Source organism: Sesamum indicum, linkage group LG4 (assembly GCF_026168435.1).
Source record: "Sesamum indicum cultivar Baizhima isolate 11 linkage group LG4, ASM2616843v1, whole genome shotgun sequence".
NCBI lineage: Eukaryota > Viridiplantae > Streptophyta > Magnoliopsida > Lamiales > Pedaliaceae > Sesamum > Sesamum indicum.
In genome coordinates, this window is record NC_142660.1 from 8385780 (window position 1) to 8529958 (window position 144179).

A 144179-nucleotide genomic window follows, 5' to 3' on the forward strand; every position below is an offset into this window, starting at 1 on the left:
ATTTAATCATCATGCACACGTAATACCAATGTCATAACAGGCATAATCAACCCACAATATTATATATATAAGTATACATATCAAACACAACAAGGTGATCCATCACAAGTAATCTCCATACTTTTACGTTCTGTTTACACAAACAAAATGTGATTTGTATTTTAACTAACAATGATGAGGAAACCCCATATTAGCCCGACCTGCCTGAATATAGCATTTAGACTAGCCTTCGACAGGCCGACACCTCAAGATCTATTCCTAGAAAAAATATCAGCAGAGGAATGAGCCTGCAACTCAGTAACTAAATAACCAACCCTATTTACATATGTAGATCAAATATAGCCCAAATAAGATAAGTGAACAACATGCATGGAATTAAGTCAATTTAATTTTAACATAATTAGCTTTACTGCATCATATAGCTAACTCGCAATAGAACAATCAATTAAACTCCTTTTTTTCTAGTTTGCTTACTAGAAGGTGATATCGTGTTTTTCCCATCAACTCAATCTCACCGTTATATTTGTTTAAGTGAATCCCCTTGACGGCCGGCTCATCAATCTCATTTCGCATTATAACTCTTTCAATTCGCTTCATAGCTCTTTCCATATCGCATCTTTCTTCATATCGCATTAAAGCTCTTTTCATTTCATTTATTTCTCATATTGCATCATAACTCTTTTCGTTTCATTTCGCCTTACAGGCTTTTCAACAACATCAAGGGGTATCCACATCACAACTATATTCAATTTTCACCACTTCCTTATTTCCACATATCACCAATTTTGTAAGCAGCTAGTAACGTAAGACCATATAACTATATATTCTCAATTACAAACACCCACAACACATTATACAACAAATATAATATTGCAATATATTTTCTCATTTCACGCACACAATATCGTCAATCAAATTAAATCATTCACCACTCATATATTTTCAGATAAATCAACTTCAGCATGAACCACAAATTTATATAGCAGTAATACCACAAATAAAGGGGACATATATAGATAATACTAATTATTTACTTACCTCAACCTTACAATGCTTTTATCTACTCAATAGGTAATGGTTTGGTCCTTTGACTGTACCCCGTGTCCTATAACAAATTATACCATATACAATTAATATATCGAGAATATTATAATTTTTAAATAGAATATTAAATATTATTGGCATAATTTCTAATAATTCTTTAATATTTTATTTCTATCGAAATATAAATATTTGTTCTAGTTCTTCTTAATAACTAGACACTCTAGGCTTTATAAAAATACTTATAATTTATCATTTAATTCGTAGAGATTCATTTAACCAAACCCCGAATATATTTATGACTATCGTTTTCAATAACATCCCAAAATTAAATTGTCATTAAAAATCTTATTTTTCCTCTTTAATAACATAATATTTCTTAAATATAATTTATGGAATATTTTTATGAATTTCCTGTCAATCCTTTGCTGCTATATAATCTAATTAAACAACAATATGTATAATTGCGTATTTAGTTAATAATTCTGATGGAATTTATAAATTAGATATAGTAATATTTAAATCTAATAAATTTAATAATTTAATCAACCAACGATAACACTTTTATATCCGATGTGATATTTAATCGACACTAATTTAAATAGTCAAATTCATAAAATATTTTGATTAAATAGTACATCGCTCAATATAATCAATATTTAATAAAAAAACTAATTAAATAATATAATTATATAAATTAATAAAAATTAAAATTACAATTTTCATACCTCTGTTCCTTGTTTTTTTTTTCCGCCTAGAAAATTGAATTTTTTACAATTGTGTATGTGTGTGTGTTGTGTATATGAGTGAAGAAAAGATAACTGAGTAAGGGGGTGGGGGTTGGTGGCCCCACCTCCCACTCTCAACTCTCTCTCTCTCTACTCTTTATATATATATATATATATATATTATTTTTATTTTATTTATTTAATTAGACTTTTCTCAAAATACTCATATGTCGTTCCTAAATTTTTTTAATTAATATAAGTTATCCCTAAATATTATAATGAACTCCAATTTAATCCGTTCAAGTTTTACTATATTCTAATTATGACCTATAATTTTTTTACTACTTAACTAAGTTTTATAAAGATTTACCAATTAATCCTCCTATTATGTATCATAATTTTTGGGGCGTCACAACTCCCATACTATCGGAACCGGAGATTCAAGTCATACCAACCAATCCTCCAAGGCTTCCATATGAATCTTCATGAGTCGATTAAGTCGATTTGACACCTAGTCAATCAACCCACTAAGATCGCAACGTGCCTCGTCTGTCACCGATGAAATGTGGCTCTCATTAAATGAATGCGACTCTTAGTGCAAGTCTCTATAGGACACTCGATGCATAATATTGAGATCCTCGATTTAGAACGTTTCAGACTTAACCCCTCCAACTGCATGGTTGTTAAGTGGTCTGCGGGCTTTGTTGTGATGTTCAAGGAGATGTAAACATACAGAATGAGCACAAAAAATAAAGAAGCCAATAAGTAAATACTCATTTTATTCAGTAAATAATAATTGCATAACGTCGAGTATTGTCAAGACAGATTACATCCAGGCCAATCTAATTGGCTTTTTGGTCATCTATCCTAACAATCTCCCACTTGACCTAAAGTTAATCACCCATTGATACAAACTCATCTTATCAAGATGTTGAGTATGAGCAATTTGCGATATCGATTTAGTAAGTGGATCTGCTGTGTTTTCTGTTGAGCTGACTCGGTCTATTCGAACGTTACCTCTGCTCACCATCTCTCTAAGCAGATGGTAGTGTATAAGAATGTTTTGGAACGGTGATGAGAATCTCAGTTCTTTTACTTAAGCTATCGCCCCGTTGTTATCGCAGAAGATAACTACTGGTTCAGCAATGCTAGGCACCACACCCAACTCTTGGATGTAGTTTTTCATCCAAATCGCTTCCTTAGCTGCTTCTGAAGTTGCTATGTATTAAGCTTCTGTGGTGGAATCCGCTGTGGTAGCCTACTTAGAACTCTTCCAAGTAACCACACCAACATTCAGCTTGAAAACAAAACCCAATTGAGACTTGGCATCATCATCATCCGATTGGAAGCTAGCGTCGTTGTAGCCTTCTAGTATCAACTCTCCACCATCGTAGATCAAGCACATATCTTTAGTCATTTTCAGGTACTTGAGTATGGTCTTGACTACACTCTAGTGTGCTTCCCCGGCACACGCCTGATATCTATTCGTCACGCTCAAAGCATACGAAATCGAGCCTAGTGCATTGAACAATATACTAAATGCTGCCTACGACTGAAGCATAGGGGATGTCCGGCATTCGCTTAAGTTCCTCATCAGTTTTGCGAAATTGCTTCTTAGACAACTTAATTTCATACCTCATCGGAAGGAATCCTCATTTCGAGTTTTTCATCTTGAATTTCTTCAAAACTTTCTTAATATACAAGGATTGGGTCAATCCAAACATCCTCTTAGATCTATTCTTGCAGATCTTGATGCCAATGAGCAAGATATAGTCAACATAAAGCACAAGGGATGCAACTGAGCTCCCACTGTTCTTCTTGTATATACAAGGATCAAATTAATTCTTGATGAAGTCATAACCCTATATAACTTCATGAAAACACGTGTTCCAGCTTTGTGAAGTTTGTTTGAGGCCATAGATGGACCTTTAGAGATGATAGACCTTCTATACTTTTCCAATAGAGGTGAAACCCTCCGGCTGATTTATGTAGATTTCTTCCTCAACGAAGCCACTAAAAAGGTCCATTTTCACGTTCATTTTTCATATTTCATAGTCATAGCATGCTGCTACGAAAAGTAGTGCCCGAATGGACTTGGCCATGGCTACAGGCGAGTAAGTCTCCTCAAAGTCGACCCCAGGTTGTTGAGTATATCCTTTTTCCATGAGCCTTGCCTTGAAGGCAGTAACCTTCCTGTTAGCTCCAAGCTTACGTTTGTAGACCTATTTACATTTAACTAGCTTAATGCCTTTAGGTGGGCGTACAAGGGTCCAAACTTGGTTTAAACCATTGAGTCCATTTCGGATCTTACGGCCTCAAGCCATCTATCTGAGTCGATGTCAAATATCACTTCTCCGTATGTCCTTGGATCATTATCCAATTGACCAATCATCCCTAAGAATCCGTACCTATCAGGTGGTTGGGATACTCTGGTTGACCTATAGAGAACTGGAGTACTATTAGCGAAAACCACAGGTTCAGATGCCATAGCATTTTCTTGCTGAGGTATCTCACTTGACTCTTCAATTAGTACCTCATCACGTCGGCTATCCGTAGGAAAACCTCTTTCTAGGAATACTGTGTTTCTTGAGACAAAAATCTAATTTAATTAATAATTTTTGAACAGCCTTTGATCTAGAAAGCTCGTTACCATGGGTGGCCGTCTAGTAACGGTTCATGGCACTAGAGACTAGGTGAATGCCTTTGTGAATATTTAGGCTCTCGAGTACATACGGCTACGGTCCTTCCATCTATCGTCTCACGCCATTGTCTAGGGTATGGAATTTGATGTGCGGTTCCCATCTTGGACTAGGCATACATGCTTTAATACTTGAGACCTCATTACGCTTAATTGATCTCCATAGGAACCTCTTTTCCTATTCGATCAACTACTGTGGCCGCAGGTTCATGAGGCATGAATGCGTCTCCAAGTGCATAGGAGATACCTCCATCATATACTGATAGGGAGTGGATCCTCTTCTTCGAACTCACCGTCCTTGTTACATATTCCGACTACACTGGATGAGACTTATGATGATTGTATCTGTAACACAATCACCTCTCGCCCACATCTAAGATACAACCATCGTATGCACGTAACTACCGTAATTCCTCAAGTCCGAGAACTACTCCCGTACTATTGGAACCAAGGATCCAAGTCATACTGTCCAAACCTCCAAGGTTTCCATATGAGATCCCCGTGAGTTAGTTCAGTCGATCTGACACCCAGCTAATCAACCCACTAAGATTGCATAGACTCACCTCATTTGTCACCGATGAAATACGACACTCATTAAATGAATACAACTCTTAGTGTAAGTCTCCATAGGACACTCGATGCCCAATCTCGAGGTCCTCGACTTGAAAAGTTTCAGATCCAACCCCTTGGCAATTGATTTTATGACCGCCATCCAATGCGCGGTCCGACTGCATGATTGTTAAGTGGTCTGTGGACTTTGTTGTGATGTTCAAGCAAATGTAAACATATAGAATGAGCACAACAAATAAAGAAGCCAATAAGTCATACTCATTTTATCCAGTAAATAATAATTACAGAACATCGAGTGTTGTCAAAATAGATTACATCCAGGCCAAACTAATTGGCTTTCTGGTCATCTATCCTAATAATCTCCCACTTGACCTAAAGCCAATCACCCATTGACCTCAAACCCATCTTATCAAGATGTTGAGTATGAGCAATTTGCGACACTAGTTTAGTAAGGGAACCATAAGAACAGTTGGATAAATTTTATGCTAAAATCAATTGGTACGACTTGAGTGACACCGCCTATTGCAAGGTCTTTCACACTACGCTCTCCAAGCGTGCTTTAGCATGGTTCAACCAACCTCGAGCAGTTGACTTACTGCTTTTTGCATCACTTTTCCTTGAACAAGAGAGTCCTAAAAACGGCTGAATTTCTATTCACCATCCGCCAGAAGGAGGAAGAGCCATTGAGAGACTACATGCAAAGATTTGTAGAGGCCGTGCATGAGGGTCCCCCATGTTAACCATGAGTTGTTGGCTAGTGTCATTGAACAAAACTTGCTACTGACAAGATTTAAGGAGTGTATAGCTGGCAAGCACCTAGCACTATGGAAGACTTACTCATGCGATCACAAAACACACTAGGATTGATGAGTCAAATGCTTTAGACCAGTCTCTTAGCATCAAGAGGAAGGGTTGAGAAGAGGAAAAAGAAGGAAGAGCGCAAACATTTATCCCCGACGGAGTTTGCACACTACACCCCCTTGAATGCATCCAGGGGGGAGATACTAGTCGTAGCTGAGCAGCAAGGGCTAATCAATCAATGACCAAGAAAGATGAAAGATAACCATAAGAGACTCAAATTCGACAAGTATTGTCATTTTCACCGAGACAGGGGCACACGACGGAGGAATGCCATCACCTGAAGAATGAGATAGAGAAGTTAAGTGTGAGGCAAATGTGATGGGGGCACAAGTGTAAGTTGTCGAAGTTAATGTAAGGAGGGATGTGGATGGAGAATAATAAATGACTCCCTAACCACCCACTCCCATGTGTTAAACTCAACTCATTTTTTCTCAGGAAAGTTCTTCCTCTCGGACAAAAAATACTATACTGGACATTAGATATTTCATTCGGGAGTGGGGGCTTTATGATGTATATGTTGGTAATACGCACAAAGATAAAAAAGTAATTTTATAGGCCATACAATAAATATATACACTCTACCACACTACATAACTTCCAACACTATTATAAATATCCAAAATATTATTTTTTATACCAAGTTACTCTTCATTGAATTTGACCACTCAATAGACCTTCTCCCAAAAATTCTCTCTCTAGGTTTAATCACACATGGTTTGTTGTTGTGTTGAGGGTAGAATTCTCGTTTCATTCGTTAATCAAAACTACAACTACATCAAATATCTTTCAAATCCCTTTTTTCTTTTATAGGAAAAAAAATGGATTTTATATTATCAAATAATAGTACCAAGGTTCAACAGGTTTGTATCCATAGGGAGACTAAGGAATTCACCCTCCTACAAACAATTAGCCATTCTAGCAATAGTATGAGCAACACAATTGTCATCTCTCAAATTAATGAAAGACTACAACGCGACAAACAAGAAGCTAAGTACTTCATATTGTTGGGAGCGGATCGGCTTGGGAAGCGGGGTGCAAGCGTGAAAAATCAAAATTAATCAAAAAATACAAATGTAAATCTCGACCAAGAGGTGTATCCTTGATCTTTCCTCGGGTTAGGTGTATTAAAAACAATCCAATTGCAAAGGCCATGAATTACAAGAAAAGAACAAGTAAAATGAAACTGAGAATGTTACCCTCGTTGATTTCTTGAACCGGCTTCAAGCGTTGACTCCCTTCAAATCTAAATCTCTATGTAGAGATCCTCCAAAGATGTCCACACTCCCTCTAGGAGGATGTGGTTTTCTCGTGATAGCAAGAACAATCATAGAAGAGCAAGAAATTAAAGGAACATTATTTAATTAATGTTTCAATCTTCTTGATTTTTTCTTGATCTCCAAGACCATAGAAAAACAATGCAGAGAGGGAGAGAAATAGAGAAAATCGAGTTGTAGAGATTTGGTATGTGTTAGAGTGTGTTCTCTCTTCGACTATGATTTATGTGTGGTATATATATGACCTAGTCATATACACACATATAGGCCTTGTGCTTCTTTTTAATGGACCGGGCTCAATTAATTAAAATTAAATCAAAATCCATATTTAATGGACTTTAATTAAATCTAATCTAATTACAAGCTCATTTTCTCTGTTTTAAATTATCAATCCAATTTATAAATTGAGCACAATCCAAATAAATTAATCCAATTAATTTAAGGACTAACTTAAAATTTCAGTTAATCCAATTAATTAAATTTCAAGTCATCCATCCAATGGATTGGTCTTAAATAAATGATTCAATCATTTAGTCCCTCCAAGAATTAATCTAATCCAATTAAATTATTCCGACTCTTCTGGAATTAATTCCATCCCATTTCTAGTGGTACCTCTTTAGGTTCACCCTCAGCTAGACTTGGACGTGTGTGACCAACACAATTAATTAAATCTAATTTAATTAATTATTTTTAATTATATATAACCAAAAATAGCTCGTCACCATGGTTGACCGTCTAGCAATAGTCTATGGAACTAGAGATTAGGTGAAAAGTGGCATGGACATTTAGGCTTTGAATTTCATACGAATACGGTCCTACTATCAATCGTCTCCCAGCTTTAATCTAGGGTATAAAATTGGGTGTCGGTTCCCATCCTTGACTCGACATCTATACTTATAACTCGAGTCCTCGTTTACCCTACTGATTGAACTAAGAAGCCTATCCCATTCATTCAGTCATTATGGCCACAGATTTTGAGGGCATAAACGGGTCTTAGAGTGTATAAGAGATATTGCTGTCACAATACTGACAGGGGACATATTCTATCTTGGAACCCACCTTCCTTACTACAGACTCTAATAACACTAGATAATGGTTATGATGACCATACCTCACGATATAGCCACCGCTTGCCATATCCAAGATACAATCTTCGTATCCACACAACTGCCATGATTCCTCAAGTCCGAATGACTAGTCTCATACTATCGGAATCAGGAATCCTAGTTATATCGACCAAAACCTCAAGGCTTCCATATGACAGTTTCAGCAAGTTAGGTTAGTCAGTTGACTACCTAGCCGACTACCCCCTAAAACTACACAAACAACCTATGCTCCTCCCTCCAAAACACGACTGCAGTACTTAGTGCAAGTATCTACAGTACCCTTGATGCCTATTTGAGGTTCTCGACTTGGAATATTTGAGACCGACCCTTAGAAATTAGTTTCATGGCTGCCAAACCTATGCCTAACCCTTCATGAGTTTAACCTTTCAGTTTGTGGGCATTTTATTGGGACATTGAAACCTCGTTCAAAGTTAGTGGTAAATACAATAAAACACAATGCAACTTGATAAATTCTTACCATAGTCATCAATTCAATATTATTCGATAAAAATTGGCGAATGAAAAACAACCAATTGATTTTTTGATCACCTATTCGAACAATCTCCAACTTTACCATTAAGCCAATTACCCATGTCCAGAACCTTCTCAGTATGAGCAATCTATGATGCCGACTCGGTCTCGTGGGTCTACCAATTTTTTTTCTATTGGAGTTGCATGATCTAACCGTAAGTTGTTTGCAGATGGTGGTTCATCTAAGAATTTTTCGTGAATGTTGAGGATGAGATCTCGACCTTAAAGCTTTTGCCCTAGTTTTGTCATTTGCCTCCAAATCTACAACCGACTTGGCCATACTAGGCACCACATCTATCCGATGGATACAATTTTTTAATCAAAATCACTTTCCAAGACCGACTGGCAAAATTCGTCATACATTTGACTTTTAAGACGGGAAATCTGCTTGAAATTCCTTAAAGTTACCATGCTTTCCATCAAGTCTGAACGTGTCTATATTTTGAGAACTTATTTATTATGCTTATGAATCTTGAACTAATATCGCTTATCCTTCCAAATTCAACTCTCCACAAATCGTATGTCGGTGCACTTCGTTAATTGTTATTCAGGTATTAAAGACTGCTCTTGACAACTATCTATTGCCTTATCGGTGTATTCCCGATATACGTTGTGTCAAAGCACACACAACATCAGGTGTAGCACACCGAATCAACATTTTCGTGTTGTCTATGACAATGACGTAGGGGATGTTAGAGACATCTAACCTTTCTCATCAGTTAGACACAACTGAGTATTGAATAACTTAAGCTTTCTCACCAGTCAACCATGATTGAGTCTTAAAGAACTTGAGCTTTCTCATCAGTCACCGTGACTGAGTCTTGAACAACTTATCCCTTTTATATATAGGAATCTAATACCTTTTATAGAGAATTTCATGAACAATTACATTTTGTGTCTTAGTGTTTCCCAAACATCTTAATCTCATTCTAAATGAATAAGACGTTTATGCACTAAACACATTGGAACTAAATCCAACTCCCACTGACCTTTGTGTTTGTTTTATCAAATCATACCCAGTATGATCCTGACAAATCAAATATTTCAACTGTGAAGTCTCAAACCCAGTTTGAACTCTGTAATGAATCCTTAGGCTCCAAGCTACGACATTTGAACAATATCCCATATCGCTTCTCCTTATGTCCTATTGGGTCATAATACAATGGTTTGGACAATCAAGGACCAGAATATAGTCAGCTAGAAAAAATTGAAATCACAAATGATGTTTTCGGGAAGTTGTATAAAACAAAACTCCCACTATTTCTTTGACGTATATAGGAACAACCTATTAACTTAAGTACTTCGTAGGACATGTTTGTCATACAAAATGGGCCAAGTTATTTCAATGAAACACCGATCAAATGAAGTCCAACGTAGTTTGCTTTCTTCCTTATTAGAGACTGGTCTACTATGCTCCCTTCAAAAAGAACTTCACTGAGTGAGAGTCACATTCTCATTCTAGATATTCAAGAACTCCCACTAAATAAACACCCTCTTGATCCAATCGAAAGTCAATCAGTTTGGTTCACCACTCCAAGTCTAATTCTTTGAACCCCTCAAACGTCATTAGACTTGTGAATCCCGTACTGATCTTGTGTATTTTGATGACCTACACATGTCACATTGGATCCAATCCAATGTATAATTGGTAAGCTCATTTTGTCACAAAAGAGCTTTTGAGGTCTTTCTCCTTAGAAAATATTTCGAAAACTAATAGATCCAAATCGTCTATTTCTAGTGCTCTTTGAATCCATCAACCTTTCTCATCCTTAATTAGAAGAGATTGTCCTACCAGAACTCTAAGTCTCATTCTTGATTATAATTTTAGTCCTTTATTTGAGTATTCATACTTTAATTATGAGATAGTGTAAAGTTTATGTTCAAACTAACAAACATGAATCCCATTCAATATCAAATAAATAGATTTTATTGATAAAAATATGAAGTCAAAATTATCCAACAATAAATAAAAATATTATTTTGATCATGCAAGGTTACATAAATATTATCCTAACATGATCACTATTAAATCTAAACTTAGTCTCCAGTCTTTCACAAAAATAACCCCGCTATTGCTAAATCTTAGGACCTTTTTGTTTCAGCTTTACTACTCCTCATCACCACCTGCAAACCATTCGCAGATTATGAATTATTGGTATCCAATACGAGGAGTAGAATAGTAATCATGTTAATACTTAATTAAAGATTTACCTTCATCGGAGAGGAGTTTAGGACACTCTCTCTTCCAATAGCCCTTTTCTCAATAATAAATGCAAACATCATTTGGAATCCTTGACTGTCAAACCCTCTTCCTCTTTCTTTTACCCCCGCCTAGGGGTGTAACTTGGAGCACTCGAAGTACTTGCAGCAATTTATGATGTCTCATCCTTCTTTCTCTTCCGCATCCGACTTATCCAAAAAGTAAGTCTAGTTCTCAAAATAGAGACTTATTCTCAGATTTATTAGCTAATTGGCGTAGTTGGTTCCAGAATTGATTTGCCTCAAGTGTGGAAGTTAGTGGATTCTTAGACATCTACAATTTATAGAAAAGATTTAGTAATTCTCATAATATTTTGTTCAAGTTAAGGACTTGGACTTCAGTCATTAACTCTCCCACTATTTCTACGAAAGTCCATCACTCGCAAATGGGTTTCGGAAAACCTTTTCCTAGTCGATTTGAGGTTCACAAGCGAAATTCTCCATGCCCCCATTTTATGATTCACATGTAAATAACCTTGTGGGAGGTATCCAATACCACTCTCAACCTATGAGATTTTCAGAACATTTTTCCTCACCATTTTCACTTGATTTCGATGACTCCAAGCGAATCACGTTATTTGGCATTAGACTCGACCCATCAACCAAATCATAGCGCACATGACTCATGAGACAAGAAAATAGAAGTGAATAAATGGGCCACGACTCTACTAGAATAGGTCAGCAAAAAGTCAATTGGATTATGTTTCTGTAAGTCATTTCTGACAATTTTGATGTAATGTATTATATTTATTATTTTGAATTAAAGTAATATTCAATAATCCGCATTGTACTTTGTTGTGTTTACTTATTTTGTTAATATTCTTAACTGCACAAATAAAGCCCACAGATTAAATAAATAAATCCAAGAGGTTGGGTTGCACATTTGTTGGTGGCCATGAAACCAACCACTGTGGATTGGTCTGAAACGTTCCAAGTTGAGAACCTCGAGATAGGTCATCGAGTATCCTACAAAGATTTTCACTAAGTACTGCAGCCGTGTTTCGTCGGCAGGAAATGTAGGTTGTCTATACAGATTTAGTGGGTTGGTTGGCAAGGTAGTTGACTGACTAAACTGACTCGCGGAAATCGTCATATGAAAGTCTCCTAAGATTTGTTCGGTATGACTAGGATTCCCGACGCCGATAATACGAGACTAATCCTCAGATTTGAGAAACCATAGCAGTCACATGCACATGATGGCTGTAGCTTAGATATGGTGAGCAATGTCTGTGTTGAAAGATACGTATGTTATAAGACTTATCTAGTGCAGTTAGAGTATGTAGTAAGGACAGTGTGTTCCAAAAAGAATCCGTCCCTTGTTAGTATTGTGATAGTAGCATCTCTTATATGCTCTAAGACACGTTTCCCTAAAAATCTATCTCCATAGTGATTGAATAAGTAAGATAGGTTTATGACAATTCAACAAGGTAAAAGGGTGATCTCGAGTTATTAAGTATAGATGCTTAGTTCAGGATGGAAATCAACTTCAAATTTCATGTCCTAGACTAAGGCTCGGAGACGGTTGATGGAAAGACTTTACTTTTATTAATTCGTTTGCCTGAATGTTCATTTATATTCACCTAGTCTCTAGTGCCATGGACTATTACTAGACGACCACCCATGATAATGGATTATTTCTGGTTATGGGATAATAAAAAATAATTAATTAAATTAGATTTAATTAATTGTGTTGGTCACACACGCCCAAGTCTAGCTGAGGGTGAACCTAAAGAGTCACACCCTACCACTATAATGGGATGAAATTAATTTATAATTAATTCCAAAAGAGTCGGATTAATTTAATTGGATTAAATTGATTCTTGGAGAGAATAAATGATTGGATCATTTATTTAGACCAATCCATTAGATGTACGACTTGAAATTTAATTAATTAAATTAATCAGTATTTTAAGTTAGCCATTAAAATTAATTAAATTAATTTTATTGGGCTTGGTCCAATTTATGAATTGGATCCATAAATTGATGGAGAGATGAAAAAAGACTTGGATCTCTTAATTGGATTAAGGGATTTTAATTTTAATGTTGGGCTTGATTTAATTTTAATTAGATTTTAATTGAAGTTCATAAGACGTGGGCTTGATTTAATTTTAATTAATAAAGCTTGGTCTATTAAGATATAAGCCCAGGGCTTTGGTTAGACCTTGGCTAGCTCAACGAGGAGCCAAACCTCTCTTTAGAAGTGTCCATATGATGATTTTTGTAAGTCAGTTCAGTCAGTCGACTAACTTGCTAACTAACCCACTAAAACTGCACAGACGACTATGTCTCTTGCCAACGAAAACATGGCTGCAGTACTTAGTGCAAGTCTTTTTAGCCCACATGTCTAGCATGCTTATATATTTATTATTATATTTTTGACAAACACCGAATGCCCGAAAATTTCAAAAGGAACTCCCATTTGAACCGTTTAATTTTTTTTATTTCATGCTTCCGCTGCGTTTTCAGACCATACCAATTCTTTCAGTAGTATCAGAGCCCGGTTCGATGTCGTGGTTTAGGATTAACATGTTATTATGTGTTGAGCATGAACAACGTGTTTAATTTGCTTTTGGAAAGCATATTTTATGGCTTTGAGGCAAGGGCGTGCAGGTAGGCACCTGCGCGTGCACAACTAGCAGCGGACGACCGTATGCGGTTTTGAACGGTTCGACTGTTTTTTCCAATTTCTGCAACTTTTCTGAAATTATTAATTTTGGCTAATTTTAATTTTAGTTAAATTTGATTTTTTAAAAAATAAATTGTGCCTTAAATTAATTTGAAAATAGTTTCTAAACAAACAAAAAAATTGTACATTGGATGTATGGATCAATTTTTAATGGCATTATTAGTGTGTTATTTTCTACATTTAATATGTTTTTAGTATTTGATATTGGATATCTATATTTAAATACATGGATTGTATTTATTTGTTTAATATGTTTATATTTGATATAAATGTGTTAGTTATTGTTTACTGGATAAACAATGAGGATGATCACAAACCCCATTGGCCAAATCCATGGTTTACTTTTATATTGGGTGAGGCCTATGTGCATCTTTGTTTTAATTCATTCTTTCGTTTTTAGCCTTGAAATAATAAGGCTTGCTTTCTCCCTCTTTTGTACTCCCCCAACTTTTGATTGGGGTTTCCAATTTCAATTGTAATGAGTGTAGTTAGGAATGTGAGGTTTAATTCATTTTTAATAAATGTAAGCTTCCAAGGAGATGAAGGCGTAGGCCTGTTGGACAGAGCTCATTACGGAAGAAGAACAAAGAGGAAGGCCCATTAGAATGATAATGGGTTACTATTTTATAATAGTTAGGCCACACTCTAAATTGACCATAGACTCACCGGGGGCTCAGTAGGTCACTTAGGATTGGGCTTGTGATCATCCAATAGGGGCGTGCTAGGCTTGTTTTTGCATGTGGTTTACGTTTTAATATTTGAGTATAATGTGTTTGGAATGCATCTGTTTGTACTCAATGACTAAAACAGATGCATGCAAAAACTTATAATGATGAGGTCTCGGTTACAACAAACTTAACTCTCACTTGGATGGTCCAAATTAAATATTAAGCCCATAATGGATTGAAATTCAAATGATTTAATCAAATCCAAGCCTTCCATCCACAACAATGTGGGGTGGATGCCACTTTCACCCATTCGTGATCTCACAAGTCGTGGCATGTTTGGAATGGAAGAAAACTACACTATTATTGTGAACGAATGGAATATACTCCTATTTTCCTGTCTCACGAGTCATGGGGGGGGGGGGCAATTGAGATATTCGTTTGGTTGATGGGATGGGCCTAACGCTGAATAGTCTGATTTGCTTGGAGTCCTTGAGATTATGTGAAGAATCGAGGTAAAATAACTTGGGGATATCATTGGATGAGAATGGTATAGGTTACCTCCCACGAAGTTTTTTTCTGTGTGAATCGAAAAAACAAGGCATAGAGAATTGCGTTTTTAGACTCCAAGCCTACTAGAAAATGATTTTTCTAAATCCAACTTGAGAGTGGTGGGCTTTTTGAAGAAATAATGGGACGGGTTAATGACTGAAGACCAAGTCTTGAACTTGATATTTAATTATAATAATCTACTACATTTTTGTTTACATTTGGTTGTAGATGTCTAAGAATCCACTCACTGCAATTCTGGATGCTAATAAATTTAACAGAACAAACTATAATAATTGGCTGCGAAATTTTAGGATTGTCCTAGATTTTGAGAACCAGACCTATATTCTTGATAAGTCTCTTCCTTGGGCCCTTGTCGAAAAGGTCCACAGGCGAAGAACGTTTGACGTTTAAGAAGTGACATGAGGACAATCAGAAGGTTCATAGTATTCTACTAGCGTCAATGATCAATGACATCCAAAAATAGTACGATAGGCATGATGATGTCCAATCGATAATGCTCTGCATGAGCCAGGTTTGTGCGATTCTGGACCGGCATATTAGATATGCTGTGACAAAAGTATTTTTCGGTGCCAAGATGATTGAAGGGTCTTCGGTACAGGAGCATGGGATTAAGATGCTATCCCTTGTGGAGAAGCTCAAGGACCTCAAAACTTATCTTGAAAAAGAGACGTACATTGATGTGCTCCTTCAGTCTTTCCTCCCTCCTTTGACCCGTTTATTGTGAATTATAACAAGAATGGGCTTGACAAAGACCTTCATAAGTTGATAAATATGCTGGTCCAGTACGAGGCTTGATTGAAAAGTCTGCGCCATCGGTATTGGTAGGGGATGCTTCAATCTCAGAGGCGAAGGCAAAGAGGCCGGACCTGGAGGAGGAAGAAATATAAGACATAATCAGCTACTGTAGCACTCAGAGCACTCTTATTGCCCAACTGGGCATGGGCAAAAGAAAGAGGAAGGCGGTTCGACAGTCATGGATTCCAAAAGATGTTTGCATTAATTGCCGTGAAAAGGAGCAATAGAAGAGGGAGTGTCCCAAAGTCCTCTATAATCAAGGTATAATTTGTTATTGAGCCGTAACATGACTACAATTATACTTCTTGGGTATTGGATACCAACTGTAAAGCTCATATTTGCAAATGGCTTGTAGGTGGTGAAAAGCAGTAGTAGGCTGAGACAAACGGTCTTGAAACTTAGCAATGGCAGGAGTTGCTACTGTGGATAAAAGACTAGACAGGCTTAGCCATTAGTGATCATGTTAGGATAAAATTGATAGGATATAATTATATAACCTAGCATGATCAAATTATATTTTTTCATTGTTGGACAATTTGGATAACATGATTTTGATAAATGATGGTTATTTCATTTGACAAAGAATGATTATTCTTGTCTGCTAGGTTGTTTATGTAATTATTTAAATACTATCTCATAATTGGATTATGGAGTGCTCAAAACAAATGGTAAAAATGAATAATCAAGATAAACTCACAAATCTGGCATGAAAAGCTAGGTCAAATTTCTCTAGTTAGGATAAGGAAGTTGGTGAACTTAACGAGTGTAGAAATAGACAAGTTGAGTTTACAAGCTTGCAAGTCCTTCCTAAGCAAGATGAGGATCGAGAAGCACTTTGTAGAACAAAGTGTGCTTGCCAATGGTATATTGGATTGGATCCAATTAGACATCTATGAGTCATTGAATACACAGAGCCAAAAGAGGGTTCACAAGTCTAAGGACTTTTGGAAGGTTCAGAGAATTAGGTTTGAAATAGAGAACAAACTGGTTGCAAAATTAAATCATTCGATTGGATCGAGGTAGTGTGTGTTTGGTGGGGATTCTTGAAGTATCTGACGAGAATGAAATTCTCACCCAGTGGAGTCCTTATTTGGAGTGCCACAATTGAACGGTGTCTCAGATAAGGGAGGGATTGAACCTTGATGGACTTGATTCGATTATTCTTTTATTGAACTACCATAGCCCATGTGGCATGGCAAGTCTGTTTGCACAATGGTGTCTCTGATAAGGGATGGTCCTACATACATTAAGGGACTAGTGGGAGGCAAACTAGGTTTGTACAAGTACATTTATTATCCTAAAGAAAATTGAATTTCGTTAGATAACTGACGTGAGGAGTAGCTCCATGAGGAATCAAGTCGAGAGACACCTCAGTCAAATATAGCAAACATCATTTTTATTCGAATTCTTCCACTAACTCACTATATTCCAACCTCCTGAGGGATGACTAGAACACCTTAGTTACCTAATAGGTACAGGCTTCTGAGTCTGACCAGTCAATTAGATTATGATCCAAAGATATTAAGGAGAAGCTATGTAGGACATCGGGTTAGATGAATGGCTTGGATCCATGGGATTCGATATGGAGTACAAACTAGGTTTGAAACTTCTTGTATCTGGAATATTCGTTTAGACAAGGTCATACAGGGTATGGCTCAGGTTGAGAATAAGTTGGAAGGTCAGTGGGATGTTAGTTGTGTTCCTAGTGTTTTAGGTGTGAATGTCTTATTTATTTGGAATGATATGAAGATGTTGGGAAACACTGAAGCACAAAAATTATTCACGTATTGTCCATGAAAGAATTGGATTTCTTCCGTTATCATAGGGTTAAAGTCCAAGACTCAGTCTTCGTGGACTGATGAGGAGCTTAGAAAGGTGTTTGACATCCCCTATGTCTTTTGTCATTGACAACATGGGTTTGTGGTTCGATGCACTAGGCGAATGCTGTCTGTGCTTTGAGCATAAAAATGGATATCGTGAGTGTATAAAAAAGGCATTGCCTAGCAGTCAAGATTACTCTTTAGTACCTGAATTAGAATTAAAGAAGTATTCTTGATACAAGTCAATAGAGAGTTGATTCTAGAAGGCTATACGATACTAGCTTCTAGTTATATGTGACTGGTAACTAGTCTCAATTTGAATGTACATTCAGACTTAATGGTGATGTGGTGACTTGAAATGGTTTTAAGCGGGATGCCACAATAGTTTTCATCATGGAAGTCAAATGTATAGTGACTTTAATAGTTGCTCAGGAAGTGTTTTGGATGAAAAACCACATCGAATGGTTGAATGTGGAGCGTAGCATAGCCAAGCCAGTAGTTACTTGGAGAATAACAACTAGGCAATGAATTTTTGAACTTAGTTGGACTAAAATTAATGTAATTAATTATTGTCCAATGAACTTTGGTTGGGCTTAATTTGATTTAATTATATCAAGCCCGATGTATACTTTATGTTCAAGCCTATTTGGGGGTGGTTGGAGCAAGTTAAGGAGTTGAAACTCCTCACTATGATGAATATGATAGAGTGGTTATTTCATCATAGTTGAAGGTTATATGCATGTGTGTGTATAGGCTGCCTTGGAGGCAAACTTGGTAGTTATTGAATTTTGAATTCAATTGTATGTGATATATAAAACTACACGCATATCCAATATAACCAATGACATGAGCCACGAATTTTCCCCCATTTTTCTCTAAGAATATTCTCCTTTTTGTTCTATGTTGAATTTGATTCAAGTTAGAACATAAAACAATCCAAAAGCACTAAACAATAGTGTTTATTTGGAGTTGTTTTTCTTCTTGTTCTTTGTTCTATCTAGCAATAGAAAAAGAACTATATCTATTCTATAGTATGGTGAGGACAAATTAGAGGGGTTCTAATTTGGATCCTAAAGTGAACGAAAGAGGAACGAAAAGGCAAACAACGCATGATGCTTCTCATTTAAAGAAACAAAGGTAAAGTTTCATGTTATATTTTTATGCTTTTTTGTTTCATCCTTTAGCCACATGTCTAACATGCTTATATATTTGTTATTATGCTTTTCTCAAACACCGAACATCCGGAAATTTCAAAGAAAATACCCCTTTGCACCATTTTAATATTTTTATTTCACCCGTCCGCTGCTTTCCCAGTCCATAGCAATTCTTTAACGAACTTCGAGACCCTTGTTTGAGTTCATAGATGGACCTTTGGAGTTTGAAAACCTTTTGCTCACTCCGCTTTGATATGAACCCTATGGCTGATCAATTTAAATCTCTTCCTTAACAAAACCTTTGAGCAATGCCATTTTCACATCTATTTGTCATATTTTGTTATCATAATACACTACTATGGAAAGAAAGATCCTAACGAATTTGTCCATGACTACTAGCGAATAGGCTTCTTCAAAATCTACTCTGGATCTTTATGTATAGCCCTTCGCCACTAGCCCTACCTTGAAGGTCATCACTACCCCATCTGCCCCATGTTTCTTTTTGTAGACCCATTTGCACCCATTAAGCCTAAAACCTTTAAGTGGATCTTCCAATGTCCTCACCTTTTCGGAATACATGGAGTCTTTTGGAACTCATGGCCTTAAGTCATTTTCCGAATTGATGTCGGACATCGCATGTCCAAACATCTTAGGATCATTATCCAATTGACTAGTTAATCCTAGCATACCGTATCTCTTAGGCAGAAGAGATACTCTAAATGACCTATAGAGGGTTTGTATGACGTTAGTAGGAACCTCAAGAGTTGATGAAGTTACTTCTGCTTGAGGGGTTGCTTCACTTGACTCTTCAAGCAACAAACCCCTCCCGTTGAGTACTCAAGGAACATTGTATTTCTCAAAACAAACACTTTTTGTTTCGAGGGATCATAAAAGAAGTATCCTGAAATTTTCTTTGGATACCCAACAAACCTGCATAAGTTGGATCTTGAATCTAACTTATCTTCCACGAGTTTCTTGACACACGCAGGACTTCCCCATACCCGAAGGAATTTATAAGAAGGAGGTTTTCCATGCCGTATCTCATATGGAGTTTAGGCCATAGTCGTAGATAGTGCTATCTTAATTGAAAGAATCGGTATGGCCAGAATGCGGCGGAAGTGTAGGAAAAATGAATTTAAAATAGGCTTCAAAAGGGTGTTCCATTTGAACTTTCAAGCATTTGGTGTTTTTAAATGCATCATTAAAGCAAATAAAAGATGCTTCAGAATGTGGGTAAAGGAGAAAACTAAAAGAAACAATTAATATAAACCGAACAATACCTTTTCTTTTTCTTACGTAGAACGGAAACAAGCGTTGGTTCTCTTTTCATTCTTTTTTTCATTCACTTTAGGATCCAAATTAGAGTACCTCTAATTTTTTCACACCATACTAGTGGAAAAAAGTCTAGATCTACTACTAGGTAGAAGCTAGATCGAGGAAGGAGCAAAATCTTACTACACTATTGATTAGTGCATACGTATTTCTCTTGTTCTCAACTTGAATCTAATTCAAGAACCCAAAATATGGAGAAAATGTGAGTGAAATTTCGTGGCTTATTGTTAGTATGCAAGCGAAGGGATTGAGAAAAGTATGTGTGTAGTGTGTAGTATGAATTCTAAATTCAAACTTCAAGTTATCTTTACACACTTTACGCACCACTTAGCCATCATGGCCTTCACATGTTGAGAAGTTGAAATTCCTTCTCAACTTGCTCCAACTTGGACTTGGACTTCAAGTCATAGATCAATTTTGACTAGTTTTAATTTAATCAAATTAAATCAAGTCCAACCATATCCATGAGCTTGAAATTATCCAATTAATTTTAAACCTCAATGAAATCCAAAAGTTTATTTAATCCAATTAAATAAACATAAGCCCAACACAAATAATTAATTAAATATGATTTAATTAATTATTTTTAATTAACCATTAATAGAAAACGCCCATCACCATTGATGGCCCTTTAGTAACGGTCTATGGCACTAGAGATTAGATGAATGTTCGCATAAACATTTAGGCTCCCGAGTTCCATATAGGTATGGTCCTTGCATCAACTGTCTCTTGAACTTAGTCTAGGGCATAGAATTGAGCGTTGGTTCCCATCATAGACCAACAACTATGCTGAATACTCGAAATGCATTTACTTTATTAATCAACATAGAAAATAATTTCGTATTTGATCAATCTTTATGACCATAGACTTAAAGAGCCTAAACCATTTTAAAGTGCATAAGAGATATATCCGTCATATACTAATAGGGGACGAATTATGTCTTGGAATCCATTGTCCTCACTACAAATTCCAACTACAAAGAACAAGGCTTATAATGACCATATTGAAGACACTATCATCTCTCGCTAGATCCAAGATACAACCATCATATACATGCAACTGCCATGATTCTTCAAGTTCGAGGACTAATCCTGTATTACTGGAACCAGGAATTTAAGTTATATCGACCAAGTCTCCAAAGGCTTCCATGTGATGATTCCTACTAGTCAATTAAGTCAGCTAACAATCTTGTCAACTAACCCACTAAAATTGCATAGACGTCCCACATTTTTTGCTGATGAAACACGACGCTCATCCAAAATGCAACAGTTAGTGCAAGTATTTATAGGACTCTCGATGCCCAGTCTCGATATTCTCAACTTGGAACGTTTAAAGCCAACCCTCAGAAGTTGGTTTTATAGTTGCCATCCAATATGCAGCCCTACTAGGTTTTATAGATGCCATCCAATGTGCAACCCTACTACATGGGTTATCCAATTGGTCTGTGGGCATTTATTATGACGTTAAAATACCGTTCAACGTAAATAGTAAGAACAACAAACACATACTGCCGCATATGATGCCTACTACATTCATCAAGATAATATCACATTCATAAAGATTGCTAAATAATTTTCAAAATTGTCAATCCGATTGGCTTTCTAGTCACTTATTCTAAAATAAAAAAAATGCAAGCAACCCTCCTATAATATTGAAAATGAGCAAATTACCCCCTATGAAAAAATATATAGTAATTTACCTCCCTATATTTTTTAAATACAACAATTTACCTCCCTGTGTTTTTTGAAATGAAGCAATTTACCTCCTTAGCTAGGGAGGTATATTGCTTCATTTTAAAAAATATAGGGGGTAAATTGCTATATATTTTTCATAAGGGGTAATTTGCTCATTTTCATATCACATGGGCGTAAATTCCTATTCACCTATTCTAAACTTAATAAGTTAGTAGTTTTCTAAGTTCGTCGCCCTAGAATGACAGAGGTAATTTAGTAAAACTCATCATGGATTGAATCATGTCCAACTGATTCTTCCATTCATAAATGTATAGGTTGTGGCGTTCCAGGAGGAATCGATTGAGAGAGAATCCCATTCTCTTTTAAGTAATCTAAGACATCGCCAGATAAGTACTCTCCCCCTCAATCAGATCGAAGGACTTTGATTTTGCTACTAGTTTGATTCTTTATTTCACGTTTGAACTCCTCAGACTTTTTGAAGGTTTTAGACTTATACTTCATTAAGTTACATAACCATACCATGGTGATTGTCCTTAAAGGTTATGAAGTAGCTGAATCCTCATCTGGCTTGAGTTTCTAGTGCCTCGCGAACATCTGTTTGGGTCATCCTTGGCAAGACTCCTTTGTCCAACAAAGGGCTTTGCCATCATTTTTCCTTTTAGACAGGATTCACAACTCCTAAACTAGTCTAAATCCTCTATTTTTAGATTTTTAGACTCCAACAACTTCTTAATCCATCTTCAGATATATGACCTAGTCTAGCATGTCAAATCTGTGCATTTACTTGGTTATTCAATTTTCTCTTTGGTTGAACATTCATAATTGTATTACGGTGTGGAACATGTATAAGCCATTATGTAATTGTCTAAGCATAAATGAAGAACCATTCTTCATCAAACAAAACTATTGTTTATTAATTAGAAACTTGTAGCCCTCTTCATCAGGTATGGGGATATATACAATATTCCTGATCATACTAGGTACAAAATAGCATTTTTTTCAAGACTATCTTAACATCAGGGCTGACAACTAAATGAACTTCTCCCATATCTTTGGTGGCAACCTATTTTCCGTCTCCTAGCCAGAGGATTATATCTCCTTCATTTAGTCTTTTTCTTCTTGCCATCACCTGCAATCATTATAAATGTGAGCTCCATAGCCAACATCCAATACCCAAGAAGAATTGTTAGTCACAATGTGATCTTTAATAACAAAAATACATTGGACAGAGGCAAGGTACTTGCAATTCCTCTTCCAGTGTCTTTTCACATGGCAAGAATGGCATTTATTTTCCATCTTTTGGCTCTTTACCACTATTTTACCTTTACCTTTATCTTGGCCCCCTCTATTTCACTCTTAAGGCGTAGCCTTCTTCTTCTTCATCTAATGTTGGGCGTTGTTTCCCTTGGACTTAGAAGTTGATGGTGCCCTAAGCATTATAGGCGTTGGTTTGTTACCCTTAGCTTCATTTGAACCATCATATTGACTTGTTCAAGGATGGGCTTCTCAAGCCCATTCATGTTATAGTAACAACAAATTGATTAGAAGAAGATGAAAGTGACAAAGGAACACATCAATATATGTGTTATTGTCTAATATCACGTTAAAGCCACTAAGTTTCTCAAAAAGTTAGAGCAACTTAACATAGTGGTCATGGATGGATGATCCCTCAGTCATTCCGCCCTAAAAAGCTCCTTAGACGTTGCATACCTAGTATTTAGATCATGTACTGCATATAAATCTTGTAGGGGAAGGTGGATATTAGAGGCTTGGTGTAAGTGAGTGTGTTATTTCTGTATCTCGTTACTAATGGTAGCTAACGTGAAGCAACGTGCCTGACGGTCATTATTATGCCAATGTTCAAAATGTTCACTTTCTGCATCAATAGACACCCTTCACACAGGGAAGTGGGGGGAAGTTTTTCAAGCACATAGGTGCAATTTTCGGAATCCAAAATAATTTTGAGATTTTGGGGTCAGTCGACATAGTTTATTCCGATAAGACGATTGGTCTCCATGTATAACGGAAAGCAAATACTTAAGCAATGATCTAAATTAAATAAGAGAAAGTGAAATTTAGTGTTCATGCTTAATGGTAAATATAATATACATGACTTGGTCTTTTAGTCACAAATTACTCCTACTATTTCTTCAAAATTCCACCTACTCCCAAAAAATTAATTTAGTGGGCTTGAGGTCCAAACATAATTTTCATACCCCACTTTTACGATTCACATGAAAATCATTTTATGTGAGGTAACTCTTTACCATTCTCATATCCATCAGATCCCCAAGTATTTTGCCATGCTTTTTCACGTAACTCTGAGACTCCAAGTGAATTATGTTATTATGAATTAGACCCAATCCATCAGCAAAATATAATCTTACATGTTACCCCCATGACCTGTGAGTCAGGTAATACTAAAATACCTGCTTGTTTCAAAATGATAGTACAACTTTCCGCGACTCCCAGAAAATACCATGACTTGTGAGACCACTATTTAAAAGGTGGTAGCATCGCAAACTACATCTTTATGGATGGAAGGCTTGGATTATCAAGTACCTTTGATTTAATTCATTACGGGTCTAATATTTGAATTTGAACTTTTCAAATGAGAGGTTATATTTTTCATGACTTCAACATTTCATCACAATATTCATCACATATTCTACATGCTTGTTGTTCATATATCAAATATATAAGCAAGTAAAGCATAATAAGGGTTTCATGATCATCCACAAGGTGTTCATACTAAAACACCTTGTGGATGATCATGAAACCATCCTAGGTGGTCCATCGAGCACAAGGTGGATCATTGGTGAATGTAAGGGTTGCAATTGATAATAGTCCTATACTATTACAAAGATTGTATCCCATACAATCATGGACCTTGGTCTTCTTCAATTGGACTCCCATCATTGGTCTACGTCTCTATGGCTTTCTACACCAATTTACATTCTACAATAAAATGAAATCCCCACTCCTAAGCTACTTGATTTATAACTTAAATGAAGAAACCCCCAAAAATAAGTCGGGGGAAGGTACATAAGAGGGAGAAGGAATCCTTATTATTCCAAGGCAATAGACAAGAGGGAGTGAATTAAAGTGACATACAGGTCGCATCAAATGCACAACAATAAATAAATCAATCAATGATGTGGGTTTGAGGCTTCATGCACATCCTTGTTCATTATTCATCACAAAAATAACGAACATATATCATATATGTCACATAATATCTTATATTAATATATATATATATATTATATGTTGATATCCAATATCACACACATTTATTTCATATATCAAAACTCATATAGTCTCAACAACTTGAATTGAAAATAAATTATTGGGCATCACATGTTATTCAAAACTTAAAATTAATAATTAATTTTAAAGTTAGAATTTGGTAACAATTTTTGAAAACATGTACTTGTACATTTCAAATAGAGTTTAATTTATAAATATAATATAATAATTAGAAATCCAAATATTCAACAGACCATCAAATGGTGTAGTGGTGAATGGAGCCCACGCAGCTCGCACACTGCCGTTGCACAGGGCCGTACGACTGACGTTAACGGTCACACCATTTGTTTTGTCGTTTTGTTCACTTTTATCAAAACTTTTCTCAAAATAATGAATGTAAAACCCAATTATTTAATTAATCTAATTAAAACTTTAAGTTACCTTTCACATAGGACCTCAATCGAATAACCTAATAATTCAAATAATTAATTTGAACTCCTTTAAATTAATACTCTCTCTCTCTCTCTCTCTCTCTCTCTTCCAAAATTAATTTCCATCAATATATAATCTCCAATTAATTTTTCATAATATCGTTAGTGCTTTGCGTGTAATCCTTATAAGTCCAGATACAACTACTTGGCTTGTATCATATATAGTTTAATTCAACAACTGACTTCTTCTAAATTAATGGAATCATATTCAATTTATCACTCTTGATTAACTTTTTAATCCAAGAGTACCCGTTTTCATGGTAGCCATATAGCAATTGTCCATATGGCACTAGAGAATATGTTAAGTTGATATAAATCTTTAACTGTGCGTACCATACAGATACGATTAATCAAGCTATGTCCCGATCAAAGTCCAGGGCATGGAATTCTAAATCCGTTCCCATACTTGACTTCGATAACTATGTATTCACTATTGACATTGTTTCTCATTAATCAATATGGGGAACTATTTCTCTATTTGATTAATAGCTATGGCAAAGCTTCTAGAGATGAACACAGTTTAGAGGATTTAGGAGAATACCATCATCTCATGATGGGTGATGGATTCCTTCTTGTAACACGCCAACCTCCATGTATATTCAGACTGCACCGATGCAGAGCTTTTTGCAACCACATAATAGCGCAGCATCAGCCATGGCCAAATACAACCGACCCATCACAAGGTTAGTGTGGCTCCTCAAATCGGAGGACTAACTTTTGTACTATTGCAGCTAAGAAGTTCTAGTCATACCGATTATGCCATATAGGCTTCCATACAAAAACTCATATGTGTCAATTCACTAAACTTGACAACTCACATGTCAAGCACCCACTAATGTATGAATAAACATCATACATTTGTTGATGAAACTCGACACACATCACACGAATCCTGCACCTTGTGAATGTCTCTACATAACTACTTAATGCCCATTCTTGAGGGTTTTTTACTTGTAATGTTTCAAACTAACCCGGGGAAGCTGGTTTCATAGTTTCCATCAAATGCATGACCTAATTTCATGAGTTTAAATGTCTATGGGCGTTGTCCGTAGAATGCAGTAATAATATATAATATAACACGACTAACATGGCCAAAGAATAATTATATTCATTATAATTAATATTAAACCGAATAAGATCATTAACAATAGATTAGAAAATAACTAACTAATTGATTTTCTGGTACCTACACTAACAACGCAATGGTCCACTCGGTGCGAAATTCATGTACAATTAGAATAAATTTATGAGTATTTAGTTTTTCAGTGTATAGATAATTTCCCAAAGAGTCCATCCTCTTATTCATAGAGGCTAAACAATTATCTCCTCTGATAGAGGAAGAAAAATATCTATATAATATCTTTAATATTTCTTAAAAGTAAAATTTTAGGATTCTGTTCAATTTGTTTGTCCAAAAGTTTTAATAAGCTTCTATTCTGGAGTGCACTCTATGCCCTAAGGTAGGAAATGAAATAGGGTTGTTTTTGTTTGTTGCTGAAAGTTAGTGTGGTTAGAGGATGTCAATAAAATCGAGGACTTGAAACACCTAGTGACAAGGTGGTCAAAAGAAGGTATGGATTTATGGATGTCATGCTTAAAGAATTATAGGACCAAAACTGTTACTATCTTAAGAGGTAAAGTACTAAAGGTGAAAGTAAGGTAACTAAATTGAAAATCTCGAAAAAATACAGTACCAAATTTAGTCAACTGAAAAAGTGGTACCAAACTTGTAATTAGGACCCCATATATTGTGGTACTAGAAACACAATTTCCTATATAAACTATTTTATATCATTATTTTAATTTATAAAAGTATGTTCATGTACATATGTAAGTATAGTTTCATATATGTATAAATATACTTTACATAAGTATATATAAAATATTAATAAAATAATTAGGTCTGGATAAATTTCAGGTCCAAAACATGAAGACTCAAGACCCACCTCAAAACCCAAGTATGATTTCAAATCCTGGGGCGAGTCCAAAGTTGCCATCCCTTAATCATTCATATGTTTACACACTATGTCTAGCCATGGAACCAACATAATAGCTGGATTGATAGCCAAAGAACAATACATTTTTGTTACCACGAGACATATTGGCGGCTGCTGATCATTTGATTGGACTAAAATTTGGAATGAGTACACTTGACGATATGAATCATTTGGTTTGGACTAGAGCAATGCATTACACTGGATTATTATTGAATTAGACTCACAAAGTGTGTTACAGATTATTGGATCAATGAAAGGCCATTGGGCACTATAGAGATGATTGATCAAGATCACAAAATATGTTAGTGCTAATGATAATTTGGATGCATAGTTACAATAAGAAATGAAATCGAGCAGCAGGCCTCATGGTATGTGATTTAGAGATTACTCAAGTTTTTGGGCAAAAGAATATTCCCCATATACTTCTAGGTCCTATCCTCTTGAAATGTTGACAGTAGATATAGGCATGAGGAGGCACAGTGTGGGATGAGGTATTGGTGCCATGACACAGGCTGTCAAGCAACACATGGCATGGTGGATTAGAAACACGGGTTGGTTGAAGAATATCGGGTGATGGTGCATGGTTGGGTCATACCACTAATAGATTTGCAGGCCTTGAGCACAAGAATGGGCCTCGTTAGTCGTTTCTCGGCATTGTGTGGGCATTGTTTGCATTGGATTTCAAATGAGTGTAGTTTTCTAAGTTTCAATTGACGTATTGGACTCTCATCAGTGTAAATAAAGTAGGGACTTGCAAAACCCCGCCTTGACATTGCTGAGGTTAATAAAAGTTAAAAAGCATTCGAGTATTTAGTTTGTGTGGATTTATTAAAATTTATTATTTTATTATTATTTTTAATTTGATAGTTATTAATAGATGTATTAGAAATTTCTTAAGAAAAGGAAACAGAAAACTCACAAAATATCCACCGTCTTTATATTTAGAATTTCAAAATGAAGAAAGATTTATAAAATTGTGAAAGTTATTCTGCCCTATAAGAGAAAAGATCCCCACATTTAAATAGATTTTGAAAGGCCAAATTGTAATTTACCTACCTGCGATATGGAAAATAGGTAATTAGCCCTTGTATGAAAAATAAAATAGCAATCTATCCCCCTCAATATTTAAAAATGTGAAAATACCCCCTTCACACGAGTGGTGTTGTGCACGCACTTTGGGTACGATTTCACTTTATTTTTAGCAATAAAATGACTGTTTTATCATAAATCGTAAGATCTTGTTTTATATATATATATATATATATCAACGATTCAGATCTAATAAACAAATCAATGATCTATGTCTTTTTTGATTTAAGTCAATAGTCTATATTTGATAAATAAATCAAGTGGCTACATCCATTTGAATTAGGTCCATGGCTCAAATTTATTCAAATTACAAAAGTTAAATTCATAAAAATTATAAAAGTAGATTTATACAATAAACACTACAAAAAAAGGATAAAATTTGGCACGGTGTCACAGGCCTGCCAATCTTCAGTGCAGCGGAATATCATTTCTCATATAATTTTGGCCTGTGATGCCATAAAGGTGCCAACCCACCTTCGTCCGGCCTTTGCACACATCAGAGTTCGCGACAGTCCGGGTGCTTGCTGAGGCTCTCTACCTCCGTGCCCTTTGCGTCTTGCACATCATCTCGGAACCTGTCGACACATTGCCCAAATGGCAAGGAGCATCCTCGCTCCGCTTCGGCATTACGGCACTACGCTTGCGCACGCAACGCCCGTCTCTTGTCCAACACACTCGGTACATCCTAGGCGCTCGCCCTCGATGGCCGCCTTCCATGTCTCGCCCGAGTAGGACATCATCATAAGTCCGAGGCCCAATCGATATGCCGACACCTTGTCGTTCTCCCGTACGGCGTGCCCGACATGCCTTCTTGCCTTTCGGCTTAGGCTTACTGTGCGGCGTCGTCCCACGACCGCCTATTCTTAGCCAACGGACCCCCATGGACGGCTAGAACTCGATAGCGCATTCCATGAGTTGGATCACGAGGTCTTTGAATGCTTGCCTCGATCACCCAGTCGCTCGAGAGGCGCTGCCTCAGATAACTCGCAGCCCGCGGGGCAACCTAGCACACCACGCGGAGCCTCTCAGCACAATCGGTGCCCAACGTAGGCCATCCTGGCCCTACGCCGCCCGTCGGGTTTCCCAGCCCTTCGGGGACTTTAGCGCTCCGCTCACGAGCTGCCTAGAGTCGGCTCTTGAAGGCCCCCATCATGCCCCCAAGAGATGCTCACTTTGTGCACACGTCGTCTCATGCTACTGCCGTCGTGCACGGGGAGGACCGGCTGATGCTCACCGTATCATGTCCCCCTTATAATAGGCTTAAGAAAAAAATCAGTTTTCCCATGAGTAGCACACTGAAAGGGCCGAGGAGTGCACTTTTCCAGCATCTCCAAGGCTAGAGCACTCTGTTCCCGCATCAAAGCACTCTGTTCCGCACATTTGCTTCTACTCGTGCCTAAGGTTGCGCACAACGTCGCTACATGCTGGCCTACATCAACCCGAGATGCCCGCATGTCGTCCCGTGCTGGCCTACATCGACCCGATTGCCCGCACGCTGCCCACAGGTAATAGCCGACCTGTGACACACGGTCAGGGAACCCATTCCAAAGCCCGTTCCATCTTGAAACGGTCTTTCGAACACTTGAGGAATGGATATTCAAAGATGATGTCAGGTGAAAATTTTTTATGGGTTATAAATTTGGTATGGTTCAATTGTCCCAAGTTGAGTTCCAAACAAACAGTTACTACACCCGTTCCATATTCTGTGCCAAAATGGTAAGAGAAAATCGTTGGAACTCAGTTTGGAATACTATATTAGATTTAGAAACGGAAACAATCTAACCCATATCCGCTGAAAAATGTATCTCAAAATTGACAGTTCGAAAATGTATTCCTAAATGAGATACAATTTGGAACAGTCCCTGTACACCGTTAATAAAATATCCCAAAAACCATTCCAAAAAATGAGTTTTATTTAAGAAGCAATGTGTTTCTAAAACCGTGGCAAAATGTAGTACAAATTGAAAGGATTCTTTTTTATTATTTTGTATGTGTCCTTGAGTCCGTTCCAATTGATCATCAACGTTTACATTTCAACAGTCGAAAAATTGTTCCAAAGACCGTCTCTAACACTGTTCCAAAAGTAAGAATTAACGACTATTTTTTAACGGCTAGATATGTGTTCCTATACCCGTTCCTAAGCCCGCTCCAAAATTTTCTATATAAATGTGTTCTTCTCTTTCCATTTAATCTCACTATCTTCTTCAATTTTTTTCATTCTCTCTCTATTTTCTAAATTTCTCTTGAAATTTTTTATAGTCTATGCTAATATTTTTGTGCTCTTTTTCGTGACGTTGATATTTGGAGTTATTTTGATCAGGTAGCAACTGTAATCTTTTATTTATCAATTGACTATATATATGTCGTAATTTTGCTATATTTAATTAAATTTAGTATTAATTATAATAATATATATGTGTGTGTGTAGGACTAATCATCATGTTGAGACAGTTGAGGAGATGGATGAATGAGAAGAACCTTCCGAATAGGACGGGTCTTAATCAGAAGTTTCAGTATGGTGTTGCTATATTTATAGAATGGGTGAAGTGTCAACATTCATATATGAATGGTAAGAAATTAGGTGTCCTTGTCAGAAGTGAAAAAATGAAATTTTCAAAACTACGAATGAGGTAAATTTCGACTTGTTTATGAAAGGTTTTATGCCAGAATATTATAATTAGAATTCTCTTGGTGAGGAGAGGGTACAGGAGTATTTTGAGGCCGTAACGGCGCCCCTGCTGTGGGAGGAGCAAACTCCCCGTTTCTCATGTTATACAGGGACGAGTACGTCTTAGGGTGATGCAGCACAAATGGATTGAGCGCAGAGGATGGTTTCTAATGCTACCGGACTGCCTGTTTGGTCTTCTAATTATAACAAGGATGGTACGAGGTCGTGTCCTACTGATGCATGGCCTAGTTCATATTACGGTAGGGGCCCTTACGATTATGTATCTCGACCGGGAGATTGCTTTCACGATGTAGTGCATGCATCCAAGCAGCCGATCCAATCTCAATTGAGAGTTGTAGCTGAGTTGGTGAATACCAAAGCCGAGAGCCATATTTCTCAATATATATAACCGAATATTGCAGTAGGCTGATCATATATTACCGCGTGACCACACCTGCCCCACAATTACTATAGTATGAAGAAATTGATAAAAGACTTGGGCTTACCTTTTGAGAAGATTGATGCGTGTAAGAATGGTTGCATGTTGTATTGGAAGAACGATATTGATCTGGACAACTGCAAGTTTTCTAGAGAAGCTAGGTACAAGCCGAACAGGGAGCGAAATTCTAATCGCAAGAAGACACCGTATGCCATTTTTAGGTACTTGTTGATTACCCCTCGCCTGGAGAGGTTGTATACTTCGGAAGCGATTGCCGAGCAAATGACGGCATCCCAACTATCAAACGGAGGAGGGATCCATGTGTCATCCATCTGATGTAGAGGCATGGAGGCATTTTGATCGGACATATCTCGATTTTTCAGCAGAGCCCCGTAATACTAGACTGGGTTTGTGCACAGATGGGTTCGCACCGAACGGACAGTACGATCGTACGTACTCGTGTTGGCACGTTATACTTACACCGTACAATCTCCGTCCGGGAATATGCATGAGTTTAGAGTATATGTTCCTGACGATGGTGATCCTCGATTCGTCCAATCCAAAACGTCTCATCGATATTTACCTGGAGCCGCTGATTGAGGAGTTGCAAAATTTATGACATGTGGATTTATTGACGCGTGATAGTGCAAAGAACGGGACATTCCCAATGTGCGCCGCGTTCATGTGGACTGTGAACGACCTACCCGCTTATGGGATGGTGTCTGAATGGAGTTCCGCAGGTGTTATAGGGTGTCTAATTTGTATGGAAGACACACGTGCATTCTACCTGCAGAATGGTAGGAAGGTATGCTACTTTGATTGCCATAGACAGTTCCTCCCCCCGGACCGTCCCTACCGACGGAACAAGAAAATATTTACTAAGAATCGAGTAGAGATGAAGGTTGCACGATCAAGATTAACGGGAGAACAAATCCGCGAATGGGTTGAAGAGTTCAGTCCTGTGGTTAAGGTGTCGTTGTCACTCCCGGAAGGATACGGTATAATCATAAGTGGACAAAGAAAAGCATCTTCTGGGAGCTCGAGTACTGGTTGACCCACCTGATACAACACAATCTTGATGTCATGCTAATTGAGAAGAATGTGTTTGACAATATATTCAATACAGTGATGGTTATAAAAGGAAAAACGAAGAATGCTCTAAATGCACGGAAGGACCTTAAGATCATATGTAACTGATCGGAGCTTGAGATGGATAAAACAAGGCCGAACGTGATGCCCAAGACTGTATATAACCTGACCAAAGAGCAGAAGAGGGGGATATGTAAATGGATTAGTCACCTAAAGTTTCCTAATGGCTACACATCTAATTTGGCTCGTTATGTTGACATGAAGGAGATGAGGCTCATGACTATCACGTATTCATATAGAAGTTGATACCGATTGTGTTTCGATAAATGCTTCCTGAGCCGATGTGAAGTGCATTGACCGAGGTTAGCCTTCTATTCTAGATCCTATGTTCGGCAAAGCTCAATGTGAACAAGGTACAAGAATTGGAGGGTAGCATCGCAACCATCTTGTGCAACCTCAAGAAAATATTTTTTTCAGCTTTCTTCGACTAAATGGAGCACCTAATTGTTCATCTGCCATATGAAGCACGCGTGGGAGGGCCTGTGCAATACAGGTGGATGTATCCATTTGAGTGGTAATTGTTACACGAGTTATTTAGTTTTTTAAAATAGTTCTAGTGTCATTATGCTTCCAATAAATATTAGGCTATTAGATTCCTTTGAGGCATGAAAATGAAGGTGAAAAACAAAGCACACGTCAAGGCGTCAATTGTAGAGGCTTACCTTGTAGAAAAAATCAGTCTGTTCACTTCTCGCTACTTTGAGCCCCAGATTCCTTACAAATGGAACCGGGCACGTAGAAATGATGACCTCTATATGAACGACACTCGTATCCAACAGTCTGTTTTCAACTACTCTAATCGAGGTAGTGATGCATCAAAGAAGAGATATCTCAGTGGTACGAAATGCCACATAATTAAGACGTACATATTGACCACCTATGAAATAGTCACTTCATACTATGAGTAAGTATAAATTTTATCGATGTAGTGTATTCACATTAATTATTATTCATTTTGGGCTTTTAACCTATGTATGTAAACAGGTCCTTTTTGAATGAATTGTACGAGGACCATCATGCGGAGGACCTTATTATTAACGAACTAGTAGCGTCTCAATTCAAGGATTGGTTCAAACGTCGTGTAAGTTGTGTGTTTTAATTGTGTCAACTGTACTTTGTCAGTATATGGTTCCTCTTATAATATTCTCAATACAGGTTAAATCCAAATTGAATTACACGAACAACAAGCTTTTGAAGTTACACTATTGGGATCCTACAGCTGAGGTCACAATATTCCCGTATTACTTTGTAAATGACTACAACTTCCACATTTCAGTGCATTAGGGAAGTCCACTATGAATTGTGGGTTGTGCGTCAAAAGCTCATCATGTACCAACACGGACTGACTTTTGTGGGATTCTCGAAGAGATAATTCAGTTGGATTACCCACTGATTCCAAACATGCAGATTGTCCTGTTTAGATGCCGCTGGGTCGATCCCGTGAGAGGTAAGAAGGTACATCCTCGTTATCACCTCGTTGATGTAAAATTCAAGAAATTACACCAACGAACGAATCATTCATCCTAGCATAGCAAATAGTACAATTATACTACACGGAGTACCCTAGCATGAAGACAGACAAGATGGACTGGATGACTGTCTGCAAAACAAAAGCAAGAAGAGTCATTGATGACTCACGTTGGACCAACGTTGCGTTTCAAGAGGATGAGGCAATACCTACTCCACAAATTGCGACGAACAACTATAATTATAACCTACATGACCCAAATAGTATTTAGTTAGTTGTTGATCTTTCTGTTGTTACTCAACAAGGAGCAGGTACATCCCAATCAGTGGCCTACAAGATTGATGAGAACTCTGACGAAGATAGCTTTGACGAGGAATACGAGACTGCAAAAAAATAATAATTATGATTGACATTAATTAGTGTTTGTGTACGTATTTTTAAATTTATAGAAGTGTAAATTTCAAACTTAAAGAAGTATAATTTTCTTATTTTTTTTTAAACAAAACACAATATTTTTCTATGTAGGAATGGTTTGAAGTTTCATAACCATTCCTAAGTAAGATATTTTTCTACTTGGGAGCGGGTTTAGTAATGCTACAGAAAATATTACAAATTTCATAAAAATCTGTTCCAAAATCCGTTACAAAGACTACTCCAAAAACGTGTTCCTAAACTGGATGAACCGTTCCAAACTAATACTAAACTGTTCCAAATAGAATTACTAATCAATATCTAATGGGTGTTCCAAATTATATAAACCGTTCCTAATTCTATTACTAAAACAGTTGTACAAATGTGTTCCAAATTAAAAAAAACGCTTCCAAATATTCCTATATTGAACCCAATTTTCCAAAATTAAATCACGAGTATTACAAATACCGTTCTAAAATTTCACCTAAAAAACATAAGTAACTATTCTAGACCCCGTTCCCAACCGTTCCAATTCCTAAATCAAAAAAATTCTAGACCAAATCGATATTAGAAATGGTTTAATTAATCGGTGCAATTAGCATTCCAAGTTCGAACGATTTCCTATAGACCTTTTGTAAAAGTGGTAAAAAAATGGACCCAAAAAATTCTCTCTCTAATTTTTTACATACTAGTACACCTTCACTTCCACACACTAAAACCCTTGCTACCAAAATTTCGGCCGGCAGCCATGGTGACGACGGCGAAGGGTCTGCCGGCGACGAGGATGATGTGGAGGATGGCCAACGAGAAGGAGATGACGTTTCAGGAGACGAGAAGGTGAAAAGACGCGAAAAAATCGAAAAGTCGCGATTGAAAGACGAAGGGTCACCGGTGAAATCCAACGATCTAACGGTCGGAGACGATGAAATAGAGGTTGCAGACGTTGGGGATGACATGGCGATGGGTAAAGATGGAAACTTGGACGGAAACGATGGTGTTTTGGTGCGCCGCGCAAAACTAGGGTTTGGCGGTGCACCTTCAAAGGTCATCAATGGCGGATAGAGGTTGGAGGGGGCTAGTGCGTTCAATATGGCAGAGTTCATCCGCTTAGCCAACATGGTGATTGATGCCGGCGACAAAGAGGCAACGACGGCGCTGTGCGAGTTGAAAACTAAATGGGAAAAACGCTTTGGAAAGGAAGCGACGACGCGTTGCTTTCGGGCAAGAAGCACGACCTTTGATCTTCCAATGGCTAGGCGTCAGGCATGGAGAAGTCTTCGACCGCCGGAGTTTATACTTAATCAGAACAGGAATGGTGGTTCGAAGGCAACAGATTTGATGCTAACTTCATTTTCCGGCGAGAAGGGTGGAAGAAAAGATGCTCAGACGACGGACAGTGGCCAAGAGGATGATTTCCGGCGTGTTGGAGGTAATTTTCCGTCGAAACAGCCGGACATGGAAGTTTTTTAGACTGCTGACGTCACTTCGCGATTTGATGACGTCAACCCTGCATTTACTGATTACACTTATGACATCAGCTCTAACCCTGCTGCCTTGATTGCTGATGTCAGCCCTGCTTCTGTTGATGTCACTGCTGACTTCAACCCTATAGTGACATCACCTGCTGATGTCATCCCTGCTATGACTTCACCTACTGACACATGCGATGAAATCATCCGCGACATGAGAAAAACTCCGATTCCTATGAAAGATATTCCAACTCCAACGGGCTTGTTTGTTGAAAAATCCCGTTGCATACTTATTCGAATCCGGTAGTTAAAGATAAAATCGCTGACGCATTCAACAACTCATCTCGCAAGACACTCTCGTATATTGCTCCTAGCATACAAAACAGTGAGGTGATTGTGCGACCAACGATGCCAGAACGAAGGGTTGAAAAACCAATGGATCGTAGGGAGGTGGAGGAGACAGAAATGCGAGAAATCCCTAAAAATGCAGCGGGGCCAAGTCGAGAAGAAAGGGGTAAAGCTCTTATCATTTATAATCATTTTGATGCCTTACAATCCCTTGATGAAACCTAAAATACTACACGGGGTCCTAAGTTATGCAGCCCCATGAGTCAGGATTCATGTTGAATTTAGCAATATGGAATGTACGTGGCCTGAACAAACGAGACCATCAGCTGACGGTCAAAGATATTGTTGCTGAGTTCAGGTTACATTTTCTTGGTCTCCTAGAAACACGTGTCCGTACTAACAATATTACATGCTTTCACTCTTTCTTGATGCCTCATTGGAAATGGTATGTGGATCCAGTTTCAATTGGTAATCGTATTTGGATCACGTGGGACGATAATATAGTTGATGTCGATGTTTTAGAGATGGGAGCACAATATTTACATTGTTGTGTGAACATTAGAGCATTATAGAAATCTATTGTTGTTACTGCTATATATGGTGCTACTGATGTTCCAGACTGGTGGGAACTTTGGAACTGTCTAGAATCCTTGCTATACAATGTACAGACATTCCATGGCTAGTTGGAGGGGATTTCAATGCGATCAGAGACCTTAGTGAAGTCTGTGGTACTTCTGGAGATATCAGGATGGCGATGGATGAATTTAACACATGCCTCCAGAATACTGCACTCTTACCATTACCCATGCAGGGAGAATGGTACACATGGCATAATAGAAGTACTAGCCCTTGCAACTTATGGAAACGACTTGATCGGATGCTTACCAATGACACCTGGACGGTGCGGTTCCGGAATGTTATCTATACATGCCTCACACCACGAACTTCAGACCACTCACCAATGGTGATTATTGGAGACAATCATCAACAACATGGTGGTATGTTCCGATTTGATAACTTCATTACACACTCACTAGACTTTATTCCCAGTGTACAAAGTGTGTGGCAGCATGAGATTGTAGGGGTGCCTATATTCTCTATCACTCGCAAACTTAAAGCGCTGAAACCAATCTTTCGTGAGCTGAAACGGAAAAAAGGAGATCTGACAAATAATGTGCACCTAGCGAAAGGTTTTTTAGAGGTAGCTCAAACACTGGTGAGTGCGAATAGGCAAGATGAGCTCTGGCTTCTTTTGGAGCATTTTTGTCGCTTGGTGTATGCCAAAGCGGCAAAGTTTGAACAGATTATGCTACAACAAAGGGCAAAGATGTAGCACCCCCTTTGCTACAAGGGCTATATCTACCCTAAATGTCATACTTATAATAATCCCTGTGTTATATATAAATGCACATAATCATCTAATCAATATGCATACGTAATCACAACGTCATAACGATATAGTCAACCTACAACATCACATATATACAAATCAAACACCACAGGTGATCCACCACAGTTGATCGCTACGCCTATGTTCTCTTTATACAAACAAAATAAGATTTGTACTCTAGCTGACAAGCTGAGAAAACAGCATACTGGCCCGACCTGCCTGAGTATAGTGCGTAGACCTGTTTTTCAACAGTCAGACACCTCAAAGTCTACTCCTAAAAGAAAATGTCAACAGAGGGAAGAGCCTACCACTCAGTAAGTAAATAATCAGCCTATCTATATTTGTATATTAAACACAGCCCAAACAGGACAAGTAGGCAATATGCATGGATTACAGTCAATTTAATTCCAACATAATCAATTGTAGTACACCACATAGCTATCTCACAATAACATAATCAATTAAATTTTCTTTTTCCTAGTTTGCTTACCAGAAGGTGATATCGTATTTTTCCCGTCAACTCAATCTCACCGTTATATAAATTTAAGTGAATCCCCTTGACAGCCGGCTCATCAATCTTATTTCACATCATAGCTCTTTTCAATTCGCATCTTAGCTCTTTTTTTTCGCATCATAACTCTTTTCACATCACATCTTTTTCATATCTCATCAAAGCTCTTTTCATTTTATTTCTTTCTCATATCGCATCAAAGCTCTTTTCATTTCATTTCGCCTTATAGGCTTTTCAACACGTCAAGGAGTATTCACGCCATAATATATATTTAATTTCCACCACTCCCTCATTTTCACATATCACTATTCTTGTAAGCAACTAGTAACATAAAACAGTATATCCATATATTCTCATTTAGACATCCACAACACATCAAACAACAAACATAATATTTTAACGTATTTTCTCATTCCACGTACACAATGCCATTAATCAAATCAAATCATCCATCACTCATATACTTTCAAATAAATCCATATCAGCACGAACCACAAATTCAGATAACAGTAAAATCACAATTAAAGATACATATATAGACAATACTAATTATTTATTTACCTCAACCTCACAACGTTTCTTTCTACTCAATCGCTAATTGTCAGTCCTTTTACCTCACCCCCATATCCTATAATGAGTTATACCACATACAATTAATATATCGAGAATATCATAATTTCTTAAAATATAAGATTGAATATCATTTGTACAATTTCTAATAATTCTTTAATATTCCGTTTCTATCGAAGTACAAATCTTCGTTTTCCTCTTTACTAACAAACCATTTATTAAATATAATTTTTGGAATATTTCTACGGATTTCTTATCAATTTCTCGCTATTATATAATTTGATTAAATAACAATACGTAGAATTGCGTATTTAGTGAACAATTCCGATGAAATTATATAAATTGGCTATAGCAATATTCAAATCTAACGAATTTAATAATCTAATTAACCAACGACATCATTTTTATATTCGATTCTATATTTAATTAGGCACTATTTTAAATAGCCAAACCCGTAAAATATTCCAATTAAATGGTACATCGCTTAATATAATCAATATTTAATAAATGAACTAATTAAATAATATAATTATTTAAATTAATAAAAATTAAAATAGAAACCTTACCTGCGCTGCGAGCTACCGAAACAGAAAATGAAAATTGCAATTTTTAAGATTGAGTAATTGTCTTATGTGATTGAACACACACACACACACACACACATATATATATATATATATATATATATATGGAGGTTGGGCGGTGGTGATGGCCCACCTCCCTAATCCCTCTTTCTATTCTCCTTTTTTTTTTTTTCTAAAATTAATTTAAACTTTTATCAAAATACCCATTACATCCTTCCTAATTTTCTTAATTAATATAATTTGTCCCAAAATATTATAACGAACTCCAATTTAATCCGTTCAAATTTTATTATATTTCAATTATGGCTCATAATTTATTTACCAATTAACTAAATTTCATAAAAATTTATCAATTAATCCCCCAATTATATATTATAATTTTTTTGGGGTGTCACAAAAGATCCAATGGATGAAAGGGGGGGATCAGTGCTCTAGGATCTTCTTTCGCAAGATCGCCAGGAGACGGGCGACACGTCGGATCTTGCAAATTACTGATGCACAACGAGTCACGCATACAGACCCGGATGCAGTAACTCATGAATTCGTTTCCTACTACCAAACATTATTGGGAGGGGAGCGACGACAACAGATGATGGACTTTGGATATCTTAGACCGAGGGGCCGACACATTTTAACGAAGGAGGAGGCTGATCACCTTATTGCAAATTTCATTGCAGATGATGTAAAAAATGCAGTGTTTGATATTGGTGAGGACAAAGCACCGGGTCCTGATGGTTTTTCATTGGGTTTCTTCAGAGCTGCATGTCCTGTTGTGGGATAAGAAGTGACAAGGGCAGTCCTGGATTTCTTTGCGACTGGAAGGCTTCTCAAGCAAATTAACAGTACGCTTGTGGCGCTTATTCCTAAGGAACATACCCCTATGTCAGCAGCTGATTTCCGACCTATCTCATGTTGCACTGTTCTATATAAAATTATCACTAAACTTATTGTCCAAAGATTGAGTGTGGTATTGGACAAACTTGTTAGTTCATGCTAGTTTGCATTTATCCCGGGGAGGAGTATTGGGAATAATGTCATGTTCACACATGAACTTTTTAGTGGCTACAACCAGGCCCGCCTACCACCGAGATGTGCTTTGAAAGTAGACATTCGAAAGGCATATGACACTGTGGAATGGGACTTCCTTCTAGAGGCCTTAAAATTATTTGGTTTCCCCGAAGTATTCAGACGATGGATTGAGGAATGCATCACATCAACCTCATTCTCTGTGGGAATGAATGGGAAACCGAACGGTTTCTTTAAGGGTGCTAGGGGACTTCAGCAAGGTGATCCTCTATCACCATATCTATTTGTACTTGTCATGGAGATATTGCATATGGGATTCTTGCAATTAATTGACCAGCATATGAATTTCACATTTCACTGGAAATGTGAAGTATCAAGGATGTTTCAACTGGGATTTGCTGATGACCTGATATTATTTTGCCGAGCCGACATTGACTCTATCAGGGTTTTAAAGAATGGATTGGATCGATTTGCGACATGGTCGGGATTGAGACTCAACATTGAAAAGAGTTATCTCATTATCTCTAAGTCAACCCAGAACGTGAAAGAGCAATTGCTAGGAATGTTGGGATTCCAGGAAGGCCACCTACCGATGAGATATTTGGGTTTGCCCCTGATTTGTTCCAGATTAACTATCTTTGATTGCCAACCACTATTGAGAAAGATTGATGAACGTATTAATGGTTGGGAAGGACTAGCACTTTCATATGCGGGGAGAGTGCAACTCATCAAATCGGTTCTTATGGCATTCACTATGTACTGGGGTTCCGCTTTCATACTACCAAAAGTGGTCCTCAGGGAGATCGAAAAAAGGTTACGATCCTTCCTATGAAAAGGTACAGGAAATAATGGATATGCATAAGTTGCATGGAAAGATGTTTGCAAATCGAAGGAGGAAGGTGGGCTTGGACTGAGGGATGTTGGTACCCTTAACCGTGCTCTTATGTGCAAAAAACTATGCTAGGTCATCCGATGTGATAGGAAGTCGATATGGGTGGATTGGTTGATTAGTGGACGCCTATGGGATAGTTCAATCTGGACTATACCGGATCATAAATGGCCATGGGGATGGAGGAAACTCTTGCGATTGCGTACTTGGCTATGATCTATCATTGAATATCGCATTGGTGATGGGAGTGAATTTTATTTATGGAAGGATCCATGGCACACCTTTGGACCACTCATAGACAGATTCCCACGAGGGCCTTCCAGATTGGGTTTGCATGAGAATGCTACATTGAATTCAGTTATCCACGAGAATCAATGGTAGTGGCCATTGATTACGGACATGGAGTGCTTAGAAATTACTATCACACTGCCTCATATCTATGGAGGATCAGATCGGATTATTTGGAGATTTATGAATGGGAGCCCCATCACTCAGGAGCTCTATCAGCTTATGATGCCACCGGGACCGAAAGTAGACTAGACTTCACTACTTTCAGGCCCTCTGAAGATTCCTCGTCATATGTTCATCCTGTGGTTTGCGATTCTGGAGAAGTTGGCCACAACGGATAAACCATGGTTATCCCACCTTGGGCATTACGTACTTTGCAATGATGACAAGGTCGAATCACACGACCACTTGTTCTTTCACTGCAGATTTAGTAGACGATGCATCAGCACTATACGACGCATGGTACGATTTCAGTGGCCAAATCGGGAATGGACATAAGATATTGTATGGGGGGCAAGGAAATGGCGTGGGAAACATATCATGAACATTGCATACTGTGCACTACTAGGATTGTGTGTTTATCATATTTGGAATGAGAGGAATATTAGAAGATTTGAGCAAGTTGAGAACCCTCCTAGCGTGGTAGCAAACTTGATTATGGAAGATATACGCCAACGCATAATTAGTCTTGAAGTCCCTAGCTCTGTTAGCACACGGGCATTATATAGACTATGGCGGATCCCTTGGCCTGTCGAGGGAGACACCTGACAAGGGGCATTGTTGTACCATCTTTTTCTTTTATTAATGAAAATTACATTTTACCATTTTTTTTAAAATTTTTGTAACGCCAACTGTAGGGATGGATTTTGGTCCATTCCAAAGCCGTTCTAAAGTCTGGTACAAATAAGTTCTATGTTCTTATAAGCATTCCAAAGTAAAAAAAAAAAAAAAAAAAAAAGCATTCCAAAAGCCGCCTTTTTCTGTAGTGAAATAATACATAACATACACATACATATGTATTATATATACACACAGCATTTAAAAATAAATAAAAAATACAAAAAAGAGATGGTTATGTAGGCGAGGAGATGGAGTGTAGGCAGAGGCCGAGGCAGGAAGATGTTGGTGTGGCAAAGGCACGCCCGAGGAGGGGGGGGGGGGGCGGGAGCTGGCTGTGTGAGGAAGACCATCGATCTCTTGTTTTTTGTAAATTCCGACGATTGATTTAAAAAGATAAAGTATTGGCCATAGATTAAGTAATATATGATCTGGACCATAAATTTTTATTAGATCCAACAGTCTAAAATAAAGATAAAAAAACATAAAAATAAAAAAGAAAACTCGCAAGTGTATAATACCACTAGCATGAAGGGAGTAAATTGCAATTCTATTTTCTATAGGGGGGGCTAATTGCCTATTTTCCATATCATAGGTAGGTAAATTGCTATTTACCCTTTTTGAAAGTAACCAAGCAAGAAGAGGATGACTATAATCTCATAAAACTAAAGCATCTTCCAAGCGAAGACCAAAAAATTATGGGTCTCTTGAGGCTACAGAGGTGAACGTTTCTCAAATAAAAATTTATGTACTAGAGATTTAAAGTTATCCAGAAGCTGAGGACTTCCACAAGAGAAATTCGAAATCATCTTCATCTGTACATCGCAGAAGAAAGGCAAGAAAAACCACAAATAAAGGCAGTTCAACTTTTCTGATCAACCTTGAGGAGTCAGCTTTAAGTTACCAGAGAGGAATTCCCAATATTTTACGAGCATATGATCCACTGGTCTCACACGTTCCCACTTTCCGGTGCAGAATATTGCATATGCATCAGCTGCATACCTGACACCAATCAAAAGACAACAATATCACCAATCTGGTTTTAAATAGAAAATATGGGATTATTTTTAGCAACTTTGAACTGAGAATATAACATAAACTCTGATGTCTTATGATGAGTAGAAAAGGCACGCCAGATTGCATAAAAGCTTCTCCTAGAAAGAAGGGGCAAGTAGCAGAAAATGCATCTAATATGCACAGGTAGCTTGTACTAAAAGAAAATGAAGTAATTTGGCTTTTAAAATTTCAGATTTTTTAGCGCCGCTTTGGATGTTATTTCATTACAGAGAAGTACATATACATACTTGCCAACACCAGTCAGATCAGTCACATGAGTCCAGCTTTCACCCAGATACTCTTCAGAGAATCGTTGGATTCCAACTGCTCTCTTCTTATGCAAACCTAAACTCCGTATTACCTCTTCGATGTCCTCCGAGGCAACCTCCATAGCAGTCTTGGCATTTGGGCACAGTTGGAAAAAATTTGACAGTACCCGTCCAGCCTACATGAAGTTCACCACCATAAGAGTGATATTGTAATACAATGGTCCAGAAAGATATTTTCTCCACGACTTTTTGTTTTAACGAAAGCAAACAAAAAGCTTGTCACCAGACTATAATTCAATTTAGGAGAGGATAATAGCCTCTTTGAATGGTTCATCACCTCATTATGGGAAACATCGGATAAACTCTTCAAGATTATACATTGGGAGTTTCTGATCCTGATTCTATGAGGATAGACTCATCGAAGTGATGCTATGTTTCTCCAGTTCCAAGAAATCTCAGGAGTATTTGTTCAGCATATTATCTAAGAACTTACCCAACCACACGCATGTCACAAAAAAGAACTGGAAATGAGGTGATTATATTCAAAATGATGATAACAGATTACTAACCTGTAGACCAGTAGTCTGGTTAAGAAGCATACATATCACTAAAACCCTCCAAGGATCAAATGCATGATCTTCTTGGAGGAGATTAAATGGTGAACGAGGGGGTTTCCAAGTGTTATCTGGAGTTTTTCTTTCATAAGCCTCATCTCGCTTCTGAGCAGCAGTGAGAACAGGTGTATGGGCTTTTTTTCTTTTAGTCTTCCGAGCTTGAATTTCGGACTTTGTTGGACCCAATGAAACTGTATTTTCATTCTCTTCCTCTTGCTGTGTGCTGCAAAAGTATGGAGAAATCTTCCTCACTTGCAATTTCTTGGATTCTGTTTTCCCTTCCTTTGGTGTGACCTTGTCTTCAGCATCCGGACACGCAAAATATGGTGAAACAACACAAACTTTTTTCCTAGCTCCTTTCGACCCTTTTGTACCGATGCTCATCTTTTTCTGAGGCACTATCTCACCATTTCCCATAACAATTTTCTTTTCCTTTTTCAAATTCTCAACTCTGTTATTCTGACTTCCAACAACATCAACCGCACACAAGAGTGCATTTCTCTCAGCAACCAATTCATCCTCCACGATTTTCATGTTATCCTCTGCCATCTTGTCTTTCCTACCTGTTTCCTTCTGAAATGAAGACTGGTGGATGCCAAATTTGGCAGAACTCTCATAACATTTTCCATCAGTGTATGCAAATTGTGCGAACAAATCATCTATGGAGAACTTTCCCATCTTATTTACACCACCAGTATCCTGATTGGTTGAAACTGAAACCCCAGGCACCTCCTCGAGTTTTCCATCTGAAAAATGCACAACTTCATCAGTTACATTTTCCTTCATATGATCATCTCCACTTTTTCTGCTCTTCTTTTTCCTATTCTTGCTATTTTTTCCATCTCTTTCTTCTGAAACTGTAGCAGATTCAATTGCAGTACACTCATCAAATTGAGAATCTGTGTCCTCATCCATCACACACTTCTTCATAAAGTAAGGGGACACAGTAGTTTCTTTTTGCTTCTTTCTTCTTCTCTTCTTGCCATAAGCACCAGACAAAACCTTCATTCCTTGGCTCCGGTCTTCCTTACTATTGCTTTCTACATCTTTTCTCCTCATTTTTTGTATACTCTTGAGACCCTTGTTTCCATCTCCTGTAACAGTGGCAGGATCAACTGCAAAATTCTCATCTAACTGAGGACACATATTCGCATCCTTCACACATTTCTTCATAAAATAAGGGGAAACCTTTCTCTTTCGTTCTCTCATCTTGCTATCACCATTTGACAAACACTTGCTTCCATAGCTTAAGTCTGGCTTCTTGTTGCTCTCAACATTTTTTCTCCGCCTTTTTCGCTTACTCTTAAGACCTTCATCTTCATCCCCTGTAACAGTGACAGGTTCAACTTCCAATTTCTCATCAAATTCAGAATTCTTATACTCATCCTTCACACATTTATTCATAAAATATGGGGAAATATTAATTTGTTCTTTTCCCATTTTCTTTCGTTCTCTCGTTTTGCCATCACCATCTGACAAACACTTACTTCCATGGCTTAAGTCTTCCTGCTTTTTCTCTACATCTTTTCCCCACCTTTTTTGCTTACTCTTAAGAGCCTCATCTCCATCTCCTGTAACAATGGCAGTTTCAACTCCCAAATTCTCATCAAATTCAGAATTCTTATGCTCATCTGTCATATATTTATTCATAAAATAAGGGGAAACAGTAATCTCTTCTTTTCCCTTTTTCTTCCGTTCTCTCATCTTGCCATCACCATCTGACAAAAACTTACATCCATAGCTTAAGTCTCCCTGCTTGTTGCTCTCTACATCTTTTCCCTGCCTTTTTCGCTTACTTGTAAGTACCTCATCTCTATCTCCTGTAACAGTGGTAAGTTCAACTCCCAAATCCTCATCCAATTCAAAATTCTTATACTCATCTTTCACACATCTACTCATAAAATAAGGGGAAACAGTAATCTCTTCTTTTCGATCTTTCATTCGTTCTCTCATCTTGCCATCACCATCTGACAAACACCTAGTTCCATAACTTAAGTCTTCATTCCTGTGACTTTCTACATCTTTTCTCCTCCTTTTTCGCTTACTCTTGAGTCCCCCATCTCCATCTCCTGCAACAGTGGCAGGTTCAACTCCTAAGTCCTCATCGAATTGAGAATTCTTAAACTCATCCTTCACACATTTATTTATAAAACAAGGGGAAACAGTAGTTTCGGTTTTGTCCTTTTTACGTGCTCTCATCTTCCCATTGCCATCAGACAGATGCTTACTTCTAGAGCTTAAGTCTTCATTCCTGTTGATTTCTACATCGCTTCTCCTCCTTTTCCGCTTACTCTTAAGATCACTCTCACCTCCAACTTCTGAATTTACCACATGCTTAACTCCTGAATTCTCATCAATCTGAGAATATTTACTCTCATCCTTCACACATTTCTTCATAAAATATGGGGAAAAAGTAATTTCTTGATTTTCCTCAACTTTTGCTTCTCTCTTTCTTGGCCCCCTCTTCTCAACTAAAATAGGCGTAGCATCACCTTCAGTAACACATCCAGAAAAGTTTGTATCACAGCTCTTCCCCTTCTTTTTCTTCGCATTACGAACCACAAGACAGCCATTACCGTGTTGATCACGCTTCTTATCACTAATATTCTCATGTCTATCTTCCGAAACTCTTGCGAACTCTGTCCTCCAGCTCTCATCAACCTGACTGCATCCACTCTCACCCTCAACATATTGTTTCATAAAATAAGGGGAAACTGTAGTTTCCACCTTTTCCTTCTTTCTCCTCCCTCTCTTTTTCGTCGTCTTCTTCTCAGACACAATAGCTTCGCCAACTTCACATTCAAAATACTGGGTTTCTGAACTCTTTCCCTTCTTTCTCATTGCACAGCAACAATCATCGTTTTTCTTCGCCGAATCACAAAAAGAAGCCGAAACAGTGCATACCTGTGGCAAATTGCAGTTGATCTTTTCCCGATTCCGTTGCTCGTCTTTGGAAGGAGTCCGGTCCAACAAAGGATTGACATTAGATGATGAGACCGGACAACAGAAATTATCAATCGCCATCCTTGATCGTGCAAGGGTTTAGCTTTAGCGGGGAATTGGGGTGACTCCCGCCTCCACTTTGGCATATCTCGTTGTGGTTAACATTTTCTATTTCTTCCTTTTACGGTAAAATGCATAAATGCCCCAATTATTTTTGTTAAATTATAAAAGGTTTTTTAAATTAAAAATATAGCCTAAAAGCCATAGCCCATATTTACTTAGGTTAATTGGACTGGAAATTCAATCCAATTTGGCACAATGAACCATTTACTTTCTTTTTGCCCAATTCGTGATTGGGCTCTCAAGCCCGATTTTCATCTAAATAACTATTAGAGTTAAATTTATTTTGACCTCCACTTATATGAAAAAGTATTAAAATTTTTTTATAAAAATTTAAATATAAAAAATCATCCATATATTATAAATAATGACTCACATTGCCTCATGATCAACTTAGGCCTATTTTTTTTAGAAAATATAACCAAAATGCCCCTCTATATCTATGAGGAGAAATTATGTATTTATATAATATTATATAAATTTTAATTAAAATATACCAATAGTATATCTATAATATGTAAAATTAAAATTCTTATATGAGAAAAAAATTATTTTTTAAGTCTGTTAAGTATGTCTAATATTAATTTTAATCCAATCATTATTCCTTAATTTTTATAATCAAGTTTCAAAATTGATGAAATTTAGTATTTTGGTTGTCCGAAATTTTGATTTTTGATCAATGACACCAATTAGATATTTCTTGGGAGTTTTTCATTTATGTGGCTTTAGAAAATAAGTTAGATAACATGTTGGATATAATTATATTATATATTATTATAATTTATAAAAATAAAATGATTATTTAAAAAATAATAATAATACCCCACCCCCAAACCCATGATCGCCTCCCCACCCCCACCTAGATGACTTGGCCCATCTAGATATAGATTTTCCAAAAAATTGCAGAGTTAAAAAGCATATCTTCTTAAAGTCATGATTCAAACACCATATTTGATATGGATTGATAAGCATGTAATTTACAAAGGTTCTTGAGTATGAGGGATGGTCCTGTACACGTCAAGGGACTAGTGGGAGGTAAACAAGATTTGGAGTCTGGTTTGTGCAGGTTCAGTACAGAATATTGCAAACATCATTTGTAATTAAGATTTTCACTGTCTATATTTGAATTCTCCAAAAGGGATAATCAGAAAACTTCAGTTACCTAAAAGGTATGAGTTTCTTATTCTAACTGGACAAGAAGAAGCGATGTAGGACGTTGATCCGAATAAATGGCTTTGAGCTATAAGTTCTGCTATGGAGTTCAAACTAGGTTTGACGTCCTGTATCTGAAAAATTTATTTTAACAAGTTCATGCGGTGCACAAATTAGTCAAGAACAAGGTGGAAGGTCAGTGGTAGTTTAATTGTGTTCCATATGTTTTAGGGGTTAAAACATCCTGATCATTTTGAATGATAGAAAGATGTTATGGAACACTAAATACGAATATTGTTCATGTAATTCTCCATAAAGGAATTGAATTCCTATCTAGGAATATGTTGTCTAAGATTCAGTCATAGTAGACTAATGAGGAGCTCAGATGTTTGACACCCCCTACATCTCTACTGTAGGCAGTACGGGAATGTTGTTCGATACATTAAGCCTGATGTTGTATATGCTTTAAGCATAACAACGAATATCGAGTATGCACTCAGGAGGCAGTAGACAGTTGTTAAAGAGCTATCTCTAATACCTGAATAAGGATTGAAAAAATATTCTTTACAATCGTTAATGAGAACTGATTCTGGAAAGCTATAGCGATAATAGTTTATAATATCATATGAATAATTTTTTTCAGACTTTATGATGATGTGGTGATTTGAAAAGGTTCCGAGTGGAATACCACAAGGAATTTAATCATGAAAGTTGAATGTATGACAACTTTAGAAGTTATTTTGGATAGAAAAACTACAACCAGTGGTTAGATGTGGTACCTAGCATGGCCAGGCCAATGGTCACCTTAGAGGATGACAACTAGGCTATGACATTAGCTAAAAGAGCTCGAGATCTTATCACATATCCAAGAAAAATTTTTAGACAGCACCATCTACTTGGAGCGATGGTAGGAAGATGTGATGTGCAGTTGGACAGCAGAACATCGGCAGAAATTACGATAGAACCATGTGACCAAGCTGGTATCGCAGATTGCTCATGATTAGATTACTTTGAAAAACAATGGTAATTGGGTTTAAGGTCAAGTAGGAGATTGTTGGAATAGGTTATCAGAAATCCAATTCGATTGGCGGTTTTGGAAACTATCCAATGATCTTTATCCAAATAATATTGGTCTGATGAATATGGTAAGTATTCATCCTGGGCATATGCATCGGTTGTACTTACCAATTACGTTAAGCATTACTTTAACGTTACCACAGATGCCCACAGACTATTTAGATAACCCATGTAGTTGGATTGCGCATTAGATGACGACTATGAAATTAACTTTTGAGGGTTGGTTTGGAACATTCCAAGTTGAGGACCTCGAGACTAAGAATCTAGAGTCCTATTGAGACCTGCACTGAATATTGCATTCATTAGATAAGTATCGTGTTTCATCGACGACAGACGTTTCACGTCTATGAAATTTTAGTAGGTTAGTTGACAAGTTAGTTAACTGACTCACGGGGAATCGTTATGTGGAAGCCTTGGAGGCTTGGTCGGTATGGCTAAAATTCCTCGGCTGCGATAGTACGGGAGTATTCCTTAGACTTGAGAAACCATGAAAATCACGTGCACACGATAGTTATATCTTTGATCTGGCAAGAGGTGATTGTGCCACAGATATGATCATTATATGTCTTGTTCAATGCAATCAGAATGTGTAGTAAGGACGGTGAGTTTCAAGGAAAGGATCCATCCCTTGTCAGTATGTGATGGCAGTATCTCCTATGCACTTGGAGATGCGCTCACGCCTCATAAATCTATAGCTATAGTGGTTGATCGAGTAGGAAATGGTTTCCTATGTCTAGCAATTAAGCGAAATGCGGTTTCAAGTATTAAAGCATAGATGCTTAGTCAAAGATAGAAATGGAAGCCAAATTTCATACCCTAGACTAAGGTCGAGAGACGGTAGACTGAAGGACCGTAACCATATGGAATTGGGGAGCCTAATATTCACATGGATATTCACCTAATCTCTAGTACATGGATCGTTGCTACACGGCCGCTCGTGGTAGCGGATTTTCTAGATCAATGATTGATCAAGAATGATTAATCAAATTGCATTTAATTGGTAGTTAGTATTGGACACTAACTCAAGTCTAGCTGAAAGGTGAACCTAAAGAGTCAACATAAATCACTATGGAAGGATAAGGAATTAATTTGAAATTAATTTCAGAAGTTGTAAAGAATTAGATTATTTACACATGGGATGATTCATTGGATGGATGGCCCAAGATAAAATTAATTGAATTAATTTAATTGGGTTTGTCTTAATTAATAAATTAGATTTATTAAATAGAGAGAATCAGGCTTATATCTTTAATTGGATTAAATGATATTGGGCTTAATTTGTTTTGAATTTTATTTAAAATGGATTTAATTAAATTCTTTGGGCCTTGAATTTATTTTGATTTAATTAAAATGAAACCTACTCCAGTAAATTAAGGTAGGTGGAATGTATCTATACAATTTTCACGTCCCATACAAAGCATATATATATGTGTGATCTTCATTATCTACAAATAGTTGAATGAAGAAAACACACAACTCCAACCTTCTCCAATGAAGAATTTTCAGCCACCTCTTTCTCTACCTGTCATCACTCTTGTTCTCTTGCTCTCATTGATCTAGGATCATATGTAGAGTTGTAGAGAATCTTTGATGAGGAGAATACACTTATTAATAGTGTCGTTCTCTTCGATCATCATCTTAAAAAAAATATCAATTTTGATTTCCTCTAGCAAGGAGATCAAAATCATCCTCCTCAAGGTGTGGTGTGGATAAACTCTAGAGGGTTTCTACATTGGAGCCTAGGGTGAACAAGGTGTCGAACATGCATTTCCGGTTGAAACATAAGCGAAAGAGGTAAAGTTTCATTTACATACCGCATCTCTTTTGTTTGTCTAATCTATAGCCTAGTGTGTGATTTTATTATTTTATTTTTAATCCACATACTACATCGAACATAAACACCCGGGACCACCAAGGTTACACCTCTTAGTTGGTCGTAGAATTAATTTTTAACCATGCATTTTCTCACCTTTTAATTTCACTCGCTTCAGGTAGTGCGTTCCCGGGCTGATCCCCTTTCCCTTAATATCAATGAGAATGAGATCATGAAATTCCTATGAAAGAACATTGTATACCGCTGTGGTGTTCCACGGGTTTTGATTTCTGAACGAGGAATCCACTTTCTAGGAAAGAAAGTACAAAAATGGTGCAACCTGCCTTGTTTTCTCTAATTGATGACTTCAAACCAAGTTGGATAGTCTTCAGATATACTTAGTTTCCGTACGGATGAAAAGGATACATAACGTATTCTGGAAAATTCTTTTCTTTCATTGTCTCCTCTATTGGAATGGTTGACCAAAAGGTAATTTGATTGGTTATTTGCCATTTGTCAATCTTTATCAAATAATATTGGTTGATGAATACGATAAGAATTCATCAAGTTGGCATTATGTTTCGTTGTGCTTACCACTGATGTTGAACCGGGGTTCAACGACACAATGAAATACCTATAGATCGAAAGGTTAAATGCATGGAGTTGGGTTGCACATAGTTTTGGTAGCTGCGAAACCAACTCTTGAGGGTCGGTCTGAAATGTTTTAAGTCGAGGACCCTGACACAGGGCATCGAGGGTCCTATAGAGACCTACACTAAGTACTGTAGTTATGTTTCGTCGGTAGGAGACGTAGTTCCTCCGTGCATTTTTAGTGGGTTAGTTGGAAGGTAGTCGACTGACTGAACTGAGTCACGGGAATCGTCATATGGAAGCCTCTTAAGGCTTGGTCGGTATGATTGGAATTTCTAATTTTTATAGTACAAGATTAGTCCTCAAACTTGGGGAATCATGATAGTCACATGCATATAAAGACTGTATCTTGGATATGGCAGCAATGACTGTGTAGTGAGATATGGTCATCATAAGCCTTATCCATAGTCTTTAGTACTATGGACTGTTGCTAAACAGCCAACCACAATAAAAAAAATAATTAATTAAATTGAATTTAACTAATTGTATTGGTCACACACGTTTAAGTCTAACTGAGGGTGAACTTAATGAGTCACACCATACTACTATAATAGGATTGAATTAATTTGGAATTAATTCCAGAAGAGTTGGATTAAATTAATTCTTGAGGAGAATAAATGACTGGATCATTTATGTAAATCAATCTATTGGATGGATGATTGAAATTTAATTAATTGGATTGAATTAAAATTTTAAGTTAGGCATTAAAATTAATTGGATTAATTTTATTGGGTTTGGTGCAATTTATAAATTGAAAGAGAAAGCATGGGCTTGGGTCTCTTAATTAGATTAAAAGATGAGGAGTTTAATGTTGGGCTTAGGATCAAATTAAATTTAATTAAAGTCCATTAGAGCATGGATTTGATTTAATTATAATTAATTGAGTCTGATCCATTAAACACAAGTCCAAGGTCTTATACCTTGGCTAGGTCATATAGGCCTTATTTTTGGAGAATGATTGGCAAGACTCCTTGTAAATGTATGACTAGGTCATATATATACTTACTTTAAAACCTAGCCACACGCACAACACTCACTAATCTCTACACCTCTCCAAAACTCGTCTCTCACTTTCTCTAATTTGTCCATCTTCTTAGTTCTTCTTTTGGTCTTAGAGATCCAAAAAAAAAGAAAAAAAGGAAAGGAGATCAAAATACGTTAATTGATAGCGGTCATTTTGATCTCTACTCATTTGTAGTTGTTCTTGCTAGCATGAGAAGATCACGTCCTTGTAGAGGGAAGGTGGGCCATTTTAGAGGATCTTATCGAGATCTATCCGTGAACATATCCGAAGATGAGGAATCAACGCTTGTAGTCGTGTAAGAAAAACAATGAGGGTATAATTTCTATTTGTATTTCCGCCATTTTGTTTTTCTTGTAATTCTATGGCCATGGTTTTTTTTTATTGTACACCAAATGCCTGAGAAAAGATCAAGGGTACACCTCTTGATTAAGTTTATAGTTCACTTTAAATCACTACTTTTTTATTTTTCTCGCTTTCGTCGCCCTTCCTGGTCCGATTCACTCCCTTCAAATAGTTTCAAAGCCCGATTTGGTGTCTACGCCTAGAATCTAATGTGTTTTGCATGATTCAACATGTTAATATGTTTTAAATCGGCTTCGGAAGCATGATTTCTTGTGTGTAATTGCATATCTAGATCTAGGGTGTTATATGTTTAATTTTGAATTTGATTTTAGTCATGAGAAACTTTTGAAATTTGAAATTTCTAAATTTAATTGATTCTTGTTTGTTTCAGAAATTGTAGAAAAAAATGGGAAGTTTTGGAAAAATCAGGAAAAAAAGCAGTAGACTGCCGCTGCTTGCCCACCAGTTGGCAGGCGAGCAGGCGGGCTTGCGCTCGCAAGAGCCCAGCGTGTCTGGCTTGCCTAGTGCACCTGCTAGCTTGCCCACGGTAGGCAGCGCCCATTGCGCAGGCGAGACGTGTGCACTACCCATTAGGCTGTGTGTGGGCATTGGCTAGGTCGCGCGCAGCGCAGGCAGGGCAACCTAGTTGATGGCCAGCAGGACAACCTGGCTGATGGCCGGAAGGACCGAGGTTTTCTATTTTTTTCAGAATTTTTATTTTTTTGAATTTTTTTATATATTTTTATAGAATAGTTAATTTTGGTGAATTTAATTTTTGTTAAGATTTGGTATTTCCCCAAATTAAATTACTAAAATTAATTGAATGGATTTTCCAAACAATAATTAATTTTTGCATGGGTTTCACTTATGTCCACATTAAGTTGCATTATTTTATATATAATTCCTTAGATTGGATACATGATTATTTTATGATATTGGATATCATATATTGTTGCATGATTATTTGGAATATTTCATGTTAATGTGTTAATTGGATTAGCATAGATGATCACCTTGAACCTAATTTGTTAAAGCTTACTTTGTCCCTATTTATGTACTCCCCCCAACTACTCTTTGAGGTTTATTTTTCAGTTGTAATGAGTGTAATAGGTTAGAGAGGTTAATTTTTGTTATGTATAAATTTTGTAAATAGCAAGCTCGAACATTGGAGGCCCATGGAGGAGATCATGGTGTGGCCCACGGAGATCCAAAGACAGAACCCATGATAGAGATGAAGAAATAAAGAGAGATTATAAGGCCCATAAAAATATTAATAGGTTAAATAACTTGTAATAGCATAGGCCTACCGTTAGACTGACGATAGATCCACTGCGATCTCAGTGGGTCGCACAGGTATTTGGGCTTGTGATCATCCAACAGCGTGCTAGGCTTATATTTTGCATGTGATGGATTTCAACTAATGTTTTTAATATTTAGAATATTAAGCATGCAAAATACTAAAATGTGATGTTGTCTCGATCATAATAAATTAATAATTCTCACTTGGTTGGACTAAGTTAAAATATTAGACCCTAAAAAAGAAAATAAACAAAGAGTTGTTTTTCCATGTCTGCCATCCACAATCATGTAGTAGGAAGCTGATCTCACTCATACATGGTCTCACGAGTCGTGGCACGTCTGGACCGAAATGAAACTGCACTATTATTGTGAACTAAGTGAATCCTTGATGCGTACTAGATTTTTGGACACACCACAAGGGTCGAAGGATCTTCAACGAAAATTCTAAGATTATAGGGGATTAACCCTGCAAAATAAAGGTTAGCACTCTGATGCTTAAGTTAGTCACGGATTAAAGAAGAAATAAAGAGGGAAAATTTGAATTAAAGTAAGAATGATGGTATAAAATGGTGACAAAGTGTATGTATTTGTGTGGAGTAAAAAAGATAAACTTAGAATAGCATAAAAAACATAGAGAACAATGAGAGAAAGTGAGAGTTTGAGAGTGAAGAATAATGATATTAAATGACTGCACAAGGTCTCTATTTATAGACATGTATAGAGCAGGATACAAGGGTTCTCGAAAGGAGTGGATCGACCCAAGAACCGTGGGGGAAGTGCGAAAAATCAAAACAATACGGTTCAACATACAATCAAAGGGTGTACCCTTGATCTTTTTCTGGGAGTTCGGTATAAAATGAAACAATAAAGGCCATAGAAAATACAAGAAAAACGAGAAGCATATAAAAGTAACATGCAATTTACCCTTGTCGTCTTTCTTGTTCGGCTACAAGCGTTGAATTCCTTTCCATTTACGGATTCGGCAATGGTAAGACTGGAGATCATCTCAAGAATGACACACCACCACTAAAGGATGTGGAGATTTCATGCTAGCAAAATCTCCATAAAAGTGCAAAGAATCAACAATGTTATTGATTAGCATTTGATCCTTTGTTCCTTTTTCAACCTCTATGATCTTGAGAGGGTTTCTGGAGAGGAAAAGAAGAGAAATTTCGTGGTTATGGCTTATGCAATAGTTGCTGCTAGGAGGATTTTAGAGGCTTTATATGTGACCTAGTCATAAGATACCAAGGAGTGTTGACCTAGCAAGACTCCAACAACCATCCAACACCTCTAAGCCACCTTGTGGCTGATTTTGGTGCACCCTAGAGCACCAATTTGGCCACACCACACCCAAGGAGGAGTTTTGGCTTCTCCTTAACTTAACCATGGTCTAACCAAGGCCTTGGACTTACATTTTAATGGACTAGACTTGATTAATTAAAATTAAATTAAGCTCACTTCTAAGGGATACTAAATCAAACTTAATTTAATTTATAAGCTCAAAACTAAAATATCCTTCAATCCAATTAAAGGATCCAAGCCTTTTATTATCTCTCTTTTAATTTATAAATTCAAATCTTAAATCAGACCTTGCCCAATACAATTAATTTAATTAAATTAAATAGCTAACTTGAAATTCTAATTATTCTAATTAATTAAATTTCAAGTGACCCATCCAAAGGATTTGTCTAAATAGTCATTTATTCTCTTCAAATATTAGTTTAATCCAATTAAATTAATCCAACTCTTCTAAAATTAATTCTATCTTATTATAGTGGTAGGGTGTGACTCTTTAAGTTCACCGTTATCTAGACTTAGGCGAATGTGACCAACACAATTAATTAAATCCAATTTAATTTCTTAGATTTAATTATCCCATAACAGAAAATAACCCGTTACCATGGGTGGCCGTCTAGCAACAGTCCATGACACTAGAGATTAGGTGAATAGGGGCATGAACATTTAAGCTTTGAATCTCTACGAGTACGGTCATACTGTTAATCGTGTGGAATTGGACATCGGTTCCCATCCTTGACTAGGCAACTGTGCTTGATACTCGAGACGCATTTACTCTACTGATATGATCTAGAAAATCTATCCCTGATCGATCAATCACTTTAGCAAAAAACTTTTAGAGTCTAAACCATCTCAAAGCGCATAGGAGATTTCACCGTCATATTCTAATAGGGGACAAATCCTCTGTTGGAATCCACCATCCTCGCTACGTACCCCAAATTGCACTAGATGAGGTTTATGATAATCATGCCTCAACACACAGCCACCACCGTGCTATATCTAAGATACAGTCTTTGTATGTATGTGACTGCTAATTCCTCAAGTCCGAGGACTAATCTTGTACTATCAAAATTAGGAATCCCAATCATACCGGCCAAGCCTTAAGAGGATTCCATGCGACAATTCTCACGAGTCAGTGTCAGTCGACTACCTTGCCAACTAACCCACTAAAATTACACAGATAACCTATGTCTCCTGTCAATGAAACACAACTGCAATACTTAGCGAAAATCTCTATAGTACCCTCAATGCCCTATTTTGAGGTCCTTGATTTGTAATGTCTCAAACCGACCCTCAAGAGTTGGTCCCATAGCTGCTAAACCTATGCACAACCCAACTATATGGTTTTTCCTTTAGGTCTGTGGGGATTTCGTTGTGACATTGAAAACCCCGTTTAATATCAGTAGTAAGCACAACAAAACACACTGTCAAGTTTATGAACTCTTATCATATTGATTAATCTAATATTATTCGATAAAGATTGGTGAATGTCAAACAACTAATCTAATTAGCTTTTGGTCACCCATTTCGATAGTTGTTGCAAAGTGTCATTTGGCGTTGGAAAACTCTTTGAGTTGGCTATTATCCAGAACAAACCATTTGGAATTTGAACTAGATTTGATTGAGATACGTGAGCTGGACTAAATCCTTGCCATGCCCGCCAAAAATTTCGAGAGTTGGCTGTTTATCGATTTCCAAGCTCCTTTGTTACTGATTTGCTTTGAACCACACGGAGATATTCTAAGGTTGCGTGTAAAAAGTTGTTGACAAGTCATATGGCGTATCCACCCAGCTGTATGATGATGTGTCCGGCTGGAATGGACCCATTTCTTGGGCCTACCGGTTCAGCAAAGTAGGAGGTAGGCCTTTGGGCTATTCCGCCCTGTTCATGAGCTTTGCCTTCCTATTGATAGGCCAATTGGGCTCTTAACCGATTAGGCTGGTACACATAGTTTGGGTTCGCCTCCCACTGGTGGGCTCGGTCCAATTAGGGCAAGGGGCATCATCATTCCCACCTACTTCAGGAGTGCAGGCCGTAGGGCTGTATTGCTGGAGTAGGTGATTGTCCTACAAAAAAGAAAAAGTTTTTCTTTCTCGTCAGTAGGACAAATCTTGCTAAGTTGTTTGAGAGATGCTGGTTGGTTCCCTCCTCCTTTTGTGAGAACATAATTTTTGAATTTTAAAATTACACTTTTGTAAGAGAATCTAATTGATAGTGATTTCATGAAATAAAGAAAGAGAAGAGTCTTGTCCTTTTTAAAGTTCCTTGGAGATTGTGTGTTAGGGGAGAGAATGCCAGCTGATCGTTGAATCTTCAGTTAGAAGGACTATTCATAGTAAAAACATATATAAGGCTGCTTTCCTTTAGTACAAAGTTACCCTTTACGTGTTTTAAGGTAAATTTTCCTCCCCAACCTTTTTTTCTCGTGTCTGAAACTAGTGTTAGAAATGGTGACTAGAAAGCCAATTAGATTGGCAATTTTTGGAACCATTGAGCAATCTTTATGAATGTGATATTATCTTGATGAATATATTAAGCATTCATCTATGGCACCATGTGTTTGTTGTACTTACTATTTACGTTGAATGGTGTTTTAACGTCACAATAAATGCCCACATACCAATTGAATAACCCACGTAGTTAGCCTGCACATTGGATGGCAGCTATGAAACCAACTTTTGAGGGTTGATCTAAAATGTTCCAAGTCGAGGACCTCGAGACTGGGTATCGACAGTCCTATAGAGACTTGAACTAAGTATTGCATTCATTCGATTAGTACCGTGTTTCATCAGCGACAGACATAGATGTCTAAGCTATTTTAGTAGATTAGTTGAGAACGTTGTTAGTTGATTCAACTGACTCGCGGGAATCATCATATAGAAGCCTTGGAGGCTTGGTCGCTATCCGGCTTCGATAGTACAGGATTAGTCCTTGGACTTGAGGAATCATGGCAATCGCATGCATATGATGGCTATATCTTGGATCTGGTGAGAGATGACTGTGTCTTCGATGTGGTCATTATAAGCCCTTTTCCAGTATAGACGGATTATGTATTGAGGATGGTGGATTTCAAGATAGAATTCGTCTCCTATCAGTATATGATGGATATATCTCCTTTGCAGTTTGAGATGGTTTAGACTCTCTAAGTCTATGGCCATAGTGATTGATCGAAAAGAAAATAGTTTTCTTTGTTGATTAATGGAGTAAATGCATCTCAAGTACTCAGTATAGTTGTCTGGTCCTGGATGGGAATCGACGTCCAATTCCATGCCCTAAACTAAGGCCTGGAGATGGTTGATGGAAGGACCGTACCTGTTTGGAAATCGAGAGCCTAAATATTCACGCCAACATTCACCTAGTCTCTAGTGCCATGGACTGTTACTAGATGACAACCCATGGGGTTAAGATGCTATCCCTTGTGGAGAAGCTCAAGGACCTCAAGGTTGATCTTAAAAAAGAGACGTATATTTACGTGATCATTCAGTCTCTTCCTTTCGATTTTGACCCGTTTATTGTGAATTATAACATGAATGGGCTTGGCAAAGATATTCACGAGTTGATAAATCTTTTGGTCTAGTACGAGGCAATGATTGAAAAGTCTACGCCGTCGGTATTGGTAAGGGAGGCTTCGACCTCAGAAGCAAAAGGCAAAGGGAATGGACGCTGGAGGAGGAAGAAGGGTAAGACAGAATCAACTATTGCAAGCGCTCAGAGTGCTTCTATTGCGTAGCTGGGCATGGGCAAAGGGAAGAGGAAAGAGGTTTGGCTGTCATGGATTCCAAAAGATATTTGCATTAATTGCCACGAAAAGGGGCAATAGAAGAGAGAGAGTCCATCCTCTATAATCAAGGTATAATTTGTTATTGAGCCTTAACATGACTATTACTACACTTGTTGGGTATTGGATACGAGCTGTAAAGCTCCAATCTGCTAATGGTTTACAGGTGGTGAAAAGGAGTAGAAGGCTGAGACAAATAGTCCTGAAACTTAGCAATGGCAGGGCTGTTGCTATTTGGTTAAAGGACCACATAGTCTTAGCTGTTAGTGATTATGTTACGATAAAGTTGATGTCACATAATTATGTAACCTAGCATGATCAAATTATGATTTTCCATTGTTGGATGGATTACATGATTTTGATCAATGATGGTTATTTCATTTAAAAAATAATGGTTATTCTTGTCTGCTAAGGTTGTTTATGTAATTATTTCAACACTATCTCGTAATTGGATTATGAGTCTCAAAACAAATGGTTCAAATGGATAATCAAGATAAACTCATAGATCTGGCATGCGAAGGTAGGTCACATTTCTCTAGTTAGGATACGAAAGTTGGTGAATTCGACGAGTTTAGAAATAGACAAGTTGACTCTACAAGCTTGGAAGTCTTTCTTAAGCAAGATGAGGATCAAAGAGCACTTTGTAGGATAAAGTGTGCTTGTCAATGGTCTATTGGATTGGATCCAATTAGACATCTAAGACTCATTGAATACACAGAGCCAATTAGACATCTATGAGTCATTGCATACTAGTCCTGAACAATATAGAAGGCTCTTGGGTAGGCTTCTTTACCTAAGCTTTTCCAGACCAGACATATGCTATGTCACACAGCAACTAAGCCAGTTCATGCAACGGCCATGCAAAGGACATTGGGATGCAGCACTCAACATAATCAGATACTTGAAGGGGATAGTGCACACAGGTTTGTTTTCGCTGCCGATTCAAATTTTAACTTAGTTTCCTTTTGTGATGCAGATTGGGCTGCATGTAAGGACTCAAGGAGATCCTTAAGCAGATATTGTATATTCCTAGGAGATAGCTTAATCTCATGGAAGACTAAAAAGCAAACAACAGTAGCTCGCTCAAGCACTGAAGCAGAATACCGCATCATGGATTCCACTACTTGTGGAAAACCAAGCAACTTTGTACATCATGGCCAACCCAATTTTCCACGAGAGGACCAACCATCTGGAAATCGACTACCATCTAGTTCGGGATAAGTACAAAGAAGGATTTTTACTGCTTAAGTATATATCCTCTAAGAATTAACCAGCTAATCTATTTACTAAAGCATTACCTGGATCTAAGTTCCTTTCTATCATAATCAAGTTAGAACTCATCAACGTCTTGATAAGTCCTACTTGAGCGGGGCGTGTAAAGAATGGTGTTTCCAAGTTCAAACACCGCAGTTGCAGTCTTTTACAAAGAATAGAGGATGGAGGATAGCTCTCGTTGAAGAAATACTAACAGTACACAAAGTCGTGTTACTATGAAACACGCGTGCTATTGCTCTAAAGAGAACATATCTTTATTAGAGAATCTGCGCTTTCTTACCTCTGATAAAAAATGCTTACATGAGTTGCTATTTTAAAGAATGAGAAAATAGAGGGATGGAATGGTAGTTAGTGGTAGTTAGTGGATGTTTACATTCTTTGTGCTAGGTTGTTTACATAATTATTTCAAAACTATCTCATAATTGGATTATGAATGCTCAAAACAAATGGTAAAATGGATAATCAAGATAAACTCATAGATCTGGCATGTGAAGGTAGGTCACATTTCTCTAGTTACGATAAGGAAGTTGGTGAATTCAACGAGTCTAGAAATAGACAAGTTGAGTCTACAAGCTTGAAAGTCTTTCTTGAGCAAGATGAGGATCGAAAATTTGTAGAACAAAGTATGCTTGCCAATGGTCTATTGGATTAGATCCAATAGATATCTATGAGTCACTGAATACATAGAGCCAGAAGGGGGTTCACATGTCTAAAGACCTTTGGAAAGTTCGGAGAATGATGCTTGAAGTGGATAGAGGTAGTGTGTATTTAGTAGGGGTTCATGAAGTATCTGATGAGAATGAAATTCTCACTCAGTAGAGTCCTTCTTTGGAGTGCCACAATTGAACAGTGTCTCCGATAAACGAGGGATCGAACCTTATTGAACTTTGGTTCGACTATTCTTTCACTGAACTAGTGGCAAGCAAACTAGGTTGGTATAGGTTTATTTGTTATCCTAAGAAAAATTAGATTTCATTGGATAACTGACGTGAGGAGTTGCTCCTTGAGGAATCAAGTGAAGAGACACCTCAGTTAAATGTAGCAAACATCATTTGTAATCGAATTTATCCACTAACTCATTATATTCCAACCTCCTGAGGGATGACTAGAACACCTTAGTTACATAATAGGTATAGGTTTCTGAGCCTGAACAATCAATTGGATTATGATCCAAAGATATAAGGAGAAGCGATGTTGGACATTGAGTTTGATGAACTGCTTGGAGCCATGAGAATCGACATAGAGTATCTGGAATATTAGTTTACACAAAGTCATGCAGGGTATGACTGAGGTCGAGAATGAGTTAGAAGCTCAGTAGGAGCTTAACTATGTTCCTAGTGTTTTAGGTGTGAACGTCTTACTCATTTAGAATGATGTGAAGATGTTGGGAAACACTGAAGCATAAACATCATTCATGCAATTCTCCATGAAGGAATCGGATTCCTTCCCTTATCATAGGGTGAAGATTTCGAAGACTCAGTCTTCGTGGACGGATGTGGAGCTTGGAAAGATGTTTGACATCACCTATGTCTTTTTTCGTTGACAACATGGGTATGTGGTCCGATACACTAGACCGAATGTAGTGTGTGCTTTGAGCATAACAATAGATATCGGGAGTGTATCGAGAAGGTACTGCATAGTAGTCAAGATTACTCTTTAGTGCCTGAATAAGGATTAAAGAAGCGTTATTGATGTAAGTCAATGGAGAGTTGATTTTGGAAGGCTATGGCGATACTAGCTTCCAGTTATATGTGAATGGTGACTAGTCTCAATTTGAATGTACATTCAGATTTAATGGTGATGTGGTGGCTTGGAATGGTTTCAAGCGGGATACCACAATGGTTTTCACCATGGAAGTAAAATGTATAGTGACTCTAATAGTTGCTTAGGAAGTTTTTTGGATGAAAAACCACATCCAATGGTTGAATATGGAGCCTAGCATGGCCAAGCCAGTAGTACCTAGAGGATAACAACTAGGTAATGGCACAAGCAAAAGAGCCGAGATCTCATCACATATCTAAAGAATATTCCTAGAGGCCACCATCAATTTGGAACGATGGTAGGAAGAGGTGAAGTGTGGTTGGACTGCGTCATTTCAACATAAAATATGGTAGACCTATGAGACCGAGCAGGTATCGTAGATTGCTCACTCAGATAGGTCTGAGGGGTATGGGCAATTGACTTTTGGTCAAGTGGGAGATGTTAGAAATGGTTACTAGAAAGCCAATTGGATTGGCAGTTTTGGAAACCATTTAGAAATCTTTATGAATGTGATATTATCTTGATGAATGTAGTAAGCATTCATCTTGGTACCATGTGTTTGTTGTTCTTATTATTACATTGAACCATGTAGTTGCGCTACGGATTGGATGGAAACTATGAAATCAATTTCTGAGGGTTGGTCTGTAACGTTCCAAGTCAAGTATCTCGATACTAGGCATCGAGAGTCCTATAGAGACTTGCACTAAGTATTGCATTCATTGGATGAGTGCGGTGTTTCAGTGATAGACATGGGATGTCTATGCAATTTTAGTGGATTAGTTGACAAGGTTGTTAGCTGATTGAACTAACTCGCGGGAATCGTCATATGAAAGTTTTGGTGGCTTGGTTGGTATGATTTGAATTCCTGGCTTCGATAGTACATGATTAGTCCTTGGACTTGAGGAATCATGGCAGTCTCATGCATATTATGGCTATATCTTGGATCTGCCGAGAGATGACTGTTTCGATGTGGTCATTATAAACCTTTTTCAGTGTAGTTGGATTATGTATTGAGGACAGTGGATTTCAAGATAGAATTCGTCCCTTATCAGTATATGATGGATAGATCTCCTATGCGCTTTGAGATGGTTTAGACTCTCTAAGTCTATGACCATACTGACTGGGAATAGAAAATGGTATCCTTTGTCGATCAATAGAGTAAACACATGTCAAGTATGTGGCTAAGGTAAAATCCATAAAATCAAAATTAAAGGGGTGGAAAAATGATACCGACAGTTTTCACATCGCTTGAAATGTCCTTCACTTGAGGCTCCAACGTAGCAGCTCTCTAATTCGTCCACACCATGCTTGAAATGTCTTTGCTAGAAGAGAACGAGAAAAGAAAATTTCACATTAGTGCATAAGAGATGGGGCGGGCATGAGCTGTGGAGGAGAGGAGGGAAATTTTTTTTTTGTTGTGTGGTAATGATTATAATTATTTTCAAATAATTAAATTTTATATATATATTGAAAAAATTGGTATGGCCCGGGAATACGATGGAAGCGTTTAAATCGGTTCAAAGGGGTGTTTCCTTTGAAATTCCCAGGCGTTTGGTGTTTGTCAAAAGCATAATAATAACCATATAAACATACTACACATGTGGCTAGAGAATGAAACAAAAAGTATAGAAACATAATATGAAACTTTATCTTTCGTTTCTTTATAAAACTGCAAATATGCATTGTTCCTTTTATGTTCTCCCATTTCGTTCACTTGAGAATTCAAACTAGAATTCCTCTAAGTTGTCCACAACACAAAATAAAAAAAGGTAAAGTTCTTGTTCTATTGCTAGATAGAACAAAGAACCAGAAGAAAAATAACTCCAAACGAAAAATTATTGTTTCGTGTTTTTGGATTGTTTTGTGTTCTAATTTGAATCCAATTCAATATAGAACAAATAGGAGAATATTTTTTTAGAGAAAATAGAGAGCAAATTCGTGGCTTTTGTGGTGGTTATGTTGGATATGTGTGTAGTTTTGTATCTCACATACAATTGAATTCAAAATTCAGTAACTACTAAGTTTGCCTCAAAGGCAAATATACTACCATATTCATATAACCTCCAACCATGATAAAATAACTCCTCCATCTATACTACCATTTTCATATAACCTCCAACCATGATGAAATAACTACTCGCAGGCTGGTAGGTGATCCAAATCATCTATCTCTACACTTTTTGAGTCTACTAACCTTTTAATCCTATTTTGAGAGATCTGACCTAACCTTGCATAACAAATCTGTGCGTTTTCTTGGTTTCCAATTTACGTTTGTTTTAAGAAGTCATGACGAAATCATGTTGTTGGAGAATATAAAGACCATTATGAAGTTCGCCAGCGGATGTGAAAAACCATTCTTCATCAAATAAAAACAATTTTTATTGATCATAAACTCAAAACCAACATTGTCCAACAATGAAATGGAAATAATATTCTTGATCATGCTAGGTACATAACAACAATCTTTCAATTCTATCCTAACTTGATCACTAAAAGCTAAGCGGACTATCCCTACAGCTTCAGTAGCAACAGCCTTGCCATCGCCAAGCTTTAGGACCACCTCATCTTTACTTAGCTTTCTGCTTCTTTCGAGCACTTGCAAATCTTTGTACATGTGAGCTCCACAGCCGGTATTTAATACCCAAGAAGCAAAGTTAGTTATCATGTTAAGCTCAATAACAAATGTACCTGCACTAGAGAGGAGCTTGAGACACTCCCTCTTCCAATGGCCCTTTTCCCGGTAATGCATACAGACATCATTTGCCCTTATTGACTTGGAACCCACCTTTCCTTTACCTTTTCCCATCCCCACCTGGGCAACAAGAGCGCTCAAAAGTGTTTGCAGCATCATTTGCCTTAGCCTTCTTCCTCTTCCAGCATCTGGCCCCCTTGCCTTTCGCTTTAGAGGTCGAACCCTCCTCAACCAATACTAACGGCGCACACTTTTTGGTCGTTGCCTCGTATTGGACCAACATGTTAATCAACTCGTTTATGGTCTTCTCAAGCCCATTCATGTTATAGTTTACGAGAAACGGGTCGTAAGAGGGAGGAAGTAACTGGAGGATCACGTCAATGTACGTGTCATTATCAAGCCCAGCTTGAAGATCCTCGAGTTTTTCCATGGGGGGAAGCATGTTGATCCCATGCTCGTGCACAGAGGATCCCTCAGTCATCTTGGTGGCAGAAAATGCTTTTGTGGCAGCATATCTAATATGCCTATTCGGAATCACATAAGCCTCTTTCATGCGGAGCATTATCGACGCAGCATCATCGTGCCTATCGTATTATTTTTGGATATCATTTGTCATCGATGCCAGTACGATGTTGCGGACGTTCCGATTATCATGGTGCCACCTTTCAAACATCACACATTCTTCAGATGTGGACCCCTCCGGCAAGGTCCTACGAAAAGATTTATCCAGAATTTAAGTCTGGTTCTCGAAATCGAGGACAATCCTCATATTTCTAAGCCAATCATTGTAGTTCATTTCATTAAATTTGTTTGTCTCCAAAATCATGGTTAATGGATTCTTAAATATCTACATTAAAAATGTAAAGCAGAAATTAGCAAATTAATTGTAACATTAAATACAAGGTAAGACTCTGTCTTTAGTCGTTAACCGCTCCCACTATTTCTTCAAAAGTCCACCACCGTCAAGTGGGGTTTCGAAAAACAATTCCTGTGGGCTTGGGATACACAAACACAATTCTCCATGTCCCGCTTTTACGATTCACAAGAAAAAACTTTTGTGGGAGGTAATCATTACCATTCTCATCCAATGAGATCCCCAAGATATTTTGCATTGTCTCTTCACGTGATCCCGAGGACTCCAAGAGAATCACATTACTCAGTGTTAGGCCTAACCCATCAACCCAATGAATATCTCGACTGTCGCTCCCCATGACTCGTGAGACATGGAAACAGGAGCATATTCCATTTGTTCACAATAATAGTGTAGCTTTTTTTTATTCCAAATGTGCTACGACTCGTGAGACCACAAAGGGTAGAAGTAGCATCCACACTATATTATCGTGGATGGAAGGCTTGGAATTATCAAACCATTTGATTTAATTCCATTTTAGGCCTAATATTTACTTGGACCATCCAAGTGGGAGTTCAAGTCAGTTGTGACCGAGACCTCATCATTGTAACATTTTGCATGACAAAATTTTATGATTGAGAATAACGCATTCCAAACACATCATACGTAAAAAATTAAAATATTTACCACATGCAAAATAAGCCTAGCTTGCCCCTATTGGATGATCACAAGCCCAATTCTAAGTGACCCACTGAGCCCCTAGCGAGTCTATAGTCAATTTAGGGTGTGGCCTACCTATTACAAAATAGTAACCCATTTTCATTCTAATGGGTCTTCCTCTTTGTTCTTCTTCCATCGTGAGCTCCGTCCAATAGGCCTAGGCCTTCAACGCCGTTGGAAGCTTACATTTATTCCAAATAAATAAAACCTTACATTCCTAACTACACTCATTACAACTGAAAATGAAAACCCCAATCAGAAGTTGGGGGGAGTACAAAAAGAGGGAGAAAGCAAACCTTATCAAGGCTAGAAAAAAGAAAGAAGGAATTAAAACAAAAAGGCACGCAGACCTCACCCAACATAAAATAAACCATACATTCGGCCAATGGGCTTTGTGATCATCCCCGTTGTTTATCCAATAAACAATAATTAACACATTTATATCAAATATAAACATGTTATACAAATAAATGCAATCCATGTATTTAATAAAAGATATCCAATATCTAATACCAGAAACATAATTAAATGCAATAAATAACATACTAATAATGCAATTAGAAAATGGATATCACTCATACATCCAATGTACAATTCTTAATTTTTTTTTGTTTGTTTGGAAACTATTTTCAAATTAATTTAAGGCACAATTTAATTTTAGCAAAATCCAATTTAACTAAAACTAAAATTTCCCAAAATTAATAATTTTGAAAAAATTGTAGAAAACAGAAAAATCCAATTTTTAGAAGAAAAGGGTATAAAACAGTCCAACCATTCGAAACAACAAACGACCGTTTGCTGCCGGCCGCACACGTGCGCGCGCACAAGCGCCCCTGCCTGCACGCCGCGCGCACGAGCGCTGGGCGTGCTCCTGTGTGCTGCCGCCTTGCCGGCACGCCCACCAGCGGGCGCGAGGCGGGCCGCACACCTTGCTCACCAGTGACCGGCCGACAGGGTAGCAACGGTTGTGGTGCTCCAGTTTTCAATTTTTGTTTTATTTCTGCAATTAAAAACTGAAATAAAATCATGCATATACAGAAAATTCAATTTTAAAAAATGCATAGATATCCATAATTTAAAAGCAAAATTAACACATATTTCCTAAACATATAATCATGTTTCAAAACCATAAAACATGCTTTCTAAAATCAAATTAAAAATGTTGTTCATGCTCAACACATAATAATATATTAATCCTAAGGCCACAATATCGAACCGGGCTCTATTACCACTGAAAGAATCGATATGGTCCAGGAATGCGATAAAAGCGTGAAATAAAAATTTTAAAATCGGTTCAAAGGGGTGTTCCCTTTGAAATTCCCGGGCGTTTGGTGTTTGTCAAAAGCATAATAATGACCATGTAAACATGCTAGATGTGTGGCCAAAGGATGAAACAAAAAGGTATAGAAACATAACATAAAACTTTACTTTTTATTTCTTTAGAAAACTGCAACATGTGTTGTTCCCTGTATGTTCTCCCGTTCAGTTCACTTGAGAATTCAACCTAAAATTCCTTTAAGTTGTCCACACCACAAAATGAAAAAGGTAAAGATCTTGTTCTATTGCTAGATAAAACAAAGAACAAGAAAAAAAACAACTCCAAACACAACACTATGGTTTAATGCTTTTGGATTGTTTTGTGTTCTAATTTGAATCCAATTCAAAATAGAACAAAAAGGAGATATTTTTTAAAGAAAATGGAGGAAAAATTCATGTCTTTTGTGGTGGTTATGATGGATGTGTGTGCAGTTTTGTATATTAAATACAATTGAATTCAAAATTCAATAATTACCAAGTTTGCCTCCAAGGCAACCTAGACACACACATGCATATAACCTTCAACCATGATGAAAATAACCACTCCATTATCTTCATCATGGTGAGGAGTTTAAACTCCTTCTTGACTTGCTCCAACCACCCTCAAATGGGATTGGACTTCAAATATGCACCGGGCTCGATTTAATCAAATTAAATCAAGCCCAACCAAAGTCCGCTGGACAATAATTAATTAAATTAATTTTAACCCAACTAAGTCTATAGATTTATTTAATCCAATTAAATAAATATAAGTCCAAACTCTAATTTATTGATCTAATTAATTAATTAAGCCAAACCAAATAAATTAATCCAATTAATTTAAAGGTGGTAAGCCCAAAATTAATTAATCCAATTAATTAATTCTTGAGCCATACATCAAATAGATTATTAAATAAATGATCCAATCATTTAAATATATATTCTCTTTGAATTAATTTAATTCAATTAAATTAATTCGTTTCTTCTCGAATTAATTCCACCAATTTCATAGTGATTTGTGTGTGACTCTTTGGATTCACCCTCAGCTAGACTTGGGCATTGTGTCCAACATAAATAATTAATTAAATCTAATTTAATTAATTATTTTCAATTAATAATTAATCAGAAATGCCCGTCACCGTGGGTGGTCGTCTAGCAACGGTCCGTGACACTATAGACTAGGTGAATGTTGGCGTGAACATTTAGGTTCTCAAGTTTCATGCAGGTACGGTCCTTCCATCCACTATCTCCAGGCTTTAGTAAGGGTATGGAATTTGGCATCGGTTCCCATCCTGGACCAGGCAACTATGCTGAATACTTGAGATGCGTTTACTTTATTGATCGACAAAGAAAACTATTTCCTATTCGACCAATCGCTATGACCATATACTTAGAGAGTTTGAGCCATCTCAGAGTGTATATGTGACGTCCGTAGAATTTTTTACGTAATTGGGAGACTAATTGGTAATTATTAAAAATTTAAATTTAATTAGTAAATAAATTATAGATTGAATTTGGAATGTAATAACACTTGAACGGATTAAATTGGAGTTTATTATAATATTTGGTAGTAAATTATACTAATTAGGAAATTAGGAAGGATACAATGGTAATTATCAAAATTATAATATATATATATAAAAAAAAAAAAAAGGAAAAAAGGTGGGCAGTGGCATGTGCTGCCACCGCCTCACCAATTATTAAACATATATATATATAAGTATGTGAATTGAAAGAGAAATTACATATTAACACACACACCCACATTTACACACGCCGACGCACACACATTCGGAAAACAGAGGTACGGATTTTAGAGTTTAATCTTTAATAATTTAAATAATTATTTAATTAGTTCATTTATTAAATATTGATTATATTGAGCGGTGAATTATCTAATTGGAGTATTTTATAATTTTGGCTATTTAAATTAGTGTCGTATTAAATATCACAATTGCTATAAAAATGATATAGTTGGGTAATTAAAATATTAGATTTGTTAGATTTAATTATTACTATAGCTAATTTACACAATTCCATCGGAATGATTAATCAAATATGTAATTCTATGTATTGTTGCTTAATTAAATTGTATAGCAATGGTAAATTGACAGGAAATTCATAGAAATACTTCGGAAGTTATATTTTAGAAATATTATGTTATTAAAGAGGAAAATGAGGTTTCAATGGTAATATAATTTATGAATGTTATTAAAAATGATAGTTATAAATATATAAGGGGTTTGATTAAGTGAATTCTTATGAATTATTTGGTAAATGAAATATATTGATTATACGTATTATAATTTATTATAGGACGTGACGACAAGGTAGAGGGTTGAGCAGTCCCTCGTAAAATAGAAGCATTTTGGGATATAAGGTAACTATAGCTAATTGGATTTATATATAATATATATCTATATGTGTAGTATTGTATATATTATATATATTGGTTTCTTGGATGCGATCATGGACTTGGCTCTATATTATTATACGTGGCTTTCGTATATTGATTGTTTACATAATTAGTTGTGGATTATTTGAATATTGATGAAATTGTTACTATGTGGTATGTGATGGTAATGTAGAGATATGCGGGATATGATTATGCGATAATCATATAATTGATTGTTGATGAAATCAAATTGGGAGTTTTTATTGAGAAAGTGATTATTATAAAGAAAAGAATGATGATCGTGAATGGAAATAAAAGATGATGCTTACCTAGTTGGAAACACAGTCAATGGTTTATGAAAATGTGATTGATATAAAGATATGAAAAATATGTGAATTAAGCTTGGTACCATGGCGCGTAGGGTACCGGGGTATTTCGGGGCAGCAGGGAATATCCTGTGCTTGTTAGCTACACACTGGGGTGGTGTGGGGGTACCATGTTTGTTGTGATGTCCTGTGCTATATTGCTACACAGCTGAAGTAAAAGAGTGTGGGGATATCACACAACGGGTATCCTGGGCTGTATATGATATGATGATGGCCGGCGAAACCATTGACTGATGTACTCCAGTTAGAGTAAGTGGGGCCCTTAACTAATAAATAATAACGAATGAATATTATGTCGTGGATTGATTTACAGCTATGAGTATGTATTGTTGCTTATATTTGATGTTGTTGTATGACGAATGACTGTTGTCGGTATGACTGCATGTACGTGAATCTTTGTTTGTGTATATATATATAAATTGATCAGCTATACTTATTGAGTTGGCAGCTCATTCCTTGCCACGTACTTTTCAGGAGATAGGTCACACTGACTAGGCACATTGACTTTGAGCGGTGCCGTCGTCTTTATTAGGTGGGTCAGCCGTGACTTCTGAAGCCAAAGTTTTTGATTATTGGGTTGTAAATATTCTGGTCTTTTGTCGGGATTTGTGTTTAAAAGTTGTGGTATGATTTTTCTTGAGGTTATGTACACGAGAACATGTAGTGAGGGTAAATATTACTTTTGGTGGTATATATTATCTTTTGTGACATATAATATTATATTGATAAATTAGAATTTATTTTACTGATTGAAATAGAATTACTTATAGAATGAATTTTGATTAAAGAAAGGATGAAATAGAAATGATTAGATGTAGCGAGTAGCGGGGTGCTACATTGGGTGGTATCAGAGCAGGTCTACGTTTCTAGGGTAATGATTGTGAGATGTCTTTAATGATTGAATTGTTTAATGTAGGATGGCTTCTCAAGGTTGACGTGCTGACCCAGTAGCTAGTAGAGAAGAGTCAGCGGATCTGTAGAGGGCTCAGTGGCACCTGCAAGTTCAGGTGGGGTAGAAGTAGGTCGAGAGGGTGTTGGTGTTGATGCTCCTATTCCTCCCGGTGGTGTTCCAGTGGTTGGATTACCACCAGAGTATGCACAGATATTTCAAATGGCTTTTCAGGCCCAAGCACAAGCACAAACGCAGTTACTTGCACAAGCACGCGCATCCACTCCAGTGCCAGCACCAGTAGTCCCTACAATTGATCGTAACTATGAAAGAATCAGAAAGATGGGGGCCACAGAATTTGAGGGTACGCTAGACTCAGAGGTTGCTGAGAGATGGTGGGAAAAAGTCGAAGATGTGATGAACTTAATAAATTGCACTCTAGAGGATCGACTTAAGTACGTTGTTTCTTTGTTCGTGGGTAATGCCTTGATTTGGTGGAGGTCTGTAAAGAGGGGATATGAGCCAAGGGAAATAACTTGGGCTGAGTTTCAGAAAGAATTTGATGATAAATACAGACCCAAGATGTACCGAGACAAGAAGAGGATGGAGTTTCCGAATTTAGTGCAAGGGGATGATCAGACAGTGGCAGAATATGAACTCCATTTTGCAGCATTAGCCAAGTATGCACCAGAAGCAATAGCGATGCAGGAGGATCGTTGTTACCGTTTTGAGCAAGGGCTACGACCGGAGATCAGAAGAGGTCTCGCAGTCAGAATTACAAATTTTAAAACTCTTGTTGAATCGGCGGTTCGGATGGAAGAAGCAGTAATGGAGGACAAGAAGAAGGGGGAAGAGAAGAGGAAATCAACATATGCAATAGGGGAATCGAGTAGGTTGACCAAGAGGGGAACCGGTCGCTCATTCTCAACGGGAAGTGGGAGTTTTACACGTGGTGGTCCCATTTTTCGAGGAAGTAGCGGACAGAGGTTCGGTGGATCCACGGGCTTTAACAGGGGTTCGTTTGAACGCAGTTCATTTGCTACGCCTTCTACTGGATCAGGAAGGAAAGCTGGACCGAGTTATGGTCGAGGACCAGTTTTTCCTCCAAGCTGTTCTACCTGTGGAAGACAACATCAAGGGCCATGTTGGCGACGGGAGGATATACCCAAGACTTGCTATCGCTGTGGAGGTAGAGGACACATAGCCAGGAACTGTTCTAGTCAGACTATAGGCGTGGTTGAAAGTGTTGCTAGTGGGACCCAGAGCCAAAGCAATGTTGGGAGTAGTGACAGGGGAACTGGGAGAGGCAGAGGTAGAGGTAGAGGCGCGGGTAGCAGAGATAGGGGCCACGCCACTAGTAGCGGTATGAGGGGGGTTGGAGCACAAGTTACTCAGGGAAAGACCCAGGCAAGGATATATAACATTACTAGAGAGGAAGCCCCAGCATCGAATGACGTGATATCAGGTACGATATTGTTATATAACATTGCGGCTTATGTTTTGATTGATCCTGGCTCTACACATTCATATATTTCATCCGAATTTGCATCTAAAATACCGGGGGAGAATAGTTCGTTGGGATGTAATTTGATGGTTTATTTGCCCGTGGGAGGGGGTGTGATAGTGAACAGTGTTAGAAAAGGGAGTTTAGTGAGAATCGGAGATGTAAATTTACCTGTAGACCTTATAGTGCTAGATTTGAAGGAGTTTGATGTGATTTTGGGGATGGATTGGTTAGCGCAACATAAAGCAATAGTTGACTGTTATAAAAAGGAAGTGATGATCGAATGTTCTGGCGAATCAAAAGTAATATTTGTGGGGGATCGTCAGGTAGTACCAGTTTGTGTAATATCAGCCATGGAGGCAAGACGATTGATGTTAGAGGGTTGTGAAGCATATCTAGCCCATGTGGTAGATACCGAAAAGGTTAATCCCGCGTTGGAAGAAATCCCGGTAGTGAGAGACTTCCCTGAAGTATTTCCTGATGACTTACCAGGATTGCCACCGCATAGAGAAGTGGATTTTACCATAGAAACTCTTCCGGGAGTTGCCCCAATTTCTATTGCGCCGTATAGAATGGCCTCAGTGGAATTACAAGAGCTCAAAAAGCAAATCGAAGAATTATTGGGGAAAGGGTTTATCAGGCCGAGTACTTCGCCGTGGGGAGCACCAGTGCTGTTTGTGAAGAAAGATGGAAGTATGAGGTTATGCGTCGACTACCGTCAAATAAATAGGGTAACAGTGAAGAATAAATATCCATTGCCGAGGATTGATGACCTGCTAGACCAGTTAAAGGGAGCTACAATAGTTTCAAAGATCGATTTGAGATCTGGTTATTGGCAGTTGAGGATAGCAGAGAATGACATACCGAAGACAGCTTTCCGTACTCGTTACGGTCATTATGAGTTCTGGTGATGCCTTTTGGGTTAAAAAATGCACCAGCGGCATTCATGGCATTGATGAACAGTACATTTCAGGAATATCTGGATTACTTCGTTATTGTGTTTATAGATGACATTTTGGTATACTCGAAGGATAGAGATGAGCATGAGCAACATTTGAGGATAGTCTTACAGATTTTGAAAGAGAAGGAGTTATATGCTAAGTTAAGCAAATGTGAATTTTGGGTAAATCAGGTGGTTTTCCTTGGGCATGTAGTATCTGGTGATGGGGTTATGCCTGACCCTTCAAAAGTAAAAGCTATTATGGAGTGGAGAGTACCAAAGAATGCCACTGAAGTCCGAAACTTCTTAGGGTTGGCTGGATATTACAGGAGATTTATTGAGGGTTTCTCTATAATTGCCGGTCCTCTAACCAAGTTGCTCAGAAAGGGGGTAGAATTTCAGTGGACGGAACAGTGTCAACAAAGTTTTGATGAGTTGAAGAAGAGACTGACCTCCAATCCGATTTTGGTTTTGCCGTCTGGTAGCGGTGGATATATAGTATATACAGATGCTTCTAAACAGGGTTTGGGATGTGTGTTGATGCAAAACGGAAAGGTAATTGCTTATGCATCCAGTCAATTGAGGAACCATGAATTAAATTATCCTACACATGACTTAGAGTTAGCCGCGATTGTGCATGCACTGAAGATCTGGAGACATTACTTGTACGGAGAAAAATTTCAGATCCTTACTGACCATAAAAGTTTGAAATATATCTTGACACAAAAGGAATTGAATTTGAGACAGAGAAGATGGATAGAATTGCTGAAGGATTATGATTGCACTATTGACTTCCATCCAGGGAAAGCGAACGTGGTAGCAGATGCCTTGAGTAGAAAGAGTTCAAGTACATTAGCCAATCTGGGGAGGCACAATCAGACATTGCTGCTGGAGATGAGGTCTATGAATACGGAACTAGAGATTGATCAGGTAGCGGGTTTGTTTGCAGCCTTGCGAATTAAACCAGACTTTGTGGATCAGATCAAAGAAGCGCAGACTCAAGATCCTTTCTTATTGCGAATGCTGGAAAGAATAAGACTTGGTAAGAAAACAAATTTTTCAATAAGAGTTGATGGAGTAATAGTGAATGGGAGACGAGTTTGTGTGCCTGATACGGATAGGTTACGCGAAGCGATTTTGCAGGGAGGCTCATAATGCACCATATGTAATGCATCCTGGTACTACAAAAATGTATCGAAATTTAAGACCCTATTACTGGTGGCAGATAATGAAGAAGGATGTGGCTGAATTTGTGGCTAAATGTATGACATGTCAGCAAGTAAAGGCAGAACATCAGGCACCAGTAGGTAAACTGCGACCTCTATCAATACCAGAATGGAAGTGGGAGAAGATCACTATGGATTTTGTCGTGGGGTTGCCACGAACATTCAATCATTTCTTGCCGGTACAAATAACTGATTCATTGGATAAGTTAGCTGGGTTATACATTTCTGAGATACTGAGATTACATGGAGTCCCTATATCAATTGTGTCAGACAGAGATCCCCGATTTACGTCATGCTTTTGGGAAAGTTTACAAAGGGCATTGGGCACAAAGTTACATTTCAGTACCGCATTTCATCCTCAAACAGATGGCAGTCAGAAAGAACGATCCAAACCCTTGAAGATATGATGAGAGCTTGTACAATGGAGTTTAAGGGCAACTGGGATGATCATCTACCTCTAATGGAGTTTGCATATAATAACAGTTTTCACTCTAGTATCGGTATGGCTCCATATGAAGCTTTATATGGAAGAAGGTGTCGCAGTCCGATTTGTTGGGATATAGAAGGACTAAGACAACTAGAAGGTCCTGAACTGGTGCAGGAAACAGTGGAAAAGGTACAGGTAGTTAAGAAGTGTTTGAAGGCAGCACAAGATCGACAAAAAAGTTATGTTGATCAACACCGAAGAGAGATGGAGTACGAAGTTGGTGATAAGGTTTTCCTGAAAATATCTCCTTGGAGGGGAATTATGAGGTTTGGCAAGCAAGGGAAGCTGAGTCCGAGATATATGGGACCGTATGAAATTATTGAAAGAATCGGACGACTGGCGTATCGACTAGCATTACCAGCAGAGTTATCACAAATACATGATGTTTTTCACATTTCGATGCTGCGACGATATCGGTCTGATCCTAGTCCTATTATTCATGAGCCGGAGATAGAGATTTCTGAGGAGTTAACATATGTGGAGGAGCCTGCAGAGATTTTGGATAGAAATGTAAGGAAATTAAGAAATAAAGATATACCGATGGTAAAGGTAAGATGGAGTCATCATTCCCCGAGGGAAGCGACTTGGGAGGTTGAGGAGCATATGAAAGAGAAATATCCCTATTTATTCCATTGAGCGGGTAAGTTACTTAAATTTCGGGGACAAAATTTTTATTAGGAGGGGAGAATTGTGACGTCCGTAGAATTTTTTACGTAATTGGGAGACTAATTGATAATTATTAAAAATTTAAATTTAATTAGTAAATAAATTATAGATTGAATTTGGAATTTAATAACACTTGAACGGATTAAATTGGAGTTTATTATAATATTTGGAAGTAAATTATACTAATTAGGAAATTAGGAAGGATACAATGGTAATTATCAAAATTATAATATATATATATAAAAAAAAAAAAGGAAAAAAGGTGGGCAGTGGCATGTGCTGCCACCGCCTCACCAATTATTAAACATATATATATATATAAGTATGTGAATTGAAAGAGAAATTACATATTAACACACACACCCACATTTACACACGCCGACGCACACACATTCGGAAAACAGAGGTACGGATTTTAGAGTTTAATCTTTAATAATTTAAATAATTATATTATTTAATTAGTTCATTTATTAAATGTTGATTATATTGAGCGGTGAATTATCTAATTGGAGTATTTTATAATTTTGGCTATTTAAATTAGTGTCGTATTAAATATCACAATTGCTATAAAAATGATATAGTTGGGTAATTAAAATATTAGATTTGTTAGATTTGATTATTACTATAGCTAATTTACACAATTCCATCGGAATGATTAACTAAATATGTAATTCTATGTATTGTTGCTTAATTAAATTGTATAGCAACGGTAAATTGACAGGAAATTCATAGAAATACTTCGGAAGTTATATTTTAGAAATATTATGTTATTAAAGAGGAAAATGAGGTTTCAATGGTAATATAATTTACGAATGTTATTAAAAATGATAGTTATAAATATATAAGGGGTTTGATTAAGTGAGTTCTTATGAATTATTTGGTAAATTAAATATATTGATTATACGTATTATAATTTATTATAGGACGTGACGACAAGGTAGAGAGGGTTGAGCAGTCCCTCGTAAAATAGAAGCATTTCGGGATATAAGGTAAGTATAGCTAATTGGATTTATATATAATATATATCTATATGTGTAGTATTGTATATATTATATATATTGGTTTCTTGGATGCGATCATGGACTTGGCTTTATATTATTATACGTGGCTTTCGTATATTGATTGTTTACATAATTAGTTGTGGATTATTTGAATATTGATGAAATTGTTACTATGTGGTATGTGATGGTAATGTAGAGATATGCGGGATATGATTATGCGATAATCATATAATTGATTGTTGATGAAATCAAATTGGGAGTTGTTATTGAGAAAGTGATTATTATAAAGAAAAGAATGATGATCGTGAATGGAAATAAAAGATGATGCTTACCTAGTTGGAAACACAGTCAATGGTTTATGAAAATGTGATTGATATTAAGATATGAAAAATATGTGAATTAAGCTTGGTACCATGGCGCGTAGGGTACCGGGGTATTTCGGGGCAGCAGGGAATATCCTGTGCTTGTTAGCTACACACTGGGGTGGTGTGGGGGTACCATGTTTGTTGTGATGTCCTGTGCTATATTGCTACACAGCTGAAGTAAAAGAGTGTGGGGATATCACACAACGGGTATCCTGGGCTGTATATGATATGATGATGGCCGGCGAAACCATTGACTGATGTACTCCAGTTAGAGTAAGTGGGGCCCTTAACTAATAAATGATAATGAATGAATATTATGTCGTGGATTGATTTACAGCTGTGAGTATGTATTGTTGCTTATATTTGATGTTGCTGTATGACGAATGACTGTTGTCGGTATGACTGCATGTACGTGAATCTTTGTTTGTGTATATATATATAAATTGATCAGCTATACTTATTGAGTTGGCAGCTCATTCCTTGCCACGTACTTTTCAGGAGATAGGTCACACTAACTTTGAGCGGTGCCGTCGTCTTTATTAGGTGGGTCAGCCGTGACTTCTGAAGCCAAAGTTTTTGATTATTGGGTTGTAAATATTCTGGTCTTTTGTCGGGATTTGTGTTTAAAAGTTGTGGTATGATTTTTCTTGAGGTTATGTACACGAGAACATGTAGTGAGGGTAAATATTACTTTTGGTGATATATATTATCTTTTGTGACATATAATATTATATTGATAAATTGGAATTTATTTTACTGATTGAAATAGAATTACTTATAGAATGAATTTTGATTAAAGAAAGGATGAAATAGAAATGATTAGATGTAGCGAGTAGCGGGATGCTACAGTATAGGAGATATATCCATCATATACTGATAAGGGACGGATTCTATCTTGAAATTCACTGTCCTCAATACATAATCTTACACTGGAATAGGTATATAATGACCACATCGAAGACACAGTCATCTCTCGCTAGATCCAAGATATAGCCATCATATTCATGCAACTATCATGATTCCTCAAGTCCAAGGACTAATTCTGTATTATCGAAGCCAGGAATTCAAGTCATACCGACCAAACCTCCAATACTTCCATATGACAATTCCCGTGAGTCAGTTCAATCAGCTAACAACCTTGTCAACTAATCCACTAAAATTGCATAGACATCGCATGTCTGTCGTCGATGAAACACAACACTCATCTAATGAATGCATTACATAGTACAAGCCTCTATAGGACTCTCAATGCCCAGTCTCGAGGTCCTCGACTTGAAACATTTCAGACCAACCCTCAGAAGTTTGTTACATAGCTATCATCCAATGCACAACCCAACTACATGGATTATTCAATTGGTCTGTGGGCATTTTTTGTGATGTTAAAACACCGTTCAACGTAAATAGTAAGCACAACAAACACATGGTACCACAGATGAATGCTTACTATATTCATCAAGATAATATCACATTCATTAATATTGCTAAATGGTTTCCAAAACCGCCAGTCCAATTGGCTTTCTGGTCACCATTTCTAACAATCTCCCACTTGACCTAAAGCCAATTGCCCATATCCCTCAGACCTATCTGAGTGAGCAATATGCGATACCTACTTGGTCTCACGGGTCTATCATATTTTTTACCAAAATGATGCAGTCCAACCGCACGTCACCTCTTTGTACCATCGTTTGAAACTGATGGTGGCGTCTAAGAAGTTTTCTTGGATCTGTGATGAGATTTCGGCCCTTTTGCTTGGGCCATTGCCTAGTTGTTATCCTCCGGGTAACTACAGGTTTGGTTATGCTAGGCTCTACATTCAACGATTGAATGTGGTTTTTTCATCTAAAACACTTTCTGAGCAACTATTAAAGTTACTATACATTTGACTTCCATGGTGAAAACTATTGTGGCATCATGCTTGAAACTATTCCAATCCACTACATCACCATTAAGTCTGAATGTACATTCAAATTGAGATTAGTCACCATTCACATATAACTGAAAGGGAGTATTGCCACAGCCTTCCAGAATCAACTCTCCATTAACTTACATGAAGAACGCTTCTTTAATCCTTATTTAGGCACTAAAAAGTAATCTTGACTACTATGCAGTGCCTTCTCGATACACTCCCAATATCCATTATTATGCTCAAAGCACACACTACATTCGGTCTAGTGTATCGGACCGCATATCTATGTTGTCAACGGCAAAAGACATAGGGGATGTCAAACATCTTTTCAAGCTCCTCATCAGTTCACGAAGACTGAGACATGGAAATCTTAACCCTATGATAAGGAAAAGAATTCAATTCCTTCATGGAAAATTGTGTGAATAATGTTTGTGCTTCAGTGTTTCCCACTATCTTCACATGATTCCATGTGAGTAAGACGTTCACACCTGAAACACTAGGAACACAGCTAAGCTGCCACTGACCTTCTAAGTCATTCTCAACTTTAGTCTTACCCTGCATAACTTTGTCTAAACTAATATTCCAGATACAGGAAGTTTCAAAACTAATTTGTAATCCATATCGAATCTCATGGCTCCAAGCCATTCATCTAACAGAATGTCCTACATCACTTCTCCTTATGTCTTTGGATCATAATCCAATTGACTGGTCAGACTCCAAAACCTGTACCTATTAGGTAACTAAGGTGTTCTAGTCATCCCTCAGGAGGCTGGAATATAGTGAGTTAGCGAAAGAATTCAATTACAAATAATGTTTGCTACATTTGACTGAGGTGTCTCTCCACTTGATTCCTCAAAAAGCTACTCCTCACATCAGTTATCCAATGAAATTCAATTTTCCTTAGGATAACAAATGAACCTGTACAAACCTAGTTTGCCTCGTACTAGTCCCTTAATGTATGCAGGACTATCCCATATACTAAAGTACATTGTGGAAACAAACTTTTCATGCCACATGGGCCAAGGTAGTTTAGTATAAGAACAATCGATCCAAGTCCAACAAGGTTCGATCCCTCCTTTACCAGAGACACCGTTCAATTGTGGCACTCTATGGAAGAACTCCACTAAATCAGAATTCCAATCTCGTCAGATATTTCAAAAACTCCCACTAAATACACACTACCTCGATCTAATCGAAGGATTTAATTTTGCAACCAGTTTGGTTCTCCACTTCAAATCTCATTCTCCGAACTTTCCAAAGGTCCTTAGACTTGTGAACCCCCTTCTGGCTTTGTGTATTCAGTGACTCATAGATATCTAATTTGATCTAATTCAATAGACCATTGGCAAGCACACTTTGTCCTAGACTCGTTGAATTCAATCCTCATCTTGCTCAAGAAGGACTAGCAAGCTTGTAGAGTCAACTTGTCTATTTCTAGACTCGTTGAATTCACCAACCTCCTTATCCTAACTAGAGAAATGTGACCTACCTTTACATGCCAGCTCTGTGAGTTTATCTTGATTATCCATTTGAACCATTGTTTTGAGCACTCATAATCCAATTACGAGATAGTGTTGAAATAATTACGTAAACAACCTAGCAAACAAGAATAACCATTCTTTTCCAAATGAAATAACCATCATTGATCAAAATCATGTAATCCATATTGTCCAACAACGAAAAACATAATTTGATCATGCTAGGTTACATAATTATGTCATATAAACTTTATTGTAACATGATCACTAACAACTAAGATTATCTGGTCCTTTAATCAAATAGCAACATCCCTGCCATTGCTAAGTTTCAGGACTATGTCTCGGCTTTCTACTCCTTTTCACCACCTGCAAACCATTTGCAGATTTGAGCTTTACAACTGGTATCCAATACCCAAGAAGTATAATAGCAGTCATGTTAAGGGTCAATAACAAATTATACCTTGATTATAGAGGATGGACTTTCTCTCTTCTATTGCCCCTTTTCATGGCAATTAATGCAAACATCTTTTGGAATCCATGACTGCCGAACCACCTTGTTCTTCCCTTTGCCCATGCCCAGCTGGGCAACAGGAGCGCTCTAAGTGCTTGCAATAGCTGATTCTGTCTTACCCTTCTTCCTCCCCCAACGTCCGGCCCCTTTGCCTTTCGCTTCAGAAGTTGAAGCCTCCCTTACCAATACTGACGACGCAGGTTTTTCAATCGTTGCCTCGTACTGGACCAACATATTTATCAACTCATGAATGTCTTTGTCAAGTCTATTCATTTTATAGTTCACGATAAACGGGTGAAAGGAGGGAGGAAGAGACTGAAGAATCACATCAATATACGTCTCTTTTTTGAGATCAGCCTTGAGGTCCTTGAGCTTCTCCACAAGATAGCATCTTAATCCCATGCTCCTGTACAAAAGACCCTTCAATCACCTTGGTACTGAAACATACTTTTGTCACAGCATATCCAATATGCCGGTCCGATAACCGCATAAACTTGGCTCATGCGGAGCATTATCGATTGGACATCATCATGCCTATCGTACTATTTCTGGATGTCGTTGATCATTGACCCCAGTGCGATACTGCGAACTTGCTGGTTGTCTTCATGCCACTACTCAAACGTCAAGCGTTCTTCGCATGTGGACCCTTCCAATATAGTCTGAGGAAGAGACCTATCCAGAACATAGGTTTGGTTCTCAAAATTTAGGACAATCCTAAGATTTCACAATCAACTATTTGTCATTTATTCCATTAAATTTTTTAGTCTCAAGAATTACAGTGAGTGGATTCTTAGACATTTTCATCAAATGTAAACAGAAATATATTAGATTATTGTAATATTATATATCAAGTTTAAGACTTGGTCTTCAGTCATTAACTCGTCCCACTATTTGTTCAAAAATCCCACCACTCTCAAGTGTGGTTCTCTGGGAAACCATTTTCTAGTGGGCTTGGAGTCCACAAATGCAATTCTCCATGCCCCAGCTTTTACGATTCACACGAAAAAAGGCTTTATGGGAGGTAACCTATACCATTCTCATCCAATGAGATCCCCAAGGTTTTTTGCCTCGCCTCTTCACGTGATCCCGAGGACTCCAAGCGAATCACGTACTCAGCGTTAGGCCCGACCCATCAACCAAATGAATATCTTAACTTCCTCCCCCCCTCGACTGGGGCGACAGGGAAACAGGAGTATATTCCAATCATTCACAATAATAGTATAGCTTTCTTCCATTCCAAAGGTGCCACGACTCGTGAGACCATGAATGAGTGAAAGTAGCATCAACACCATATTATTGTGGATGGAAGGCTTGGATTTAATTGATCTAAGCCCAAATACTAATTAATTGATCCAATCAATTAATTACGTCAAACCTAATAAATTTATCCAATTAATTTAAAGGTGTTAAGTCCAAAAATTAATTCATCTAATAATTAATTCTTGAGCCATCCATCAAATGAATTGCTAAATAAATGATACAATCATTTATATATATTCTCTTTGAATTAATTAAATTAAATTAAATTAATTTGTTTCTTCTTGAATTAATTTCAAATTAATTCAATCAATTCCATAGTGATCTGTGTGACTTTTTAGGTTCACCCTCAACTAAACTTGGGCTTGTGTCCAACTTAATGATTAATTAAATCTAATTTAATTAAATTATTTTCAATTAACCTTTAATCGAGTACCATCGGGAACGGTCCTTCCATCATCCGTCTCCCGATCGAAGTCTGCAACTATGTTGAATACTTGAGATGCGTTTACTCTATTGATCGATAAAGAAAATCATTTCCTATTCGACCAATCGCTATGGCCATAGACTTAGAGAATCTCAACCATCTCAAAGCATATAGGACATATATCCATCATATACTGTTAGGAGACAGATTCTGTCTTGAAATCCACCGTCCTCAATAAATAATTCGACTACACTGTACAAGGCTTATAATGACCACATCGACGACACAGTCATCTCTTGCCAGATCCAAGATATAGCCATCATATGCATGCGACTGTCATGATTCCTGATATCCAAGGACTAATCCCGTAATATCGAAGTCGGGAATTCAAGTGATACCAACCAAGTTCCAAGATTTCCATATGACGATTCATGCGAGTCAGTTCAATTAGCTAACAACTTTATCAACTAACACTAAAATTTCATAGACATCCCATATCTATCGCCTATGAAACACGACACTCATTTAATAAATCCAATACTTAATGCAAGTCTCTATAGGACTCTCGATGCCCAGTCTCGAGGTCCTCGACTTCGAATATTTCAGACTAACTCTTAGAAGATGGTTTCACAACTTCCATCCAATACGCAGCCCAACTACATTGGTTATAAAATTGGTCTGTGGGCATTTGTTGTGATGTTAAAACATCATTCAACGTAAATAGTAAGCACAACAAACACATGGTGCCACAGATGAATGCTTACTACATTCATCAAGATAATATCACATTTATAAAGATTGCTAAATGGTTCCCAAAACCGCAAATCCAATTAGCTTTTTGGTCACCATTTCTAACAGGGCCACCTGCAATCATTCGAATAACCCCTTTGTGATGAGGGTTGTTGATGCTAGTCTTGCCTCCAAATGGACTATTATGCTCTTCCCCTGAGGGAGCTTCAAGGCTGAAAATTTTTACTTGCTTCCGTTTTTCAGTCTCTTGTTTTCTATATGGCCCCATCCCCCGGGGTTTCACCTAACAAATGTACTCCTACATATATCCATTCTAGATAAGCCTCTCAATTTTTAGATGTCGGCACTTTTCAGTGCTATGACCGTAGTCATTATGAAAATGGCAGAATTTGTCTTACTTTGGGCGTTGAGGGCTTTCTCTCCATGACTTAGGATGAGTTAGTAGACCTTTTCCTGCTATTGCCATAAGGGCCTGAATCATGGGTAGTGTTAGAGGGGTGTACACAGCATGAATCCTCTGGAAGGGTAGTTTTTTGTCTTCAAAATCAATTCGAGGCTTCTTGGAGAAGACCTTTCTCGTACTTCCTTCCTTTTCTCTCCCTGGTTTTCCTTTTTAGAAGCGTGGGCGTTTTTCATGTTGATGTATTTTGCTGCACGAGCCAAAACTACGTTGAACATGCAAATGAGTTTTTTGGCTAAGGACTTGAAGAAGTCCCCGTCCAAGAGTCCTTAAGAAAAAAAACGTTGGCCTTCACTTCTTACGTGGCAATGGACACCTCTAATGCGGCAATGTTGAATTGCTGTAAGTATACTTTCAATGGCTCATTGTCTTTTTGTTGTACAGAGAAAAGCCTGAGTTCTGTCCTTCGGAGCTTACGACTGCTGGCAAACTAGTGCAAGAAAAGGGATCGAATATTTCTTGAAAACTTATTATCACTTCCTCCGACAATTGATTAAACCACTGCTTCTGTCCTAACGAATGTGGTAACAAAGATACGACATTTAATTCCATATGTGTATCTATGCAAGAGAGTAGCATTCTCAAAACGTGAGAAATACTCTTGAGGATCAGTCGTCCCGTCATATTCAGTTGGGTTCTAGGCAAGGAGGTATCTCCCTCCATTGGGCCTTCTTCTACTCCTCCCTCAAGGATGACAACTTCCCTCATAGGAGCTTGACGTTGCCATTTGTTCCCGAATTGTAACCACAACCACCTATTGGATAACTCCTAACATAGTTAGGGAGATTTCTCCTGTGGTAATGTCAGAGGAGGTACTCCACCTAGGGGGATTAACCACCTTAGGAGGCGGCCTGTGCGCGAGTAGAATTGGGGTTGATTCTCCACCAATTGGGGTGAGGGAGGATCCTGCAACAACTTGTAAAGGCTGGTTGTTGCTAGAGGTTTTCGCAGCCTTCTTTTTATTTGTAGCGTTGTTCGGGGTTTACATGATAACTCACGTCTTTAACTCAAGTTTTCAACAAACGACGTTAATTGGTGCATGTGATTTTAGCATGGGTCCGGTAGACTTGAACTGGAATGATGGGCATGGACTGACCAAAAAAGAATTTGAACAAAAAGGGACCTACAAAATAAAACGTCAGCACTCCAACGCCTAAATTAGTATCGAATTTGAAAAATAATAAGCTTAACTGATAAAACGTAATAAGAAAAAGGAGAGTAATGATGGGAAATAGAAGAGAGAATCATATTCGATACTGTAGAAAAACACAGCAGAATGATAGCCAGACTTCAGCTTGTTGAAGGTATCCCGCCGCCTGCCAATAGGATTTCTATTTATAGCAATTTACCCTCTCGTACTTCTTAAAATGATGGAATTTACCTCCTTATACTGGGAGCTAAGTTGCTTCATTTTAAAAATCATAGGAGGGTAAGTTTTTCTATTTTAAAAAATATAAGGTGGTAAAAATCGCTATTTATTTTTTCATAAGAAGGTAATATGCTCATTTGCGATATCATAAAGGGGGTTGCTTGTTGACTCAAAACTCAAGCATCTACAATAGTGAATTGTAAAAACCCGAAAACAAAGAGAGATAAAGAACCAAACCCTCATTTGTCACCTCCGACCACCACCCTCTGCTATAATCGCTGACACCCTTCACCAGCGGCTAACCCCCCGACCGGCGACCTCACGTCTTCGATCGGCTCCACCACCCACCCCCTCAAGCGTTCTCACGCGCCACACAGCTCCACCTCATCTTTTTCTCTCTAACTCACAAATTTTGCTCAAGATCGTCGTCGTTCGCCGTCGATGCCGACAGCCCGTGCCGACATGGGAACCAACTCATTTTTCGCATCTAACCACACCTTCCGCCGGTGGTTGTTCCTTTTTCTTTTGCTCCCCTTTTCTTTTTTTTTTTTTCTGCCCTCTTCCTTCACTTGCTGCAACTATCACCGGTGCTGGCACTCCTTCAGCCCCTCTACCACCAGCACTCACCACCATTCCCAAATGGGTCAACTTTGAACCCAGCTCCACCGTTCCTCCCCGACCTTCACTTCCTACCCCACCCGCCCCGACGACACCGGAACTATCAAACTTCTTCTCACTTCCCCAGCTGCAAATTTCAATTTCTGATGGAAGCTTGAACTACCTTTTCTAAAAATGGATGACTCCCAAAATACAGCTCCACAAAATTCTATTCCCACCACATCTCAAATTGCAACCCCCGTTAAAGAGAAACCCACCAGGATAACTTATGCCAAGATCGTTCAAAATCCACCGGCAACGCACTTTCAGCATGACCTAGTACAAGCCGCCAAGAAAACCTTCCAGGACGATGAAATCCACACGGTTGGATTTGATTCCAACTATAAGGCCGAACCAGGTATTATGTACTTATCTGAGGAAAGGGCTCAACTAGCTTCCAAGTTGAAATTTACTATTGTGGGTAAGTTCTCTCACGGCCTCCCGAATCTTAACTTCCTGCCTGTTAGAATTATCAAACTTAGATTCAAAGGAAATGTGATTGTGGGTAGACTTAATTTTAAGCATGTCTTGATTCGATTATCTAATGAAGGTTTTCCTAGAATTTGGCCTAGAGGTGAATGGACATTTAATCGCTTTCATATGAGAGTGTTCAAATGGACACCTAGTTTTGATCCTCAAATTGAATCATCTATTGCACCGGTTTGGATTAGATTACCAAAGCTTCCAGTTCATCTATTTTAAAAAAATGTTTTGTTCACCCTTGCTTCTAAAATTAAAAAACCTCTAAGAATGCATGAACCTACTACAGACCTCTCTAGGCCAGATTTACCCTGTCTCTGTGTTAAACTGGACCTTACAGCCTTAAAGTTCAAGTCGTTTATCTTAATATTGAGGGAAAAACTTATAGACAACAAGTTCTCTATGCAAACTGCCCACATTATTGCTCATCATATAATCACCTTGGACAAGACATTGCTAAACACAATAATGACAAAACTCAAGATGAATTGGAACCAAAGGTTCCGGGTAAATTATCTAACTAGAATGAGGAGACTAGGTATCTTAGAGAAATGATTAATAGTAAAAGAAAAGGTAAGAATGTGGTAATTGCTAACGTACCTGCTACAACTTTTATTGAGAACATTAATCAAAATGGTGACCAACCACACACTGAAAACACAGGGAAATTACCTGCAGACGATATCAATATTAATGCTAATCAAGTTGAATTTCCTATCTCTCATGTACTTGAACTTGAATCACTTGCCACATTCGAGAACAATCTACTGGGTAACACTGTCGTGGCTAGCCCCGATGACTTCAGCTATGAAGATCCCCTGATTGCTGAACTACTTGATAAAGATTGGGATGCTGATAAAACAAGCCGAAACAAGATCCTTCGCGTAACATTGTGATGTGGAGGCTATCAACAACTTGAGTGAACAATATGCAATCAGTAGACAGCCTCAACATGCACACGTCACTGAGGTCCCGGACTCCTAATCTAAGGCAATAACACCACAGGCGTCTCGCTCGGTCAAAAGGATTGTTAGTGGAAAAACTAGCAGACAAAAGAGTAGGAGGGAGCATTCACAAAATCAACCATCCTATGAGGTACAGACAACTCCCTTGGAAAGTGAAGGAAAAGATGAACCCACACCCATATCCAATCGATTCCAAAGCTTAAAGGACCTGGAAACGGAGAACACTTTGCAGACACTCAAAAACACGCAGCTCCTCATACCTCCCGTAAAGGCTACTGAATCAGAACGAGGGAATGAAATGACCAACATCACCCATACCTCCGAGATTAGGAGTGATATGGAGGATCATAATCAAGAAGGGCAGGAAGTACAAAAAGAAATCATTTTCATAGATTCCAGAGCTTCAAACAAGTACAAAAGAAACAAATTGCTAGAAGGCACCACCATAATAACCAAATCACCAAAAACTGGAGGGAAAGGTAAAAAAACCAAAGGTAATATCACGCCTAAATCATCCACAAGATGCAAAACAAGGTCCGCCTCTTCTTCCTCCCTACAATTTTAATGATTAAAATCATTATTTGGAATGTTCAAGGTATAGATAAGTTGGAAAAATAAAAATTCTCTCAGATATACTTCTTCAAAACAAACTTGATATGTTAATTCTACTAGAAGCTTTTATACAACTAGATGTTGCTTACTTTACTCGCAAATTTGGCTTCCATTCTGTGTTCTCTAACTCTAACAATAAGATCTGGTGTTTTGCTAAGCTTGATGTTGACATCCAGATTATTCAGGATCACACACAATTCTTGCAATTAAGGTCAACTCAGGAGCTCTTCCAGAGGACATCTTTTGCAATTTCATTTATGCCAAGTGTTACAGAACTCCGAGAAGAATTCTTTGGGATGAATTGACACGAATCTCAAACCAAAACGTACCATGGCTTGTAGGAGGGGATTTTAATACTATTTTACATCCGAATGAAAATCAAGGCGAAGATATGAGAAGAACTGGATCCATGGACGACTTAACGAGATGATGTCTGACACTGGCCAAATCGATGCTGGATTTGAAGGGGAACCATTCACTTGCACAAATAACAGAGTTTGGAGGAGACTGGATAGGATTCTCTATTCCGAGTGGACTGAAATCTTCAATACCACTAGAGTTTCACATCTCCCCAAAAGACTCTCGGATCATCACCCACTCCTCATCAATGCTACTAAAACTGAGGAAAAAAAACCCTCCTCCTTCAGATTTCAAAATATGTGGCAGAAACATCATAGCTTCTTAGATACAGTCAAGCAATCTGGTATCTCCCAATAGAAGGATACGGGATGTACAAGCTTCAACAGAAAATTTACAGAATTAAGGAGCTTCTCAAACAATGGAACAAGGATACCTTTGGGAACATTTTTACAACAATCGAACAGGCTAAACAAAATGCCACTAAAGTGGAGAAAAGATTCGATAGGGACCCCTCTAAGGCCAACCTCATTCATCTCAAAAGAAGTAACGCGGCTCTAGTCCACGCACTCACATTAGAATCTGAATAGTGGAAGCAAAAGAGCAGCTTTAAGTGGCTCAAGGTAGGGGAAAGGAACACAAAATACTTCCACTCATAGGGAAGAAAAAGAGGTTCAAGTAAGAGAACCAAGAAGTTACTAATCCGGACCTTATCAAGGAATCTGCTACTACATAGTTCAAAAACCTACTCTTTTGTAATCCTGCCAGAAACAATGTCCCAAAATTCACATTTCAATCCCCCCAAGTCTCAAAAGAATGCATTTTGACAGTTTACCAACAGATGAGGACATCAAAGATACAGTTTTCAGTATTGATAAGGATAGTGTTGCAGGCCTGGACGGGTTTTCATCAGCTTTCTATCAAGCCTGCTGGGAGTTTATTGCAATAGGTATATGTGAGGCTGTCAAGGACTTCTTTTGTGGCACCCCAAAGCCAAGGAGCTTCACAGCTACAACAATTGTGCTTATCCCTAAAGTAAATTCCCCTCAAACTTGGAATAACTTCAGACCCATCTCCTTGTGCAATGTCACCAATAAAATTTGTCCAAGCTGATCTACAACAAGCTTTTCCACACACTTTCATATATTATTTCCCTTTCGCAAAGCGATTTTGTTCCAGGAAGATTAATTGGGGACAACATTCTCATGGCTCAAAAGATGATTCGCCATCTTGACCTCAGATATAACAAAGGCAATCTAGTAATCAAACTCGACATGTCTAAAGCGTACGACAGAATCATTTGGAATTTCTTCCTCACAATTTTGTAGAAGACGGGCTTACCTCACAGATTCATCACACTCATCAAGCATGCTATCCAAACTGGTTGGTTCACTGTTCTTGTGAACGGAGAAGCGGCAGGATTCCTTAAATCATCCCAGGGCTTAGAGACAAGGGGATCCACTTTCCCCAGCTCTCTTTATCCTCGTAGCAGAAGCATTCTCAAGAGGTCTCGAACTCCTCTTTGACGAGAACCCGGATATGTTCTACCAGACTAACTGTAAGGTCAAGATATCACACCTCTCATATGTCGATGATGTTATCTTGTTCACAAACTGCAAGGAGGATAGTTTATCAAGTTAATGCAATTCCTGAAAAAAATCAAGGAATCCTCCAAGCAGAAAATCAATCATGTAAAAAAAGTGCATTCATTCTTGAAAAAAAAGCCAACCTAATAGCATATCGGATCAAACATATCACTGGATTCTCAAGGAAGGCGCTCCCCATTATCTACCTTGGTGCTCCTCTCTACAAGGGAAACAAGAAGAAAATTCTCTTTGAAAATCTGATCGACAAAGTCAGAGGAAAAATTGTTGGATGGGAACATTGTCACCTCTCTTACGGGGGTAGACTTCAATTAATCAAGATTGTGCTCTATTCTATGTCAATCTACCTCCTCCAAGTTCTCAACCCCCTTGTAAACCATACATAAACTTGAACAACTTTTCGCAAAATATTTCTGGGGTAAAACAAAGAAAGAAAGGAAAATCCACTGGACAAAGTGGCAAAACATTTGCTATCCTATTCAAGAAGGTGGACTTGGGATTAGAAACCTTCGAGAGATGTTCACGGCATTCTCATACAAACTTTGGTTGAGATTGAGGCTCAAAAATTCTCTATAGTCAAACTTCCCCATAAGTAAATACTGTGGAGGATACTTTTCCACGCTTTCCAAGATCTTCATGACTCACTCGAGTATCTGGAAAAGACTCTGTAAAATTCAAATAGAAGCACAAGCGAATATTTTTTAGACTGGTGGCTACCGGATGGCACACTATCGAATATCTTAGGTACTCACTACAATCTTCATGTCCCTGTTAACTGGTTCTGGAACAACTCTGAGTGGGATGTCAACAAACTCCAACAAGCTGTGCCACTGCACATGATCAAATTGATCATGCAAGTTCCTATTATTGAAAACCAAATTGACTTTCTGCATTGGAAGAATTGAGCGTTTACTACTAAATCAGCTTGGAATGAAATTAGAAGCCATCAATCTCCTCAGCTCTTCTACCGTACTCTTTGGTCTAAATTGATTATCCCAAACATATCAGTGTTCGTCTGGAGGTTAATTCATAACTAGGTACCTTTTGATGAGAGGTTTAAGCAGAAGGGGATAACAATGGCCTCCAAATGTTATTGTTGTGAAGTAGAAGAAACCATACTGCATCTTTTCTTACGCAACAATAAGTTTTTGGAAGTCTGGGGCTACTTCAACGCTAAATAATTAATATCCCCCAAATCAATGACATCACCATTCTCATCCAGTCGTGGAAAAATAGAATTTCCGCTAAACCACACATCAGAGATATTATCCCGATCCTGATCCTCTGGAATATATGGAAGCTCTGGAATGATGCTAAGCACAAAGGGGTCGCATTTAAGGCCAACACCATCATTCACAAAACTCAGGCGTACCTGCATAACCTATATAAAAGTGAGTTGTTGAAACCCCCACACATTCAAGGAGAGTTTTTCACTATTAACACTCTCAATATCCCCCTCCAATCGAAGACTAAGCAGCAAAAAGCTACTATTGTTCATTGGAAAAAGCCTCAAGAAGAGTGGTATAAATTGAATACAGATGGAGCGTCCAAAGGTAACCCTGGGATTTCTGGTGCGGGCGGCATCCTCAAACATCATCTTAGTCAAGTCATCTTTGCTGTTCAAGAACCCTTAGGCACTACCTCTAACACCCAGGCTGAACTTCGAGTCATACACATAGGACTAAAACTATGCATTGAAAAGGAATTTCACAATATTTGGATTGAAGCTGATGCAATGGTTACTATCAAACTTATCTCCACACCACGACAAGGGGCATGGTACCGTCAGACTATCCTCCAAAGCATCCAAAACCTCCTATGGAAAATAGAATACAAAATCTCTCATATTTTTAGAGAAGGCAACCAAATGGCTGATTTTCTAGCTAATCAAGCATGTATATCTCAACAACTTAGCATCCTTTCCAAGGAACATCTCACAGGTAAAGCGAAAGGTATGGTCAACCTTGACTCTTACGGCCTCCCACACGTTCGATTTAAAATTGTTGGTTGATCCCCCCTGAGTAGTTTAGTTGATGCCTATTGACATAGCTTCACGTGAATGTTGGTTGGGCTGCTTTACTGTTTTTTGTCTTCTTCCCTACTTTAGTTGTTTCTATTACTGCTTTGTAGTCTGCCTGCTGCTGAAAATTGCGGTCTATTATAGCTTATTTCGTGTTGTTGTTCGCTAATTACTTTTGCCTGCGTTGTCTGACAATGTATGCTTCTACAAACTCTTAGTGTTGTTTCTACTACTACGCACAAACTGCTCTACGCTATTCCTGCGCCTGTCGTGATCTGTTGCTGCATAATTCCTGCCTATACCCTGCGTTTCTCTGCACTCTTTTATAGGTTGAAATCTCATAATTTAAGAGAGAGTTGAGGTCTCATGTGGCTAATGTATAGTTAGTTCATCTCTCATTTTGTTGTACTCAATTATTGATGGTGCAACTTTTTGTGACAATTGTTGGATTGCTTATATAGCTTAATTTGCCGGTACTAGTTGGAATCGATAATTCGAGTGTAGCGGTAGAAACTTTTTGACACACTTGATCATCGTCCCCAACTTCGTCTTCCATTTTAGCACTTTTTGTAAGGGATTAATACTCCTTCTTTATGCCTTTGTGATTTTCTGTAAGGGAGTAGGACTCCTTGTTTATGCTTTTGGTGACTATTACTATACTTCTTTTTTTACAGCTTCTTAGAAATGATAGGGAGTCAATATTTTTCATTGTAAATTTGTTTGCTTTCTAATCTTAATAAAGAAGGGTTGGGGACTCGAAAATGCTCTTCCCACGTTCCAGTGGTAGTTTTTTTGAAAAAAAAAAGAGAAAAAAAATAAAAGGGTTGCTTGCATTTTTGTGGAAAAAATAGTTAGAAGAAAATGGTCTATTTCCTGTACCATTTGCTTGAACATGTCCATAAACCGAAGGGGAGCATGAATCCTGGCTGACGATACATACCAATGGCCGGAACGTCTCTGAAACCCCTGTCTCCGCCGGAATGGGAGTCGCTAATCGACGACTACAACCTAGGCGGCGCCGCCCGCCTCCAACGCTGGACCGGCGGTGCTCCTTTATTCGACCTCTGCCTCTCCTCCCTCCTCCGTAAAGATTTTCCCCTCCAACTCAAACTTCATATCCTCACTTTCCTCGAGCATCACACGCTTGAAGATTCGCCGCCGCCATCGTCCTCTCTGTCCCGCCTGCTCGATGCCCTTCGCTCCGTCATTCAGTCCCCCAATGACCCATTTTCTCTCAAAGACCAATTCCTCATCTCCACCGCCGCCATTTTCATCACATCGCTATTGGATAACAATGATTTAAGCAGCTGCGCTCCACTCAGTGGCCTCGTCGAGCTCTTGTTGACTATTATCAATCGCCCCAATCACGGCCTCGATCGGCAAACGCGCGGAATCGCGTGTGAGTGTTTGCGGCAATTGGAACTGGCTTTCCCTTGTTTGCTTTCCGAAATTACTCCCCATTTGTGGTCCTTGTGCCAAAGCGAACGGACCCATGTTTCACAGTGGTATGTTCTGTTATTGTCCACAACCATACGCAATATTGTCAAGCTGAAGCCGAGTGACACTATTGCGTCTATTAGTAATGCTACGGTCCCTTTAATTCCGTTCAATTTCCCGCAGTTTTTGATTGATGGGGTTGGTGCGGATTTCGTGTGGAAGGAGAAGGAGATTTGTTACAAGGAGCTGCGGAGAGTTGTTGCGTTTTTGCTGGAGTGCCCGCAATATTTAACTCCATATGGATTGGTGGAGTTTATGGCTGCTATTATTCCTGTAGCTGAAGAGCTAGAACTTCAGGCTTCTCTGCTGAGGGTGCAGTTCTCATGGTTGCTGTACACGTTCGAACCATTGCTTTGTCATGTTTTCTTGGGACTGTATTTGAAGTTTTTGGATTCTTTTGAAGGACAAGAATTTGAGGTATCTTCTCGCATATTGTTGATGTCGAAAGAATCACAACACCATTTGGTTTTTAGGTTGTTGGGACTTCACTGGATATTAGGCTTCTTTGCTTTGATAGTTGGTAAGGATGATACAAGAAAGAGAAGCATCCTTGACATGAGATTAAGCTTTTATCCTACAATTTTCGATTCCCTGGCTATGAAAGCCTTGAAGCTTGACTTGCTTGCATATTGCTCTAGCTTGCTCGCTAATCCTGGAGATGCAAGTGGTGTAAAGCATGTGGAGGCTGATAAGGAGGTGTATGAGGTGAAGCTATTCAAAGATGGCCTTGTTTCCGTGTCAGCTTTCAGATGGCTGCCTCCATGGAGCACAGAAACTGCAGTGGCATTTCGCACTTTCCATAAATTTCTGATTAGCGGATCACCGCATTCTGATGCTGCTGGTTCTTCAGTTGGTACTCTTATTGAGTCAAACATCTTTTACACCTTACAGGTATATATGCCTCATTGCCTCTTGAATCTTTGTTTCATCTTCTTTATCTCCCTTGTCGATTTCTTGGCTTTGTGAGCTGGCTCTTAGTTGTTTAATTTGTTCTTCAAAGTTTTATATGTTTAAGATCTGTAAAAACATCAAAATGGAGAGGATGATATTTTTACCATGAGGATTATGACAGCCTTTCTGTTGTGAGAATTATGAGTCTGGAGGAACCTTTAGCATATTTTGGTATGTAGATGGTGCAAAGAGAGGACTTACTAAAGAATATCACTTGCCTGGATTCTCGAGACTACTTTGCATATCTAGAAGTGGAAGCCTGAATTCTTTTGGAACTTGTATGCCTTCAAAGTTTCTATGACCAGTTTCAGCTGCAGAAATTGCCGGTTTTAAGAAAAAAAGTCAGTTTTAGAGAAATAGTTGTAGATCATTTGTCTGAACTATGTGGACTTAGTTCAAGCTAAGCCAATGTCGTAGTCTGGGAGCTCCAACTACAGCACTTTTCTGCTTGGTTATCTTTACAGTTCTTCTTTGCTTCTCTTTTTCTCCTTGCAGTGTTCCTCTGTTTCTCTTCTTTCAACTGTTTCCTCTCTTCTTTCTTGCATGCAAAGTGTATTTAGAGTTGTCCTCCACTAGAATCACTGAGACATTTAGATTCATATATTTCATATCACATTCATGCATGAAGACACGTATGCAAATCTCTAACTTCAGACTCTGTCTCTCTCATTCAGACACACACTCTGACTATTGCAGCTTCAATTTTAGATACTTCCTCCCAAAATGGAATATTTTTTAAAGAACTGCCCCCTCAATTGAAGTAATAATATGAGACCCACTAACTCTCTACAAATACATTTTAAGGGCAATAGTGTAAAAGGTCACAAAAATAACACTTTCTAAACTCTCATAGGGTGAAACTGGATCGAAACATTTGGGATGGAGAGTATGTATTATGAAAATTAATGGCAGAACTCTCTTCAAGACGTAGACCATGGGTGCTGTCTAACTGAGTCTTTTATTTTCTGTGCACAATAATCAGAACTGAAGGCTAAGACCTTAGTGCTCACTAGTTTCCTTTGGTGCCTCTCAACTATATATTAAGCTTGTTTAGAAGTTTGGAAATTAATACAATAACAACCTGAGGAAAGTTATATGTTGACTTCCTCAAAGCATTAAAGTAAGACCGATTTAGTAAATCATGTTTTGGTCAATTTAGATCAAATGCATGTAGATGTTTCAAACTAAAAAGGTGATATTATGGGGCGAGGCCCATACTCATTCCTATTAACTGATATGAAATTGTGTCTACCAAAGCATGTGTAAATAGAGGATGGGCAAAAGAAATTGCATAAAAAGCATGGAAGGCATGTTGACTTTTTACAATATCAAGCTTAGGTAGGCAACAACAAAGTGCTAATTGGTGGTTTTGGTCTCTGAATGTTCTTATAAATCTAATTTGATGCCTTAGTCTCATTAGGTAGCAATGCTTTAATGTGCTTGTGGTGGATATTTGAATGATTTTGGATGTTTCATGTGGTATTTCTTTTTTCTCCCTGATCATGAAATAAGAATGAAAGCATGACAAAACTTCTAGTTCTCTACATGTTCACTTAGATAGAAGAGATTCACCACTCTCAACTCATGTTAATATATTTTTCTTGAAAGCGCGGCAAATCTGATGTAAGTAGCCTTTGTGTGTTTGACCTGAAGCTTTGATATTCTTACAACTGGCAAGTACAGGCAAAGCTTTCCAGTGGTGCTTGCTTACATTTCTATCATGAATCTGCAACATAGTCCCATTTACCTTTTAATTTGCAGAAAATGCTGGTGGACTCGACTTTGGAATTCAAGGGATTAGTTCCAGTAACTGTTGCATGCATAGATCGCTTGTTGGGATGCCACAAGCATCGCTGGTTGGGAGAGCATCTTCTCAAAACTCTGGATAAGCATCTGCTTCCTAAGCTCAAAATAGATTATAGCCTGGGATCTTACTTCCCCATATTTGAGAGAATTTCTGAAATTGATAAAGTTTCACCTAGTGGGCTGTTAAATCTCCTCATGAGATTCATGGTTTTCCTTGTAAAGAAACATGGTCCTGATACAGGGTTGAAATCTTGGTCCCATGGCAGTAAAATTCTTGCCATTTGTCGAACAATGCTGATCCACCACCCCAGCTCTAGCTTATGCACTGGATTATCTCATCTTCTTGAATCTACTTGTCTCTATTTTCCTGATCTGGAGGTTCGAGACAATGCGAGGTACGTCTTGGAAATATAAGGAACATGGTTAAAGCTTTACTGCCTGGAAAAATGTTGTATTGGTTACCAGCCCAGGTACTTTATCTTTCCCATTACCTCAGCACTCTGAAATATTTTCTCACTGAATGTGGTGTATTGCAGATTTTACCTGCGAATGCTTCTCTGTATACCGGGAAAAAAGCTCAAACACATACTGAACACGGGGGAAAATTTACCTGGGATATCTCCATCCACTCATCCCGACTCATTCTTTAGTCTTCAGTCTCTTCAATCTTTCCCCGACCTTAAGAGGTCTGGCAGTATCGCTTCTTATATCCATATAAAACGTGTGATGCCTTTATTGGTGAAGCAGTCATGGTCCCTATCTCTGCCAAATCTTGGCATCAGTGCTGACAAACCTGGATTCTTTGAGGGCATCAGGGATAATGAGCCAACAAGCGAGGAAAGGGGCTCTGACATAAGTATGAATGACGATATTATCTCAGAAAGTGAAATACTTCAACAAAAAGTGCCTTTGCGCGTTATGGATGCAAAAATTTCAGAGATTGTGACGGTACTGAGAAGGCATTTCTCATTTATTCCTGATTATAGACATATGCCGGGCCTCAAGATTAAGATCTCCTGTAGTTTGAGATTTGACTCGGAGCCATTTGTTGGTATATGGGAAGTCAATACATCAGCTAATGTGTTGGATGAAGTGGACAAACTTCCTGCATTATACGCCACGGTTCTTAAATTTGCTTCTTCTGCGCCATATGGACCTATTTCGTCATTTCATGTTGCCTTCCTTCTTGGCTCACCACCTAAAAATGCTAAACCTTTGAGCCAAACCGATTCATTAGCTATTGTTCCAGTGGAGAATGGTCACCATGTCGAAGAAGATGACTTCATGGCTCCCGTATCTATAGAATTGGAGCCACGGGAACCAATGCCTGGTCTGGTTGACGTCTTCATTGAAACTAATACAGACAATGGTCAGATAATCTGCGGACAGCTTCATAGTGTCTCTGTGGGAATTGAGGATATGTTTCTGAGAGCTATTCTTCCAGATGATATTGCTGAAGATGATGCACCTCTTTATTATGTGGACCTATTTAATGCGTTATGGGAGGCCTGTGAGACATCATCTAGCACAGGTAGAGAAACCTTTGTCTTGAAAGGTGGAAAAGGGGTTGCTGCAATAAGTGGGACTCGGTCTGTAAAACTAATTGAAGTTCCCGCGACATCTTTGGTTCAAGCTGTTGAGCGTCATCTTGCGCCTTTTGTTGTTTGTGTTATTGGTGAACCACTTGTTGATATGGTGAAAGCTGGGGGTGTGATCAAGGACATACTGTGGAAGGATTTCAGTTCAGATTCTTCACTTGATGTAACTTGTTCACCAACTAGTTCTAGAGGGCCCCTTTATCTCAAGTACTTTGGCGATGAAGATGAGGGAGAGGGTCAAATCCCAAGTAGTAGGAAAAATATTGGTTACTTCCACATTTTGATATTTCTTCCACCAAGATTCCATCTTCTTTTCCAAATGGAGCTTCGAGATTTTTCAACTCTTGTTCGGATTAGAACTGATCATTGGCCATGCTTAGCTTATGTTGATGACTATTTGGAAGCTTTAGTTTTGGACTGAAGCTCGTCTTGTACTCCAAAGTGATTGTCTTCTGTTCATTCTGCCTTTGAACTTAAGATCTTCGCTTGAAATTCTTTTATTCTTGCCTCAAAGAATAAGGCCTTTTTGTGCTTGAAGTATGGAACAGGTAGAGCACTCTTTTCTGTCCTTTTATATGTTTGACATTCACGGTGCTCTTAACTTGCTATAGTGGCGATGTACATGGAACGGTGATTTTCAACTTCTTATGATTCAGATGCATGCACCCCCGCCTGATGAAAAGGAACCTTCAGCAGAGCTTCTTAATTCACTCCTACATTGAAAATGATCGCACAGGTACAAAGTGGACAGTGTGAAACGTAAAGACGCAAAATCAAGATCCAGATCAAGCCATGGTTTCTAGCTACAGTAATCATATAGTATGAGTTACGTGTGGAAGAGAGACGATGGTGGAGAGGAAAACCAGGGTATCAGATGACGACATGACATTGATGAAGTAAGATTTGAGACATTATGGCACTAAAAATTGAACTCATTTTTATTAACAAGCAAGCGTATTACAAGGTCTCAAGCATCTTGTGGCGATCTGCAGTTGAGGTTCCCTGTGCATAAAGTATTCGATTGTATACACTTTAATAGTATATCTTCATTTTAGAGTCAAATGTTGCTTTCTCTTTGAGAAAATTCATGGACGCGAATTATTCAGACAGACGTTTCTTTCGCGTCTGTCCGATGAGTTTGATCTAGATTTTAGGTTCTGTGAAAATTGATTGTTCCTTTGCATTGAACTTCCGGAAGTCGTAGAATGTATGACTTGTAAACAATCTGATACACTTGAAAGTTGAGTTGGAAATTGGAATAAATTGAAATCTGGGATTGAATGTTTGAATATCAATAAATCTGTCCTTTGTACTTTTATTGGGCCTTTAAAGTCGAGAAAGTAGAAATTTGTAATAGAATTAAAACTTGTGTGGTGGTAAAAATTATTGAGAAATAGATAAAAGTTGAATTAGGAGTGCTCGGGAAAAAACATTTTTTAAGAAAGAATTTAATTAATCAAGAATTGTATTGTCCATGGGTTAAAAGATGTTTTTTTTTGGGTTAACATTTACACTTGTCATTTGTCAGTATTACTTTTTTTTTCCCAAAAATAGTAAAATTTATGTCAATTAGTATTTGTGTTTATTTATGTACAAATAACTATCATTTATATTATTAAGTTACTAAACGCTAATAAAAATTTAATATTTAATTAAGTTAAATAGTGTGACTGTTCGTGGTTGTATAACAAATAAATTGGCCAAATTGCAATTTTCCCCTTGTATTTTCTAGAAATGATTGAAAATTCTTTCGTGTTCTCAAAATACTCAAAATCCCCCTTATGTTAGAAATTAACTGAAGGTGGCATATACACGCGCCTGATGCATGCGGATTTGATCTTTTTCTGGATTTTGACCTTTTTTATCCATAATTAACAAAAATACCCCTATTTAAAATTATCATGGTCAAATTTACTTATTTTAACGTTGTCTTCAATGGTCTTTTTCCATTTTCATCCATCCTAAAAAAAATAATTTGTTCTTAAATGTATTTATAAATATTAAAAAACCAAAAAAATATAATTATTTTATAAATTTGTAATTTAAATTAAAAAATTAAATTAAAATAACAACACGAATATAATATACTAAAGTTTTTTTTTTCAAATATAAATGTCAATATCAATATAAGTGTTAATCAATAATAAAAATAGTATTTTATTAATTAGTTTAAATTATTATTTTGTTTAATATTGATGCGTGTGAAAATAGCACAGATCCAAAGAATATGAATTATTATTCAAAATTTAAGCCGAAGCGTGTGGGTATCCTGAGGAAAGAATTTGCAAAAAAAGATGTGCAAAGGTGCCATATGTGCATATAAATGTAGTTTTCTGTTGATCCTCTTGGGCGATGTCCTCTGGTGGTATCCGAAGTAACCATCTAAGAAACAGTAGTAGTTGTGCCCTGTAAGCTTTTCAACCATTTTATCAATAAAAGAGGGAGAAATGATATTTCCCAGTAGCCTATTAAACACCCTATAACCAATACAGGCCCGCCAGCCCGTTACTATTTTAGTGGGAATTAGTTCATTATGATCGTTAGTTACTACTGTCATCCTACCTTTCTTAGGTACACATTGAATGGGGCTTACCCACATGGAGTCGGAGATAGGGTAGATGATACCTGCAGCGACCCACTTAAGAATTTCCTTTTGACCACCGCTTGCATGTTGGGATTCAACCTTCTTTGTGGTTGTGCCCATCCTCCATCAAAATCTTGTGCGTGCATGTGAATGGACTAATCCTTTAATTTCAGCAATTCTCCACCCAATAGCTTTCATATGTTCCTTCAACACTCTCTTCAACTTCTCTTCTTGAAGATTTGCCAAACCAGAGGAAACAATTACCTGTAAGGATGCATCTTTTCCTAAGATGACATGCTTTAAATGAGATGGTAGAGGTTTGAGTTCTAGAATTGGGGTTTTCGGAATTGATGGTTTCAATTCTGAAGTCTTCGGTCCATTCATCGGTAGGAATCTCCTTAGCCTTGAAGTAGTCTCTTATCTCCCAGCTTCCAAATGACAAAGAGCCTCAGTCTATTCTTTCTTGCTCACTTGCGATTCAAATTTGTCAGAATTCATAATGCAATCATTGATGGATTTATAACTTTGCTTAGAGTCACACAATCTTGCTTTAACATCTCAATACAATCAATTGAGAATGCTTCGTGATAACAGTTTTTGGATGTTTTATTGCTTTGAAAACATTGAAAACCATTTCCTCACATTAATTCTAAGTGTCGGTTGACCTTTTTTCACATCAATTAAAGCTTTGCCCGTAGCTAGAAAAGGTCTACCTCAGTATTGTATTCGTGTCTTCTTCTATGTCTAACACAACAAAATCCAAAAGGGATGAAAAGGTTTCCAACTTTTACCAATACATCCTCCACGATCCCCCTAGGATATTTAATACTCCTATCGGCCAATTGCAGTGTCACTATAGTTGGTGTAAGCTCATTCATTCAAAGTTTTGCAAAACCTGAATAAGACATCAAATTAATGCTAGCACTTAGAACACATAGAGCTTTAATCGAAATTAATTTGTCCTATAGTGCAGGAGATAGAAAAACTCCTGAGATCCTTGAGTTTTGGTGGAAGTTGGTTTTGTAGGATCACCAAACATTCTTAATTGAGCTTCACCGTCTCTCCATCTTTCCATTTTCTCTTGTTGGAAATCACCTCGTTAAAAAACTCGGCATAGCTCGACATCTGCGAAGGAAAATCAATTAGAGGGATGTTAACATGAATCTTTATTAATAATCTCTAAAATTTCCCAAATTGTTTATCCAAGTTAGGTTTCAGAATTCTTTTGGGATATGGGATATAAGGATGAACAACATCTAGATTGAGTTTGAGAGGACTTCGTTTTGTTTCCTCTTGGGGTTCCTCTTTTTTCTGAACTCGTGTTTCCTCCACTTGCTCTTTCGGTGGCTCATCCCTAATAGTCTTACCACTTTCAGAGTGATTGCATTGACTTGCTCCTTGTGATTTTTTCTTGGTGTCACTTGGAAGTTGACCCTCTTTCTTTGGGAGGCCGGGCTTACCAATTGTCCACTTGCATCTCTAGGGTCTGGATTCGAGTGGTTGCTGCAATGATGAAATTGGAAAGCATATCTTTGAAATTTCTTTTCTTCTCTTGTGGAGTTCGTTGTCGTGGTTGATGATATCCCAGGGGTCCTGCTGATTGTTACTCCATGAAAAATTTGAATGACTACGCCATCCCGAATTGTAAGTGTTGGAGTATCGGTTGAAATTAGACTTGCCATGAGAAACAAAATTAGCATCTTCACTAAAAGCATTCGGGTTCCCTACCTGGCAATCTTGACTTAAGTGCTGAATTTGACCGCATGCACCACAAGGTCCTATTAGTGTGTCATTCCAGATTGCCAGGTTATCCAGTTTTCGTGTGAGCAACCATTGAGCAGACAATGTTGTTACTGTGTCAATGTTGTGAATGTTGGCTACTCTTTTGTCAGTTCTCTCTTACCCATAGGAGTACGGATTAGTTGCTATATCATCAATGATGTTGAATGCTCCTGGCGACAGTTTCTTCATAATAGTGCACCTGCAACTACATTAATGGTAGCTCGGTTAGCCAAAGTGAGACCATTATAAAAAGTTTGTACCTGTCGCCACACGGGTAGCTCATGATGAGGACATTTGCTAAGCATATTGTTGAAATGTTCCCATGCATCATACAATGACTCCCTATCTAACTGCGCAAAGGAAGTAATGTCATTTAACATCTTAGTAGTTTTAGCGGGAGGAAAACATTTAGCAAGAAACTTCTGAGTTGATGCAACCCATGTAGCGATACTACTAGCAGGTAAAGACTGAAACCAATCTTTGGCGGTATCACATAATGAGAATGGAAAAATCCTAAGTTGAACAATGTCATCACTAGCACCATTAAACTTAAAAGTATCACACATCTCAAGAAAATTAGCAAGATGTTTATTAGGGTCCTCGTCAAGCAAATCAGAGAACTGCACACTTGATCGAATGATTTGAATGATGGCTGGTTTGATCTCAAAATTGTTGGCTTGGACAATAGGGTTGGAATGCTGGACATTGTCCCATCAGATGTCAGTAGTGAATACTCTATCGTTGGTCTTTCCACGACTTCTATGTGTTCCATAGTGGTCTCAAAAACTGCAAGTTGTTCTTTTGTATGGTGCTTCCACTATTTTCAGCTTTTTTAACGGTTTTTTTCTATCGGTGGAATGTTCTCTCAATTCTTGGGTCGAATCGCATGAAATCTCCACAGTTGCTTCGTGTCATAATGCTGTTAACCAAAGAAAGAGACAAGGTGAAGTAAAAAAATAAAAAAAAAATTCAAATTAACCAAGATTAATGAGTTTTGGTATTATTTCAAATTAAATCCTCATCAACGACACAAAAACTTGATTGTCAAAATATGTATGGATCACTAGCAAGTGCACTAGCTATCAATTAATATACTAAATATCCTTCCCATAAGGATTTAAGTGAAGCAATTAGCAAAACTATAACTAATCTATGATTATTTGGACAACCGTGAATCAAGTGATGAATTAACTACTACCACTTGAAAGGATCGTGTGGTACGGCCTGAGAACGCGCTAGCGGAAGCAATAAACAAAAATGCATAATAATAAAATTTGAAGCGTAAAAACAAACGAATCCCAAGGGTGTACCCTTGGAGTTCTCGGGCGTTCAATGTAGTATGAAAAATTACGCAACAATAAAATATAATCATACGAGGCTATGATTGGAAAATAAAAGTAGAAGCGGATTAAATTCAAAATTTACCTCTTAAATTTCGAGCTTCCGACCAGTTAGTTTCGTTGAACATTCACCCGAGATCCCAATAGAGGAATCCTCTAAAAATGATCCACACCACACCGGAAAACAAGACCTTGATTCCCTTGCTAGAAGGAATCAAGATCGAAAAACTCACCCTAGGTGAGATGAAGGGGGCGGCCGAATTCATGGTGATGGTGGAGTAGGCTTTTTTTTTTTTTTCTTGTATTGTGTAATGGATTATTACCCTAATAATCATACACAAAATATATTTATACACCTTGAATAGATAAATAAGAATGTGTCTAAATACATTCTATTATAAGGTAACTCTTCAATCTATTCCAAATAGAGAAAAGTCGAACTATGACCAAGCTAGCACTTTCCAGAAATGCAATTCTTTGGTCAACTTTTCCTCCATCAATGCCGAAAATTTTAACTAAATCCAATTTAATAAAATTCATTTAATTGAGTCCACTAGGTATTTAATCCAATTAAATACTCAAGCCCAAAGTGCCTCTTATTAATTAATGAAATCCAATTCATTAACTAAATAAAGACAAGTCCAATTTAAATTAATCCAATTAATTTAAACTTGGGTTGTTCATCGAATGGACCCCCATGTGTGAGTAATCCAACTACTTACATCTTATGGCATTAATTTCAAATTAATTTCTTGTTTTTTCTCAGTGATTTGTGTGTGACTCTTTAGGGTCACCTTTTAATTAGACTTGGACTAGTGTCAAACACTATTGTTAATTAAATCTAATTTAATTAATATTTCTTGATTAACCATTAATCAAGAGAGTTCGTCACCATGGGTGGCCATTTAGCAACGGTCCATGGTACTAGAAACTAGGTGAATTTCTGTGTGAACATTTAGGCTCCCGAGTCCATACGGGTACGATTCTTCCGTCTACCATCTCCCGGCCTTAGTCTAGGACATGGAATTAGGTGTCAGTTCCCATCCTGGACTAGACATCTATGCTTAATACTTGAAATCACGTTATGCCAAGTTTCTAGACATACAAACCTCTTTTATTATTCGATCAACAACTGTGGCCACAGATTCATAAAGCGTGAATGCATCTCCAAGTGCATAGGAGATATTTCTGTCACATATTAAAAGGAGACGGATTCTCTTCTTGGAACTCACCATCCTCGCTACATACTCCGACTGCACTGGACAAGGTTTATGATGATCATGTCTGTGACATAATCACCTCTCGTACAGATCCAAGATACAGTCATCGTAGGTACATAACTGTCGTCTGTCCAACATTATCGATTAATTAAATCCAATATTAATCATTCTTGGTTAACCATTGTTCAAGAACACCCCCTACCATGGATGACCATCTAGCAACAGTCCATGGCATTAGAGCCTATGTGAATATCCGTGTGAACATTTAGGCTTCCGATTCCATAGGGGTATGGTCCTTCCATCTACCATCTCTCAGCTTTAATGTAGAGCATGGAAGTTGGTGTCGGTTCCCATCTCGGACTAAGCATCTATGATTTAATAGTTGAGACTGTGTTTCGTTTAATTGCTCAACATAGAAAACTATTTTCTATTCTATCAACCACTATAGCTACAGATTTTGTGAGGCGTAAACGCGTCCCCAAGTGCATAAGAGATACCGCGGTCACATATTGATATTGGACGGACCCTCTTCTTTGAACTTACCCTCCTCGCTAAAAATTCGATTACACTGGTTAAGGTTTATAATGATCATGTCTGTGACACAATTACCTCTTGCACAGATCCAAGATACAACCATCATGTGCATGTGACTGCCATGATTCTTCAAATTTGAGGACTACTTCCATATTATCGAAGTTGGGCACTCAATTCATACCAGCCTCCAAAGCTTCCACGAGTTACACTATAAAAAACGTCGGGATTTGGAGCGGATTTTGGAACAGTTGTTTTGGTATTTGGAACGATTGATGGACCACAGAACTTATTTGGAGTGGAGTTTGGAATGATTCTGGAAGGGATGGGTATCCGTCCTTACAGTCGGCATTACAAAAAATTAGGAACGATTACGAAAAATCCATTCCTATTTGGGATGGTAAATGTAACTGTCTTAAAAAATCGTTCATAATGTCGAAATTGTCCAAATTTTTTCTTTTTATTCGGCAGCTTTTGGAACGGGTTTTGTAATGCTCGTGCAATTATTTTGGAACTGTTTTTTTTAATTGGGATTAATTTAGGAACAACGAACTGCAATATGCAACACATTTTAAAATGGGTTTGTTAATTTGGAACACATATGTAGAACTAATTTAGTAATGGCATAAGAACGGTTTCATATAATTTGGAACACATATTAGAGACTGGAATAGTAATGACATCAGGAACGGTTATCCACTAATTTGAAACACCAGTTTGAAATGGTTTTAGCAATGGTATTTGAAACCGTTTGTCCAGTTTAGGAACATTATTTGAAACGGTATGTATGCCGGTATTTGGAATGGGTATTTACTTAAATTTGTAAGATTTTCTTTACCATTACTAAAATCGTTCCTAATTTTTTAATTTTATAATTTCTTTTATAATTTATTAATATATTTAATAAATTTGAATAAATAAATAAATTTATACATTTTCATAAATTTTTATATATAATTAAATTCATTTAATGAAATTTTAGTTAATTGTATCTATAAATTTAATTAATTGAATAAATATAAAATAATGGAATTTTAAAAACATTGTGAAGCAAGAATAGTTAAGAAAAAACATTTGTTGTGATGTCAAAACACCGTTCAACATAAATACTAAGCACAAGAAACACATGATGCCACAGATGAATAATTATTACATTAATCAAAATAATATCACATTCATAAAGATTGCTAAATGGTTCCAAAAAACGTCAATCCAATTGGCTTGTATGTAATATACAAAAATACACACATATCCAACTTGGCTTAACACAAGCCACGAATTTGGTTCTCTTTTCTCTCTGAAAATATTTTTCTTTTGTTCTATATTGAATTTCATTCAAATTAGAACATAAAACAATCCAAAAGCACTAATCAATAGTGTTTGTTTGGAGTTGCTTTTTTTCTTATTCTTTATTATATCTAGCAATAGAAAAAAAACTATATATATCCCATATTATGGTATGGACAAATTAGAGTGGTTCTAATTTATATCCTAAAGTGAACGAAACAGGAACAAAAAGAAAAACAATGCACGTTGCTACTTATCTATAGAAATAAAAGGTAAAGTTTCATATTATATTTATGTGCCTTTTGTTTCATCCTCTAGGCACATGTCTAGCATGCTTATATATTTGTTATTATGCTTTTGAAAAATACCAAACACCCAAAAATTTCAAATGGAACACCCCTTTGAACTGTTTTAATTTTTTCCATTTCACGCTTCCACTGCGTTCCCGGGCCATACAGATTCTTTTGACAAGGAAAACAGCTAAGCTCCCACTGACCTTCCAACTCATTCTTGACTTGAGTCATACCCTGTATGACCTTGTCTAAACGAATATTCCAAATACAAGAAGTTTCAAACCTAGTTTCTAATTCATGTTGAATTTCATGGCTCCAAGCCATTCATTAAACCTGATATCCTACATCGCTTCTCCTTATGTCTTTGGATTATAATCTAATGGACTAGCCAGACTCATAAACCTGTACCTAATAGGTAACTAAGGTATAGTCATTCCTCGGGAGGCTGGAATATAGTGAGTTGGTGGAAGAATGCGATTACAAAATGATGTTTGCTACATTTGACTGAGGTGTCCTTCCACTTGATTCCTCAAGGAGCTACTCCTGATGTCAGTTATCCAATTAAATTCAATTTTTTTTAGGATAACAAATGAACCTGTACAAACCTAGTTTGCCTCCCACTAGTCCTTTAATGTATGCAGGATCATCCCTATCAGAGACACCATTCAGACTTGCCATGCCACGTGTGCCAAGGCAGTTCAGTGAAAGAACAACTGAACCAAGTCCAAAAAGGTTTGATCCATCCCTATCAGAGGCACCATTCAATTGTGGCACTCCAAAGAAGAACTCCACTGAGTGAGAATTCCATTCTCGTCAGATATTTCAAGAATCCCCACTAAATACACACTACCTCGATCTAATCGAAGGATTTAATTCTGCAACCAGTTTGATTCTCCACTTCAAGTCTAATTGTGTTAACCTGCCAAAGGTCCTTAGACTTGTGAACCCCCTTCTTGGAAGAATCGATATGGCCCTTAAACACGGCATTAGCGTAAAATAAAAAAAAATTAAAACGCTTCAAAAATATAACATGAACCCTTTTGTTCTTTAGATGAACAACAACGTGCATTGTCCCTTTTTATTCCTCTTTCGTTCACTTTAGGATCTAAATTAGAACTCATCTAATTTGTCCACACTACACTATGGAATAGATATAGTTCTTATTCTATTGTTAGATAGAACAAAGAACAAGAAGAAAAATAACTCCAAACAAACACTATTGTTTAGTGCTTTTGGATTGCTTTATGTTCTAACTTTAATCAAATTCAATATAGAACAAAAGGGAGAATACTTTGATAGAGAAATGGGAGCAAAATTTCGTGGCTTATGTGATAGGTTATGTTGGATATATGTGTGGTTTTATATATTACATACATTGAATTTAAAATTCAATAACTATCAAGTTTCCCTTCAAGGCAACATATACACACACATGCATATAACCTTCAATCATGATAAAATAACCACTCCATCATGTTCATCATGGTGAGTAGTTTCAACTCCTTCGTTACTTGCTCCAACCTCCCTCAAATAGGCTTGTACTTCAAGTATGCACAGAATTTGATAATCAAATTAAATCAAGCCCAACCAAATCTATTGGACAATAATTAAATAAATTAATTTTAGCCCAACAAAGTTCAAAGATTCATTTAATTCAATTAAATAAATCTAAGTCCAAACACTAATTAATTGATCCAATCAATTAATTAAGAAAAACATGATAAATTAATCCAATTAATTTAAAGGTGTTAAGTTCAAAAAATTAATTAATCCAATTAATCAATTCTTGAGCCATCCATAAAATAATTATTAATTAAATGATCCAATCATTTATATATATCCAATCATTTGTGTGTAAATCTTTAGGTTCACCCTTAGACTTGGGCATTATGCCTAACACAAATAATTAATTAAATCTAATTTAATTAATTATTTTCAATTTACCATTAATCGAAAACGCCCATCACTATAGGTGGCCGTCTAGCAATAGTCCATGGCACTAGAGACTAGGTGAATGTTAGCATGAACATTTAGGCTCTCGAGTTCCATACAACTACGATCCTTCCGTCGATCATCTCCCGGGCTTAGTCTAGGGTATGGAATTGGGTGTCGATTCTCATCCTAGATCAGGCAACTATGCTGAATAATTAAGATGCGTTTACTCTATTAATCGAGAAAGGAAATCATTTCCTATTCGACCAATCGCTATGGCCATAGACTTAGAGAGTCTAAACCATCTCAGAGCGCATAGGAGATATATCCAGCATATACTGATACGGGACGGATTCTTTCATGAAATCCACCTTCCTTAATACATAATCTGACTATACTGCACAAGACTTATAATGACCACGTTGAAGGCACAGTCATCTCTCGCCAGATCCAAGATATAACCATCATATGCATGCGACTGTCATGATTCCACAAGTCCAACGACTAATCCTATACTAACGAAGTTGAGAATTCAAGTCATACCGACTAAGCCTCCAAGGCTTCCATATAACGATTCCCGCGAGTCAGTTCAATCAGTTGATACTTAGTGCAAGTCACTATAGGACTCTCGATGCCCAATCTCGAGTTCCTCGACTTGGAACATTTTAGACCAATTCTCAAAAGTTGGTTTCATAACTGTCATCCAATGCGCAGCCCAACTACATAGGCTATTCAATTGGTCTGTGGGCATTTGTTGTGATGTTAAAACACCATTCAACGTAAACAATAAGCACAACAAACACATTGTGCCACACATGATTGCTGACTACATTCATCAAGATAACATCACATTAATAAGATTGCTAAAATAGTTTCCAAAACCGCCAATTTAATTAGCTTTCTGGTCACCATTTCTAATAAGGTGGTCAACTGACTAAACTAACTCACGGGGATCGTCATATGGAAGCCTTAGAGGCTTGGTTGGTATGACTTGAGTCCTCGACTCCAATAATACAGAGTAGTCTCAAACTTGAAGAATCACCGTAGTCACATGCATACGATGACTGTATTTTAAGTCTGTGCGGGAGGTGACTGTGTCACAGACACGATAAAAGCAAATTGCAATTTTGGGAAGTGCAATTCTAGCCATTTTGGGGAACTATTTATTTGGAATAAAGAGAAATATACCTTGTAGATAATAGAATGTATTTAGAAACATTCTTAATTATCAAACAAGGTATATATGTGTGTAATATAATTATTTAAAAAATAATTATAATCATAATTACACAACACAAAAAAAAAATTCCCCCCTCTTCCAATGGCTCTCAGCCACCCCCTCTCTTTATATACTTGGTGTATTTTTCTTATCTTGTTCTCTTCTAGCAAAGAGGACATTGAGATCCCGACTCTGGTGTGGTGTGGATGAATTAGAGGGTTCCTGCATTGGAGCCTAAAGTGAAGAATATTTCAACCGAACGATAGAAAACAAAGGTCTCGTTTTCACCCTTTTATTTTCAATTTTTGTGATATTCTCATCAGCCCCATTTATTTTTATTTTATAGTACATCAAACGACCAGAAATTCCAATGGTACATCTCTTGGATTCGTTTAATTCTCGCGTTTATTTTTTGTTATTGCGCGTTTTACATTTTTTATTCCACTAGTGCGTTCCTAGGCCATACCACGAGATCCTTTCAAGTGGAACCAAAGCCCGGTTCGATGTAGGGGCTGATGGTTATGTGATTAACGTGCTTCTACGATTTTTTAAGCATGTTTTACCGCTTTCGTTTATTGGTTAGATGATGAAAATGGCTTGTTTACTTTTTGTGATTTATGGATGATTAAAGCATATGAAAAATTAAGAATTTTCTGGGTTATGTTTTATTTTTTGTTGTTTTGTGGTTGAACACAAAAAAAAAAAGGGGAGGAAAATCGCAGCAAAAACTGTTTTTGCGGCATTTAGTGTACACACGGCCAGGCACGCGCAGGTAGGGGAGCTTGCGCGCAGCCTAAGCCAGCGGGTGCACTATGCAAGCAGCAGGCAGGGATACGCGCAGGCTGGCAGAGGGGCCAGCGCGTGCTGCACAGCCAACAGCCAACGGTTGGGCATTTTTCACCATTTTTTGTCGTTTTTCAAAAATTTGATTTTCTAAAATTTTTCCTTCATTATTAATTATGCTATTTTTAATTTTTGGATAAAATTGGATTTTTCTAAAAGTTAAAATTGATAATTAATTAAATTTATTATGTGCATTGGATGCACATTTTTACGATCATCCTTTAATTGCAAAATACAAACCTGTCTTTTCTTTGTATAACTTATTATATGATATTGGATATCATGGATTATTATGTTACATGGAATGTACATTACATGGAATGTATGGATGGATGATCACGAAGCCCATGACCTTTAGCGTTGAAATAATAAGGCTTGCTATATCCCTCCTAATGTACTCCCCTGGACTTCTGATCGGGGTTTCTTTTTTAAATGTAATGAGAGTAGTATAGAAAATTTGGTGAGGTTTTATTCTAAGCAAGCCCATGGCAAAAAGGTCCACGGAGGAAGAGGCCCATAGAAAAGGCGGGCCATTAGACTATTTTCATGTGGGATGATACATTGGATAGATACCCAAAATTAAATTAATTTAATTAGGCTTGTCTTAATCAATACAATTAGATTTATTAATTAAAGAGAATCGGGCTTATGTCTTTAATCGGATTAAATAACATTGAGAAAAATCTAGTTTGGATTTATTAAATTGGATTTAATTGAATTCATTATCCTTTGATTTATTTTAATTTGATTAAAATGAAACCCGATCCACTAAATTAAGGCCCACTAGCAATAGAGTTGACATCTATTGTTGGAGTAGGGTTGGTCAAATTGCACTTTTGGAAAGTGTAAACTTGACCGTAATCGGAACCCTTCTTAGCATAATTGGATCATACCATATAGGAAAGAGGTTGCCTTGTAGGTAGGTGGAATATATCCAGACACATTTCCACCTTCCCATGTAAAGCATATATATATATGTGTTATCATCATTATTCGTAAGTTGACAACATATATTGAATAGTGTAGAGAACACAAACTCCACCCCTACTCCCCATGAAATTCGCCCACCCCTTCCGCCCCCTCTCATCCCTTTTATTTCTTTAACTCTCTTTGATCTAGGATCAAATGATGAGTTGTGAGAATTTTGATGAAGAGAATACACTAGTTAATTGTGACGCCCCAAAGATTATAATACATAATTGAGAGATTAATTGATAAATTTTTATAAAACTTAGTTACTAGGTAAATAAATTATATGTCATAATTGGAATATAATAAAATTTGAACGGATTAAATTGGAGTTCATTATAATATTTTGGGACAACTTATAAGGGACATGATGGGTATTTGCTAAAAGTCTAATAAAAAAACATATAATAATAGTATTATGTACATATATTAGTAAATTATATATACATATATTAGTATATGTATATATATCCTAGTAAATAATGTATATATTTAGTAAATAATAATAATATATATATATATATATGTATAAAAGAAAAGAGAGTGAGAGCATTTATAGTGGGAAGTGGGGGCCACCAGCCCACCTCCTCACTCTCTCTTTCCCTTTCTTTTCTTTTTGTTTTGTTGTTGCTCTTGGTATACACACACAAACATACACACACAACACACACACTTTTGGCCTAAAATGAAAGAGAGAAACCGAGGTACGAAAATGTAATTTTAATTTCTATTAATTTATATAATTATATTATTTAATTAGTCCGTTTATTAAATATTGTTTATACTAAGCGATGTACTATTTAATCAGAATATTTTACGAGTTTGACTATTTAAAATAGTGTCGGATTAAATATCAAATCGGATATAAAAATGATATCATTGGTTAGTTAGATTATTAAATTTATTAGATTTGAATATTACTATAGCTAATTTATACAATTCCATCGGAATTGTTAATCAAATACGCAATTATATGTATTATTGTTCAATTAAAGACTATAATAGCGATAAATTGATAGAAAATTCATAGAAATATTCTTAAAATTATATTTAACAAATGGTATGTTAATAAAGAGAAAAAACGAAGATTTGTATTTTGATAGAAATGAAACATTAAGACTTATTAAAAATTGTACAAATGATATTCAATATTATATTTAAAAGAAATTACGATATTCTCGATATATTAATTGTGTGTGGTATAACTCATTATAGAATACGGGGGTAAAGTGAAAAGACGGAACCACTACCTATTGGATAGATAAAAGCGTTGTAAGGTCGAGATAAGTAAATAATTAGTATTATCTATATATGTATCTTTATTTGTGATTTTACTGTTATCTGAATTTGTGGTTCATGCTGACATGGATTTATCTGAAAGTATATGGGTGATGGATGATTTGATTTGACTGACGGTATTGTGTACGTAGAATGAGAAAATACGTTGAAATATTGTGTTTGTTGTTTGATGTGTTGTGGATGTCTGAAAATGAGAATATATGGATATATTGTTTTACGTTACTAGTTTCTTACGAGAATGGTGATATGTGAAAATGAGGGAGTGGTGGAAATTGAATATATATTGTGGCGTGAATACCCCTTGATGTGTTGAAAAGCCTATAAGGCGAAATGAAATGAAAAGAGCTTTGATGCGATATGAGAAAGAAATGAAATGAAAAGAGCTTTGATGCAATATGAAAAAGATGTGATATGAAAAGAGCGATGTTGCGATATAAAAGAGTTATGATGCGAATTAAAAGAGCTATGATGCGAATTGAAAGAGCTATGATGCGAAATGAGATTGATGAGCCGGCTGTCAAGGGGATTCACTTCAATTTATATAACGGTGAGATTGAGTGGACGAAAAAACACAATATCACCTTCTGCTAAGCAAACTAGGAAAAAGGAAGTTTAATTTGATTATCTTATTATGAGATAGCTATGTGGTGTAATAAAGATGATTATGTGGAAGCAAATTGACTATATATTCTATGCATCTTGCCTATTTATCTTGTTTGAGGTTATATGTGGTATACATATATAGATAGGGCTGGTTATTTGCTTACTGAGTGGTAGGCTCTCTCCCCTGCTGACATTTTCTTTCAGGAGTAGACTTTTAGGCGTCTGACTATTGAAGACTAGGTCTACGCGTTATACTCAGGTAGGTCGGGCCAATATGCAGTTTTCTCCTCTTTGTCAGTTAAAGTACATGTTTGTATAAAGAGAGGACGTAAGCGTGGGGATTACCTGTGATGTTTGATATGGATATATGATGTTGTGGGGTGATTATGCCTATTATGATGTTGATGACGTATGCATATTGATTAGATGGTTATGCGCGTTTATATATATAAACACAGGGATTACTTTAAGTATGACGTTTAGGGAAGATATAGCTCTTGTAGCGTTAGCGGATGCTACATTAGATGGTATCAGAGCAGGAATTAGATTTCCGTGGGATAGTAGATGAAATGTTATTTTATACATTAGGTGTATATGTTAGGAATCTACTCACATGTGTGTATTTTTATATAGGATGGAAGCGTCAAGAGAAAACGCTGCTGGCCCAACTGAGTCATTAGAGTCTGTGCAGGGTCATGATTCAGGATCAGAACATCAGGGGTTAGAATCCTAAAATAGAAATGCCCCACAGCCATAAATGAACCCCTTTATGCAATAGTTTGTAGAAATTATGCAGAGGACATGAGAGAAAAAATAACCATATTTATTCCCTGAGCTGGTAAGATAGTTAAATTTTGAGGACGAAATTTTTATTAGGAGGGGAGAATTGTGACGCCCAAAGATTATAATACATAATTGAAGGATTAATTGATAATTTTTTATAAAACTTAGTTAATTGGTAAATAAATTATGTCATAATTGGAATATAATAAACCTTGAACGGATTAAATTGGAGTTCATTATAATATTTTGGGACAACTTATATTAATTAAGAAAATTTAGGAGGGATGTGATGGGTATTTGCTAAAAGTCTAATAAAAAAACATATAATAATAGTATTATGTATATATATTAGTAAATTATATATACAAATATTAGTATATGTATATATACCCTAGTAAATAATGTATATATTTAGTAAATAATAATATATATATATATGTATAAAAGAAAAGAGAGTGAGAGAATTGATAGTGGGAAGTGTGGGCCACCAGCCCACCGCCTCACTCTCTCTTTCCCTTTCTTTTCTTTTTGTTTTGTTGTTGCTCTTGGTATACACACACAAACATACACACACAACACACACACTTTCGGCCTAAAATGAAAGAGAGAAACCGAGGTACGAAAATGTAATTTTAATTCCTATTAATTTATATAATTATATTATTTAATTAGTCCGTTTATTAAACGTTGTTTATACTAAGCGATGTACTATTTAATCGAAATATTTTTTACGAGTTTGACTATTTAAAATAGTGTCAGATTAAATATCAAATAGAATATAAAAATGATATCGTTGGTTAGTTAGATTATTAAATTTATTAGATTTGAATATTACTATAGCTAATTTATACAATTCCATCGGAATTGTTAATCAAATACGCAATTATATGTATTATTGTTCAATTAAAGACTATAATAGCGATAAATTGATAGAAAATTCATAGAAATATTCTTAAAATTATATTTAACAAATGGTATGTTAATAAAGAGTAAAAATGAAGATTTGTATTTTGATAGAAATAAAATATTAAAGAATTATTAGAAATTGTACAAATGATATTCAATATTATATTTAAAAGAAATTATGATATTCTCGATATATTAATTGTGTGTGGTATAACTCATTATAGAATACGGGGTAAAGACGAACCACTACCTATTGGATAGATAAAAGCGTTGTAAGGTCGAGATAAGTAAATAATTAGTATTATCTATATATGTATCTTTATTTGTGATTTTACTGTTATCTGAATTTGTAGTTCATGCTGACATGGATTTATCTGAAAGTATATGGGTGATGGATGATTTGATTTGACTGATGGTATTGTGTATGTAGAATGAGAAATACGTTGAAATATTATGTTTGTTGTTTGATGTGTTGTGGATGTCTGAAAATGAGAATATATGGATATATTGTTTTACGTTACTAGTTTCTTACGAGAATGGTGATATGTGAAAATGAGGGAGTGGTGGAAATTGAATATATATTGTGGCGTGAAATACCCCTTGATGTGTTGAAAAGCCTATAAGGCGAAATGAAATGAAAAGAGCTTTGATGCGATATGAGAAAGAAATGAAATGAAAAGAGCATTGATGCGATATGAAAAAGATGTGATATGAAAAGAGCAATGCTGCGAAATAAAAGAGCTATGATGCGAATTGAAAGAGCTATAAAGCGAAATGAGATTGATGAGCCGGTTGTCAAGGGGATTCACTTAAATTTATATAACAGTGAGATTGAGTGGACGGAAAAAAACACAATATCACCTTCTGATAAGCAAACTAGGAAAAAGGAAGTTTAATTTTATTATCTTATTACGAGATAGCTATGTGGTATAATAAAGATGATTATGTGGAAACAAATTGACTATATATTCTATGCATCTTGCCTATTTATCTTGTTTGAGGTTATATGTGGTATACATATATAGATAGGGCTGGTTATTTGCTTACTGAGTGGCAGGCTCACTCGCCTGCTGACATTTTTTTTCAGGAGTAGACTTTGAGGCGTCTGACTGTTGAAGACTAGTTCTATGCGTTATACTCAGGTAGGTCGGGCCAGTATGCAGTTTTCTCCTCTTTGTCAGTTAAAGTACAAATCACATTTTGTTTGTATAAATAGAGGACGTAAGCGTGGGGATTACTTGTGATGTTTGATATGGATATATGATGTTGTGGGGTGATTATGCCTATTATGATGTTGATGACGTATGCATATTGATTAGATGGTTATGCGCGTTTATATATATAAACATAGGGATTACTTTAAGTATGACGTTTAGGGAAGATATAGCTCTAGTAGCATTAGAGGATGCTACATTAATAATGTAGTTCTCTTCGATCATTTCTTCCAATCGATTTCGATTTCTTCCAATCGATTTCGATTTCTTCTAGCAAAGAGATCGAAATCTTCTTGCCATGGTGTGGTGTGGATCATCTCTAGAGGGCTCCTATGTTGGAGCCTAGGGTGAATAAAGGGGCGAATGCATGATTGTCGGTTGAAACATAAATGAGGTAAAGTTTCATTTAAAATGTCGCATCTCTTTTGTTTGTTCTTTATCTATAGCCTTGTATGTTGGATATGTTGTTTTATTTTCTTTAATCCACATACTACATCGGATGCCCGGGAACACCAAGGATACACCCCTTGGTTGGTCGTAGAAATTACTTTTAATTATGCGCGTATTTTATAGCTAGCTTTATTTCTTTTTCACTTGCTTCCGCTCCTCGTTTCCGGGCCTATCCTCTTGTTTTTCCCTTCGCATGTGGTGTAGTGTGTGTTCGACGTAGAGAAAATTTCGTTGGATTGGTAAAATTTCGGAAAGGTAAAATTTTGTGGTTACATTTCTGTTACCTTATATTACAAAAAGCCACTTATTTTATTTCAAGTTTATTTATACTTGTTGAGTGCCAAATGCCTGCGATTAACGGACTAGTTTCCTTTCGATTTAATATTTAAATGCTTATTTTCATACTTACGTTATATTCTAGCCAAGTCTCGAGCCATACCGATTTTTTCAAGGACACTCCCTCTTTGAATGGTCATTTTCTCATCAGATGCGAACATTATTTGGAATCTTTGGCTGTTGAATGAAAGGGAGCGGATCGGCCAGAATGCGGCAAAAGTATGAAAAATGGTAAATTAAAATCTATTGGAATTAAAAGCAGATCAAAGGGGTATACCGTTGGATAATTCATGGGCATTAGGTGCAATTAAAATGTAGAAATCATATAAATAAACATGTGTTTATTAGTGGCAAAGGATAAAGCGAAATATACAGAAAATTAACCACAAAAAATACCTTTACTTCATTTTCTGTTTGGCTACACGCATTGGTTCCAAGTCCTTCTCCAGATCCGTCCACTTAGGGAGTTCAAGTGTAGAACCCCTTTGAACCAAGTTCACAACACACCATAGGAAGATGGATTTAACCCTCTTGCTAGAAAGGATTAGACCTAGTGGAAGAAATCAAAGCTATTTTGAACTATCCGTTAGTGTAAACAATTTTTTCTTGTTCTCAACTTGAATATGCTTAAAGAAGAACTCAAAACCATTGAGAAAAATAAGAGAACTTCGTAGTTAATGGGTGCTCCTAAGAGAGAGAGAGAACTTTTTCTTGACATAGTGTTGTAGTATGTTTAAAAGACCTAATTTATTAAACTTCACACACCTAATATTCAAACGAAGCTTGTTTTAATTTATCGAACAAATTAAATCAAGTCCAATAATAATTTATTGGGCTTATTATATAATCCAATTAAATAAAATACCCAAAAGAAAATTCATGTGAGTGTTTAATCTAATTAAATATACAGGCCCAAACATGTTCAATTAATAAATCCAATTTATTAATCAAGTCCAAACAATTAATTAATTTAAGCCCATCTTCACAAATTAATGAATCTAATTTATTAATTAGACAAGTTCATTTACTAATTATAATGAATCCAATCCGCAAATTGATTAGCTCAAATCTATTTCGAATTAATCTAATTAATTTAAAAGATTAAGCCCAAAGTTAAATTCTTGGCCAATCCATCCAATGGATTATTACAAATTAATGATCTAATTATTTGTTTTTTTATGCATAAATTAATTTAATTCAATTAAATTTATTTATTTCTTTTGGAATTAATTCCATCACTTCTACAATGATTTGCGTGTGACCCTTTAGGTTCACCCTCAACTAGACTTGGGCTTGTAACCATCAAAATTAATTAAATTTAATTTTATATTAATGATTTTCGATTTTCCCATAAGCATAAATGCTCATTTTCATGGGTGGTCATCTAGCAATGGTCCATGGCACTAGAGACTAGATGGATGTTAGTTCTACTGTCAACCATCTCCCGGCCTTAGTTTAGGACATGAAATTAGGCGTCGGTTCCCATCTTTGATTAGAGTACTAGGCTTCAGACTCAAAATTGTTTGCTCTATTAAGCCAATCTAGCAAACTTATCTCTATCCGATCAATTGCTTTGGCCAAAGACTTTAAGAGTCTAAACTATCTTAAAACGCATAGGCTATCACACTGTCACATACTGATAAGAGATAGATCCTTTCATAAAATCCGCCATCCTCACTACATACTCCAACTATGTTAGACAATGCTTACAATGACCATGTATTGCGACACAATCACCGCTCACCAGATCTAAGATAGTCTTCATATGCATGCGACTATCATGATCCCTCAAGTTTGAGAACTAATCCCATACTATCAAAATCAAAATTTCAGTCATATCGACCAAGCACTTAAGGCTTCCATATGATGATTCCCGCAAGTCAGTTCAGTTAGTCGACTACCTTGCCAACTAACCAACTAAAATTGCATAAACGACCTACATCTCCCGCCGATGAAACACGGCACTGCAATAATTAGCACAAGTCTCTATAGGACTCTCAAGATCCTCGACTTGAAATATTTCAGACCGACCTTTAAAAGTTGGTTTCATAGCGGTGTTTAATGTAAGTAGTAAGTACAACAAACTTATGAGCCGATGATGAATATTTACTCTATTTATCTGATTAATATTACTTTGATAAAGATTGATGAATTAAATATAACCAATCTAATTGGCTTTCTGGTAACCTATTCTAACAATCTCCCACTTGACCACAAATTCAATTACCCATGTTGCTCATAACCTTCTAAGCATGAGCAATCTACAACACCCACTAGGTCTCGAGGCTCTATTATATTTTTCTGTCAAAGTAACACGGTCCAACTATATGTCACATCTTACTACCATCACTACCTTTCAGATGGTGGTAATCTAAGAATTTTTCGTGGATCCTGCGATCAGATCTAGAACCCGAAAGCTTTTAACCTAACTTAGTCGTCTGCCTCCAAGGCAACTACCGGCTCGGTCGTGCTAGGTACCACATCCATACAATGGATGCAGTTTCAATCCAAACCATTCTCCAAAAACGACTTCCAAATTGCTATACAATCAAATTTCAGGATGAAACAACGTAGTATCCCGCTTGAAATCCTTCCAAGCCACCCAGCTCACCATTAAAATCCAAAAGTACATATACATATTGAGGACTTACTCATTATTCACATGATCTATAAGATAGTATCGCTTTAGTCTTTCAAAATCAACTCTCCACAAATTATACATCAAGAACGCTTTTTTAATCCTTATTCAGTTATTAAAGACTGCTATTGACAGTTGTGTAATGTTTCCTAGCTACATTCCCGATATTTGTTGGTGTGCAAAACACACATAACATCAGATCTAATGCATTGAACAACTCTTTAATGCTGCCTATGACAAAGACGTAGGAAATGTCAGAGATATTTGAACTTTCTCATCAATCAAACGTGAATCAGTACCTTGTTATGTGCCTTATTGTAAAAGACACAAAGGAAAAGAGAAAAACATGGCAAAGGAAAAAAACTTAAAGAGAAAATGCCTGGAAAAAAATAAGGAAAAAGATCAAGGAAAGCAAGAAAGAAGAAAAAAATATCTCTAAAGCAAGGTATAGTTCAAGTCATAAAAAATGGGGCATGAAATTGAGCATTAGATGAATTAATCTAAAAAATCTTATATCTATTGCTTGGTGAACTATTCTAGTTTACTTGGTTTTTACCTCGTTTTTTCTAAGAATTCCTACCCCTAAACCAAAGCCCCATTACAACCAAAATCAAAGACCTCTTGATTCAAGTGTGTGTATGGTGGAAAAATGGCGTATAAGCAAGCCTATGGCAAATTACTATCGTAGCAAGTATTGATCGAAATACTTAGCCATAAACACTTAAGAGATTGAAAAGTATTTTCAGAATATTAATTTCTTAAAAACCGAAATGATGTGATGAAAAATGTCGAATTTGTTTTACAAAAAGTGAAGCAAAATGTGGGAAAAAATAGAAGAAAAAAAGGTGGGGGAGAGCGGTTTAGAAAAAATGGTTGGGAGAGGGGGAAGGTAGGGAGGAGGAGGTACCTGATTGGGGGTTGGCGGCGACGGTAGGCGACAGAAGGTAGACAGTCGTACAGCAGCAGGGAGAGTGAGGGAGGAAGAAGGAGGAAGAAAGAAAAAAATCTACTAAGTGTTGTCTATATATAGATTTTTGGAATGGGTTTAGGAGTCATTTTTAAAAAAATCATTCCTAAGCTCGTTCCAAATCATAAAAATGACGTTGTTTTTAGTGACAAGCATTAATTAAAATATCATTCCTATTGTACAACCGTTCCAAATGTAAAAAATGATGTTGTTTTTTTTTAAAAAAAACATGACGTCGTTTTGGTATAATATTAACTAGACCGTTCCTATTTATACAAACTGTTCCTAATCATGTCTCAAAATTATTTTCTCAAAAAATTCAAAAAAATAAAAAATATAGGAAAAACCATCCCAGACATGTTAATGATCAGAAAAAAGTAGACCAACAAGTAACTAAGGCCATCGGAAACATACACGAATAAAATTAATAAATGTTCAAAAGATCAAGTATATTTGTATGTACAAGATTGTTAGTCTTACGTAGATGTAAATTGCATCTTATATTGTTGTATTGGATCGTGTAATCAAACCATTAAAATTTTAATCATACTGTTGGATATTATTAAAGTGAAAAAATACTACATTCAATGATGTCTCAGACATTTTTGTTATACTGATGCTAAAATATCGTATATGATACACAATCAACTATGTTAAAAATGAAGCAACTGTCCGTTAGACCATTTACATATGGTATGTATTGTTATACGTATAAATTTAGGATTAATTAGGGTCTCGGATGTAGAGATATCATAATTGGGAACAAGAAGAGCAATCTGTGGACATTTTTAGGGACAGCCACAGGATCACATATAGGAACGGGTAAAATAAATTATTTTAGGAACAAATATATAGACAAATTTAGGAACGGTTCAAGGTAATTTCACCTTTTGGAACAGTGAAAAATAAAAACTGTTCCTAAATTAATTTTTCCTCCATTTTTTCTTTTAGTGCGTAATTATATTTGTTGGAACAGCCTTAGGAACGGTCAAAATTAATTGACCGTTCCTAAGTTTTGATTTTTCCTCTCGTTTTTTAAGTATTAGTCACACTTAGGAATGGTCGTAGGAACGGTTATGAAATTTTTTACCGTTCCTAAATAGAAAAATATTGTGTTTTGTTTTAAATATCAGTCACTTAGGAACGGTCGTAGGAACGATTTTGGAATTGTTGACCGTTCCTAAATAGAAAAATTTTGTGTTTTGTTTTAAATAAATAAGTTTCAAAATTATACTTTTACAGTTTGAAAATTATACTTCTATTATTTTTAAAAATACATACTAATTAATGTCAATCATAATTACTGTCTTCTTCAGTCCCGTATTCCTCGTCAAAACTATCTTTGTCAATGTCGTCATCAGATTCACAGTCCACCGATCAAGATGTTCCTACTCCTTGTTAATTAGCAACAGAAAGATCAACGACTAATTGAATACCATTTGGGACATGCAAGTCATAATTATAGTTGTCTGTCGCAACTCGTGGAGTAGGTATTGCCTCATCCTCTTGAAATGCAACTTCGATCCACCACGAGTGATCAATGACTCTTATGGCTCTTGTTTTGCAGACAGCCATCCACTCCACTTTGTCTCTCTTCATGCTAGGCTACTCCGTGTAGTAGGCTTGTACTGCTTGCTATGCGAGAATGAATGGTTCGTTATTTTAGTATACTTTCATGAAGTTTACATCAACAAGGTGATAACGAGGATGTACCTTCGTACCTCTCACGAGATCGACCCAGTGGCATTTAAACAGAACGATCTGCATGTTTAGAATAAGTGGATAATTCAACTGAATTATCTCTTCGAGAATCCCATAGAAGTCGCAATCTATGTTGGTACATGATGAGCTTTTGCCACACACCCCACAGTTCATAGTTGACTTGCCTAAGTTGTGCACTACAGTGTGGAAAATGTAGCCATTTACAAAGTAGCATGGGAATGTAGTGACCTCAGCTGTAGGACCCTAATAGTGCAGCTTCATAAGCTCATTGTCTGTGTAGTTCAATTTGGATTTAACATGTGTTGAGAATATTAGAGAAATCATACATTGATAAATTATAGTCGACACAATTAAAACACACAACTTAGACGACGTTTGAACCATCCTTGAATTGAGTAGCTACTAGCTCATCGATAATAGGGTCCTCCGCATGATGGTGCGCGTAAAGTTCATCCAAAAAGGACCTATTCAGATACATATCAATACATAGGTCAAAAGTCCAAAATAATAATGTGAATACACTATATCGACAAAATTTACACTTACTCGTAGTATAGCGTGACTACTTCATAGTTGGTTAATATGTACATCTCAATTATGTGACGTTTTGATCCATTGAGATATCTCTTCTTTGATGCACTACTACCTCACCAGGGTAGTTGAAAACAGACCGTTGGATACGAGTATTGTTGATACAGAGGTCATTATTCCTGCATGGCATGTTCCTTTTGCAAGGAATCTGGGGTTCAAAGTAGTGAGAAGTAAAAAGACTGATTTCTTCTACAAGGTAAGCCTCTCAATTGACGCCTCGACATGTGTTTTGTTTTTCAACTTTATTTTCAAGCCTCGAAGAAATCTAATAACCGAATATTTATTAAAAATATAATGACACTAGAACTATTTCAAAAACTTAGAATAACTCGTGTAACAATTACCACTCAAATGGATACTTCCACCTGTATTGCACAGGCCCTCCCATGCGTGCTTCATGTGGCAGATGAAAAATTAGGTGTTCCATTGAGTCGAAGAAAGCTAGTAAAAATATTTTCTCGAGGTTGCACAAGATGGTTGCGACACTAGCCTCTAATTCTTTTACCTTGTTCACATCGAGCATCGTCAAAGGTAGAATTTGGAATAGAAGGATGACCTCGGTCAATGCACTCGACACCTGCTTAGGAAACATTTCACGAAAGCCAATCAGAATCAACTTCTACATGAATACGTGACAATCATAACTCTTCATGTCGTGAAGCCTCATCTCCTTCATGTTGACACAACGGGCCAAATTAGATACGTAGTCATCAGGAAAGAGTACTAATCCATTCACATATCCTCCTCTTCTGCTCTTTGGTCAAGGTGTATACAACTTTGGGCATCACGTTGCGCTTTCTTTCGTCCACCTCAAGCTCCGGTCGATTCATATGTTCTTGATGTCATTCCATGCATTCAGAGTATCCTTTGTTTTTTCCTTTATATCCATCACTGTATTGAATATATTGTCAACACATTCTTCTCAGTGTGCATGACATCAAGGTTATGTCGTATCAGATGGGTCGACCAGTACAATGTTTTTCTTTGTCCAATTATGCTCTATACCCGTTCGAGAGTGACAACGGCACCTCAACCGTAGGACTAAACTCTTCAACCCATTCACGGATTTGTTCTCCCGTCAATCTTGGCCGTGCAACCTTCTTTTCTACTCGTTTCTTAGTGAATACTTTCTTGTTCTTATGGTACGGATGGTCTAGAGGGAGGAACTGTCTGTGACACTGAAAGTAGCACACCATCCTACCATTCTACAGGTAGAATGCACGTGTGTCTTCCATACAAACTGGACTCCCTATAAAAACAGCGAAACTCCATCCAAACGCCATCCCATAAGTGGGTAGGTCGTTCATAGTCCACATCAACGCAGCGCGCATTGGGAATGTCTCGTTCTTGGCGCTGTCGTGCGTCAGTACACCCACATGCCACAAATTCTACAATTCCTTGATTAGCGACTCCAGGTAAACATCGATGAGACATTTCGATTGGAGGGATCAAGGATCACCATCGTTAGGAATATATACTTAGAACTCATGCACATTCTTGGGGGGAGATCGTAGGGTGTAACTATAACGGGCCAACACGAATACGTACGACCATACTACCCGTGCGGTGTGGACCCATCTGTGCACAAACCCAGTCTAACATTACGGGGCTTTGGTGCAAAATCGGGATATATCAGGTCTAGGGGTCGCAGACTTCATGAGCTGGCTCGATTTTGAGCTCGACCCTCTGGCTCGTGAGTTTTTTCTTTTTTTTATAAATATTTTTATTTATAAAATTTTTATATATTTAATTTTAAGTTCAATACGTTATCAATTTTATACTCAAAATTGACATATACTATAATTATTAATCATTATCATACATTTTATTTTGGATAATAATAAATTATGGTATTTTTGTTTATAGATTTAATGTTTATACAAAAAAAATTCGATCAACCACTTAGTAAATTATAATATTTTTTATAATTAAAATTATTATTTAATATGACACATATAAACTTTATGTTATATTTAAATATATATTTGTATTGTGTTATACTTTATTTAAATTGACATATAATTCACTTATGATTTTTTTATCTATTTCTGAGTTTTATTTTTATATCAAGATACATACTATACATTGTGCAATCTATTTTGTTACTTATAAATTTATGTCGAAATTTAGTGATTTCTATGAATTAATATAAAAATAATAATAATGATGATGATGATGATGATGATGGTTGAACAATTTTAATTCTTTTTATTTTATTATATATATAATGAGATCAAAAAAAAATAATCAACAATCATGATATCTTAAAATTCAAGCACCCGATTCATACCAAATTTGAATATATGTAATATTGTGTCCATTAGATCATATTAGATGGTATGAATTAAAATCACATGTCCTGATTCAATGATATACTGTCTTGAATGATTACTCTTATGTTGGAAGTGCGATATCTCGACATCCATATATCCAATAAGTCTGATCATATCTAACGATTTGATCTGAATTTTGATGGCCAAATTAACCCATGTGTTCAACAATGTAAGATGATAGTTACATCAATGTAATACTAAAATTTCTAAATATATAAATTAATTGTAGATTGTGAACATATATTAATCTCAACTATAAAATATTTTTAAGTTTTTCAATGGTATTATTCCAGATAATAGATACTTTTCTATAATTTTAAATTGTTAAGTATGAATTTTTTTTTTTTTTGTATATTTTACTAATTATATTACTACTAAACTAATTAGTAGTTTATATTTATAACAATAAATTAAAATTTCAAACTATATTGTGGTATATTATAACATAGTATACATTATGTAATCTACTTTATTACTTATAAATTTATGTAAAAATTTGGTGATAACCATAATTTAATCTAATAATAATAATAATAATGATGATGATAACCGAATGCATGGTTTAATTTTCAGTTTGGTGAGGCCTATTTGCCTCTTTGCTTTAATTCCTTCTTTCGTTTTTAGCTTTCAAATAATAAGGCTTGCTTTCTCCCTCCTTTTGTACTCCCACAACTTCTGATTGGGATTTTCAATTTCAGTTGTAATGAGTGTAATTAGGATTGTGAGGTTTCATTTATTTTAAATAAATATAAGCTTCCAAAGAGATGAAGGGTTAGGCCCATTGGACAGAGCTCACGATGAAAGAAGAACAAAGCGGAAGGCCCATTAGAGTGATAACGGGTTACTATTTTGTAATAGTTAAACCACACCCTAGATTCACCATAGACTCACTGCGGGTTCAGTGGGTCACTTAGGATTGGACTTGTGATCATCCAACAGGAGCATGCTTGGCTTATTTTTTTGCATGTGGTATATGTTTTAATATTTGAAGTATTATGTGATTGGAATGCATCTGTTTATACTCAATAATTAAAACGGATGCATGCAAAATCTTATAATAATGAGGTCTCGGTTACAACAAACCTAATTCTCACTTGGATGGTCTAAGTTAAATATTAGGCCCTTATTGGATTAAAATTCAAATAGTTTGATTAAATCCAAGCTTTCCATCCACAATACTGTGTTAGAATTGGTGACCAGAAAGTCAATTGGATTGGCGATTTTGGGAACCATTTAGCAATTTTTATGAATGTGATAATATCTTGATGAATGAAGTAAGCATTTATCTATGGCACCATGTGTTTGTTGTGCTTACTATCTACGTTGAACGATGTTTTAATGTCACAACAAATGCCAACAGACGAATTGAAAAACCCATGTAGTTGGACTGCGCATTGGATGGTAGATATGAAACCAACTTTTGAAGGTTGGTCTGAAACATTCCAAGTCGAGGACCTCGAGACTGGGCATCGAGAGTCCTATAGGGACTTGCACAAGTATTGCATTCATTGGATGAGTGTCATGTTTCATCGACGACAGATATGGGATGTCTATGCAATTTCAGTGGATTAGTTGACAAGGTTGTTAACTGATTGAACTGACTCGCGGGAATCATTATATTGGAAGTCTTGGAGGCTTGGTCGATATGACTTGAATTCCCAGCTCGATAGTACAGGATTAGTCCTTGGACTTGAGGAATCATGGCAGTCGCATGCATATAATGGCTATATCTTAGATCTAGCGAGAAATGACTATGTCGTCGATATGGTAGTTATAGGTCTTGTCCAGTGTAGTCGGAGTATGTAGCGTTGACGGTGGATTTCAAGATAGAATTTGTCCCCTATCAGTATATGATGGATATATCTCCTATGCGCTCTAAGATGGTTTAGACTTTGTAAGTTTATGGCCATAGCGATTGGTCGAATAGAAAACGGTTTCTTTTGTCGATTAATAGAGTAAATGCATCTCAAGTATTCAGCATAGTTGTCTGGTCCAGGATGGGAACCGACGCCCAATTTCATGCCCTAGACTAAGGCCAGGAGATGGTCAACAGAAGGACCATAACTGTATGGAACTCGAGAGCCTAAATGTTTACGCCAACGTTCACCTAGTCTTTAGTGCCATGGACCGTTGGTAGACGGCCATCCATGGTGACGGGCTTTTTCGATTAATGGTTAATTGAAAATAAGTAATTAAAGTATATTTAATTGATTATTTATATTGGACACAATATTGAAGTCTAGCTGATGGTAAACCTAAAGAATTACACACAAATCACTATGGAATTGGTGGAATTATTTTGAAATTAATTCGAGAAGAAACCAATTAATTTAATTTGATTAAATTAATTCAATGAGAATATATAAATGTTTGGACCATTTACTTAAAAATTTATTTGATGGATAGCTCAAGAATTAATTAATTGGATTAATTAATTTTGGGTTTAACGCCTTTAAATTAATTGAACTAATTTATTAGGTTTGGCTTAATTAATTGATTGGATCAATTAATTAGTGTTTGGGTTTAGATTCATTTAATTAGATTAGATGAATCTTTGGACTTTGTTGGGCTAAAATAATTTAATTAATTATGATCTAATGGACTTTGGTTGGACTTGATTTAATTTGATTAAATCAAACTCGGTGCATACTTGAAGTCCAAGCTCATTAGAGGAATATTGGAGGAAGTTAAGAAATAGTTGAAACTCCTCACCATGATGAACATGATGGAGTGGTTATTTCAACATGGTTGGAGAGATTATATACATGTGTGCATATAGGTTGCTTTCGAGGCAAACTTGGTAGTTGTTGATTTTTCAATCCAATTGTATGTAATGTACACAACTACACACACATCCAAGATAATCATAACATGAGCCACGAAATTTTGCTGAAGTTCTCTCTCAAAATATTCTCCTTTTTGTTCTATATTGAATTTGATTCAAGCTAGAACATAGAACAATCCAAAAAGCACTAAACAATAGTGTATGTTTGGAGTTGTTTTTCTTCTTGTTTTTTGTTCTATCTAGAAATAGAAAACTATCTATATTTAGTCCATAGTGTGGTGTGACAAATTAGAGGGGTTCTAATTTGGATTCTAAAGTAAATGAAAGAAGAACGAAAAGGGAAACAACGTACGTTGCTGCTCAACTATAGAAAGAAAAAGGTAAAGTTTCATGTTTTGTTTCTATATTTTTTGTTCGATCCTCTAGCCACTTGTCTAGCATGTTTATATGTTTATTATTATGCTTTTGACAAATACCAAAAGCCCAAAAATTTCAAAAGAAACACCCTTTTGAACCGTTTTAATTTAAATTTTTTATTTCGCGCTTCTACTGCATTCCCAGGCTTTTGGAGTCTGGTTCGGTATTGTGGCTTTAGGATTAACATGTTATTATGTGTTGAGCATGAACAACATGTTTAATTTGCTTTTGGAAAGTATGTTTTATGGCTTTGAAGCATGATTTTATGTTTAGAAAATATTTATTAATTTTGCTTTTAAATTATGGATATCTATTCATTTTTTAAACTTGGATTTTCTATAAATGCATAGCTTTATTTTAGTTTTTAATTGCATAAATTCAAAAAAAAAATTTAAAAATCAGAGCAGTACGACCGTTGCTACCCTGCCAGCCGGTTATTAGCCAGCAGGGCGCGCGCGCCCACTGGGGTGTGCTTCTGGCATGGCAGCGCGCGGGCACCCGATCGTCTGCTGTTCCGAACGGCTCTGTAGTTTTGTGCCATTTTTTTGGAAAAATTCGATTTTTTTTATTTTTGCAATTTTTCTGAAATTATTAATTTTGACTAATTTTAATTTTAGTTAAATTAGATTTTTCTAAAATTAAATTGTGCCGTAAGTTAATTTAAAATTGGTATCCAAAAAAAAATCGTACATTGGATGTAAGCTTGATATTTATTTTTTAATTGCTTATTAGTATGTTATTTTTCTGCATTTGATTATATTTTTTGTATTTGATATTGAATATCTATTGTTAAATGCATTGATTGTATTTAACTGTTTAACATGTTTATATTCGATATAAATGTGTTAGTTATTGTTTATTGGATAAACAATGGGAATGATCACAAAGCCCTTTGGCCCAAATGCATGGTTTAGTTTTATATTTAATTTGGTGAGGTCTGCGTGCCTCTTTGTTTTAATTCCTTCTTTCATTTTTAGCCTTGATATAATAAGGCTTGTTTTCGTCCTTTTTTTGTACTCCCCCCAACTTATGATTGGAACTTTCAATTTCTGTGTAATGAGTGTAGTTAGGAATGTAAGGTTTTATTTATTTTGAATAAATATAAGGTTCCAAGGAGATGAAGGCCTAGGCCTATTGGACGGAGCTGACAACGAAAGATGAACAAATAGGAAGGCCCATTAGAATGATAATAGGTTACTATTCTGTAATATGTTGACCATAAACTCACCTTAGATTGACCATAGACCCACTGCGAGTTTAGTGGGTCATTTAGGATTGGGCTTGTGATCATCCAATAGGGACATGCTAGGTTTGTTTTGCATGTGGTGTATGTTTTAATATTTGAAGTAAGATGCGTTCGGAATGCATTTGTTTATACTCAATGATTAAAACTAATGCACACAAAAATCTTATAATAATAAGGTCCCAGTTACAACAAACTTAACTCTCACTTAGATGGTCCAAATTAAATATTAGACCTAGAATAGATTGAAATTCAAATGGTTTGATTAAATCCAAGCCTTCCATCCACAAAAATACTTTCACCCATTCGTGGTCTCACAAGTCGTAACACGTTTGGAATGGGAGAAAGCTACACTATTCTTGTGAATGAATAGAATATACTCATGTTTAGCTGTCTCACAAGTTGTGGGGGCTGGCAGTTGAGATATTCATTTGGTTGATGGATCGAGTCTAACACTGAGTAGCGTGATTTGCTTGGAGTTCTCGGGATTACATGAAGAGGCGAGAAAAAATAACTTGGGGATCTCATTGGATGAAAATGGTATAGGTTACCTCCCATAAAGCATTTTTTCCGTGTGACTCGTAAAAGGAAGGTATGGATAATTGCATTTGTGAACTCCAAGCCCACTAGAAAATGGTTTTCCAAAAATTCCACTTGAGAGTGGTGGGCTTTCTGAAGAAATAGTGGGACGGGTTAGTGACTGAAGACCAAGTTTTTAAACTTGATATTTAAAATACAATAATCTACTAAATTTTTGTTTACATTATATGTAGATGTCCAAGAATCCACTCACTGCAATTCTCGAGGTCAATGAATTTAATGGAACAAACTACAAATGATTAGCTGTAAAATCTTATGATTGTCCTAGATTTTGAGAACCGGACTTATGTTCTGGATAGGTCTCTTCCCCAGGCCATGCCGAAAGGGTCCACATGCGAAGGATGTTTGACATTTGAAAAATAGCATGAGGACAACCGGAAGTTTCGTTAATGACCAATGACATCAAGAAACAGTGCGATAGACATGATGATGTTCAATCGATAATGCTCCCCATGAGCCAAGTTTATGCGGTTCTGTGCTGGCATATTAGATATGCTGTGACAAAAGCATTTGTTGGTGCCAAGAAGATTTAAGGTTCTTCTCTACAGGAGCATGGAGTTAAGATGCTATCCCTTGTGGAGAAGCTCAAAGACCTCAAGGCTGATCTTGAAAAAGAGACGTACATTAACGTGATCCTTCAATCTATTCCTCTCTCCTTTAACCCATTTATCGTGAACTATAACATGAATGAAATTGACAAAGACCTTCATAAGTTGATAAACATGTTGATCCAGTACGAGGCTATGATTGAAAAGTCTGCGCCATCGGTATTCGTAGGAGAGGCTTTGACCTAAAAAGCGAAAGGCAAAGGGGCCGGACGCTGGAGGAGGAAGAATGGTAAGACAAAATAAGCTACTGCCAGTGCTCAGAGCATTCCTCTTCCCCAGCTGGGAATGGGCAAAGGGAAGAGGAAGGCAGTTCGGCAGTCATGGATTCTAAAAGATATTTGCATTAATTGCCGTGAAAAGGGGCAATAGAAGAGGGAGTATCACAAAGTCCTCTATAATCAAGGTATAATTTGTTATTAAGCCTTAACATGACTATTACTATTCTTCTTAGGTATTGGATACCAGTTGCAAAGCTCAAATCTGAAAATGGTTTGCAGGTGGTGAAAAAGAGTAGAAGGCTGAGACAACGGTCTTGAAACATAGCAATGGCAAAGTTGTTGCTACTGTGATTAAAGGACTAGATAGACTTAGCTATTATTGATCATGTGAGGATAAAGTTGACAGGATGTTATTATGTAACCTAGCAAGATCAAATTATGTTTTTCAATTGTTGGATAATTTAGATTACATGATTTTGATCAATGATGGTTATTTCACTTGACAAAGAATGGTTATTCTTGTCTGCTAGATTGTTTACGTAATTATTTCAACACTATCTCATAATTGAATTATGAGTCCTCAAAACAAATGGTTAAAATGGATAATCAAGATAAACTCATAGATCTGGCATGCGAATCTAGGTCACATTTCTCTAGTTAGGATAAGGAAGTTGGTGAATTCAACGAGTCCAAAAATAGACAAGTTGAGTATACAAGCTTGCAAGTCCTTCCTGAGTAAGATGAGGACTGAGAAGCACTTTGTAGGACAAAGTGTGCTTGCCAAAGGTATATTGGATTGGATCCAATTAAACATCTATGAGTCATTGAATACATAGAGCCAGAAGGGGTTCACAAGTCTAAGGACCTTTAGAAGGCTCGGAGGATTAGACTTAAAGTGGACAACCAAACTCGTCGCAAAATTAAATTCTTCAATTAGATCGAGGTAGTGTGTATTTAGTGGGAGTTCTTGAAGTATCTGACGAGAATGGAATTCTTACTTAATAGAGTTCTTTTTTAGAGTGCCACAATTGACGGTGTCTCTGATGAGGGAGGGATCAAACCTTGTCGGACTTGGTTCGATTGTTCTTTCACTGAACTACCTTGGACCATAAGGCATGGCAAGCCTGTTTCCACAACTTACTTTAGTATATGGAATGGTCCTGCAAATACTAAAGGACTAGTGTGTGGCGAACTAGGTTTGTACAAGTTCATTTGTTATCCTGAGTGAAATTGGATTTCATTGCATAACTGATGTGAAGTGTAGCTCCTTGAGGAATCAAGTGGAGATACACCTCAGTCAAATGTAGCAAACATCATTTGTAATCAAATTCTTCCACTAACTCATTATATTCCAACGTCCTGAGGGATGACTAGAACACCTTAGTTACCTAATAGGTACAGGTTTTTTAGTCTGACCAATCAATTAGAAATGATCCAAACACATAAGGAGAAGTGATGTACGACATCGGGTTGGATGAATGGCTTGGAGCCATGAGATTCGACATGGAGTACAAACTAGGTTTGAAACTACCCATATTTGGAAAATTCATTTAGAAGAGTGAAAGAATCGGTATATCCTATCAACTTTATCCTAACACGATCACTATTAGCTAAGTCAATCCAGTCCTTTAACCACAGTAGCAACAGCCCTGCCACAGACGAATGCTTACTACTTCTGTGGCACCATGTGTTTGTTGTGCTTAATATTTACGTTGAACGATGTTTTAACATCAAAACAAATGCCCACTGACCAATTGACTAACGCATGTAGTTGGGTTGCACATTGGATGGCAGCTATGAAACCAACTTCTGAGGGTTGGTCTGAAACGGTCCAAGTCGAGGACCTCGAGACTGGGCATCGAGAGTCCTATAGAGACTTGCACTAAGTATTTCATTCATTGGATGAGTGTCATGTTTCACTGGCGACATACATGGGATGTCTATGCAATCTTAGTGGAATAGTTAACAAAGTTGTTAACTGATCGAACTAACTTGCGGGAATAGTTATATGGAAGCTTTGGAGGCTTGGTCGATATGACATGAATTTCTGACTCCAATAGTGCAGGATTAGTCCTTGGACTTAAGGAATCATGACATTATAATCGCTATATCTTGGATCTGGTGAGAGATGATTGTGCCTTCGATGTGGTCATTATAAGCCTTATCTAGTATAGTCGGACTATGTATTTAGGACGGTGGATTTCAAGATAGAATCCTTCCCCTATCAGTATATGATGGATATCTCCTTTGTACTTTGAGATGGTTTAGACTCTCTAAGCCTATGGCCATAGCGATTGGTCAAAAAGAAAATGGTTTCCTTTGTCGATCAATAGATTAAATGCATCTCAAGTATTCAGCAAAGTTGCCTGGTCCAGGATGTTAACCGACACTCAATTTCATGCCCTAGAATAAGGTTCGAAGATGGTCGACGGAAGGACCGTACCTGTATGGAACTCAAGAGTCTAAATATTCACGCCAACATTCACCTAGTCTCTAGTGTCATAGACCGTTGCTAGATGGTCACCCATGGTGACGGGTGTTTTCGATTTATGGTTAATTGAAAATGATTAATCAAGTTAATTTAATTAATTATTTATTTTGGACACAATGCCCAAGTCTAGCTGAGGGTGAACCTAAAGAGTCACACACAAATCACTATGGAATTGGTGGAATTAATTTGGAATTAATTCAAGAAGAAATGAATTAATTAATTCAAGGAGAATATATAAATTATTAGATCATTTATTTGATGGATGGCTCAAGAATTAATTAATTAAATTAATTAATTTTGGGCTAACACCTTTAAATTAATTGAATTAATTTATTTAGTTTGACTTAATTAATTGGATCAATTAATTAGAGTTTGGGCTTAGATTTATTTAATTGGATTAAATGAATCTTTGAACTTAGTTGGGTTAAAATTAATTTTAATTAATTATTGTCCAATGGATTTCAAGCGAATCATGCTACTCGGTTGTTAAGCCCGACCCATCAACCAAATCACACTTCCATTGTCGCCCCCCACGACTCGTGAGATAGGGAAACAATGAGCGTGTTTCTTTGTTCATAACATTAGTGTAGCTTTCCTTTATTCGAATGTGCCACGAGTCGTGAGACCACATTTGGATAGCGGTAGCTTCCTCACACATTATTGTGGATGGAAACCTTGGACAAATCAAACCATTTTGATCCAAGCCATTTTGGGCCATAACACTTTAACTTGGTCCAACCAAGTGAGAGTTAAATTTGAGTATTGACCAAGAGCTCATCACATTAATGTTTTGCATGCATAAATATCAAATAGTTAAAAGCACTTAAATAAATGCATCGCATGCAAAAGAACCTAGCACATCCCTGTTGGATGATGACGAGCCCAACCTATGCGACCCACTGAGCCCGCAGTGAGTCTAAGGTCTGTCTAGGATGACCCTATACTACTACAAAAGTAATTTACCCATTAACATACTAATGGGCCTTGTAACTCCTCCTTGGCCCTCCTTTCACCGTGGGCGTTCTTCTCCATGGGCTTGCTTAGTTACAAAAACTGAAACCTCACCAAAAATAAATCATATTCTACTCTCATTAAAATGGAAAGAAACCCTTATCAAAAGTTGGGGGAGTACATAATATTGGAGGAAAGCAAACCTTATTATACCAAGGCAAAAAAAACAAGAGAGAGAGAGAGAGATAAAATAAAAGCGCACACAAGCTCACCCAACATAAACAAAATAAATAAATACATTCAAATAATCAAGGGCTCTGTGATCGTCCATTAGCATCCAACTAGCATAATAATCCAATTAAACATGTTATACAAAAAAAATAAAAAATACATCCTATGTATAATAAAAACCATGATATCCAATATCATAATCAATAATTATATGCAGAAAATACAAGTTTAAAATTGCAATTGAAAGGATGATTAAAACATGTGCATCCAATTCACAAAAATAAACCATATTAATAAAGCAATTCAATTTTAGAAAAATTCCAATTTAATCCAAAATTAAATCAGCCAAAATTAATAATTTTCAGAAAATATGCAAAAATAAGAAAATTCAATTTTCCGAAAAAACAACAAAAAAGTGGCCTAGTCATGCGCCGCCAGCCTGCAGTCGTTTCGTAGACGGCCTGTGCACACGCCTGCGCTTTCACACCGTGCGATGCTGGCCAGCAATACGCTGCTACAGTGCCTTTTTTAATTCATTTTTATTCCACACACTAAGCTGAAAATAAAATCAATCATTTACTGAAAAATCCAATTTTTCTTAAACAGTTAAATCATTCAATCAATCACAAAATTAAACAAGTTAATTTCTACACAAAATTATCAATAAAGTAAGCAATTAAAACATGCTTCAAAAAAATAGGGGAAATGACAGATTTAGTCCCATAGGATAAGGTAGATCTCACTTTCGGTCCCTTGCTTTTTGGGGCCAACAGTTTTAGTCCATTAATTTTATGATATTAACACATTTAGTCCCATTTCATCTCGAAATTGTAAAAGAACACCCAGCTTGCAAGAATGGTATCAAAGCCTAGGTTTATTGAAGAAATATATGATTATATTACATTTTGATATTATCCACTAATGGAGGAAACTTTTCAAGATAATATGGAACCGAATGAAAGTTCGAGTTACTGTGAAAACAGGGAATATTTTCAGACTCTGGAAATACAAAGAAGAGAATTTCTCATGGAAATTCTTGACAAATGTGACAATGGTCCCAAGAGGATTGACCCGAAGCTTCTCACGCCAGAGGAAAAACAAGAATGGCTGAGAAATTTCGAAGTTCGACAAGTACTACCAGGAAATGCAGTGAGACGTCTACATTCCACTGAAGTCCATGGTAGAATCCCAGCCAGGAGAAACGGAACGGGTAAATTCCTACATAATTTCAGTTCAAAAAATTATGACTGATTGGAAAGAACTCGAGCCAGATACATCAAAGATCTCCCAAGATCTGAGGGAGATACAAAAGACGGTTCAAGACTATGGACATAGGTTAATACATATACCTATGAAAATAGAATCTTTGAGCCAAAAGGTGGACGAGGTCCTTAAGATCCTTCCCGATCTACACAAGGGTCTCGCAGATTTGAAGGCCGAAATCACAGATCTGAAGAAAAACCAACGAGAGAACCCTAAGACCTCTAGATCCAGACAGGAGAGAATCAGGGACGCCCTCGGAACAGTACCTCTTCTACACCAGAAGGGGAAGGCTACGGAGATTCCAAAGCCAAGGTCAAGAGAAGATCTGATCATTGCATCTATCATATCTATAAAATAATGGAGATAACAAGAGCAGATCTTTCAGATCTACAAGAACTAGCGGAATCCTTTTCCCAACTCGGGATCGTGGATTTAGTCAATATCCAAACAAATGAGATCACTCCAGCACTACCACCACCGGAAGGAAGTACATGTTCTAATGATCCTCCACAAGATCAACCGATGAGGGAGAGTGCAGATTTCCACACTAATGCCACACCAACATTTGTGGGAACCAGATTAAAGGAAAATCTAGGAAGAAATCCAAAAAGAGTGCCGGAGAATACACCTTGGGCAAGGACCATGCTCCAGCCCTTACATCCATACGGCTCTATACTAAATCTGGATATTATCGATTTTCGAAATACCGAGAAATTGATAGACGAATGGGTTGCAGCAATTAAGATAGCAGCAACTACCCTGGAGCTCGACAAAGAAAATTTCATAAAGCTTGTAGAATTGAGCTTGGAGGGATCTGTAAAAATCGGATGGGATAATACCCCAGAAGATACCAAAGCCAGCATCCTTGCCGGAGATTCGAAAGGCGCGATAGCTGACCGGCTAGGAAGGCTTATCAAGATACACTTCATCGGAGATGGATATTTCGAAGGAAGTAGGGCAGAAAAAGCTAGGGAATATGCACAAGCTCTTTTCAGCCTCGAATTAAGAAATATTTACGCAGTAGATGAATATATCTATTGGTTCCGCAAGTATTTCTTCCAAAGTGGAGTAGCAACAGAAGTAGCAGCTCCAATGTTCTTCGCAAAAATATGCAGTCCATGGAGGGAAATGTTGATCCAATCATATGAAGTACCTGAAGGACAGCTGGATTCAGTGGCGCGAAGAATGTCTTTCCTTAAAGACAAGTTGAAGGATTGGTGTTATCAAGCATCCATCCAGAAGAACATGAAAAGACTGAGAGGTAAATTAAACGAACCCCTCTCTGTTGTGATAACAATGAGTTTCCAACTATTATAGGAGAATCAAGTGAGCCAAAGAAAAGGAAGAAGCAGAATAGTGACTCCTACACTAGGAGTTCCAGAAGAACCTTTTCCCGACGGAGACATGGTGGTCCAAGTCCAAAGCCAGAACATACAAAGCTGGACAAAGAACAGGACCAACAAGGGCTTCATCCCAAGGATCTAGACGAACAGATGCAAGATCCGCCGGAAGAGCCCCTACAAGAAGAACTTTCAGACGGGCCCATACCCGAGCCAATGAAAGTTTTAAAGATTGCAATTGCTGGACTTGCGGAGCAAAAGGACATATATCTCCCGATTGTCCGCAGAAACGTGGTGAATTAAGAAAATTTGAAGCCACGGCTGACATCCTAGATGCCGTTTACTATGGTGACTTGGTACCCATCTACCAATTCGAAGATCTTCCTTCAGACGAAAGCGTCTATCAGGAGGAAATAGAGACTGATTCGGATGGATCTTCAACCGAGTCAGAATAACTACAATGAAGGAGATAGGCTTCAAACCTCCGAAAGCCTATCAGGATTCTTTTCCAGAATGACGGTGTCAAACAAAACCATGGAAAGAATCATGCGGCAAGATTCCAACCTCAGCCCATATGATGGATTTAGGATTGGAGGAATTGGGAAAGTCCTGAACCAGATAGGACTAAACCAAAGGAAGCATCACATAATCTACAAAGTAAGTTCAGGTGAGTTTGCTATACCTATGGAACTTACTGGTAATGTGATGGAAATGCAGTTAATTCCTAAAGAAGAAATTCTTGAAGAATTGAGTAAGCTTAGAGAAGAAGTAGTCGTTACTATGAAATGGATCCACATAGGAACTATTGAAGTAGTAATAAAAGCAACTTTTAAGGAAGGGATTGATTCAGAAATACATTTATCAATAATGGATAGAAGAATCAATAACTTAAGAGATGGTTGTCTTGGAACAATGATAGGTAACTTGTATGCAGGAAAACTAATGTTTGACGTTCATCCTAGGATTGCATACAACCTAGCAGACCAAGATTTTAGTAGAGTCTTAACCCTTCATCAAGATTTTAAAAGAAAAGATCTAATGAGAGAAGGAAATAGACCGTATTCTATAACTTATAGAATTGCATATGCCCTTTCCAATACGCATCATTCAGATTTGTTTCTTAGGAAAGAGTATATTGAGATTCCTAGAATTTTCAAGGAGTTTGCTAAGGTCATGACACCAGATCCTATTAGGATACCTAGAATAGGTGGTGTTGATATCATCATAAAAGATCACCCAGTTTTAGATAAAACACTTAGCTCTAGAACTGATTTCAGTAGTCGAATGTCCTTTTCGGAAGATAGGATTACAGGCTATAAAGGAAAGGAGAAAGAATTATTAAAAGCTTTAACTCCTCAAGAGATTAGGGTAGATAACGTAAAACTTAGATGCCCTGAAGGATGGAAAGAAATACAAGTTATATTTGACATCACTAAGAAAGAGAATTTTTTCCCTTGTGATGACTTATATCATTTGCAGCAACCTGTTGTTGGAAGATATGAAGGCATGATAGAAATAGCAGGTCATGAAATTTTAGTTGCAGGTGTTGCAGGAAGAGAAAATGGGAGTATGATTTTGGGGTTAAGTTTCCTCGAAGATCATAAACCATGGGGAAGAAAAGGTAACGGGATGGAATTCAGTCTTGATGGTGTCACCATAAGGATTGAATGACAAGTCCTTTTTCTATATACATATCTGTTGGTATATTATATGATCAATATAAGACGGAGTATTTTGCAGCTTATATTGATTCAGGATCAGGTATTTGCACGGCAAAACCTGGAGTTTTCCCTAAGGAAGCAAGGGAAACTTTACCTGTCATTGCAGGAAGGAATTTTTCACAAAAAATCCTGATACTCAATAAGGGAATACGAGAAGCCAAGATCATGATTGGAGGAGCATTTGGATCACCCTGGTTTAGGGTAAAAACACCTCCTATTTACTTTCATGATACAGGTGCCGATATCTTGCCAGGTAACAATTTCATTCAAACATATGCAAGATATATGCAGGATAATCAAAGGAATCTGTTAATCTTTACTACTAACTGTGGTAGTGACATACAGGTGTTGCGAAGAGAAAAGGCATTCAACAGGATAATGCCAATAAATTTTCGTAGCAAACGTGGTGATTTTGATGCCAAATTAACTCATCCAAAAATGCAGAATAAGAGGAAATTTGGTAAGGTCCTTTTGTCTTTCAGGCAACAGGGACTCATAGACAGCGATAGCTCCTATAAGGAATCTGAGGAGGAAATCCTAAACCTTAAAGAAGCACTACTAGGAATGAAAGCACTTGACATCAGCGAAGAAAGCAGGTTTTCTCTTGAGAATGTCAAGAGAATTCAGAGGAATTTCAGTGAAAATCCTCTGGCTTGGTGGGATAGGAACAAGATCGAAGCTACTCTTAAGGTCAAAGACGAATGCAAATACGAGTATGTTCGCTACAAGCCTATCCAGATGAACATGGAGGATAAGAAGGATATGCAGATGATAATCAAAGAGCATATCAGTCTTGGACTCATTGAACCTGGAATCTCTACCTACAGTAGCCCTGGATTTTTGGTAAGAAACCATGGCGAGATCAAGAGAAGTAAACCCAGGTTGGTTATTAACTATCAAGGTATTAATAAGATATTAGAATTTGATGGTTATTACATTCCTAGTAGAGAACACTTAATTGATTGCATTAAAGGAGCAAAAGTATTTTCTAAATTCGATTGCAAATCTGGGTTTTATCAAATTAAGATGGAGAATGAATCAAAGAAATTTACTGCGTTCTCCACAGCACAGGGACAGTATATCTGGAATGTGCTTCCAATGGGTTTAGCTAATGCACCACAGATATTTCAAAGAAAAATGGATAATCTTTTCAAAGATTATTTTGAGTTCATGTTTGTCTATATTGATGACATACTAATTGCATCCAAAAATATGAAAGAGCATATTAAACATCTTGAAATATTTTCCGATGCATGCTATAAAGAAGGTTTAGTACTTTCTGAAAAGAAAGCCACTATTGCAGTCAATAAGATTGAATTTTTAGGAATCCTTATTGACGAAGCAGGGATTGAGTTGCAGGACCATATTGTGGAAAAAATCCGCAATTTCCCAGATGTACTCAAAGACAAGAAGCAATTACAAAGCTTCTTGGGAGTTGTTAATTTTGTAGGAATCTTCATTAAGGATCTTGCAAGATACAGAAAGGATTTCCGACCACTCTTGAAAGAAACGGAGAGTTCAAAGTGGAAATGGGAAGAAATCCACACCAAAAGGGTTCGTGAGCTAAAACAAGTTTGCAGTAACCTTCCAAAGCTTGCTATACCGCAAGACGGGGATGAATTGGTAGTCTACACAGATGCCAATGATTACAGATGGGCAGCAGTACTCATGAAGAAGACAACTACAGGGGAGGAACCCTGTAGATATACCGGAGGGTTGTTCTCAGAACAACAAGCCAAAGTTTGGCACATAAACGAGAAAGAATTCTTTGCAGTTTGGAAGGCTTTCAAAAAATGACCTTTATTTTTACTTGCTAAAGAATTTACTTTAAAAGTTGATAATACTAATGTTAAGGCTTTCTTAAAGAATAAATTAGAATCAAAAATAGAGAAAGCTCGTATTATCAGATGGCAAGCTGAATGCCAATATTATTGTTATAATATTGTCGTTATAAAATCTCATGAAAATGTTCTTGCAGATTTCCTGACAAGAGATGGAGGCATCTGAAGCAAACTCCATCATGCTGAGACTCAGGCACCTCCGGGAAAACCTCGAGGAGCTTGACAGAAAGTTCGGACAACTAGCAGTCAATGCCCAAGTTGCCGAACAAATCCAAAGAGCCGATCTAGACACAGTTCAGGTCGCAATAAGAAGTTCCCTACTAGCATCCACTTCGCTATGGAACGACCTACGAGAACCAATTCGGAAGGCGTCACCTTCGGGGATGACTCACGAGTTGAGGGAGCATGACCCAAAACATGCCTTTAGAGTACAGGGCTCTACACCTGTAGTGTCGGATTCAAGTACCGATTGCACAAGGCCATTACCAGACTCTGGTGAAACGGCAACAATTGAATCACAGGAAGTGCAAACTCCTGTAGGTTCAAGTCAACCCAGCACCTCAGGGGTTAAAGAGGGAGAGATTAGCCTTAGGCCAATGACAGGCACCTCTAAGGCTAATACTAATGAAGTAATATCTTCTTCTGCTTGGCAGGATTATCAGCGTATGTGGGAAAAATTAATTTCCCGCAAAGGAGTCAATCCAGGCAAGACCATTATCGAAACGTCCGGAAAATATAACAGAGTCTGGATGTTAGAAGGGTCTAAATCAGAAGATGTCAGAGAATGGTATGATTTTGGAGCCCTTGCTTCAGTTCATACTATGTCACCGAGTTTTCCGGAACTCTCAAAACTTCCGGAGTGGATTAGTGGGGCGGTCTTTGATTCATGGCAAAACAACCCTCACTTGAAAAGAGGCGATGTTCTGGAGATAAAATTTGTTTCAGTAGCTCCAAAAACTGCAGGAAAGGGGTCTCATCCAGCATTCCATTTCATGAAGCTGCAGAGGCCAGATATGGTAGCTTTCAACAAAATCAAAGCTGCCTCAGGAGAAGCTCCCTTGGTATCAGCCATTAGCGAAGATAGTATCTCTACCAGGAGAGCTTGGGGACTATGGGTCTGTCTCACAGAGATGGACAAAGTCAAGTATCCATTCAAGATTTTCTCAAACAAAGTGAATGGATCATTCCTGTTAAATTCCATGACAGGAAAAAATACGGAGTTTGCTGAAAGCCTATTCGAAAAGAAGAGGATGTTAATCTGGGAAAATAAGCTATCGGCAACCGAAGCCACAAGGATGAAGACGTGCAATATGTTGCATGTTGGGCAATGGCATAACCATTTGTGCCCTTGCTGCAGAAATAAGAAAAGCC

General features: G+C 37.1%; 5 protein-coding genes, 3 long non-coding RNA genes, 1 other non-coding gene and 1 pseudogene across 12 annotated transcripts in view; 7 read left to right on the top strand and 3 right to left on the bottom strand.

The window, feature by feature from the left end:
* Positions 1 to 43307: 43307 nt before the first annotated feature.
* LOC105159804 (DNA glycosylase superfamily protein) lies at positions 43308 to 47734 on the bottom strand. Of its 3 annotated transcripts, none has more exons than XM_011077003.3 (3): positions 44556 to 47733; positions 43966 to 44162; positions 43308 to 43663 (listed from the first exon to the last, which is right to left on the bottom strand). In XM_011077003.3, exons 1-3 carry the CDS (start codon positions 47622 to 47624, stop codon positions 43537 to 43539), a joined length of 3393 nt encoding a protein of 1130 aa, XP_011075305.1. In that variant the 5' UTR covers positions 47625 to 47733; the 3' UTR covers positions 43308 to 43536. The 3 variants fall into 3 exon arrangements, 2 of the variants coding, with proteins under 2 accessions (XP_011075305.1, XP_088736012.1); XR_016065270.1 differs by lacking the exon at positions 43308 to 43663 and adding an exon at positions 44324 to 44474 and having other exon boundaries at positions 44023 to 44162; positions 44556 to 47734; XM_088879886.1 differs by lacking the exons at positions 43308 to 43663; positions 43966 to 44162 and adding an exon at positions 44324 to 44467 and having other exon boundaries at positions 44556 to 47734.
* An 18193-nt stretch (positions 47735 to 65927) lies between these two features.
* On the bottom strand, positions 65928 to 66389 carry LOC105159817 (uncharacterized). The gene has a single exon (XM_011077018.1). It carries the CDS (start codon positions 66387 to 66389, stop codon positions 65928 to 65930), a length of 462 nt encoding a protein of 153 aa, XP_011075320.1.
* A 4046-nt stretch (positions 66390 to 70435) lies between these two features.
* On the top strand, positions 70436 to 72215 carry LOC148788391 (uncharacterized). Its single transcript, XR_016065378.1, has 3 exons — positions 70436 to 70497; positions 71010 to 71073; positions 71949 to 72215. It is a non-coding gene; the product is annotated as an uncharacterized LOC148788391 (long non-coding RNA).
* Positions 72216 to 72585: 370 nt separating this feature from the next.
* Positions 72586 to 74778, top strand: LOC148788392 (uncharacterized). The gene has a single exon (XM_088880048.1). The coding sequence runs from the start codon at positions 72586 to 72588 to the stop codon at positions 74776 to 74778; it is 2193 nt and encodes a 730-aa protein (XP_088736174.1).
* A 2762-nt stretch (positions 74779 to 77540) lies between these two features.
* LOC148788393 (uncharacterized) lies at positions 77541 to 79264 on the top strand. Its single transcript, XR_016065340.1, has 3 exons — positions 77541 to 77592; positions 78110 to 78175; positions 79051 to 79264. It is a non-coding gene; the product is annotated as an uncharacterized LOC148788393 (long non-coding RNA).
* A 15010-nt stretch (positions 79265 to 94274) lies between these two features.
* On the top strand, positions 94275 to 100556 carry LOC105159805 (AP-5 complex subunit beta-like protein). Of its 2 annotated transcripts, XR_847629.3 has the most exons (4): positions 94275 to 95793; positions 97615 to 98054; positions 98196 to 99805; positions 99914 to 100556. XR_847629.3 is itself a non-coding variant. In XM_011077004.3 (3 exons), exons 1-3 carry the CDS (start codon positions 94348 to 94350, stop codon positions 99676 to 99678), a joined length of 3369 nt encoding a protein of 1122 aa, XP_011075306.1. In that variant the 5' UTR covers positions 94275 to 94347; the 3' UTR covers positions 99679 to 100556. The 2 variants fall into 2 exon arrangements, 1 of the variants encoding a protein (XP_011075306.1); XM_011077004.3 differs by having other exon boundaries at positions 98196 to 100556.
* A 1379-nt stretch (positions 100557 to 101935) lies between these two features.
* On the bottom strand, positions 101936 to 103056 carry LOC148788394 (uncharacterized; annotated as a pseudogene).
* Positions 103057 to 103899: 843 nt separating this feature from the next.
* LOC148788395 (small nucleolar RNA R71) lies at positions 103900 to 104006 on the top strand. The gene has a single exon (XR_016065404.1). It is a non-coding gene; the product is annotated as a small nucleolar RNA R71 (small nucleolar RNA).
* Positions 104007 to 116494: 12488 nt separating this feature from the next.
* On the top strand, positions 116495 to 118134 carry LOC148788396 (uncharacterized). Its single transcript, XR_016065369.1, has 2 exons — positions 116495 to 116558; positions 117936 to 118134. It is a non-coding gene; the product is annotated as an uncharacterized LOC148788396 (long non-coding RNA).
* A 14573-nt stretch (positions 118135 to 132707) lies between these two features.
* Positions 132708 to 144179, top strand: part of LOC148788397 (uncharacterized) — an 11519-nt gene continuing 47 nt past the window's right edge. Inside the window, exons 1-5 of the mRNA XM_088880050.1 lie at positions 132708 to 132911; positions 133032 to 133114; positions 133204 to 133281; positions 141450 to 141684; positions 143330 to 144179. The exon at positions 143330 to 144179 is cut by the window's right edge and continues 47 nt beyond it. Of these exons, the coding sequence (XP_088736176.1) occupies positions 132708 to 132911; positions 133032 to 133114; positions 133204 to 133281; positions 141450 to 141684; positions 143330 to 144179 (1450 nt within the window). The remainder of the gene's footprint in view (positions 132912 to 133031; positions 133115 to 133203; positions 133282 to 141449; positions 141685 to 143329) is intronic.

What these genes read in the sequence shown, in the direction of transcription:
- LOC105159804 (XM_011077003.3), bottom strand. Translation starts at nt 47,624, where the DNA reads ATGGCGATTGATAATTTCTGTTGTCCGGTCTCATCATCTAATGTCAAT. An exon ending in ACCAGACTACTGGTCTACAG is followed by an intron (nt 44,163 to 44,555) that starts GTTAGTAATCTG and finishes AACTTCATGTAG; the next exon opens with GCTGGACGGGTACTGTCAAA. An exon ending in GATCTGACTGGTGTTGGCAA is followed by an intron (nt 43,664 to 43,965) that starts GTATGTATATGT and finishes GATTGGTGTCAG; the next exon opens with GTATGCAGCTGATGCATATG.
- LOC105159817 (XM_011077018.1), bottom strand. Translation starts at nt 66,389, where the DNA reads ATGCTCCGCATGAAAGAGGCTTATGTGATTCCGAATAGGCATATTAGA.
- LOC148788392 (XM_088880048.1), top strand. Translation starts at nt 72,586, where the DNA reads ATGGCTTTTCAGGCCCAAGCACAAGCACAAACGCAGTTACTTGCACAA.
- LOC105159805 (XM_011077004.3), top strand. Translation starts at nt 94,348, where the DNA reads ATGGCCGGAACGTCTCTGAAACCCCTGTCTCCGCCGGAATGGGAGTCG. An exon ending in ACATCTTTTACACCTTACAG is followed by an intron (nt 95,794 to 97,614) that starts GTATATATGCCT and finishes TTTAATTTGCAG; the next exon opens with AAAATGCTGGTGGACTCGAC. An exon ending in GAGGTTCGAGACAATGCGAG is followed by an intron (nt 98,055 to 98,195) that starts GTACGTCTTGGA and finishes GGTGTATTGCAG; the next exon opens with ATTTTACCTGCGAATGCTTC.